This window comes from Galleria mellonella, unplaced genomic scaffold, assembly GCF_026898425.1.
Source record: "Galleria mellonella isolate WM207_F2 unplaced genomic scaffold, CSIRO_AGI_GalMel_v1 utg266, whole genome shotgun sequence".
In the NCBI taxonomy this organism is placed as follows: domain Eukaryota; kingdom Metazoa; phylum Arthropoda; class Insecta; order Lepidoptera; family Pyralidae; genus Galleria; species Galleria mellonella.
In genome coordinates, this window is record NW_026442061.1 from 2607920 (window position 1) to 2752098 (window position 144179).

General features: G+C 35.4%; 6 protein-coding genes across 13 annotated transcripts; 4 read left to right on the top strand and 2 right to left on the bottom strand.

Moving 5' to 3' along the window:
- The first annotated feature begins 1303 nt into the window (after window positions 1-1303).
- LOC113516045 (S-adenosylmethionine decarboxylase proenzyme) lies at window positions 1304-46443 on the top strand. Of its 2 annotated transcripts, XM_052895111.1 has the most exons (9): window positions 1304-1653; window positions 3295-3381; window positions 38254-38455; window positions 41165-41261; window positions 42285-42445; window positions 42856-42948; window positions 43654-43674; window positions 44640-44795; window positions 45569-46443. In XM_052895111.1, exons 1-9 carry the CDS (start codon window positions 1532-1534, stop codon window positions 45704-45706), a joined length of 1077 nt encoding a protein of 358 aa, XP_052751071.1. In that variant the 5' UTR covers window positions 1304-1531; the 3' UTR covers window positions 45707-46443. The 2 variants fall into 2 exon arrangements, with proteins under 2 accessions (XP_052751071.1, XP_026756189.1); XM_026900388.3 differs by lacking the exon at window positions 43654-43674 and having other exon boundaries at window positions 1305-1653.
- Window positions 46444-47634: 1191 nt separating this feature from the next.
- On the top strand, window positions 47635-48708 carry LOC128200746 (uncharacterized). The gene has a single exon (XM_052895098.1). The coding sequence runs from the start codon at window positions 47635-47637 to the stop codon at window positions 48706-48708; it is 1074 nt and encodes a 357-aa protein (XP_052751058.1).
- A 1589-nt stretch (window positions 48709-50297) lies between these two features.
- Window positions 50298-68168, bottom strand: LOC113513776 (fatty-acid amide hydrolase 2-like). Of its 3 annotated transcripts, XM_052895107.1 has the most exons (13): window positions 67957-68168; window positions 67726-67781; window positions 63271-63540; window positions 60877-61003; window positions 60416-60587; window positions 58785-58909; window positions 58091-58180; window positions 57430-57575; window positions 56464-56546; window positions 55675-55861; window positions 54274-54396; window positions 53481-53618; window positions 50298-52631 (listed from the first exon to the last, which is right to left on the bottom strand). In XM_052895107.1, exons 2-13 carry the CDS (start codon window positions 67759-67761, stop codon window positions 52485-52487), a joined length of 1644 nt encoding a protein of 547 aa, XP_052751067.1. In that variant the 5' UTR covers window positions 67762-67781; window positions 67957-68168; the 3' UTR covers window positions 50298-52484. The 3 variants fall into 3 exon arrangements, with proteins under 3 accessions (XP_052751067.1, XP_052751069.1, XP_052751070.1); XM_052895109.1 differs by lacking the exon at window positions 67726-67781; XM_052895110.1 differs by lacking the exons at window positions 67726-67781; window positions 67957-68168 and adding an exon at window positions 64411-64530.
- A 1990-nt stretch (window positions 68169-70158) lies between these two features.
- On the top strand, window positions 70159-83134 carry LOC113516259 (fatty-acid amide hydrolase 2-like). The gene is made up of 12 exons (XM_052895118.1): window positions 70159-70353; window positions 73218-73471; window positions 74311-74437; window positions 74621-74792; window positions 75264-75388; window positions 76465-76554; window positions 77180-77328; window positions 77950-78032; window positions 78872-79058; window positions 81189-81311; window positions 82344-82481; window positions 82821-83134. Exons 2-12 carry the CDS (start codon window positions 73244-73246, stop codon window positions 82965-82967), a joined length of 1569 nt encoding a protein of 522 aa, XP_052751078.1. The 5' UTR covers window positions 70159-70353; window positions 73218-73243; the 3' UTR covers window positions 82968-83134.
- A 1922-nt stretch (window positions 83135-85056) lies between these two features.
- LOC113516064 (phosphoglucomutase) lies at window positions 85057-98919 on the top strand. Its single transcript, XM_026900410.3, has 10 exons — window positions 85057-85437; window positions 86386-86467; window positions 87438-87637; window positions 90395-90551; window positions 91083-91271; window positions 91640-91840; window positions 92837-93044; window positions 93914-94097; window positions 95189-95268; window positions 96947-98919. Exons 1-10 carry the CDS (start codon window positions 85198-85200, stop codon window positions 97083-97085), a joined length of 1680 nt encoding a protein of 559 aa, XP_026756211.1. The 5' UTR covers window positions 85057-85197; the 3' UTR covers window positions 97086-98919.
- A 121-nt stretch (window positions 98920-99040) lies between these two features.
- On the bottom strand, window positions 99041-125463 carry LOC113520875 (sodium-coupled neutral amino acid transporter 9 homolog). Of its 5 annotated transcripts, XM_052895114.1 has the most exons (13): window positions 125295-125424; window positions 115599-115730; window positions 114485-114562; window positions 113762-113882; window positions 110737-110837; window positions 109194-109351; window positions 108228-108389; window positions 106822-107031; window positions 105564-105760; window positions 104263-104367; window positions 103403-103471; window positions 101797-101960; window positions 99043-100216 (listed from the first exon to the last, which is right to left on the bottom strand). In XM_052895114.1, the coding sequence occupies exons 4-13, from the start codon at window positions 113831-113833 to the stop codon at window positions 100045-100047; spliced, it is 1410 nt and encodes a 469-aa protein (XP_052751074.1). In that variant the 5' UTR covers window positions 113834-113882; window positions 114485-114562; window positions 115599-115730; window positions 125295-125424; the 3' UTR covers window positions 99043-100044. The 5 variants fall into 5 exon arrangements, with proteins under 5 accessions (XP_052751077.1, XP_052751075.1, XP_052751072.1 ...); XM_052895117.1 differs by lacking the exon at window positions 115599-115730 and having other exon boundaries at window positions 99041-100216; window positions 113762-113853; window positions 125295-125357; XM_052895115.1 differs by lacking the exons at window positions 115599-115730; window positions 125295-125424 and adding an exon at window positions 121910-122100 and having other exon boundaries at window positions 99041-100216; window positions 113762-113853.
- Between the last annotated feature and the right edge of the window lie 18716 nt (window positions 125464-144179).

The following is a 144179-nucleotide window of genomic DNA, read 5'->3' on the forward strand; positions in this document are numbered from 1 at the left end:
TATGTTAATTGCCTTTTAAATGTTTATTATATACGTGCGAAAGTTGACAAACAGGTCGACTGCAAATTCCTTAGCGATAATCTCGTTCATTAGGAATGACGCGACTCCCAGCGGTACAGCGGTTTTCGTGATGTGACCACTGCGCCACAAATATGGGACAGTCGCGTAGATGCGATTCGAGCGATCTACTGTATGAAGAGTCGTGACTCATTAAGAGAGAAATTCAAAGAGGCAAATATTCTCACCGTTGCTTCTCAATTTATATATTCAAATATTCTATATGTTCATAAAAATCTTGACTTATTTCCAAAAAACAGCAATATTCATAATATTAATACTAGATTTAAAGACAAACTTGCTGTCCCCAAGTATCGTTTAGAAAAAGTTAATAGGTCTTTTATGGGAATAGGTATAAAAATTTACAATAAGATACCAAAGGATATGTTGGAATTACCCTTAAATAAATTCAAAACATCTGTTAAATCATATTTACTGAGCAAAGCCTATTACTCACTAAACGATTACTTGAATGACGAGTGTGCATGGCAATAGTGTTCATGCACTGAATTTTCATTTAATGTTAGACATAGACACCTATATAAATATACATTGTAAATAAACTGGCTTTAAAAAAAAGTAATTCAATTGAGTTTCTTGCCAGTTCTTCTCAATTGGATCTATATACCGAACTGGACGGTAGGGAAAATATAAAATTATAATGTAAAAATTTGACGTTCATAAGCGGCTAAAATGTCCTACATGAATAAATGATTTTTGAATTTTGAATTTTGATGTCCAAATGAATGGATCGAGATATCATCGCAGAGGCATATAATATTGTCCATGATTACTTGATGAAAAATTACCACGAACAACAATATAACATTTTACAGGCTTTTTCCCACGACTTCGCTTGCGTAATAGGGGCATCTTTACAGACTGGGATATAAAATATCACTTCTTAAAGTCCAATCTATTTTTATACCAAAATTCATCAAAACTGGTTCAATGATGTAGGTAACAGATCATAATAATATTAATAACAGAGAGGTTATACCTAACTTTAGTTCTATCTATGATTTTGTAATTTTGTCACAATTTTATTCAATTTTATTCCTATTATTTTTCCATCACGTTTTATAACTAAAAAAAAATGTCAATATAATTAAGTACTTATCAATATATACACTTTATTATTTTAACAAAGGCAACATTATAATTGTCATAAAGTAGATAAGTGAACGGTAGTAAATACAAACGCTCATTATAATAATGGTAATAAACATCTTTAACATTTATTTATTTCATTCCGACTCGGCTGGATTGCCATTTCGGAACGTACCGCGCGCCGACTCGCTCGCTCTGATAGAAAGAGATGTTATAGTTCCTTCTCTTCTTTCACCTGCATTTTGCCAATATTTTTGTTTCATTCAGTCAATTCTCGACGTTTGCCCGTAGTGGTTGTGTCAAGTTTTGTGGAAAATTATTGAAATAAATTCCTGAATAATAATAAAAGAAAAAATATAACGCCATGGCTGAAACGGAAATAATATCTAGTAGTGAAAGTAATGATCAATTTTTTGAAGGTGTTGAAAAGCTGATAGAAATATGGTTCACGCCGGCTAAAAATGCAGATTTAAGAAAAATCACTCGGTAAGTACCTCCTTTATTTTATAATTTTCGCTGAATAAAATCCTATTTATTATTTTTATATTTTTTTTTCAATCTAAACATGTATTAGTTATTCTGTCTCAATCTAGGGCGTAGTATTATTGCGAACTGTGTATGTATAACAAAGAATACAAAATATTTGGGTCGTACCATGATTGAATAAACTGTTTTTGTATCGGGAATCTTTATGTTATTGTTATGGAACATTCTGGATCAGCTGTTTAACTATTTCTATCACGATAGGTGCCGGTAAAAAGCGCTGTCCGGGTTGGTCTAGGACTCCCAGCCGGGCCGACCCACGTTTATCGCGCGTGATTTGAATTCTACGTTGTTATCGAAGTATAAGATGTATATATGTATCCTGAATTCCTGTACTAATTTTATATTTAGCATACTTTCTTACTTTAAAACATTTTGTCATATTTGATCCAAGCTGAAAAAGGAATCAGTTATTTGAATATCTATTTGTTTTTCCAGTGATTTCACAAAAGGTCCTTGCAGTATTTTTTAACACTGCATTAACTCAAAACCTAGGTACTTATTTATATTTTGTATTCAGTTCAAATTTATTATAGTTTATTTTATCCTGTTTTAGTAGAAATTTATTTATTTTTTCAGATAACTAAGCCCATTTATGTATACAATTGTGTATGTAAATATATACATATTTATATAGTAAATATGTACCTTATTATGTAACTAAATAACAATATTAAAAATGTACATAATTTCAACAATTAGGTATTTATTTTATATTGCCAACCTGTGTTTATTTGGTTAAACAGTCATAAATTGGTATAAATCACTTATTCATACATAAATTATAACATAATAAATAAACTAAAATCTGTAAAGTAGTTTAAGTATGTTGTAACTTGTAAAGATGTGTTATATTTATATGTTTATACAAGATTTTTTCTTATAATACACACACACACACATGTATGTGTATGTGTGTGTATTATAAGAAGTAAAGAGATGTACACAAACCTGATACAGGTAGTATTAGGTGTCTACAATAACTATTCTGTTTACAAGTTTGCTCTGAAATACTTTAACCACACATAATATTTCAACACTAGCTTTGATATCCAGCTTTGTATGTGAGGATTTTGGAAATAGAAATTATTTTTAAGTTAAACTTTCAGAAACACACTGTAAAGATTGTTTCAGATTTAGTGTTGGTAATGATACCAGAAGCAAGTATACAGACAGGCAAATATTCAAAAAAAAATATCTTGTTTGGCTTCAATTGCTCTTCTCTCAATTCTAATCATTGCATCAATTTCTTAAAATATATTTTTTTATTGTTAGGAAGGCAAAGGAGCTGTTGCAGTGTGGTTATTGTTATATGTTGGTTACAAATATATAAAAGTTTTTTTTTTATACCACTGAGATGGTATTGTATACCATCTCAGTGGTATAAAAAAAAAACTTTTTATATATTTGTATATACGGTTGTATATACTTGTAGTATACGGCCCTTCTGAGGGTATGCAGTTAACCATAGTCTATTATATACCATAGCTATTGTTGACTTTAAAGAAACCTCTTTACCCCTTTTTTGAAGAACCCAATTCTGTAGTCTCGAATATGGATTTTATAGTTTTATTTAATTTTCAGCCAACAGTGGGAGAATGTGCTGAAGATAGTGCGGTGTGAGATCATCTCTTTCACACAGAGCGAGCAAGTCGACGCCTATGTACTTAGGTGAGTCATAGATAATTTTTTTTTTTTAAATACAGAGTAATTTTTTTGCTTCATAGATTTCTCTGTTTGTTAATGATCTGTTACTGTATCTATTCAATGTGTTTTTGTTATAAGTTTGAAGTCTATGTGTGCATCTAACTGTAACATTATAATGAGAGTTGCAGATTAATTGATTTCAATGCGGTTTTCTTTATTTGAAAGCTGGTTGGAATATTTTTTTAAAGTTTTTTTTTTACACATTGGAAGTTTGACTTTCATATTCCGTATTATTTCTAGGATATACACATTAAATTATATATTTCTATGGTTTTGTACATTCACTTATAATATAGATATTAGGGTATACCAAAATTTAGGTTAATTTAAAGATTATTTATATTTATGTACTGTGGAATGTCAAATAATAATTTATTAATATTATAAGAAAAACAAAACTTCCACAAAATAAGGCGATTATTAACATAATAAATTATTACATTCTAAATTACTGTTTAAAAGTTTTTTTTTTAATTTTACACTAAGAAATGCCTAGGCCTTAGAAGCTTTGATAGTTGCATACAAGATCTTGAATAACAGTACTTTTTAAACTAGGTTAAAGAACGAAAAAAAATTCTAACTTCCCATTCATCTTTTACAGTTTTTTATGCAACTTAGAATGGCAAACAAGTTGACGGCCCACCTGATGGAAAGTGGTAACCGTCGTCTATAGACATGAGCAGTACCATGGACATAACAGTATACTGTTGCACCCATGATACACCCCATGCGTTGCCATTCCTGAGAATTCAGATGTTATTCCTTAGTACCCTGTAAATTCACGCCATATCCCACCCTTCAAACCGAAACACAGCCATGCAAACACAACTGCTTTACGGTTGAAACACGAATGGGACAGAGGTGCCTAAGCAAACGACTTTTGTACAAAGTCTCCCTCTGGTATTACGGTGCTACTATAATACTAGTTTTTAAACATTTCATTACAAATAGTATCTTAAGGTATTTTAAAAATAATTTATTCTAAAAATAAGTACTTTTAAAATAACTATTTATCTGTACAGATAAGGACCTTTTTTTATATTATAGATAAAAATAAATGAAAAATGTGACATAATAGATTAAAAGAACATTCTTATCATCCTAGATAACAATTACAACTTACGAAATATGAATTGCAAATAAGTGAGTAGTTTTGTGACGAAGCAGCATCCACACGCATTTTAGTTGAAGACTTGGGAGAAAGGGTTTTTTTTTAATGGATGATAATGGAATGGTAACCCCACCCGCGCTATTGGTATACACCGGCGGGGCACCAGTGAAGGATGATAGGTGAGAATGCAGCAGGTCAGTTAGCCCATCGTGGCGAATTCAATAAGAATTGTTCACGATGGTTTCCAGGGGGAACCACGTGGAGGTCGACCTAATAAGGCATATTGCTAGCAACGGGGCTGTCAAACTCCACTGCTAACAATCCCTTTCCCCCCTGGGAGGAAGGGTTGTAAGTAATGGGTTTAAAAACCACTACCAATATACTCTGTCAGGTCGATCTTCACGCAGTTCTCCCTGGAAATCATCATGGTTATTTATCATTAAAAATATTTGAAAATTTAATAAATTACAAATTATGTAGAAGATTTGACAGTTGATATCGAAACAATTTTGTCGCAATTGACAAACGTAGCGAGTTCATTGAATTTTCGTTTTCCAATTATTATATTATACTGCGTGCGACGTGGATTTACAGGGTACAGAGGAATAACACCTGAGTCCTCAGGAATAGCAACGCATGGGGGGTATCATGGGCGAAACAGTATATTTTGTTATGTCCATGGTACCATCAGGTGGGCCGTCAGCTTGTTTGCCGTTCTAAGTTGTATAAAAAACAATACTAGCGGCCCGTCCCGGCTTCGCACGGGTGGACATTTTTACAAAATTTTAATAAGTGATTATTGTGACATTACGATAATAGTTGGACATATAATATCGCGAAATTTTTTGTAGGTAATGATATTTTCTTCAATATTGTAGAACATACTTTTGTTCTATCACCAATAGTTTTCGCAGCGTACGCGACGAAAGATATTTTATAGCATTTTTTACACTTTGAATTACGTTACTAAAGCTTTAGTAAGGATCCTTAATCTTTTCTAGCAATTAATATAGCCTATGTTACTCAGGGTGAATGTAGCTTTCTAATGGTGAAATGATTTTTTAAATTGGCACAGTAGTTTATAAGTTTATTCATTACAAACATACACACAAAAATACAAATCTTTCCTCTTTATAATATTAGTGTAGATAATTGCAAATTATTATAAAGATCTTGTTAAAATATGGAATAATGCTCTAATAATTATACAGCATTTTATACCGTGTGGTCCCGCCATAGAATGGACCATCCCTTACTGTCCCATGGGTGTCGTAAGAGGCGACTAAGGGAATTTAATGGTCGATGAACAACAGTGTCTCTTAAAACAGCACCAAAGCCTAACTACGGGTGCCAACCCGCCTGCCAAGCGTGGGAACTATTTGCAAAACCCCACTTCTGGGGTGGCCTATGTCCAGCAGTGGGCAGTTACCGTTTGATAAAAAAATATCGATGCTGGCACAATTTAAAATTTTTACTCTAAAATGATTTATATATTTTAATCATATTTCTACTCTTGTTTTTAATCGACTAAAAATATTTCGTAGTCTAAAAACTACCCTGGAGACAGAAAGGATTTTTTGAGTTATCAATATTGATACGATCCTGTACCAGTTATCGTACCTATCTGTATATAGCGATAACGAGCTAAATTTTAACCGATTACGAACCGCTGATTGTCTAATGAATGACACAGACTGACGTGGCTCCGAAGTATTTTTTTTTGATGGGTAAAAATGGTATGGTAACCCCGCCTGCGCTAACGGGATACGCTGGCGGAGCACCAGTGAAGGGTGATAGATGAGAATGATAACAGGCCAGTTAGCCCATCATGATGAATTCATCAGGAATTAATCATGATAGTTTCCAGGGGGAACCGCGAGGAGTTCGACCTGGTTGGGTATATTGCTAGCAATGGGTTTCTCAATCTCCATTACTAACAATCCCTTTGCCCCTATCTCCGAAGTATTATAACGTTTTCTAGAAAGAAAGAGAGTTGTTTTTTTTTTCGAGTAAACTTAGATATTGTAGTAAAGAAGTCGTTTATTTGTTAGTATTCTACTAATATTATAAATGTGAAAGGCTTTTGAGATATAAAATAAAAAGATAAAATGTTTGGTACAAAAGGCGAACTTGATGCTATATAGAATTCGCTCCCAGTCAACTTTTGGGAACATATATATCTAATATATAAAATTCTCGTGTCGCGGTGTTTGTTACCAAACTCCTCCGAAACGGCTTTACCGATTTTTATGAAATTTTGTGTGCATATTGGGTAGTTGTGAGAATCGGCAAACATCTATTTTTCATACCCTCAATGATAAAGACCCCTAATTTATTTTTTTATTTTTATTTTATTATGACTAAGCATTGAAAATTACATACAGCTTAAAATTTTTACCCTTTTACGATCAACCCCTGTTTTTTAATAGCGATTTTAATAATCCGAAAAATGGTTGCAAGATGGCAATCGAAAATAATAATTGTAAAACGAGAAATTTTCATAATATACACATATATATATATATATATATATATATATATATATATATTCACATATTATGTAATTTCGTTATATATAATTATTATACTATTATATTACCGATTTCATTGATTCAGCAAGTGACGTCACCCATTAGTCGACTGTTGCAAATTTCAAGCGTAAATAGGTATATAATAAGGCACGATAAGTTCGCCATATTAAAATTTCCACACACACACACAAGTTATACAACGCGATACAAACAGACTGAAACAAGGAAAATTTACGGTATTGATCGATTCTGTGATATCGATTCCTTATTATTTCATCAGGCTAATAGTATGCATATGTTTACGCATACATTATTATTATTATTGTTTTATAATACAAGGAGCAAATGACATGCATTATATAATATGCACTTTAAATTATTATGGAACTAGCGGCCCGTCCCGGCGTCGAACGGGTGGACATTTTTACATTTAAAAAAGTGGCCATTAAGGCTACACACGCGACGGAAGCTTAAAAATGGAGTAACTTCTCCGGTTTTCCCAACATTTCCCTTCACTGCTCTGCTCCTATTGATCGTAGCGTGATGAAAAGTATACTATAAGCTGCCCAGGAGTGTGAAGAATAATTGTACCAAGTTTCGTTAAAATTCGTCGAGTAGTTTTTGTTTCTATAACGAACATACAGACAGACAGACAAAAATTTTACTGATTGCATTTTTGTAATCGATAAGTATCGATCGATCAGTATCGATCACTAATCACCCCCTGATAGTTATTTTGGAAATATATTTCATGTACAGAATTGACCTCTCTACAGCTTTATTATAAGTATACATATATATCGGAGTAGAATAATCATAGGCGCATTTATATCATCCCTCACTGGTGCCCCAGAGTATACTTTGTTTTTAATGGGTGAAAATGGAATGGTTACCTCGCCCGCTCTATCGGTATACACCGACGAGGCACCAGTGGAAGATGATAAGTGAGAATGAATGTAGGTCAGTTGGCCCACCATGATGAATTCGACAAGAATTAACCATGGTGGTTTCCAGGAGGAACCGCGTGGAGGTCGACCTGACAGGGTATATTGCTAGCAATGGGACTGGTAGTTTATATTACTACTCGCAACAACCCCCCCGATTCCACCCATTTGTCTAACTTCGCAGAGCGTGACCCACGTTCGCTCAGGTTATCCCGCGCTAATACAATCTACGAGAGGTCACTATGATAAGCAGTTGTTGCTACGCAATTTCTATAGATAGGGTGTTGAATAATGAACAGTCAAATGTCAATGGTGATAAGAGATATCTTGTCTCTAATTAAAACGTCTAAAATATCAACGTGTGCGTCATATTGAACGAATTCTTAGAATAAAGATAATATTATGAATATCCAGAGGTTTAATAGTATTGTTTATGGCCCCTTGAATTCCAAGGAAAGAGAATGTTTATACTCATTCTAGTGATACGACCCGGCTTGGATAGGATTTTCGAAAATAATGTACCCGCTGATAATATAGCGTTCTTCTTTTCATTTAACAGTTTCCTCTTGTCGGTGCAACTAATTCATGCATCTTCCTCCAGCCAGCTCTATCCCAGGCCATATCCTTGATCTCCCTATACGACATGACACCTAGTGTTTCTTTTATCTGTCCCGTGTAGTTATTCTTCAGTCTGCAACTTACAATGGCAAACAGGCGGACGGTCCACCTGATGGGAAGTGGTAGCCATCGCCTATAGATATGAGCAGTAACGTGGTCATAACGGAGTATACTGTTTCGCCCGTGATACCTCCATGCTATTCCTGAGGACTTAAGTATCATTACTCTGTACTCTGTAAATTCATTACTATATCCCACTCTTTAAACTTTTTTTTTTTCAATTAAGAGTTTCCTCTTGTCGGTGCAACTAATTCATGCATCTTCCTCCAGCCAGCTCTATCCCAGGCCATATCCTTGATCTCCCTATACGACATGACACCTAGTGTTTCTTTTATCTGTCCCGTGTAGTTATTCTTCAGTCTTCATCTTCCTCTTTTGCCCTCTATTTTTCCTTCTACTATGCTCTTAAAAATTGTCATGTCGTATAAGGTGGCCCAGCATTTTGCCTCTTCTATTGTCTATTATTTTAATTAATTAATGTTCTTTTCTCGTTCACTCTTTAGCGTTATATAAGTGAAAATTTAAAATAGCTGGAGTAGTTTCTGAGTTTATTCATCACAAATAAACCATCAAATCTATCCTCTTTTTGATATCAGTCAGTATAGATATGTTTATTATGGCCATGTCTATCTGTTCAAAACACAAATATAGTCGCTTCATCCCAGAGCTGATTTTTTTTTTTATATATTTGAGAGCGTTTAACTAAAATCTCACCTAATTTTAAATGCCCTATAGATTTTCTAAATTATAGGCCACTCATGTCCTGGTATCTTTCTAGGAATTAAGGGGAGAGACATTCATATATATTTATCCAGTTTATGCCGGTATTGGTAGGTAAAGCGATTCCAAAGTCGTTGAATGTATCATGAAGTGTAAAATGATACACGAATTTCAGTTTGCAGGGTATTTTATGTTTACAAAATCTGCCGCCATAGGCTGCGACCTGTGCAGTCTATTGGAAAATCAAATACTTCATACACATGCGTAACTTGTTTTCCAATATGTTCCATACCTACCGCCAATGTAGTTATTTACCGTCCTAGAGCGTAAATAAATCTTGGGCAGTTTAAATTTAACCAATAATGATAAGTATAAGCAAGGGAATATAGGAAATATTGCATGTAAATTAAAAAATGACAAATTATGGTTCAACTAATATGAAGGTAAACTATTTGATACAGGTATGTACTCGGTAGAAATGTAATAAAAACTCGAACTAAAGAAGTTCTTTTTTAAAGTCGATCAAAAATAGAATTTTGTTTGTGCAGTTGTGCACATTTCCATGCGGATACGGTCGGCCGGATTTAGACACGGCCAGTGTTGAATACGCGGAATAAATTTGCCTTACACAATAGGATATATTGTACCGAGCTTATAATTCGCTATCTTTATTATGGAACCCGACCACTGTTATCGCCAAGCCAACTGAGATGTCCTCGGCTTCCATGTAATTACTGGCATTTTTTATGACTGATAACGGAACGGGATGTTTGGTGGGTGAGGATGTAGTCAGCTCATTGGTCTATGTTGATGAATTCACGGGGAAATTACCACGATGGTTTTTAGTGATCTTGGAGATCGACCCGACAAGGGCGTATTGCTAGCGAAGGGATTTCTAGTTCCTCGTTCTCAAGCCTATTTTTCCTTAATCGCATCAAATATTTCAATATATGCGACATTGTCACGCCATGAGATTTTTAAAACACGACCATGTATCAACATCTCAACGCCTCCAGTTTCTTCGTTGTATTATTGAGAGTTCACATGTAATTAGACAGGGCGGAGCCTGTAAATGGGCTTACTTGTTTATTTCTTCCCTATAAAGGATATTTGAAAACATTTTATTGATATTGAAGAACAAATCAAAAATTGATAAATTGATTTGGATGCCATTAGTCATCATCAAAATTAGGACTAAAATCGGACATTTGTGTCCGTGATCTTGAATCGTGTCGTTTGCGACAAAGTGTATGGTTGCATCACTCCCTGGCAGGACCGTAAATTACGTACATTTGACGTATTGTTACGCGCATGCGCCCGTAGTGGCGGCCCAGCCCGGCAGTGTGACGCGACGTCGCGCAATTTACGCGCTGGGCTTACTGCCAACTGGCCTGCAGTGAAAGTCGTCTTATATCATACTGATAACAAATAAATGAAAATTACCTTTAAAGTGTAGTCTTAAGTCTTCTTAGCCGCTGTTCATAGATTCGATCCAGAGCCCATATTCGCCTATCTTGCGTTCCACAGGAATTTTGGGGAATCCCTTATTGGCGCTCTATATTGTTAGATGATTTCGTGCTCCTAACTTTGGCAGTAACCAGTTATGACTGGATGGATAAACAACGGATGTTTATCAGTTGGGATGGCGTATCAGAAACCATAGAACCGTAGTGGAATATATAATGATAAGTTAGTATGTAAAAGAATAATAACTCACAGTATCCCTATGATCCGAAGTATGTTTCAATACAGTTCAATTAAAAACTGAGGTCATGGGTAAAGATCCCCGTACCGGGGTCTTCCTGAATGAATTATTTAAGAAGGGTATTAAAAGATGAAGACATATTTCGTGTGTCATTCATAGACCTAATATAATCCGTAAACCCACTAGGTTAGATGAGAGGGACTAATTAGATGAAACTATTTTAACTATTAACATAAGAAACTGCACGGAGACAATGATATTGTAATAAAATTAAAGTCATTGAACTAACATCGTATGATTAATAAACGTTTCGACAGTTATATGGAACCGTCTCCGAAGTGCAATTATATTACAAAATGGGAAGTTCCAGGAAACTGAGAACGTCTCGTCAAACTTGTTTTCAGAATCAGGGTTTACACACTTGCCATGCCACTTGTCGGGCCCCCAAATTGTCTACGAACGTTTGGAAAATGCCAAACGAGTTAAAACTTTGAGTATTCAGGACTGAGAATAAGTATGGACGTGCTTTCAGGCAAAAGATTGCTTCCCTTATATTCTACTGATTGTATATTGGGTTCTTCGAAATGGTTTGACATGATATTTTTACGCCATTTTCTATCATTGCGCAGTTCATCAACGACAAGGAATTCGTCTTGTCATTCTAGAACCGAAAAGGTCATGTACAGTATGGTTCCAGAGGACACAGGTTGTGAAGATTTTTCCTAGAGATTATATATTTTTATAAAGTATTGGGTCTTTGCAAAAAGATTATAATAAGGTTTATTAACGATTGTTAACTGGTTTACGACGACACCCTTGGTGTTTGTTCGCTACAATATAAGAGTAATATACAAGTAAAATAAAAAAAAAGAGTTTATTCTAGTTTTTTAGATTTGTGCACAATAATTAATATTAAACCGATAGGGTTTAAAACTAATTTACATTGACCATACGGTACTTGCGGGTGTTCGTCGTGGTTCGAAATCGTGTGGTGCTTGTGGTCGCTTACCGTTATTTGGCGAGCGAGTAAATTCAACAACAAATTATAAACGTCGATACACCTTGCAACCTGTTGGCTTAATTTGGCCAATGGAAAGCTTGGAACAGTCAATTTTAAGAAATTTTCTTATGCAAAGCCAAATATGAGTTTTGTAAGCTTGTAAAAATTTGTTTCATTCTTAACGATGTAAAGTTACGTTACCATGGAACTGGTCTGATGGTGGAGTCGGATGATGGCGAAAGGTTTGGAATGAAAAAAAAACTGAAAAACGTTTTGGAATGGTATCCCTGCCAATTTGAAGGATAATATATGAGAATGTAGTTAGTTGTCCTGTCATAACGAATCCCCCAAGAATTGGTTAACCCTAGAAGAAGAAGACGAATACCACCTTAGTCCTCAGGAATGGCAACGCATAGGGAGGGGGAGGGGGTAACATGGGCGAAACAGTATACCTATTACGTATATCTGTTATGTCCATGGTACTGTTAATGTCTATAGGCGACGGTTACCATTTTCCATCAGGTGAGCCGTCAGCTTTTTTGCCATTCTAAGTTGCATAAAAAAATCGTCAAGTTGCAATTTTATTATTGTAGTTAGAACGTAAATCAGTCTCATACAAACTAGATATTTTTTTGATAGCTAGACGCAAAATTGGCTGTAACTCAAAGACGTACTGCCAAATTTATTATAATAACGAAAGCTTATTTTCGTCGAAACTTGGTCTATTTGAGTGTGTCGTTTGACGCACTATCATAACATACTATTATGCTAAATTATTAGTACATGATGTAGTCTAAATGGTCGCGTACAACGCGGTTTCAGAGATGTTTTCTTCCACGAACACTCAGGTTATGGAATGAGCTTCCTGCCGAGGTTTTCCCAAGTGACTACAGCATGTAGTTCTTCAAAAGGGAGGTAAAGAGGTTTCTTCAGGGTCGACAACGCGCGCCTAATACCTCTGGTATTGTAAGCGTTCATAGGCTACGGTAACCGCTTACTATTAGGTGGGCCGTATACTTGTTTAACACCTCAATGATATAAAACAAAGATGAAAACTCTTGTCTGTCGTTAGTTCCCGCATTTCTATTATTTTTTGGGCATTTACTAAACATAGACCTACTCCATAAAGAAGATTATCAGTAACGGGGCTAGAAACCAGCTAGTAGTAATCTCCTCCAATGTATTATATCAGGTAGATTTCCATACAGTCTTCTATGAAAACCATCATGATTGACTCCCGATGAATTTATCACAATAGGTCAGTTAACACCTCGGCTAATGACCCCATCTTCTTCTTATCCCTAATTTTTACGTCAACGTAAACCAAACTCAAAGCATACACCTACAATCATTAATAATAGTAAATAATGGTATATTTTCTTGTAATTGTTTGTATTTATAATAAGTTTACTATTGTAATCTTACGATGGAAACAATAAAGAATATCTATTTATCTAATAGTATCGTAAATCACCTCAAGGAATGGTGTGATTTATTTTCGTTCTTCGTATTATATCTATCTAGGTTTTGTCTAATCTTTTGAACGAGTCATATTTTCCTTAATGTCTTGAAGAAAATTACAAAAGAACTTAAAAAAAAACGGCATTATACGCTTTAGTAATCATTTGCTTACTGAGTTTTATAAATCCAAACTAGTTTCCCATATTCATTACAGAGTCTGTTTGAGTTACAGCATCAAAGGCTCAAAACAGCGTAGGTACTTACATGTATAAAGATCGAAGGAAACAGAAAATTAAATGCTGTTTAAATATTGAAAAAATGCAGAATGTTGGTAAACACACATTTGTGACTGATGATTTGTTTTCATTGACGAATTATTTACGGGTAAATATAAAAGATATATTTAATAATACATTTTTTTTTTTATATACAACTTAGAATGGCAAACAAACTGATGGAAAGTAGTAACCATCGCCTATAGACATGAGCCGTACCATGGACATAAAAGTATACTGTTTCGCCTATGATACCCCCCATGCGTTGCAATTCCTGAGGACTCAGATGTTATTCCTTTGTACCCAGTAAATTCACGCTACATCCCACCCTTCAAACCGAAACACAGCCATGCAAACACAACTGCTTCACGGTAGAAACACGAATGGGACAGAGGTACCCAAGCAGTCGACTTTTGTACAAAGTCTCTCTCTGGTAAAAAAATTAACTGTCTACTGCTGAATATATACCTCCCCCATAAGGGTGCCAGTGGTTAACTATTTATTAAAAAATAACAAAAAAGTAAACTATAAAAATATACGGTATTTCAACTTGTAATTAGTGTTTTGGAGCGTGAATGGTAATTATAATTGTTCACGCTTGTCAGAATCGAGCGTCAAAGCGAGACACCATGACAAAAGCACAGTCAGCGGATAGAAGAACCTGTTAATTTAAAAGAACTTACCAATATTGTAACTAGATAATGTCTTACATGAAATATATTTAGAAAAAAAAAACACTGACATGACGATTCTTAATATGAGCAATAGAAGCAAAAACAATAACTTTTAGAATATGCGTTCGTTCCGGTATCACGCAAAAACTATTGCATGAAATTGGATGTAATTTTCACTTTTGTATTCTTGGAAGTATAACTTAAAAATTGATGTGTTTTATCAAGGTACGCTACCGTCTAAAATATTCTAAATAAACTATTATATAATATTATAGAAATGAATGAAATCATTGATTTCCTGCTTCTAAAATCCACGCGTATAAAGTTGCAGGCAAAGAGCTAGTCCACAATCAAACTCGAATTGCGAATTTGCAAGTCGTGATGATTCGTCCTGACATTGTTTTTAACGTACTCCTAATTTTTTACAACATATAAGTATGTAAAACCGTCTGTAGAGCTAATCACGGACTAAATAATGTTTTCAAACAAACCTCACATTAAACGATCATCACTAAAATTGTCTCTGGATCGTGGAATCTTACCACAAGATTACTTATCTGCGTTCCACGTGTTTACAATCGATGATTACCATGTTTACATAATATTAGCTCAACGTAGTTACAAATTTGTTATCTATATTAATTAAATACTTCATCCGTGCATCAGTATTATAAAGGAATCAATGAATCATGATCGCACGAGTAGATAGAATGATTACCTAATAATAACAGCTGACAATGACATTGTAGGGTGCATTCACTCCCGCATCGATCACGTTCTGCACTGCAGTTAATCTGTGTAAACTCTTGTGAAGTACAGCGTAGGAAACTTTGATTTATTTATATGTGACGACACAATACCGTCTTCTAATTAAGTAATTAGCAATTAGTTTACAAATTACATAATCATGAAAATATTAAATAGTAAAAAATTACTGTCAAACTTTATTTTTGACATCCTTACTAATATCATAATTGTAGAAGAGTATCTATTTGTTTTTTAACTGTTACGGCTGTATCAATCACTATTAAATTTGACAGACATATTATTTAGAATGGATAAGGCCATAAGGTACTTTTACCTAGTATTCTATATTACCTACAAATAAAGGCGATTAACAAGCAAGCAGCCATAAATGTTGGAATTGCTTTTGAAGGCGTTTTAAAAACCTATTTATTTGTAATATATTTTATAAATTGATTTCTGTCGTACAAAATAGAGATTTCTATCGTTACTTGATTACTGGCTAGTAATAATAACTGGATCGTTATTTGTATGAGAAAAGTGTATATAGCCCATGTAGTGATTAGGAAACAATAGTTTTACGGATAACTATAATTTTTGACAATTACCCATCGATTTGAAAGTGTTAATTGCTAATTTGCTGGGAATCAGCCTGGCAGTCAGCATTGCTCGTATATTGTTGACTGGCCATCAAGCATACAAAAGTCGATTGCTTCGGTACCTCTGCCCCATTCATGTTTCAACCGTAAAGCAGTTGAGTTTGCATGGCTGTTTCGGTTTGAAGGGTGGGATATGGCGTGAATGTACAGGGTACAGAGGAATAACACCTGATTCCTCAGAAATGGTAACGCATAGGGGGGGGGGGGGTATCATGGAAATAGTGTACTCTGTTATGTCCATGGTACTGCTCATCTCTATAGGCGGCGGTTACCGCTTTCCATCAGGTGGGCCGTCAACTTGTTTGCCATTCTAAGTCGTATAAAAAAAGTACAGTGTTCTGTTGGCCTCAGTATGAATTAACAACAGGAAACGCTTGTGAGATAATTCGGTTTATAATATGTCTATCAACAACTCGAGATGAGTTGTTGATAGACATATTTTTATTGATACTACTACTTTCGTAATTTGGCTGTTGAACAGTTAATATTAGGCTCCGAGTAGCGATCTAATAATTTGTCTGAAGGTGTCTCGTTTAAAGGTGAAATACGTGTGCCAAAACGTGCGTGAACGAAATGGTAGTCGGAGATTGACGGCTACTATGGAAGGTTTTTTTTTAATGGATGATAATGGAATGGTAACCCCACCCGCGCTATCGGTATACACCGGCGGGGCACCAGTGAAGGATGATACGTGAGGTTGAAGTAGGTCAGTTAGCCCATCGTGACAAATTCAACAAGAATTGTTCACGATGGTTTCCAGGGGGAACCACGTGGAGGTCGACCTAATAAGGCATATTGCTAGCAATGGGGCTGTCAAACTCCATTGCTAACAATCCCTTTCCCCCCAATATGGAAGGTTGTGGAACTTCTGTTAGTAATAGTGTTGACTGTCAACACTCGAAGATTGCTTCGAGTGTTGACAGTCACATACATACTAATGGTAGCGGAATTAAACAAAATAATTCTAATCAGATAACCAGTGGTATAGACTTCCGCATGGAAACCTATTCTAGAAAAATATTTACGACTGATAATAATCATTTGACGTATATTACAAATAAGAATAAACTCTCTTATATTATTATGTTATTCCTTATATTATAATGAAAAACAGCTGAATCTACACAAGAGTGACGTGTGGCGAATTGCTAAATTTCTCCAGTACACATGTGCAATTCTGTAAATTAACAATTATACAACTTATTCAGTGGTACTATTTCCTTGCTGCAAATCACGTATTGATCTAAAATTGTCCATTGATTGCTTGATGCCAGTGTGTATTATGTTAAAATATTATATAAAATATCGTAGATATTTAAGAGTATCGTAGTCCATGTTGTTTAAATGGGGGAAAGGGATTATTAGTAAAGACGATCGGCTTGAAGTTTACTAGCAGGCTGCATAGGCAGGGCCAACGGTCCTGGCTTCGTCCTCACCCATCATTCGTAGCTGATAACCTATCAAAGTTTACAGATAGTATAAACATAGTTATGGGCGTATTTAAGATTATTTTGCAGGGCGAGCTTGGCCCTGGCGTGTATGTATACACGAAGCTACTTTGGATCCTGAGGGCCTAACATGAATTATTTTCCGAAATTTTGGACACGAACGAAACAGAAATTTAATGTTAAAATTACATAATACATGCCGTTTAAAATTATTAAAAATGTTAAAATATCATTCCTCTGGACTATTAGGATAGGGTTTATGATGAAGGAAATGTTCAGCTCCATTTACTGGGTCGATTTTGGTACGAACAAAAACACGGTATTGAGCCCGAAAATTCAGATTTTCGTTTCATGGTAGACCACCTGGTTGAGCATTATACAGTTCTGGGTAGGGCACGGGTCAATCACCGTTCCGTTTTCATCTCTTTAAAAAATATTACTATATTTATGCTCTGGTAAATGAAAATTTGTCACAGCAGGGTATTTGTCACATGGTATTCTGTGGTAATAAATACAAGTCACACATATTGTACATTCATGTATGTATACTCTACATACAAAACGCTCAAATTCATACAAACAGAAATGTCTTTTAAAAGTTGATTTAACTCTGCATATCTCTGGCATTATCTTCGAAACATTATCGTAATAAAAGAGTTTATTTTATGAGAAAACAAAAAGTATTTGGCAGAGAGATCGTTAAATAGGCCCATTTTAGTGTATGTATTGCGAACATTCATTCCCGAGCCGCGTGAATATGTCTCACAAATTCTTCAGCTCAATTGCTAGTGAAAAATTTGACCTCGTTCTATTTAAAGCACCTAAGTCTTTTTAAACAATCTTGTAACTATTTTGTTTGCATTTTTTTTTGTATTCCTTGGAACATATATGACTTCCTATAAGGTTAGATTTGGTATTTACTTTTTTTTTTATTATTACACGTGTCACTTAAAATGTAAATATTTTATTAAGATGAGGTAATCTTTATCATCATCATTATCTCACAAATATTACGTGTAACTGTGAAAGATTGTAAATCAATAAAGTTTAAATGGCTGTACGGATTTTAATGAAATTGTTTAACTAATTGATTTGTGATGATAAGATCTAGATGGAGCGCGCTCACTTAAAAGATACTTATTCACCGTCGACTTGAAGAGTCCCCGAATGCATGTCTCCAGCAACACATAACCAGGAAGTGTATTCCTTTTACACAAGCAAATTGTGGGTTTTAACTACTACTTTTAATGAATACAAATGTGCTTATGTTTGTTGTAAACTGCAAATGTATGTATATTTAAGATTACTTTCCAGAGAAGGTTGCCACCTTAAAAAGGCGATATCTATGTACTCTAAGATATGTTCGCATACTTAGGTGGGCACTAGACGTAACTGGGGTAAGCACGGCCCACCCAGCCCCCTCTAATTATGCCTATGATTGCGATATTAAGTCCACAATTTGTTCCTAACAGTTCTCGATTTCAATTTTTTTTTGTGATTATATTACGAGATTACGTCAACAATTTTACTAGAACACCGATTTTGATAATTCATTTTCCAATCCATGTCACCTATTCTGTCATAATTGATGTAGTTGTTCTTTTTTGCAGAATATAATTTGAAATTATTTACAGTTTATGACGTTATATGAAATTTTACTTTGTTGTCATGTACCCTTTGCAGACTCGTAAGTAAATAGACGATATTGTTATTCGACAAGCCATATGCCTACATATCGCGTTTAAGACCGAGACATAGGCATTTACATACGCCCGGAAAAATACCCTCCCTTCCTCGACAGTCGGTTAAAAAGCAACGCGTTATCAATACACTGTACACGGTATTTAGATAAAGTTACCAAGGGAGTTGTTTGTGAAGTGAACCTCGCGAACGACCGGCGCCCGATCGATGTTGTGTGTTTACAAATTTGTAAAAGCAGCATCTCGGAACGAGTAGGCGGATTATCCTATTTTTAGAGGAGACGAGACGAGACGAGTTTCCTACACGAGTAGACCGACTACGTAGATCGATGACTCTCAAACTTTTTGGCGACGAACCATTTTTGAAACATTAAATATTTTATAGTGTCCAAACACAACAAACCTGAGGGAGACTGTACAAAAGTTTGCTTGAGCACCTCTGTCCCATTCGTGTTTCTACCATGAAGCAGTTGTGTTTACATGGCTGTGTTTCGATTTAAAAGGTGGGATATGGCAGTGAATTTACACAAGGCAACGCATGGGGGGGAGGAGTATCATGGGCGAAACAGTATAGTCTATTATGCCTATGGTACTGTTCATGTCTATAGGTGACGGTTACCGCTTTCCATCAGGTAGGCCGTCAGCTTATTTGCCATTTTAAGTTGCATACAAAGAAAAAAAAGTTTATACAAATATACTTTGATAATAAATACATTTTTACTTAAAAAAAAATTTGCTCCACAAAAAAGCGACTCTCATTGTGAAAACGCAGGCATCTATGAATGATGAAATATTTCATAGAATGTGAATGTGAAAAAGACTCTGTTTTCCGCGCTTAGCCTCTCATTTGGGCCGTTGTGCGTAAATATTTCATAGACACATTAGATTGAAAATTGATAGACTTCAATATGGATGCTTAATTCATATAATAAAATTAAATGAATTGAGGATCTCTTCTTTTAGAAATCTCTTCAAAATTTACTTTAATTTAAGTTGCAAAAAAATTAGGCAAAAAGAAAGCAAGTAAGACATAAAACCTGATTTTATGATTATTCTTCAACGATGTAACTAATGTATCTATTACATAACATAAATAATTTTGTTACATATGCACTTGACATAACACTGCAATTGATTCTGCTGTGAAATTATGAAATGTATTTGTTGATCTTGTCACTGTAATATTGAAATCTCTCAAATTGATTCCAATATAATAAAAGGCCGGCAGCACACCTGCCATGCCTTTGTTGTTGTGGGTGATTATGGGCGGCAGTAGTCACTTACTATCGGGTAAGCCGCATGATCGTTTGCCCCCTGTGTTGTAAAAAATATCATTTTTTTTTTTACATCGGATTCTTTGTTTTTAACCTAATTTCAGTGTCTCGTACAGCGCACTTTGAATATCACAGACGTGGATGAAACATTTTTCTGTTGCACGATGTAAGATGTTCACAGCTGTTATGTATATTTTATCTACTGTCTTCTATTTGAATCTAGACTGTATACTGGTTATTTTCAACCGACTTAAAAAAGAAGGAGACTCTTAATTCGGTTGTTTCTTTTAGTTTCTTGCCTCATAATTCCGTAAGTTAAAAACCGATTTGAAAAGTTATTTTTTTTTTTATCTGAAGACATGAGTGTACTTAGAGATTTGTCAATAGAAATTTTATCAAAATCTTGTTCATGTAGTTTAGTTTTTAAATTAAAATAACTGGTTGTATCACAATGGTGGTTAGTTTTAAAATTTCGCATTGCCAATGCATATTTTAAATACACCACCGGGACTAATGCGACGCGATTGCAGGTAAATACGAGTAGTGCCTACATACCTGGTTTTTATTGCCAACGTTTAAAATATTTGAAGTCAGTTTGTTTTTTGTGGGAATCTTTCATTATTTTGTTATAAACCGTTATGTCTAGTATACGCTGAACTTAAGAGCATTGACAAAACTATTTTTGATACTTTTTTTTTATACAGTTACATTGCACTTTATAATTTAATATCTTACAAGCATTACAAAATACTGTGTGGTGCCGGCATAGATTTGACCACTCCTTTTTCTGTCAGACTGTTTGTGACTAAGGAAACATAATGATCGATAGATGGATCGATAGATAGATAAAGATGTAATAATAAAATCCTAAGAAACATCCTATTAATGTAATAAAGGAAAAATTTTGCAAAAGGATTTATAACTGTTTGTTACTCTTTCACACAAAAACTACTGAACGGATTTGAATGAAATTTAGTACATGGATAGATTGTTTTCTTATTTAGCACATATGATACTTTATTTACTGATTCACACGAATGACGCCGCGGGATACAGGTAGTATGTGAATGTCATTTATATAGACCGTTTATTTAGAGTGTCTTATCGTGTCTAAAGTCTTCTACAGTCGTTGTTTATTTTTTTTATGCGACATGAAAGGCAAATATACTGACATGCCTATCTAATGAAAAGGGTTAATAGACATTTATAGACATGTGTAGCACCATGGACTAAATATCACTGAATACACTGTAATATCCATGGTATCATACATTTATTGCCTGTCATAGGGACTGAGATTTTATGCCTCCTTATTAGAAGTGAGTAATATATAGCAATATCTATATACAGTATCTATATACTCAGTCTTTTAAGAGATTTGATGTAACAGTGACCGCTCTATATAAGCAGCTCTCATTTGAACATATTTCAATAAGAAAATCTTTCTGAAAAAAGTTGCTTATAGGAAAAAAAGGAGTATAAAAATACTTCTGGAATCGAGGAGAATAAAAATACAATCAAAATCCGTCTGGAAAATAATTTTACTTATTTATTTTACTAACTAAGCTGAGTAGAATAAATAAAATATAAAGAATGTTGCTTATACAGAGCGTTAACTGTATATATCCGACCGATATGGGCAATATTGAAATAGGCGAGGACCTTTTTTCCGCCATCAATGTCAGAGGAACCCAATATATAGATGTCGGATCGGTATCCATATTACCCATGTCTACTCCTTATCTTATTTATTCCATAAGTTCTGTTTTATTTCAAGATTACAATAAGGATATGATATACATGCCCGATAAATATAATTTTCTTACAATCGGCTAAAAGTCCACGACGCAAAAGCGAAAGAATGTTTTCGTGCGGTGCTGTTCTACATAATAAATTCCTTCCCGCTCTCAGGAGGTGGGGGTGTGTCGAAAGTTGGGGGTAAGGTCAAGGTAATCTTTGGGGCGCATGCTCAGTGCACTCATCAGATCGAGCAGCTCGGATACTTGGCCGCTATGCAGTATCTTGTTGTAAATGCATGTGTTGGCACTTTTCTAGAAGCTCTTGGAACATTTAACTGGGTGGTTTCTTGTTTATCGATTTCTTCATGAGCGTCGGTTTAGTGGTTATTTAATGGGGGTTTTTCAATGGAGGAGAATTGAATGGTAGCCCCGCGTGCTCTAACAGTATATGCTCGCCGAGTACCAATAAGGGCTGATAGGTGAGGATTAACAGGCAGGTTAGTTAGCCCATCGTGATAAATGCGCCTGTTGTTTAGTGGGGAGGGGTCAACTTGATAGAGTCGGCTTAATGGTACGGCTGATTTATGATCAGAAGCCCCGAGTTCGAATTTGTTTGATACAAAAAGTGTGTCAATTTTCGACTAAATCTCAGGTGGAAAATAAATAAGAATAATCGGAGGGATGGTCGTAGGCTCGCCCCTTACCACGTTTGATTCATAAGCTCGATGTAATGTGGGCGTGTCAATAGAAGTTAAACCTTAATCGCAACAGGCGACATATGCTTTTGACCATCCCATTAGGAATTATAGTAGGTTAGCCAAAGTCGATTAACACATTTAGATTTCCAAAATCATCATACACCGTCGATTTGTGTTGTTAATTTATATACTAGTATTTAACTAGTTTTGGCATCTTGCAATGTTTGAATTGCAATACTGAAGAGTTGGAGATTTATATCGGCACACATTTTTTTTTGGTTTCAGACAGATTCGAACTATTAGATGCAACTATCAAATAATATCCAATTTATTCCAAGTAATTGTTTTATTTCGTATGACCATTACATTTGGCCTTCATTGTTGTGGCCTAAAAAAGTGGAAGTGTCCTCTAGATTGGCTTAGATGATATCACCATTATGGTTCATTGGCCAAATGGTCAACATCTTTCGGTTTATAAAAAATTTGCTTGATTGTACACTGCGAAATTACGTCTTGGAGGCACCGGTTGCAGGCAGTTGAAACCTGATTTCGAAGGTCGCTTGTATTTTTAGACTGTGATGTTTGTACAGTATTGAAATTATTGTTTTGGCTTTGTAGCTTCACTATAGAAAATTATATAGAGTGAAATTGAAATCATTAGCATTCATCTAAAGGAGGCGCTGAAAGAGAATGTAGGAATTCATTGGTAGAATGAATCCTTTCAAATGAGCGAACGAAAACGAAGTATGACTGAGGAGAACCTCTGTTATATTTCGTTTTTCTTCGTGATACGTAGTTTTTCTTCGTTATTCACTGTTTTTCTTCGTCATACACTGTTTTTCTTCGTCATACACTGTTTTTCTTCGTCATACTTCGTTTTTCTTCGTCAGACTCCGTATTTCTCCGTCAGACTCCGTTTTACTTCGTCATACTCTGTTTTTCTTTGTCATATTTTGTAGAATGATGAAAATACATTTCTCTTCATTTTTATTAGTTTTTTTTTTCATTGATGCCTATTGATTTTGACGAAAAATCTAATAGTCTTTGAAAAGTAGTGGCGAAAAATATGTCACTACTTGGAGCTCAATTATATGAGTAGTTACTTCATATGTCTATAGGACATGTTGGTATTATTAGGTCGTGTGTGCTGTGATTTTTTATTCGTACATCGAAATTATGTGCGAGAACAATCACTGCCAATTCACTCGAGATCCCCGGTATACGATTATCTATAAACTTTTTGATTGACTTTAATAAATAAATTGCTGGAGATTGTATGTTGTTCTATCCAGATATGTTTTTATCGGGATAAATGTACAGGACGGGGACACTTGCAGCCATTGAAGTTAATGATATTTTTGCGTCATTTATATTCCGTAATGTATAAAAATCTAATTCTTAGGTTCAAATTGCTTCTTATATTTGATGTTGTAAAATATCCGGTTTCATCCGTCATGTTTTACTAATAAAACTAACACTGGGATCGATTGTGTAATTATGGAATTGATAGAATAACTGCCTAATGTACGGCTGAAATAAATGCGTTTTGAAGTATAGAATGTTGAATAAAAATTCCTTATAAAAACATAGGTTTTTTGATGATCAGCTAATGTGGCTAAATAGCAAGCAAAATTTTGAAGCTGCTATTAATAAAGCTCATTATTTCGACTGGTTTTCTAAACTATTTAATAATATTTTTTGTTTCTCTGCAATAATACGAGTCCAGTTGAATGCACACATATGTCGATAGCCCGATTGCCTTGATAATGTGACGTTAAGGTTATGTACGTGAATTCTCTAAGGTCAATTTAGTTGTTACTATGTAATTTAAATACGAGAATAAATTAGCCAATTATGCTAACAAAAATAGATCTCTTTCGTGTAAAATACCTTTTAATAAATACGATCGTTTTATTAATCTTCCTAAGAAAAGAGAACTAAATGCTAAACGCTTATTATTAAATCTCTCGCTTCATTTACCATCATATTTCTTCTAATGTTCGCATACGGGTTTCGGAGACTTGACTCCTCTCTCAGATAGAACATGATCTATTTGATTATTGTAGGTACTTCTAAATTTACCCCCAAATTTGAGATCATCAACGTTCGCTTTATGTATTTGTTTCATCAAATTTCTATCTGACAATCTTTCTACATGTTCAATTAAGGTAGTATACCTTTTATTCTTTTAAGTTTATAATTTTGTAAGTTTTGGTTGTGTCCAATATAACATATCAATAAAAGCTGACACAAAAGGCACAGTGCCATATTTATTCTCAGGAGAACTGGTTATTTGATTAGAATTATTTTGTTTAATTCCTCTAATATTAGTGTATGTGTGAAAACAAACAAAAATAATTTTAATAAAATAACCAGTGATATAGACTTCCGCAACATAACACCTAGTTCAGTAAAATATTCTCAGGAGAAGTAATCAGTGAGAATTCAGATCTGCTTTTTACTGTCCATGGTAAGGTTTATGTTTACAGAGGACGGATAACACTTTCCATTATGTATACTGTCAGATAGTTTACCATTTCTAAGCCAAACAAACGCAGGGAATATTAATCAATTGAATTTTCTAAAATTCCAATTCAAATAATGTAGCTTCATTTACACTTATATTTGCAAAGTAGAAGCACGAAAGATTGAATTATTTGTTTATTATGTAGTGAAAATATATAATTTTATATCACAGACCAAACATTAAATAATAGGTTTTATGCTACGATTGTGTTTAATTGCGTACTTATCTTAAATGTTTATTTAGTGGAATATGTAACTAACCTAGATAAATGTGGGTAGGTCATTACCTATCCGCGTTTTCTTAATAGAGATCTCAGTTTGTCTTTATTTTTTTTTATAAAGTAATATATTTGTCAGTTCTGAATCGATTTTTATATTTCATTCTTCTTTTACAATCTATAGTATATATTCTTGTCCCGATCTTGATTTACGTGCGTAATGGGTGTAACCACAGCTTCGCAAAGACATATAAAAACTGATGCTACTATCTGTTCAGTTTATATTGTTATTTATCTCTTTTATCTTTATTTATCAACGCACACATGTGTGGCTTTGGTTATAAAGTACCAACTATGGAGCTCTAAAAACTCATTGCTTGTAACTTGTACAGTCTGTTGATTCAAGTTGCAAACAGTCGAAATTATCATATTCGTTGATTTCAAAAGTACTGAATTCTTACAGTGGAAAGTAAAGCCATAAATCCCAGGTTAGCGGGTATCGATCGGCACCTGCGCGCTCCTTGCCATCAACAGGCTGTGACGCAGTTCCACGCTTCGGCCACGATCACAACATACCGTGATATACTATGGAGATTGTGCTAGCGTGCCGCTAAAGGATCGTTTCCCTAGTTTCTGTAGGTCGCATTCAGGAAATCCATAAGCACGCAAACTTTACTACGTTGCGGTAGGATTGGATGTGTTCAGCTACTTAATATTAAGTAGCTCAACTTTATTTGTGGCCAGTGTACTTTATTTTTGATATTTTCAGATTATTATTAGGAACTAATGACCCGCTCTGGCTTTGTACGGATGCAAGAGTTTACATTTGATTACAGCCCAATATATATAATTGATGCCACAGTGGTTTCAGTTCGCAACGCAGTAATATGCCTTTTAATAGTAGTCATACAAAATTATGCAAATTTTTCGTAAAAATTAATATAACGATAGTTTTCTATTTTTATAATTGTTAATTTACATTCACATGATCAGCTTCAAATACATTTCGTATAAAAGTTCTATGTCGTCATCGAATTCTTAGAAAAAAGAACCTTATGTTTTTTTTATTATAGTTTTTTTATTTTATTATAATTAAGGTAATATAATAATATCTTTAATCTGTCTTTAAATAGTTCCATTTCAATTAATTACTTAACGAATTCGTTGAAGGACCATCTTGGATCTGTTGGAGCCTCTTATTTTGTATATTTATTGTCACAATGTCAATCTACAACATTAATATTATGTTTGGGTTATTAAGACATTGTTGTTTTAAAAGTAATTAATTGGATTGATCACAGTTATTGCTGAATTATGTCTGGTAATCAAATTTGGTACATAACTTATTTGCATGACAGTTCGTCCTGCGGAATTACATTCGACGCAATCGAATTAGGATCAATAGTAGACATTGAATAGACGTGAAATGGGTATATTTTACCTTATATTTAATCTTATATAAGTTTACCTTATAATTTAGTACCATTTCTTTAAAAAATATCATTAAACCATACTATGATGGTATAAAAGTAATACAATTATTTAGATACAGGTTTGAATTTAATATTGGTAAAGATAGGGGGCATCCATTAATTACGTGAGCTCAGAATAGGGGGGGAGGGGTCTAATGAATTCTCACCAAATCTCATTTAAACCGAGGGGGGGGGGGATAATCAAAAATCTCACGTCAACTTCAAAAAATATAAAATATTAAAGATATTACTAAAATATTAAAGATAAACGTAGACGTTTCCAGTGATTGTCTTCCTGCACTACTAGAAATCCCAGATGATATGTGTCCGATTATTTCGATTGAAAAAATACACGAGTCTCCATGGATTGAGTAAAAATTTAAAAGAAAGTGTTGTTTTTATGTTTTTACTTTGAATTTTATTTAATTTAAATAAATTAATTATAGTATACCTGAACGATTTATTATTTTCCCGAATAATAAATATAAATTAAGGTTAAAATATTTTTTGCGTCAATCTCACGAAAGGCCCCCCCCCCCTTCAAGGGGTCAAGGCAAATCTCACTAAATCTCACCTAAGGGGGGGGGGGGGGGAGTCTAAACTGATCGAAAAAGAGCTCACGTAATTAATGGATGCCCCCATACGACGTACGACTCCAAATAACTAAATAATGAGTTATCTCATTATTTGGCTATTTTAAGTCGTATATCGTCCTTATAGGCAATGATGATAGTAATATTGTGGTTTATATAAGTACGCATGCGTATAGAATGAGTCCAAATTGACTGCACGTTATCAAAATACTGTTCGATTAACCTCAAATATTATTACTTTAAAATTAAACTCGTGTCTTATTTTCATAACACGTGCGTAATAAATCGTTAATGCAATCGGACTAAATTGGTTTTTAATATTGTCTTCATTTATAGGCGCCATCTCCTAATTTACTTTCCTCTAATCGTCTACATTTTTTGTATGTGTGTTACTAGTTCTAAATGTTATTAGATTTTGGTTTTTTTTTAATCTGCATGTTGTGAAGCAAGATTTTCTTTTTAAGATCACGTTTTGTTATTTTTCTTTTGTTTCTATAGTTCTTAATGAAAATGTAAACGAACTAAATAACTCGAATCTAAAACTATTAGTGTCCAATAATAGTATAAATAAAAACTTGATTTAATGTTTTAACGTTTTGATTTTTTGCTAATTTAATTTAGAGAGTGTTTTTATAATAATTCCATCAAAACTTGGTTACTTTACATTAAGTACTCGTACTATTGAAACAGGCTATAATCTAATGTGTCCACAACGTCTCATCAGTCATTGGTACATTTTATTTGTTTAAAAATAAATATCGACCTACCAAGTCTATTTTATCTTAATGTCAAAACCCTATACGACTTGTGATACGGATTCTTCGGAAACCCAGTTCAAGCACCAGTTCTTTAAAACTTTGTAGTACCTATAGTATTTTTAGTGTTTACACTTAAAAATAGTGAGGAAAAATAAATAAACTTTAAACTTTTAATTATATATCAATAACAAAACAGGCATAGAATTTGGAGTCTGGAAGCAAGTCTGTGGTGTTTGTTCGTTGTTTTTACATTGTGAAGTGCTACAAACTTAATTGACCCGTTGGCCTAAATGGTAATTGATATCGCGACTATAAAACGTACGCGTGGTTAGTAACTATTATTAATATCTTCTTTGGCATGGCAGTATTGTTTATTGTCTCGGATATGGCATCGTCGTTTGTTTGCGACATGCCAAAGATCTATAAATCAAACAAATAATTGGATTGTCAGATGCTTGAGTTGGAAAACTGTTGACTGAGGTTAACATTTTTTAAGCTTTCGTCTGCAGATCACGTATTCGAAAGCTCCATACGATAAAAATAGGAAAGACCGTACGTTATGCCACCTCATACGACAACTTTATAAAGAACATATTGGAAGAAAGATAAAAGAGAGAAGACCAAGATAATAAGTCAGGAATGGCTTATATTTATTTGCCTCGACAAGAGGAAGCTCTTTAATTTGCAAACAAGAAGATACTTTTGTAAATTTCTTTGATGATGATAATAGAAAGCCTTTAGCTTTAGCAAGTGATTTTAAAATAAAAATATGTTAACATAGTATGTTGCAAACAGAAGAAGATGCTTTAATGTTGTTTGTATGCCTTACAATTTACAATAAAATCTCGATTATCTGAATCAAATACAACCAGGGGTATTCCGTATAATCGGAAATCCGGATATTCTATTTCAAAATAAAATCAAACAATACCTAATCAAATTTTAATATTTTTTTATTATGCAAAGGGTTTTATATGTCATTTGGACAATAAAATAAAAATATTTACACAATTAATACAATAATACCATTGTTAAATCGGCAATTAGAACCGCCAAGAATAAGTCCTGATAATCGAAATTTCGGATAATCGATGTCAAGATAATCAAGATTCTACTGTATCATCCAAATATTCTTAGATCTTAGACACATTACATAGATGATATAATAGTTACTACGTACACGCTAATAATATTTTATTCGAAAAAAAAATACGAACAGTGTTTCTTGAGAAAGTTCCAAGTTGTTGAACAAGCTGTAGAGAAAGCATACATGATAGGAGTAACGCCGGTTGATAATGGGAAATGATACGAGAATGGCCATAAAACACGAGTAAGTCAATATAACGTGAAATAGTAATCAGTACGTCACTCGGGCTAGCTATAAAACTAGGAAAATCGATAACCGATAAGGAAAAAAGGATCTTACACGATCAAGCCCAGTATAATACCTAGGGTGACCTCTCACTAACTTAGGCTAGAGAATACCTAATTGGACTACGCTATAACTAAGGCTGTAGGAGACTGATTAATGCAGATTATGACTTTTTATATATTACAAGTCCAATTGCAATAAAACTGTTTTGTTTGTCACAGATTTTATATCATTTTCGGAAATTATCGAGTTTGTTTTCGGTGATCAAAGTAGGAATAACACCCCAACTTACACTACATCGAAGTACGATATAATTAAAGATCGTACCCCAGAATAGAACCGATTTCAATTAGAACATACCAAATATTTCGATCTAAAAATTTAAATACTGAGGACCAATCTCTAAGTATATCCTTTCAGATAAACAAGCATTTTTTCAAATCGTTTGAGAACTGACGGAGTTATGAGGTAACAAACATAAAAAAATACAACCAAAATGAAAACCTCATTTTGGAGTCCGAAGAAAATATATCCTTGTTATACATGATATTTAGATCTTATGCCAATTTTACTACTAGCGTACAATAGTAATGGACTTTATATAGATAAAGTGTCTCCACAAATGCTTCGACAAAAGCGGGTCAACTTTTTCACACAATTTTGCGTGATAATTTTCAAATTCCATTATGCGCGTAATGTTAGTTCATAGATTTTGGTAGACATTTTCCATCAAAACCTATGCCTATGCCTATGAGTATTTTATTTATATTTTACTTTATTAATTTGTATATACATAATATTTCAGTGTTAGGAAACGTACAAAACTAACACAGAATTTCTAGAGCGTGTCGCATTATCTGCCAAATATGTGCAACATAGTCGCATCGTGTGGAATATGACACGTTCAGCTCGTGTACTGGATGTGACACACTACATAAAAATAAATATCGCTAACGACACATAGTGTCGCAATATATGACACAATTTGTGGTTTTTTAATAGAGAAAAAAAGTGCTTTTAGTTGAAAATATTTTAAATTGACAGTATTTTTAATGCCTCATTTGGCATAGGTTCCACGTTGTTTTTCAAGTGTTGAGATCTGTTGAGACATTTTTTGTAACTTTTCTAATACGTATTCGTGCATGCTTTCTTATTTTTCTCCCTCCCTCTTTCTCTCGTTTTCTCTGTTTCCCTTTCTCCCTGTATTTTTTCTATTTCCCATGCTATTTTATTCTTTCACTGACTCCTCTAATCTTTTTTCTCTCCCTGTAGGTTGTAGTTTCATACCATTCTCCTATCTTGTCTATCGCTTCAACATTTCAATTGCAATTATGTTAGAGTATATATGGGGTAAATCAAATGCATTTACATTTATCATTTTACAATGCTTGTAAACTTGACGTTTTTGATTTTTTTATTGATTAATTGAATGTATACTTGTCTTTGATTGGTTGAAAAATAATATGTTTACCTATGCTGTATTCTGCTGTTTGAATTTTACAATATTATGTCTCTTGTATCAATATTATGTCCACCATCTATAGATACAAATAAGAAGAGATGTAATAATACTTTTCCTATGCCTACAACATCAAGTTTTATGCTAATGTTCGTCGAGTTGTATCGATTCGCGTTTCTACGTAGGTATGTACCAACCAGAAATAAACATTTATTTCATTCTGATCACGTTCCTTGCGGCTGGCTGTGGGTGCTGTAGAGTTTGTATAAGAATCGTTCACGCGCAAACTGGGCCAAGTTTCGGCAAGGTCACTAGAAATGTTGCCGTCCACTTGCAATAACTCACCTTTTATGGCTAGATTTACTGCTATGAAGAATTATTCAATTACTTACAGGAGAGTAGTGAAATAGAAAGATATGGGTCAGTATTATTTAAAAAAATTGTTATTTATTTTATCTATGGTATCAGTTAAAAGTAAGGACAAAAGATTGCAACTTTAGCAACCTTGTATTTTATAAGGTATAGAATATTTTATGGATCAAAATTCAATTTCATTTTTCTTTTAGAATTATTTCATACATTTAGTTTTAGAGTTACAGAAGTAATATCAAGTAAAGTCAAGTAATGTTTGAATGCTTCTCGACTTAACCAAGTCTTCTAACCAAGAAAATCTAGAAAATCTGAGTTTATACAAACATTAGTACATATATTTTTTAAGTACTGTATCCTTCTGTAAACTATTTTTTACACGATTAAAATACGTCGAGTAAACCTCAAATGGACGTTTTGTGAAATTAAGTCCACTTTGAAATATATTTTGATTTGATCTAGATTCCATTGCATTATAATCATTCTTCTATAATTAGAAAGAGTGCACTACTACCTACAGTAGTATGAATGGCCTACTCCCGGCCTCTCAAGTCGACCGTCCTTCATCCCTATGTGACTCATATTTACACGTCTACAGACTTTATTTGTTTATGTTATGCAGTCTAGTAAATATTAATATTAGTATAAGAAGAATAAACTTAGAAGAACATTGTTGCACAATTTTAACACATATTATATTTATTTATTTATTTATTCATTTATTTACATATTTATTCACAATAGTGTTTGATGTATTTACATTATTTTCACTGGTACCTTTCCTGCACTGGATTACCCAAATTAAATCATTTTCTCTCTAACTACACTGGGTTGGCTGGAAGAGATCTCTTTCAGAGATAAGTCCTCCCTTGTATATATATATATATATATATATATATATATATATATATATATATATATATATATATATATATATATATATATATATATATATATATATATATATATTGTAGTCTTTCCTCTTCTCTCTTTTGATTGTTTATTTGTATATATTATATAAACTCAAAAACTCATCTAAATTGAAAGTGAGTAACAGGCTATATATTATTGTTCATGTCTATAGGTGACGATTATTCAGTTTCTATTAAGTGGTTCGTCAGTTTATTTGCCATTCAAAGATGCAGAAAAATTTTTTTCGAATATCTAACCCAGCTAGATAGACTACGAAGCTGGGCCGGTTGGTTCGTAATAAATTAATATGCAGTAGCATTAACACAGTATACAATGTATGAATTGTTTACATTCGTGTCATATTACATAATTATGCTAACCACAAACGTAGATGGAGATACAGTGCCCCAAGTGCGTAGTTCGATACATATGAAGACTATGTAAGTGTAACTGTTATATGTATTTTTTACTTATTGTAATGTTGGCAGAAACTAACTACAGTCACAGGTGTACTAGTATTACAGTGAATGTGTGAATCATTTCAAAAGAATACTAGAAATTAGTACATTGGTAGGCGACGTAATCACGTAACATAGTCGCAAAATAATCAAACGAATTTAGAACTTAGTTCTATTGGAATTCGCTTAAAAATTGGAATGTATATATACTCATATATAAATACTTTACGTGCCAATTTGCTATATGATGCTACTGCCATCAATTTGTCGTGCCGTTCCGCATCATAAATTATTATAAGTGATGACAGATCAGTCGGAGAACATTGGAATGCGATTCGGGGATCTCAAGTTCGAATTGACCCGAACTTCTGAAATTTCAAATTCATGTTTGTACCTTTTGTCGCAAATGTTTGTCATTGCTCTGTGGTTTGACGCCGATGTTCTGTAAGTCATTTTAGAGATTTTTGTGTACACCTATCTATGTTTTCTTAGCCCTTTTAGGAGGTTCTTTGTGGACCTCGGGGCAAGCCCCCTTTACCCCTGATTCATCACTATGGGTGATTATCCCCGGGCCACTGGCTTCATTGCCTCAATGACTGGCTTCTTTCTTGGTTTGGTTTTTTGTTGGGAAGCAGGTTCTTCTTTCTTGATTACTTGAATATATAAATAAATTCGTGTCCAACGGAGATGCCATAGAAATTCTTAATCATACGAATAGTTTTTTCCATGCTATTTAAAAGACGAACAAGCTGGTATTCCTGGCTGTATGCGGTAACTGTCAACTGTAAGGGGGAGAGATTGTTAGTTATGGATTTAATAACTCCAATAGCATAAACAGCAAATAAATAAATAAATAAATACCCTATCAGGTCAATTTCTACGTGAACCTGGAAACCATTGTGGTTAATTCTTGTGGAACACGTCATGATGGGGTTAACTGACCTACTTTATCCTCACCCATCCTTTCTCACTGGTGCCCCGTAATACCTACCGTTTAACATGACATTTTAGAATAGTATAAGTGATGTTATGTATATACATATGTTTGTGAGTAATTACTATTATTAACATATATACCTATTATTATTAAAAAATGTTGAAACAGTAATTAACTAATTAATTTATAATTTATAAATAACATTTATAACTAATGTATTGTGGAATATTTTAAGTATTAATAATGATTTTGACAATGTTATGAAATAAATAAATGATTAGATGAATGAATTATTTTCTATTTTTAGTGATTAATATTTCTAGCAAATTGTGACGAAATTTTATTTATTCGTGGTCGGGAGAGATGGGGGTTTAAATAAATTTAATTATTTCAAATTTCACGGTTAACGTCCCATCAAATTTTATTTAGAAGTTAATTGGGGGGTAAGGGGCGCTTCAGATAAACATATTTAATTCATTAATGTACGTTCCCTTAATGAAACTATAGTCTATGATATATAGATAACAGTATTACAATTGTCCCATAGATTCTCTAATACAAATAGTAATTTAAAGATTACAGTAAAATCCCCTTATTCACAGTTCCTTTATTCGTGAATCGAAAATATGCGACCCAATTCCTATATTCACGGCTACAGATTTCTTTATTCACGGATCGAATCGGTGCATATTAATAAAAAGGATTCGGTGTCCTTTGTAAATGCGTCGGCAAAAGGACTAATAAAAAAGTAAAACAGACCTTATTACAACTATGACTAAAGTATGTTGTCGAATGCTATTGCCGCTGTATAAATAGTTCGGCCTCCTATATTCACGGTTTCTGTATTCACGGCATATTCACGGAACGTATACACCGCGAATAAAGGACTTTTATTGTATTTGTTTCAGAGCAGTGTTATTTGTGAACATTTATTGAACTCATAATACTAATTATGAGAAGATTAGAATTATTATCATTTCAGTTATAGTGTTTTATGGATTATATATTGCAATTAAACATAGTAATTGATAATTTTGTTGTTTTAACCTCAATATTAGTTTGAATACTTTAAAAAGTTCAAAGTACGTGTTCTTGACCGCGATTTTTATTTACCTATGTAATAAAATTTCTATGGGAACAAACTGTAATACTTACAATTTAGGTCCCATACAAATTTTCTTTTTTTATTGGATCAAACTTTTGATTCATTCAAATAAAAAAAAAAAATTTCTGAAACGGTATAGAACTGATGGAGTTTTTTTTTATTGGGTGATAATGAAATGGTAATCCTGCCTGCGCTATCGGTATACCTTGGCGGGGCACTATTGAGGGATGATTGGTGACGACGAGAACAGGTCCGTTAGCCCATCGTGACGAATTACACTAGAATTAACCATGATAGTTTCCAGGGGGAACCGCCTGGAGGTCGACTTGATAGAATGTATTGCTAGTAATGGGGAAACTAGACCCCATTACTAATAATCCCTTTCCCCCCGAATTGATGGAATTATGAATATAAACAAATATATATATATATATATATATATATATATATATATAACCGAATTAACGACCTCTTTCATTTTGAAGTCTGTTTAAAAGTCTGTCGGGTCAACCACTATCTTAAAAGTTAAATAGACGGATGAAAATAAAAATAATGAGAATTATAAATTTGCAAATAATTTCATTGTAACTTTACATAAGCCGCTGATAGCTTATCACCAAGGCGTTAACTTTATTCCCGACACGAATACGCCAGACATATGTAATCTAAATGTAAATAATATTTGAACTGTTGCTCGTGTGGTTGTTGTTATCTGTGGTAGTTAGTTAGTATTTAAATAGCAAATGTTTGTATCTACCATAAATAATTATTACCGCTTATGACCAGGGCGTTGGATAACGAGGCGGATTCTTCTGTACTCATTGTTATCTCTAATTTACTAAAATTTTAACACTTCTTTTATATATAATTAAACTTTTTGATAAAAAACACAAGAGCTGAGTTTATTGACTGTTTTTCTTGCCTGAAATTGTGTCCCGAATGTCGGTAATGAAAAAAAGACTTAAAATTGCTTAAATTTAAGTTTATTTGAATAAAAATATTTCGTTCTTTCTTTCTCAGTTTTACAACTCTTTGTCCTTTAACCCTCTTATTTATTAAAACTAAAACCTACGAATTTATCTATTACACTGTTTTGTTACTTTTAAATGGGGAATTCAGTGTAAAAGAAAGAGACAAAACAATTAAATGCCTAAAATAGGTTTATGAACAAGGGGGTAAGAATTATGTTCAAAGTTTATTTGCCTAAATAGTTTTTTTTATGCACCACGGACGTCATAAAATACACAAAGTACCACTCATGAGTTGTTATTTTGTACCCTCTAATTATTTCATTGCTATATCCCTTTAAATGAAAACAGCCATGCAAGCATAGCTGCTTCACGGCGACGAATAAAACGGGTAGCACAGAGGTATTGAAAAAGACTTTTGTACAAGTACTGTACATGGTGCCATTCCAGTTTACAAGCGACGGTTACTATTTACCTTCAGATGGGCCGTCAGTTTGTTTAACGTTCCGAGTTGCACAAAAAGCCCTATACGTTGCAACAAATAGTTTGCTATTATCAATAATAATTTGAGGATAATGCTATGCATGAATGCTATGATGATGCATATATGCTCAGCATGAATGTACATTTTGAAGATAGGTAAAGGAGGATGTGTTCATTTCGACTGTATTTAATTGATAGGGTTTTCTTAAAGGTGTATGTTGATCCCATAATATTTTTTCTTTGTTTATTATAATTAAGCGCCTGAGAGGTCGAATATTTATCATTATTGTAGTAATTATCACTGCCCGGTGGAGTCAGTAGGGGATTATCTCTGTACCGAATAATATCGTTCTGTGAAAAGTGCATCACAATATCACTGGTCAGTAGCATGCCATCCATTTTGGGTTACTGCAGTGAGCAAATAATATAAAAAAAAAAATAGTAATAAAGTATGTTTAAATAGAGTACCAGACTTACCAGAGGGAGACTTTGTACAAAAGTCGATTGCTTGGGTACCTCTGTCCCATTCGTGTTTCTACCGTGAAGCAGTTGTGTTTGCATGGCTGTGTTTCGGTTTGAAGGGTGGGATATGGCGTGAATTTACTGGGTACAGAGGAATAACATCTGAGTCCTCAGGAATGGCAACGCATAGGGGGTATCATGGGCGAATCAGTATACTCTGTTATGTCCATGGTATTGCTCATGTCTATAGGCGACGGTTACCACTTTCCATCAGGTGGGCCGTCAGCTTGTTTGCCATTCTAAGTTGTATAAAAAAAAAATAGAAGTTCTTAATAATGTAAACAAAGACAATCGTCCGGACCATAAGACAGTTTGCTGACGTCCAAAGTAGTACAAATTAAAAAAAAAGATTATGTTTCGATTTGTTATTAATTCATTTAAAAATGTTTCTGTAATAATTTCAACATATCTTGATTACCGTTTTCATTGAGATTCATTAAAATAGATTGTAGTGAGCATATTTTTTTAATTGTTTACAATGAGTAATCACGTTAACGTTAAGCGTGATAACTTAAAAAGGTGCGACCATCTGGTTGGCTCGGCCTCGCATTATTTTTTCCTTCTTCTTTACCAATGACTTATTTTTTGTATTGCAAGTATTTTTTAAAAAAAAAAAAAAACGAAGTGCAATGTCTCTTCTCCGTACTACTTGTTTACAATTATTTTTTGTAATAAGTAGTTCGAGTAATAAAAACGCGATAGTAATTGGGAAACGTAGTAATTTTGACCAAGGTTAAAACTTAAATTTGATAAAGTTTGATGGAAGGAAGAATATACTCGTAGATTGTTAGGTAGCTAATAATCGTCGTATTTTTTGATAGGTGAAAATAGAACGGTAATCTCGCTTGCTCTAACGGTATACGCTGGCGGGGCACCAGTAAAGGTGGTCGATAAAAATGAAAATAGGCCAGTTAGTCCATCATGATGAATTCACCATGAATTAACCATGATAGTTCCAGGGGGAACCGCGTGGAAGTCGACCTGGTTAGGTATATTGCTAGCAATGGGATTCTCAATCTCCATTAATAACAATTTTTTTCCCCCTAAATCGTCGTAATTATCATATCAGCCTTTAACTGTCCACTGCTGAACATAAGAGTCCTGAAAAGTACTATGAGTATCAAAGTGTATTTTGTTAGGTTAGGTATGCCCATTGTGCTGTTCATGTCTATAGTCGACGGTTACCACTTTTCATCAGGTGCGCCTTCTGCTTGCTATTTTAAGTTGCATAAAAAAAGCCATTGGACTGGCGAAGTTTGTTTGCCATTTGAAATCAATTTGTAGCGAAAAATATTTCTAACCAAGTTTTTTGCTTGTTTACAGCGAGAGCAGCATGTTTGTGTCGCGCCGCCGTTGGATCCTGAAGACGTGCGGCACGACGACGCCGCTGCGGTGCGTGCGCGCGGTGCTGTCGCTGGCTCGCGACGTCGCCGGACACGCGTGCGTGCACAACGTGTTCTACTCGCGGCGGGAGTTCGCCAGGCCCGCCTCGCAGCTGTCGCCGCACGACAACTTCGACACCGAGGTGAGCGATCATGGTACAAGGGTACTACTATACAAGCCACGCTGACGTACGTGTGTTATACTCGCAGCGAGAATTCGTGAGACTCGTCCCGCAACTGTTGAGGTGAGACTTGTGCCAGCCACATGGCAACTTCGATACTTAGGCAAACAGTATCTCAAAATGAGCACCAGCCACGTTTGCGTACACAACACGTTCCAATTTCAGCTCGTCTCTTAATTGTCTCCACACGAGAATTTTACCATTAGAGTAAGCAGTTGCACAATACGTAAACAGTTTTAAAGACTCGACTCCTTCTAATAATCTTACAAAATGTCTTTGTTGAATGGATGCTTATTTGCGGTGGGGGGTTTGTTGCGATCAGCAGGTGAGCAGGATTTATAGAAGACGTGGCCCACGATGCCGCTATGGTGGTTTCACATGGTGACGTGGCTAGCGCAAGATAGCTCGGGCCACGAATGCGTTTACTACTTGCATTATATGGAATATCCTCTTATAATGATTATGTGGTGAGACTCCGTATGATGACGGAATAAGGATAATGTGTCATCACTTCTTTTCATTCTTAGAATGTGGTTAGAGGTGTCTAAGAGAGACAAAGCACAATACACCAGAACGAGCGAAGGAAAATTATAAAGCCTTATACCTAACTGACTATCTAGCATGTTATTTATTATACTTATGACTGTAATTCTTATTGGGGTAGTCAGAGACATCTATCGATTGTAGCCGTTGTGGAAAAAGAACGTTGGTTAGTGAGGCTTCGAATCAATGACCCGGGGGTAGTAGCCTTCGTTGTGAAGCTAGAGCAAAGGGGTCCGCCACGGAGTCCCCATCTTTTTTTTTATTTACATGTGGCAAATGCATCATGCAGACCCACGCTCCCTGGGGGAGGCGTGTGGGTACTCCTACCGGCTAAAATCCACATGGCATCCCTGGCCGCGCCATAAAGTTGGGGTTCCAGGTTCCTTTTCGAAATCTTCCCGAAACCCAACGGCATAAAGGCAATATAACCCTTCCCATTTGAGTTAAGAAGACCGGATTGATTGAACGTAGCTATCTTATGTACACTAGTGAGGCGTCAATGGATTGTGATGAAGTCAGTACTGTATCGTAATGGTAATATTGACTCGGCTCGTGTAATCTATTCGCATATGACCTGCGACTGAACCTTTGCATTCGAATACATGTTATCAGAATTGTAGTACACACGCGGCCGTATAGTGGGACCAGGCTGCGGCTAAAGTTCACGCTGTAGCGATAGGCCAATGTATCCGTTAAAGTAATATGCTTAATTAATTTATTATATTCCCGCCATAGACTAAAATTTCATCCCAACCATTTGGACGAGTGGCGGTCCTCCACCGTGCGTTTTTCAAGGCATTTTCTGCCACGAACAACCACTCTTTGGAATCAACTTCCAGCAGCAGTATTTCCGAACCGATACGACAACATAACCTTTAAGAAAAGAGCATATTCCTTTTTAAAAGGCCGGCAGCACACCTGCAATGCCGTAGGTGTTGTGGATGACCATGGGCGGCGGTAGTCACTTACCATCAGGTGAGCCGCACGCTCGTTTGCCCCCTGTGTTGTAAAAAAAAATATCAGCTGTACTGTCCACTGCTCAACATAAGCCTTCTCCATAAGAGGATCTTTGCTCGTAGATCACTGCCACGCTTGGCGGACGAATTGCCAACTGCAATTAGGTTTTGGTGATATTTTTTAAGAGGGACGCTGCTGCCCATCCCTTGACCATTAAATTGAGCCCATTGAAAGCCAGGACCTTGTGCTTAATGCTTATATGCTTAATAATGGACTATTTAACTATAGGACTTGCGTTTTTTTAATGCGTGATAATGGAATGGTAACCCTGCCTGCCCTATCGGTATACGCTGGTGGGGCACCAGTGAGGGATGATAGGTGACGATGAAAGTAAGTCAGTTAGCTCACCGTGACGAATTCCACTAGAATTAACCACGATGGTTTCCAGGGGGAACCACGTGGAGGTCGACCTGGCAAGGTATATTGCTAGCAAAGGGATTGGTATTCCGCGTTATTAACAATCCCTTCCCTCCCATAGGACTTGCGTTGCATTACTTAAGGCTTAAGCAGACATGAAACGTTTTGCTTATTTTCCTTTTTCTGCATATTTTTCAACGACTTCGTGTTGGGTCAATTTTTTATTTTGTTGAGCTAGAAACTGCTCGGTGCAAAGCAAAATATCTAAAATCCCTACTAATATTATGTGAAAGTGAGTTTGTTTGTTATCTTTTAGCTCCTAAATAACTTAACCAATTACTATGAAATTTAGTATACACTTATTATAAGGGATGGTATAAGACATAGGGTACTTTTGATCTTGGTCAGTCAACAAATCCCGGTTACGCGAGCGAAGATGCGGGTAAAAGCTAGTATTGAATATCTGTGAAATATTTCGTTATCAGTTTATTGACACTTAAAATTTATTTATTATTATTTATGCATATTGGGCTGAGGAGAAAAGAAAAAAGACGGTAGATTTTTTTTTTCTTTGCCGATAACTCTATATTTGTGGACCATATAAATATAATATACATATGTTATGCAAACAAAATCGAATAGTAGTATGGTTTATCCAATTTAGACCAATGAGGCCAAGTATGGTTCAATTTAACCAAGTTAGGACCAGCTTAGCTACGATAACAGTGTAACAAAGAATAATTTGTTTAACAGGTGGAGTTACTTGATTCATTTTTCGGTGACGGTCGCGCATACATTATGGGCCCAGAGAAGGATTGCTGGTACTTGTACACACTGCTGCCACTTGAAGGTACGATTATATTTTTATCCTGCAACTAGTTTGAGATATATGATGAGATGTATCTATGTATGATGTTTTATCCAAATGGGTTCAGCTATTTATCCGTAATTGATAACAATTATCCTAATGGAAAAGGGTCTCAATTCGACTGTTTTTTTTATATAACTTAGAATGGCAAACAAGCTGACGGCCCACCTGATGGAAAGTGGAAACCGTCGCTTATAGACATGAGCAGTACCATGGACATAACAGGCGACGGTTACCACTTTCCATCAGGTAGGCCGTCAGCTTGTTTGCTATTCTAAGTTGTATAAAAAAAAAAAACTAATACAACATAGACAATATTTTTTTATTTAATTTTGCGGGGTCAGCAGATACACTGTAGTCTAATAAAGCATAGATAATATTTTTTAATTTAGCGGAGACAATAGATGCGCTGTACTCTAATAAAGCATAGACAATATTTTTTTATTTAATTTTGCAGGGTCAGCAGATACACTGTAGTCTAATAAAGCATAGATAATATTTTATTTTATTTAGCGGAGACAATAGATGCGCTGTACTCTAATAAAGCGCATAGACAATATTTTTTTATTTAATTTTGCAGGAACAGCAGATACACTGTAGTCTAATAAAGCGTAGATAATATTTTATTTAATTTAGCAGAGACAATAGATGCGCTGTACTCTAATAAAGCATAGACAATATTTTTTTATATAATTTTGCAGGAACAGTAGATACACTGTAGTCTAATAAAGCATAGATAATATTTTATTTTATTTAGCGGAGACAATAGATGCGCTGTACTCTAATAAAGCATAGACAATATTTTTTTATTTAATTTTGCAGGAACAGTAGATACACTGTAGTCTAATAAAGCGTAGATAATATTTTATTTTATTTAGCGGAGACAATAGATGCGCTGTACTCTAATAAAGCATAGACAATATTTTTTTATTTAATTTTGCAGGAACAGTAGATACTTTGTTCTCTAAAAAAATATACATAGTATATATTTTTTACATTCTACAGGCACAGTAGACGCACTGGAGAAGGAGCAGCGCGAGGTGGGCAACGGGTGTGACGTGTCCGAACCCGACCAGACCATTGAGATCTTGATGTCGGACCTTGACCCTGAAGTCATGGACATCTTCACGCGCGCCGCCTCACAGGACGCCGCGCACGCCACCAGGGTGAGTGACAATTAAATTCTTTTTTAATGTAAAAGTACATTTATTATACCACGTAAAAGGCTAACAAGTGTGTAAAATATGGATTACTACTAAAGATTCCATTTTCGAAATTTAAAAGAATATTTTTTTTTTTAATAATCCATTTTATAATATTTATGATTACATGACAAAGTCAAAATTGTTTAATGTTAAGTTGACAGTATTTACTGTATATCTTTTTTTGTCTTAATAGGCTAAATTCTGAAACAAAGCCATGCAAACACAATTGCTTCATGGCAGAAACACGATTGGGGTAGAGGTACGCAAACAAAAGACTTTTGTATAGTCTAGTCTCTCTCTGTTATAACTGTATTAAATAAGTGCAATTTAAATATGTTTATTCTGACTGTAGTCTGTCTTTTTTTTTTCAGAAATCGGGCATAGATCAAATCATTCCAGGCATGGTCATAGACGACTTCCTCTTTGATCCTTGCGGCTACTCCATGAACGGGGTCGCCAAAGATGTAAGTAACATTTACTGATTTATTTATAAATAAATAAATATCATGGAAGAGAAAAAAATATTACGTCGACCCCAAATAATAAATGGGATAAGGGTGGGAAGATGATGATGAAATATATCTAGTTCTAAAGTAAGCAGATTTGAGAGAGAGTTGAGGGTACTAGACAATTCATAGACACACTTAATGTAATTAATGGGTATACTTAATGATACTGTAGTATGTTAGTAGTACACAGTAATAAAAAAAGATCTTACAATTTACAAATTGGATAGGAACTATAGTTAAAGTACAAAAAAAGTTAAGAAAATGAGGTAAAAAAGTTTACCTACAAACAGTAATAAGGGTACAATTTATTGAATAAAAAAAAATATGTAGGTGGAAAATTGGAATTTATTTAAAAAAGACTGGGTAGTTTTTTTTTAATGTTCATTGCCGTCGGTACTAGAACTGACATCTCTAACACGGTTTCTTGCTTATCCCAGTTCCATGTAACGAGCAATAAAAAGGAAGATTTCAAGACGTTTATTTTGTTAAAACGCAATGACAGAAAAGTAATGTAAAAAACAAATGTTATTCTATTTTCAAATTGATAAATAGAAAAACCTGTTAGATTCTCATTTTAAAATTTATTATAAAGATTTTTGGTAAAATTATTTTAGTAGTATTATTTTTTATTAATATTTGTTATTTTTCTCGCTGCCAAAGGGAGATAAGGACCTACCATCAGTAAGTCGATTTATTAGTATAAGACTCACAGAGAGCTCGCCTTTTGCAAGCAGGTCGGACTTTGGGATGTTTTTAGTCTAATGTTTAAATTATAATAAAAAAGTTTTTTTTTTTTTTTTTATAATATTCTCTTATTTAGGAATAGTGTTAATTCTTATTTTCCTTTAATTAGGTAATGTCTGGTAGTTTAGGATTTTTAGTTTCTAATTACTTAGATAGATAGATAGAGATATAGATTCTTTATTTGCATCAAGAAATACACAAAAATTGTGAAAATAGTAATAAAAAAAAAAACTAGTCTTTGACATAAGGGCGATATACACAATTTTTTTTTACATACATATCTGTCACACCTGTCTCCCATTAGGGTAGGCAGAAACAATGGCACGCCAAATGCAAGATTCAAACCTCTTTCGCTTCTTCCACATTCATTAATCTTTTCATACACGCTCGCCGGTTACGGGTGCTTTTGCATCATTCCCTTTTCGAATTTTGTACACTACATTAACTTTTTTATGTAACTGAATATGTGAAAATGTGTACCACAATGGAAAAAGGCAATATCTCAACGAGCTGTTTGCTTAATAAACAAACCTCAGATTTTTAATTATTGCCTAAAAAAAGGCCTTGTTTGCCATTCTAAGTTGAAAAAAAATTGCTTTCTTTAATTTTCTTCCTTGTAATATGATGCTCCACTGTTAGGCACAAGTATTGTCCTTAAAAATGAAGGATCCTACTCTAATTACACGGTTCGTTGGTGTATTAACGTATAGTGTTGAAACTCAGTCACCATATGAAGTACAATTGTCTCAAACAACACGGAGCTCTTCGAAAACGCGCAAATAAATTGGCGGATTGTTTTTTTCATTAAAAAAACAATCCGCCAACAAGTGTCATTACACTTTCAATAGACAGAGAGTTAAAAACTCAAACAGACATATAATTGAGCGTGGTTTCCATTGCAGGGCTGCTACATGACGATCCACATAACGCCGGAGCGGTCGTGCTCATATGTGTCGTTCGAGTCGAACGTGCCGCTGTCCAGCTATGACGAGGTGATCTCGCGCGTGCTGCACGCCTTCCGCCCCGCCAAGTTCGTGCTTACCGTGTTCGCTACGCCGGTGAGTAGTAACTAGTTAACACACTCGTAGTGGCTATTTTAAGACGACATTGTATTCGGGATAGAGGGAGGTGTTAGTAATATGGTCTAAAAGCTCTATCGCTAGCAGCATACATTATCAGGTCGCCCTCCACGCATTTCCCCCTGGAAACCATCGTGGTTAATTCTCATGGAATTCGTCACGATGCTTTCATCCACATCTTTTATCTTTCGCTGGTGACTATTCCATTTTTACCCACTAAAAAAATACCGAATTCGGCTAAGTTCAGCCGCATTGATATCTTCCAAAGTATGGGTTGCCTAATTTTGGAGGAGTGTGGGAGGTGAATGTAAAGTCAGCAAAATTTCAATTAGAATGCGTAGCTGGCAATAATAATGCCTTACATTTGAGAAATTGTTTAATCTCTGCTCCTCAAATTGAAGCAATTTTGAAATCGCGTCCATTAACGCCTATATCCGTGGATTTGACTGATTTTACTTCTTTGATTCCTAGCTGCTTTTGGATTGGTTAGCCATTATAGTGCCATGTACAATATTGATCTTCCGTGAATAAAAGACACATCAAATGTGGCGCTAGCTTCAATCAACATAAATTAAGAGAATGTTCTACTACGAATAGATTAGCATGGGACGCTGTGATCGTGTTGATTGTGTAAAACGACAAGTCAAATGTATGAACAAATTTTCCATTAAAAGACTGTAGACGTTCTAATTTTCTTGTTTCTAATGGTTCCATAAGTATTCTCGTAATTAATTAACCGCACCGTCGCACAGGACTCCCCGGCGGCGGACACGCCCCGCCAGTTGACCAAGTTCTCGTCGCTGGGCTCGTTCGAGCAGAAGGAGGCGCAGTACTGCCGCTTCTCGGGCTACGAGCTGCACTACGCCCTGTACTGCAAGTTCCCGAGCTGAGTGGCGGCGCCGCCGCACGCGCGGCCGGGCCGGCCCCGCGCGCGCCGGCCGCGCCGCCCGCGCCGGCCGCGCCGCGCGCTGGCCGACGTGCTGGCGCCGCCGCCGCCGCCGCCGCTGTCGCCGCCGCCGCCGCCGCCGCTGATGCCGCTGCTGCGGCGCGCGGCGCGGGCGCTGCGGGCCGCGTGCCCGTGCGAGGCGCGGCTGGCCGCAGCGTGACGCGCCTGCGCACCCGCCGCCGGGCCTCTACCCGCTACGTCCTCCCGAGCCTAGTTCGGTAGACGAGCATAGACAATATTTTTTCTACATCCGTAGCCGTCTCCTTAGCGCGGACGATGTATGTACAAACTACTCCTAATGAATTGTAAATAATACGAATTAGAGCAGGGTGCCGTAACGTGTGATGTAACCGTTCCATTCCATTGAGCGTGATCCTTAAGTGATATTATAGTTAACCTTAGTAGATAGCCGCGCCCGCGGACAGGTCCGCGGGCCGATATCATATTTGAAATTATATAAGCGATGATTATATTTGTAACGTAAATCGTTGCGGGTAGATGTTAGACACGTAGCTGTTGTACGGTACTCTCAGATGTCTCGTAGTACGTAACACCCAGGGAGTGAGGTGAGGCGAGGCAGCCGCGAGCAGGCAGCGGCGACGGCGCCGCGCCTGGCCCGCCACGGGGCCGCGCCCCTGTTGGCAGAGATTTCAAATCAAATAAAGATTTCATCTCAGTAAATTTTGTTTTATTTCAAACCTACGTTTCATCCCCAGAGCCAGACAGAGACAGAAATCGAAGCGACTAGGATCAATTCGATTCAAAGGATCAATCAATTGAGGGCTAAGGCATTCTCGGACTTAACTTCTTCAATAATTTTCAAACAATCTTGATATATTTATTATTATCAATATCAAATTTGTAAAATTAAAAGTTTTTTTTTTTTAACTATATAAATGAAAGAAAAAAACACGTCCACCACACTTGTTCTCTATAACAGCAGATGCTGCGTGAATAACGAAATTGTTAAGTGTAAGCAAACTATAGTACGAATGCTTTTTAATCGCTAGATGTTTAAAAGTATTTTTTGCGATAAACGGCGCCATACATAATCTTGTAACAAAAGTGCAATTTTACAATTAGTTTCTAAATTGCTCTGTAGAGGCAGCACTAACAAAACTTATAAAAAGTGAAAAAATAAATAATAAGTTCGACAACAAATCAAAGATTTCGTTGTTCTTAGTTTGGAATAGCGTCTTTATGGTTACAATTATTATTTCATTCTGCAGTTTATTGCAATCAAAATGAAAACAAGTCCATACAGTACGGAAGGACTAGTGTTGACAACAATAAGATATTACAAGCAAATTTCTTACAAGGTAAACCACGTACCTATTTGTATACGCGTATGTGTAGCCTATCTTTGCTTTGAAATTAAAATTAAAATATACATAGAGGTTTATCCTGGTGGCGGATTTACACATTTGCTGTCAGTAGGTTATTTAAATTTGGCTTCCTAAACCGACATCCATAATTTGATACTCTTTTGGGGTTGGTATGCCGGCGAAAACTGCGCGGCAAGGATGAGGTGCAATGAAACGGCGAAGTGTTAGTATACAAGCACTATTGATATTATACTAATGATAAATAACGCCACACTATACACGCATGAGATATAATGGTACAAACATCAATCCAACCAATTACAATAATATTCCCTCACTGTACATATTGTATAATAGCAACAACCATGTATTTTTTCTCTCTGTCAATATCATTTTTATTGGTCTTTGAGTGAAAAAAGACGGGAAAACTTGTAACGCGAGGGCGGAAATTTTAAATTCATTTTATTTGTTTAATATTTATTTGTTGCTTCTCCTAGTTTCTTTTACTTATTTCTCCAATTTAAGCCCTCGTGTGTTGTTAGAGGATATGTGCGAGTCAAGCGGAGGCAAGTTAAAAAGAAGAAAAAAAAATACTTCCATATCTGATGAAGAGCCAGATGCTAAGATGAGTATTAAATTTACTCACTCAAAAAGAGGACTGTTTAAAGATCACAATTACCTATATTCTGACACTACTAAAAATGAATATTTTATCCTGTTGTCTCCTATTGAGGGCAACAATGTAAACTTATTGCAAGTCAATTCAATTCTGAGGACTGTACCTGGTGTATTCTATATTCGTACTATGGGTTCTACTGCATTCAAAATATGTTTTCGATCAATGAAACAGGCTAACGAATTTTTATTAAATAAAGATTTATTAGAGAAACATAAACTTCAACCCAATAATCAGCTGAAATCTCAGGGAGTTATAAGAGCTCCTACTGAAATATCTGAGGAAGATCTCTTAATTAACTTAAAATCTACTGTAGATATCATCGGTGTTAAACGTTTCAAAAAAAAGAAAGAAGATGGAAGTTTTCATCCTCTTCCTACAGTTTTAGTAACTTTCCTCTCTACGCAGCGACCTGATCACGTAACGTATGATCATATTTGGCTGGATGTGCGTGAATTCATTAGACCTCTACTCCAATGCTTCACTTGTTACAAATTTGGTCATGGAAGCAGTTCCTGCAGAAGTAAGCAAGTTTGTTCCATATGTGCCGGTGCCCATGATTATAGATCCTGTATCAACAAAGAGAATCCTAAATGTGTTAATTGTAATGGACAACATGTAGCAGTATCTAATAGCTGTCCCACTAAATCGATGAAATTGTCTCAAATCAAAGATAAAATTCTAGGCAAAACATCTTATGCATCAGTGACTTCAAAATCTGTTAACTCTGTAATTAATTCAAATACCCCTGTGTCTATTAACAGCTCAACGCAAAATAAATCTCCTCAAAAAAGGGCATTAGTTACTGACATCATTAACTCAGACACTGTACTCAACACAATTACTAAGACTGTTATTGAGCTAGTTAAGAAAGCTCAAACTAATTCTGATACAATTTCATCCAAATTAATTAAGGAAATACTCATATCTAATTTTTCAACATGACCATTACATCTTTAAAGGAAATTAATATTGTTCATTGGAACTCAAGAAGCTTTCTGTCTAAAATATTTCAATTTAAAAACTTTATTTACAACTTTACATCACATTTTGATATCATTTTACTAAATGAAACTTTGTTTGATTCTAACAAAATCTGTAAATTGTCTGGTTACAATATTGCTTTGAAAAATCTAATGTTTTTCTTGGTAGACAATATTATACTACATTAAGTAGATTGCGGATAGGTCATTGTAAATTTCCTGCACATTTGCAACGTATTAATTTATTGGATAATTCTATCTGTAAATACTGCCAAAACATTTTTTCTGATTTGGATCATATTTTTTTTGTTTGTTCTAAATTCTCACTTCAACGGTTACTTTTTATTTGTCAATGTCAAGATTTATTAAAATGTCAAAATATTCCTACTTCAGTGCAGGATCTACTAAAACATACCATTTAGTACCAAGAAATTTTTAATTATATTACTTCAACAATTGGTGAAATTTAAATATGTAATTGTAACTTATACTTTTCTATTTAACTTACTTTCTTAGTATATTATAATTAATTTATAACTATAATAATTTTTGCAATTTGTCTTGTAATTTTATATTGTTACCTTGTAATTGTTACTTTTTGGCTGATGGCTTTCGCCAAAGTCACAATAAATGAAAAAAAAAAATCTCTCTGTCAAAAAGCATGGTTGCCACACTCTAAAATAAAATTGATTACATTTTTTTTTGTCAATGAAATTGTATCTTTATGATAAAAAAAAAGTGCCTTAAATTTGCTTTCTTGGCCACCAGCCTGCTAGTAAATTTCCTACTAGGCATGGGCCATATCGATATCATCTCGACATCTATATATCGAGCTCCTTTCGGCATCGATGGCGAAAAAATGATCATAATCCATTTCGAAATTTTACATACAGGTCGGATATCTATATTTATTTCAATCGGGTTCTTCATTTCGATATTGTACATTGGATAACTGTAATATTCATATTAGGTAATTAATAAGAATGAAAATATAATTCGTCAGAATTTTAGGCTTTAATAAACTGGAAATCTTACGTAGTTGTTTGACATATAAAATCTATGACAATTAATAACTAAAATTCTAATATTTAATGGCATCACGACAATAACAGATATTTAGCATACGTTTTTGGGTCAATATATAGATATTGCAATCAAACTATATATATATTCTCAATATTACCATTCCTATTGAACGCTAGCGTAGGGCCTTATTTATTTATTTGAAAATTACTCACCACACTTACAGTCTCCCAAAACGTGTAGTGAGCCATAGGTTTATTTTACAAACTTACAAATTTTGTACAACATTTTAAAAATATATCTATTTCGTCATTAAATATATCAATATCTGGCTGCTTAGCAATCAGAGAATTGGGCAGAGAAATAGCCTGATAAGTGGGAGCAAACTGAGCAGTACAGGTGCGAACCGGCGGTGCCGATAGTAGACGACAAGCACGCAATCGCATGCAGCGTTGGAATGCGTACAAAGAACAACAGCTAAGAGTTGCTGTTATATTAGCATAAAAGCAGAAAAATGAAATAAAAGTGTTATTTCTATAAAAATAACTTTATTTGAGTTACTAAACAAATTATCTGATATATTTATCCTCCACCGTAACAAATAACATAATAATAACATTAGGGTCGATTCTGAGGCGCCATTTCTGTAAATCTATCTTTAAATTTGATATCACAGCAATATCTTTATTATAAGTACTAACTAGGTGTAAGTTAAAATTATTAACTTTAGTTTATAAAGGTTCATAAAACAGTAATTTTGCGAAATTTGCAAATTAAAATATTATGTTAAGACACAAATTTAGAAAAATGGCAACTCTGAATCGACGCCATTAACATATAAACAACACAAGATAAAACAGTCTTATTTAGTTAACCCGCAAATTTTACAACATATTGGAATGGAAATAACATGTTCGATATGAGAATTAGAAGTCTATAATTAAGTAGCAAAATGTCCAAATTTTGCATCATAACAATTTATTTTTCATATAATAATATACTTTAAAAAAATATTTTTCACAATATAACAATTTAAAAAATATATTGACTATGTCAATAGTTGGTTTTATACAAATACTTCCTCACAAAAAAAAAACAGTCACTGAAGCTGATTTTTTGTATATATATATATACATACACGATTTGTATTGTGCCATACGAATGAAACTAAAAAATGTTTCTAAAACACGTCGGTAGAAAACATAAAATATATTAGTGTTTTCTCTTCATGGTATAAAACAGTCGCTTTCCGCCTGGTTGAAAGTAGTAACCGTCGCCTATAGACATGAGCAGTACCATGGACAACAGACTATACTGTTTCGCCCATGATACCCCCCATGCAAAATAATGGCATGATAGAATTGTTCCTCTTTGTTAGGACTACAAAAAAAAAAAAACAGCGATGGCATTCTATATTATACAGTACCTTATGTTTAAAAAAAATATACAAATTATATGAAGTTTGGAATGTTATTTAAATGGATACAATAGTACTATTGTTAATCAGTCCACACTGACATCATATTATTTCTACATCTGTGCGAAGCCGGGGCGGGTCACTAGTCCATAATAACTTGAAAGCTAGCCCCACTATATCATTGTCGGAGGTTCTCATCATCATATATATCATTCACCAGAGGGAGACTATGTACAAGTCGTTTGCTTGGGTACCTCTGTCCCATTCGTATTTCAACCGTAAAGCAGTTATGTTTACATGGCTGTGTTTCGGTTTGAAGGGTGGGATATGGCGTGAATTTACAGGGTACAGAGGAATAACACCTGAGTCCTCAGGAATGGCAACGCATGGGGGGTATCATGGGCGAAACAGTATACTCTGTTATGTTCATGGTACTGCTGATGTCTATAGGCGATGGTTACCACTTTCCATCAGGTGGGCAGGTCAAAAATTCTCTCTGGTCCATTTAGGAAAAATATTGTTTCACTGGTAGAATAGATTCTTAAAAAGATTCTAAGGGCTTTAATTGCATCATACAGATTTATAAACGAGTATTAAAACCATTTTTCTATTATAGCTCCTTATCTTACTCAATATTTTACTTTAAACCTCCCATAACACTAGTTTTAACTGTATAGCCAGAATACGTTTACTAATATAATTGTTACCAACCTGTTTATGTTTTTTTTTCCAGTCACGAGCAAAAACTAGTGCCCTATATTAGATGCGACCCGAAACATAGATTTAATTCTTTTACATTTTACAAAAATTCTTATCTCCCCTCTTGAGGAGATGGCAACTAACCCCCGGCAGAAGCACAGTCGGCCGGGGTTCAGGGTCCCAGGGAGAGAAACCGGCGTACAATGCGGGCAGAATCTAAGAGCACCGCTTTCTGCATCTTTCCCGGGAGTGAGCCGCCTCGGAATGCCAACCGTCTGAGATGTTGTTCCAGACTGGTTGGATAATTCCTTTACATTATTATTGTAAACAAAAAACTATTAGAATATTACAATAAAAAAAATAATTTAAAAATGGCTCCGTAAGGAAGGAACAGGTATTAATATACGTGGCTTTATTTTAAAAAATTTCCCTAAGTAATATTATCCACCTAATAACAAATTAACTTTCTTCTCGGACTATTCAAACTTGAAAACAAACATATTGAAAAGGCACACGTGTTCGTAGTAATATTGTAATAGGAAATTATGAAGTTCGTGTGCGTAGGCCCTAATATAATATAACAATGCTGATATATTCGACTATTCCAAGATCTTGCACGGCGGCACGTATCCGCCGAACTCCCGCTCTAACAACTTGGCGACAGCGAGACATAACGCGTCCTGCCTGGGTCCAGCCACCACTTGTATGCCGATTGGTAAACCTTTGCTGTTTAAGCCGAGGGGTACCTGTAAATTGTTGGTTTAGTTTAAAAAAAAATATATATTTATGTCTGTTATAGGCGACACAGCTGCTTTAGATGCGCCGTCAGTTTGATTGGCCATTTTAAGTATTATTAAAAAAAATAAAAAATAACATGTTTAAATTTCGAATTGGCCGAAACAGTTGAGCTATCGCTTTACCAAAGGCTCGTAACGATAGTAATTGTTCGTCGGTGCTTCTATGGGGAGGGAGACTCTCTAGAGGGAGACTTTGTACAAAAGTCGATTGCTTGGGTACCTCTGTCCCATTCGTGTTTCTACCATGAAGCAGTTGTGTTTGCATGGCTGTGTTTCGGTTTGAAGAGTGGGATATGGCGTGAATTTACAAGGTACAAAGGAGACGATGGTTACCACTTTCCATCAGGTGGGCAGTTAGCTTGTTTGCCATTCTAAGTTGTATAAAAAAAAAGTACATGAGTAAATACGTGTGTGACGTTATGTATGTAATATGTACTAATGACTTTTTTCTAGTATGTTTTATGCAAAAATTCTAAATACAATTTATCAACGAGTCAATTAGTCTCTTGCAAAATATTGAGGACGTAATATTGACGTTTTTCTATGAGTGCAAGTGCGCGTGTGTGTGCGTGCGTGTACGTGCGTGCGTGCGTGTGGCTGCGTGCGTCTTTGTGCGTGCGTGTGTGTGCGAGCGTCTGTATGCGTGCGTGTGTGCGTGTGGTACGTGCGTGATTGTGCGTGCTTGCGTGTGTGTGCGTGCGTGTACGTGCATGCGTGTGATGCGTGCGTGCGTGTGCGTGATCGCATGTGTGTGCGCGTGTGTGTGTGTGCGTGCGTGTATGTTGTGCGCGTGCATACCTGTGCGGCGGGCAGGCGCAGCACATTGAAGACGCCCCAGTAGGAGAAGTTGAAAGGCCGCAGCAGCAGCGTCGCGTGGTGTGGCGCCGCCGCCGGCGCCGACGGGAACAGCAGCACGCCGCGCTCGCCCAGCCGCGACTGCGGACACAGAGCACTGACACCTACTGCGCACGGAGACGTAGCTTCATAGATGCATATTCGTCATATAGAATCGTCTATAAAGCTATTCTCCGTGGATACTTGACTTAATATTGCTTCATATACAAAATTATAATCCATTATAAATATGAGGGATGGATAGTAGCGTCCCTCTTAAAACACCTCTAAAGCCTAACTGCGGTTGACAATCCGCCTGCCAAACGTGGCAATTATTGGGGAAACCCCCCTTATGGGGGAGGCCTATGTTCAGCAGTGGACAGTTAATGGCAGTAACAGTTAGTATAGTATCTAACAAGTCAAATAGCTTCATTACTAGCAATATACCCCGTCAGGATGACCACCACGCGATTCTCTTCTGGAAACCATCTTGGTTAATTCTAGTTGAATTTGTAAGGATGGGCTAACTGACCTGCTTCCATCCTCATCTATCATCTCCCACTGGTGGTCCGCCAGTGTATACCGATAGCGCAGCCGGGGTTACCATACCATTATTACCCATTAAAAAAAAAACTAACAAGCAAAAATAGAGTTTGGATGCTGCCTCGTGTTTGAGACAGGGTGATGTATGGGACAGATAGTAGGGAGTGTCTATAGTTTACTATAGTACTATTACTTATGTCGTGGTACTACTCACTATTATGTCATCACTGAACTCCTTGGTGAGCTGCTCGGCCCACTCGGCGTTCACTTGGGGCATCACTTGCTCGTCCAACAACTTCAAAATGGCCGCCATCGTGAACTGAGACATGCCCAGCAACTAGCGGAAAGCGGGTACATAACATTTAGATATCGTAAATTTAAATACTTGTATATATGTTGTTTGTGTTAAGAGACGTCTACGTACGACGTTTGTTTAAATTGTGTATTGTTATAATTTTTGTTTATAATATTATACAACTTAGAATGACAAACAAGCTGACGGCCCACCTGATGGAAAGTGGTAACCGTCGCCTATAGACATGAGCAGTACCATGGACATAACAGAGTATACTTTTTCGCCAATGATACCCCCCATGCGTTGTCATTCCTGAGGATTCGGTTGTTATTCCTCTGTACCCAGTAAATTCACGCCATATTCCACCCTTCAAACCGAAACACAGCCATGCAAACACAACTGCTTCACGGTTGAAACACGAATGTGACAGAGGTATCCAAGCAAACGACTTTTGTACAAAGTCTCCCTCCATTTTTGTTTTTGTACTTAATTTCATTTATTTTTCTTGTACTGCATTCATTTTATATAGTATTTGTCATAGTAGGTACATTTACTATGACATTCAAATACAACTTTTTGTTTATGAACAAATAAAATAAAATAAATGAACATAGAGAAAGTGAGAATGTACAAATTTCCACATTTTCATTTGACTTCAAAAAGCAGGAAGTTCTCAATTTGATTGTATCTTTTTTCTTTTTAATTTATTACCTCATAACTCCGTCAGTTGTAAATCGATTTGGATTTTTATTTTATGTGAAAGGATATATTTACAGGTTGATTCCATAGAAATGTTATCAAAATCGTTTCAGTATTTTAAGTTTTTAAATTAAAATAAATTGTTTTGCCACAACTGAAGTCTGTTTATTCTTGTTGTTGTGTCCATCCAATTCTTTCCTGCCATTTCCATGATTTCGTCAACCCACCTTTTTCTTTGTCTTCCAATACACCTTTTACCATTCTATTATCATGTATTAAAAAAAAACTTTGTTTAGGATCATATGGTATTGCGTAACATACTGCACCGGTCATAGATCGGGGGAAAACGGATTGTTAGCAATGGAGTTCGACATTGCTAGCAATATGCCCTATCAGGTCGACCTCCACGTGGTTCCCCATGGAAACCATTGTGAACAATTCTTGTCGAATTCGTTACGATGGGATAATCCATCATACATCCTCACTTATCATCCTTCACTGGTGCCCCGCCGGTGTATACCGATAGCGCAGGTGGGGTTACCATTCCATTATCACCCATTAAAAATAACCGGTCATAGTCCAGTAGTATCATTTTCTTTAAGCTGAAGCAAAAACAATTACCTTTTTGGGCAACTCGACCAATCCCTTGACCTCCCCGCGGTTGTTTGCCAGCATTTTGGGGAACTTGTCCGTTTCCTTTGTCATCCAATAGCGCCATAGCGCGAACATGTAGTTAAACCCCTTGTGGTAGTATGGCTTCGGCGCTTTGTCGGTAGATGGCGCTAGCTCCGTCAGCTTAGCCACCACTCTGTAGTGATATTGTATATATTTTTTAAGCAACAAGAATCGGCAAAGAAAAAAAGCTACCCTAATGTAGCAATCAGGTCTATCTCCACGAGGTTCTCTCTGGAAATCACTCTGGTTAATTTATTATGAATTTGTCCTAATTTTTTTTTATAGAGTGATAATGCAATGGTAACCCTGTCTGTGCTATCGGTATACACTAGCGGAGCACCAGTGAGAGATATGTGAGGATGAAGTAGGTCAGTTAGCCTATCGTGAAGAAGACACCAGGAATTCAGCACGATGGTTTCCAGGGGGAACCACGTGGAGGTCGACCTGACCATGAGGTGTTAGCTTACGCAATGATGTGCAGAATATAACTTATAGTAAGTCATAGCTATGGGGTTCAGACATAGAATAGGCTACCCCTTCCTTTTCTGTGTGTGTCGATGAAGCGACTAAAGAATGGCGAGGGATGGGCAGCAGCGTCCCTCTTAATACATCTCTAAAGCCTGACTGCGGTTGCCAACCCGCCTACCAAGTATGGTAACTACTGGCAAAACCCCCCAAGGGGGAGGCTTATGTTCAGAAGTGGACAGCTAAAGGCTGATATGAAGTTATACTAACTTGTTCATGGCCTGTCGCAGTTCAGAGCTTATGGGACTCACTCGTAGATCTCCAGCCGTTTCCACATAATAGTAATTTATTGTCTGAAAGGTAAAAAAAAAAAATTAGAAAAATGTGGCTCGAGCCCCTATCTATAACTTTATGTTACTACTATCACGCAATCCTGGTGGCCAGAGGGCCTACCATGAAATGTTTCCAAAACTTCAGGGTAAAAAGAAACAAAAATTTAATACTTAAATTACATACTTTTATAGTAGGATTTATGACGAACAAAATATTAAGCTAATTCGATTACGGTATGAACAAAAACACGAAATTTATTTCGAAAATTAAGAATTTAATTTTTTTTTTATACTACTTAGAACGGCAAACAAGCTGACGGCCCACCCGATGGAAAGCGGCAACCGCCGCCCATAGACATGAGCAGTTTATTTCTCTTGAAATGTTGAATTAGGTTCTTAGTTCATTTTTACGATATCTTAGAAATAAGGAGTAGGTACGTATGTCCGTAATGTCCAATCAACGCAACATAATTTCTTATTTTCTTAATTTTTTATTTATACTTTATTGTACACAATATTATATAAATAATTTATAATATAAATTATTTGGAATATATATATATATATATATATATATAACATATAATAGGTGAAGTTTACTGTGTAAAAATTTTCTTTCAACAAACTCAGAGCGGAAAGAGCATTAATTACTAGTACATATTATTAATTAATTATAATTTAATTTTATTCTCCTTTATTTTCTTAAAAATTCTCAGTTTCCCAATTTTTTGGTATATTTTTTAAAATTTTTTTTTTTTTTAAATCCTCTCCAAATGTTAACAATCAAAATCAGAAAGGAAAAAACAAAATCACAAGAAATCCTGCTTCTGTAAGCAGGTAAAGGTGAACAGCAGAGACTTCACACATGGTTCAAATAAATCTATATACAGGCTGTAATGCTCACGTTAAGGTCGACGTGCGCGTGAAGATTCAAAAGTGGCGCTTGATCACCAGCCACGACGGCGGTCAGCGGCGCCAGGTCGCTGCAGTGGCGGCTCACGAACCCCACCGCCGCCATCGACGGCTCCAGCCCGGACCGCAGCGCCAGGCCTGGTCACACAGACATGTATTAATGCCGAAAGGAAGGGATTGTAGTGGGGACTAGTGGCCCCATTGCTAGCAATATACTATATATGTTGGGTCGATCTCGATACGGTCTTTTCTGGAAACCAGAGTGATTAATTCCTGGTGAATTAGTCATGATGAGCTTATCTGATTAATTAATTACCTGTTTCCATTCTCACCTACGGCGCATATATATAAATAGCGTAGATGTGGCAATTAGATGCAATTTTTTTATTTAGTAGCAAGTAGTCAAAAAATAGCAATTCATAAAAGCAAATAATAAAGTACAGTTTAAATAAGCAACTTTTGAGCAATATCGCGTCAGTGACGTCACAAGGAAGTAAACAATCACGAAGTAAACAACACTTTTTTATTTTTTGTTAATTTTTAGTCTTTCTCAATTAAAAAAAAAAAAGTACTAATGATGTATTGTGACAGTGATATCGAAGTTCTAAAATAATGTGTATAAAAGCAGATATACATTATGCCAATCGATTTACCTTTCAGACTGGTATGCCCAGCAGTGGGATTGAGTGCGAACAGTCCACAAAAGAAAGCGGGCATGCGTGTTGAACCGCCGATGTCGGAACCTTTAAAAAAGAAGTTTTATAAATTAAAGATTTCGGAAACAAAATCAAATTTGATAAAATTGATTCTTAATTAACTGTGATTGAAGTAAAGAGTAAACCCTGAAGAAAATCTTGGCTAAAGATAGGCCACTTTTACAAATTGTGTTTTTTTTTAAACAACTTAGAATGGCAAACAAGCTGACGGCCCACCTGATGTAAAGTGGCAACCGTCGCCTATAGACATGAGCAGTACCATGGACATAACAGAGTATACTGTTTCGCTCATGATACCCCCCATGCGTTGCCATTCCTGAGGACTCAGGTGTTATTCCTCTGTATCCAGTAAATTCACGCCATATTCCACCCTTCAAACCGAAACACAGCCATGCAAACACAGCTGCTTCACGGTTGAAACACGAATGAGATAGAGGTACCAGAGCAATCGATTTTTGTACAAAGTCTCCCTCTGGTGAAGCCAAACGGCTAGAATAAAAAAGTTCGTGACTAACATTGCTAGCATCCATAGGCTACAGTGACCGTTTACCATTAGACGAACTGTATGCTTATTTGTCACCTTCTTAGTGTAAATCAACAAAGATGACAGGCGACTTGAGCAGCGACTTACAGAGCGAGATAGGCGTGGCGAAGGCTGCACAGAGGGCGCCCTCGCCGCCGCTGGAGCCGCCCGTGGTGCGGCCGGAGTGGTACGGGTTGCATGTCGTGCCGAACAGCATGTTCCGGCACTCCTGCCTGCAACCCACCAGGCACCACTCACGTACGCACACAGATATGGGTAACACTGACGTATTTGTTTAAACTTTAATATATCTAGTCTCAATAGTTATTATATCTCATAATGCTTATCGTTGTTTTAATTTATGTATGTATATATATATATATATATATATATATATATATATATATATATATATATATATATTTCATATGTATTAGTTTATCCATATATGTTAAAAGTAATGTTTATGTATTATATGTGCATTTTTATGTGTATATTATATTTATATTGTGTATTGTCTTAATGTGTTACTATGTATAATTAATTATCACATATTTTTCACCACATCTTACCCAATGGTTAGCTGGTAGAGAATGCCATATGGCAATAAGCTCGCCATTTGTACAAAATTATATATATATATATATATATATATATATATATATATATATATAGATACTGTAAATGGCGGTCTTAACACCATATGGCGTTATCTACCAGTCGACCGTGGACAGGAATAACAGGAAATATAACGGACGGTTCAACGTGATGAACAATATATATATATACATATAATACTCACATTATACACATACATATCTGTCACGCCTGTCTCCCATTAGGGTAGGCAGAAACAATGGAAAGCCAAATGCTTCGATCGAAACAAACCTTTTTCACTTCTCTATATTATATAATAATAGTAACAGACGAAAAACTACTCAGATGCAAGGAAATATCAGCGTCAGACGACATATTACAGTTCTATGGATTCTAAATAAAAAGATCGTTGTCTATGATTGAATGCTACTTTGGTTGGAACAGATCCAATATCAAAGTCAGTGTAGTGGACAGGCACATAAAACAGATTTCTAGAAGATAAGACAATGGGTACTGAGGCTCTGTAAAATTTAAATTTAGACTTTTTTGAGAAATCAGTTCAGGGTACAATAGGACTGATATACCTGAAGAAGGTAAAAGCCCTTAAAATATTATTAAAAAAAAAAAATGACTTAAGGTATTCAGAAATGTTTGGATCATATTCAATTTTCCAAATCGGTGTAGGATCGATGGTGGGGGATTTAATGGATGATAATGGAATGGTAACCTCGCCTACGCTAACGGTATACGTTGGCGGGGCACCAGTGAGAGACGATAGGTGGATAATGAAAAAGAAGCAGGTCAGTCAGCCCATCGTGATAAATACACTTGGAATTCAGCACGATGGTACCAGGGAGAACCGCGTGGAGGTCGACCTGACAGGGTATATTACTACCAATAGGACTGGTAGCCTGCATTACTAGCAATCCCTTCCTCCCAATCGATGGGGTTATGAGGTATACCGTTAGCATTGACGGGGTCACCATTCCATTTTCACTAATAAAAAAAAATCCAGAACACTGAGGTAATTCGAAAAAAACATTCCTATATTAACCCGAATGGGAATCGAACCTTTTATATTACGCAAACCTGACGTACCCATCACTGCGCTAAGGAGGTCATCAAATTAAAGGCGTACTCACCACTTGTTGATCTCGGGCACGTTGGTGACGGCGACCGGTATGGCCCCGGCGGCACGCATCAGCCGCACGGACTCTGCGTCGTTTTCAGCCCGCGTGTGCCGCCGCGACAGGATCCCCAGCGTGTTCAGCATTCCGGATATCGCGTTGCTCTCCTTTGTTGTGAACGGCACACCTGCAGATAGGGGAGAAAGGGATTGTTAGTAATGGAGTCTAATTGACTCATTCTTAGCAATACACCCTATCTGGTCGACCTCCACGCGTTTTCCCCTGGAAACCGTCGTGATTAATTCTAGTGGAATTGTAACTGTAAACTCACTGCCATATCCCACCCTCCAAATCGAAACACAGCCATGCAAACACAACTTCTACACGGCAGAAACATGAATGGGACAGAGTTACTCAAGCAGACGACTCTTTTACAGTCTCTCACTGGTAACATGCACGCTGGCGGAACTACATACCAAGGAAGGGCCTCTTGTCGAAGTACTCTTTGGGCAACCCCTCAGCGATCTTCTTGTCTATATCCCGGGCTTCTTTCAACGCGTCTTCAAACCGTTCGTCCGTGACTGCATTTAAAATGGGATTCACCTGAAATAAATATATATGTTAAAGTTAAAAACTCGTTTTTAATTATAACGCTATTTCTCTAGTTTGAATTAGTTTTCAACCAACTTCCAAATAGAGGTGTTCAATTAGATTGTATTTTTCTACGTTTGTTACCTCATAACTCCGTCAGTTATAAACCGAGGGAGATTTTGTACAAAAGTCGATTGCTTGGGTACCTCTGTACCATTCGTGTTTCAACCGTGAAACAGTTGTGTTTGCATAGCTGTGTTTCGGTTTGAAGGGTGGGATATGGCGTGAATTTACTGGGTACGGAGGAATAACACCTGAGTTCTCGGGAATTGCAACGCATGGAGGGTATCATGGGCGAAACAGTATACTCTGTTATGTCCATGCTACTGCTCATGTCTATACGCGACGGTTACCACTTTCCATCAGGTGGGCCGTCAGCTTGTTTGCCATTCTAAGTTGTATAAAAAAAAATAGATAAAAAATAAAAATAGGGCTCAATTTACACTATTTTTTTTTACTAATAATAGTTTTAATTAATCTTCCAAATTTAGCATCATCATATCAGCTGTTAAATGACCACTGTTGAACACAAGCCTCTCTCATAAAAGAGGGTTTACCAAAAGTTGTCACTTTTGGCAGGGGTGTTGGTAAATGCAGTTAGGCTTTGGTGATATGTTAAGAGGGACGCTGCTGCCTATCCCTCGACCTTTAAGTTCCATTAGTCGCTTTTTTGACACCCATGGGGAAGGATGGGGTGGCCTATTCTATGCCGGAACCTACACGACAAATCATCAAAATTCTATAGTTTTAACTAAGAAATTCTAGTTACGCCATAGTGATTTAGTAAAAACTAAAGGTGTTATTACTAAAAACTGGTTTTAACTGCAACATATATATACATTTATTTACGAGTAAATATTTGGCAATTTATGAATTGCAAATTTCGTTAAATATTATTAAAATATGATAATCATATTTGAATTCAATTATTCAGTGGTTGAAAAAAAATTTTTGTTTTTGCAGTGTGTACACACTTAAATGGTTGCGCGGGGGTGGAGTAGATGCTTTGCGTAAACGTGGTTCCAGGTTCGAACCCGGTTGGGTCAATTTCCTAAGAAACGAACTTACCTGAATCCCTGAATTGTCTTGGATCTGGGTGTTGTGATTGGTGCCCATAAATGTTCGTGGTCCGGTTCCTCATAATACAGGATATCTTAGCTTGAGGAGCAGGCGATTGGTATGATAGGCATGGGTAATATGGATATCGATTTGATATCTATATATCGGGTTCTTCTGAACATAATATATAGATATCGGATCGGTATGGGGGAAAAAGGTCATCAGGTACCTCTGTCCTATTCGTGTTTCAACCGTAAAGCAGTTGTGTTTGCATGGCTGTGTTTCGGTTTGAAGGGTGGGATATGGCGTGAATTTACTGGGTACAGTGGAATAACACCAGAGTCCTCAGGAATGGCAACGCATGGGAGGTATCATGGGCGAAACTGTATACTCTGTTATGTCCATGGTACTGCTCATGTCTATAGGCGACGGTTACCACTTTCCATCAGGTGGGCCGTCAGCTTGTTTGCCATTCTAAGTTGTATAAAAAAAAAAAGCCCATTTCGATATCGCCCATATCGGCCGTATGTCTATTGTCAAATTCAGAATTGAGTTGTGATGGGAATCTTCGTTTCCGCCAACGGGAACCATGTCAATTATGTGCGTGTAGGTATGCGCGTGTATGTGTGAGTTGTGAACTCTTCGCACGCACACACATTGCGTGTGTGAACCTCCGTAGGTTCTACGGCAGGGGGAGGAGCGTTAGCCAAATTTATTGGATCATCCGGGTCTAACAAACATACATCCATGTTTGTTACTCAATCATGCTTAAATGGATGAAGAGATTTGAATGAAGTTCGCTACACGGATAGGTTCTATGCTAACTTAATACATAGGATACTTGATAGCATATTAATTTAGCCGACGAATCCACAAGAAACAGGGGGAAAGGGATTGTTTGCAAAGGAGTTTGACAGCCCCATTGTTAGCAATTTGCCCTGTTAGGTCGACCTCCACAAGGTTCCCCCTGGAAACCATCGTGAACAATTCTTGTTGAATTCGTCACGATGGGCTAACTGACCTGCTTCATCTTCACCTATCATCTTTCACTGGTGCCCCGCCGGTGTATACCGTTAGCGCGGGTGGGGTTACCATTGCATTATCCCCCATTAAAAAAAAAGCCACGGGAAGCAGCTATTAATACAGTAACTGAAACATACCAATTTAATTCTTTCGATGCAAGCTTGAACCAGTTCTTCCGAAGTTAGCTCCTTATTACGTATCCTCGTTGCCAAGGTCACAGCGCTCTCGGTGAGCATCCTGTGCCGCGGCAGGAGATCAGGGATGGGCTGCCGTTTGCTCTCCCAATACAGTCCGAATATGAAGTCAACGAACATGTCGAGGCATCTTCGGAAGGCGAAGAACGCCTGGATAAGTACTGCGGACGCCATGCCTTGGAATATTTTGTTGGCCTTACGGTTGCGGTGTACCTGTGATAAGTTTAAAAGAAGGTAAAGCAGTGGTATGTAACTAGTAGCATAAATAACTGGCATTGGACAGGGGAATTATTTGTTAAGGGGACAAGAGGCCCCATTGCTAGTAATATACCTTGTTTAATTGTAAGCTTAATATTATACGTTTTGAATGCCAATTACAATGTGAGCACTTGAATGTATAATTTTTTTATTTACTTATTTTTAAGATTGATTTGCTACGATGTTTTATTGCTAAACATGAATTAAAAAACGAAGTGGAGTGTTTACAAGTTTTTTTTTTTTCTGTAAAGAAAAACCGCAGATTCATTTGTTATAAAATTAATATGACACTAATACAAAGTGGCAAATACGAGCGCGTGCAAAAAGAACCATTAAAATCGCTTCAGAATTGGCGACTCTTTTAAAAAATATATTTTTAAATGTTACTAAAAATTTAACACTATTTATTCAAATTCAAGTTATAATAAAAAATGTAAATAAAACCCACTGCCATTTACAAGCACTAAAGTTGTCTAAAAACCGAAATAAGAATGACGCCAGTATTGTTAATTTAAATATACCACAGATGTATGTAATTAAAAACAGTTCAATTGTAGCTAAACCAGTTATTTTAACTTTAGAACTAAACTGCTAAACCGGTTTTGATAAAATTAGTACGAGACCAATTTGTAAATATATCTATTCAAATAAAAAAAAAAAAAACTCAAAACGGGAGTTATGAGATGAAAAACATAAAAAAAAAATGGAATCGACTTTAGAACCTCCTTTTTGAAGTCTGTTATAAATATAAGGTAATAAATGTAAAAAAAAAAATATGCAACCGAATTTATAACCAACTCTTTGAAGTTGCTTGAAAATACTCACCAGAAATGTACATAATAAATGTAATTAATGTAGTAAAAATGGTCAATTATATAATTGTAATGAAAAATATTACGAAATTCACTTATCGATACCGCGGGCGCTTCGTTATGTGATTTAGACAGACTGGCTATTGTAAAACATATAATACCTACGTCACTTCATACTATATATATAAACATCTGAATACATATAATAAAAACGTATCCAGACGATGTCTGTACGTATTGATGGAGATATTTAAAAAATACATATATATATATATATATATATATATATATATATCTTATATATAAAATTCTCGTGTCACGGTGTTTGTTACCAAACTCCTTCGAAACCGATTTACCGATTTTTATGAAATTTTGTGTGCATATCGGGTAGGTCTGAGAATTTGCTAACATCTATTTTTCATACCCCTCAATGATAAGGGTGATCCACCCCTAATTTTTTTATTTTTTAACGTTTTTTTTATTTTTATTTATTAGGATTTATCATTGAAAAATACATACAAATTCAAATTTTCACGCTTTTACGGTCAACCCCTGTTTTTTAATTGCGATTTTTATATGCCGCAATAGGCTTGCAATTTTCATGTATAGTTCTCGAAATAATGTATATGTTAAAACAACGTTTGCCGAGTCAGCTAGTATATAAAGTATATAGTATTATATTTATAGTAAAACATATCGAAATAAATATATATTTATTTTGATATGTTTTACTTGATATGCACCAAAGGGTATAGACAATTTTTATTTTAACGTCATCTAGTGTCTAATAGGGAAACAATCAACTCGGCAAAAGATGGCTCTGACATACTTAACTCTTTTGGAGGATAAATATTTTTTAAACTCTGCAGCCTACTAGCTTTTTACCTGCTTTCCTAGATTTCCAAAGTAGGAAAACAAATCAATGAATTCGAGCAGTTCTAAATAGCATAAATAAATCAAGATAAAACACACTAGTTTTTAAGTTAGACTCTCAGGATCACAACTGTGAAAACCGCATCCAATTTGGAGCAGCAGTTTTTGTGTGATTACGACTATATATATAGTCAGAAAGACATCTTTTTTTTTTAAATATTGGTTTGCTCTCTAGTGGACTACTAAGGCCCCACATATTTTTTTTTTTAAATATATCTTATGTTTGTCAAGTAACAGATCTAGTAATAATTTGTATTTATGTAATATGGACTCTCAAGATAAATTTGTAAAAATATTCTTTTATTGAAAGTTTTCACTTATAACCACCTTTCACAGAAGAAATATCATTTGTATGTGTTCATTACCTACCATTTGTCATTTACCTAAAAGATAGGAAATCAGAATATGATATGGGCAATAATGTTATCAATATAAATAATTACGGAATTTTTATATCAATCATTTGTTGGCATTTAGGCATTTGCATAAATAGCGTTAAATAAATATGCAAGTCATGAAAGAAGATAGAATCTTTAAAGGCAATGTGGCTTGAGCTAATTGCCCAGTAGGGAAAAAGAGAAACAGAATTTGAAATATTATGTTGTGAATATTAATTCAGAGAAAATATATGTATAATTATATTTGTACAGAGTATAAGACAAAGTCGTTTTCCGCCGTCTGTACGATCAAACCTTTCAAATTACACAACAGATTTCAATGCAGTTTTCATCAATATATAGAGTGATTCAAGAGGAGGAATTATATATATAGTTTAATATTGTTTTGTGTGCATTTGTTGAAATATAACGACAATTGTTCAAGATGGCGGAAGAAATAAAGTTGACTGAGAGCTATCATTGAAAATGCTAAAATATAACAAAATAACTTACGATAGAATTTTTCTTCTTTATTAGAATTACAAAAAAGTCAGTGATGGCATTACAATGCCCTCATTAATTTAATAATTTTAATGTTTAAAAATCAATATACAAATTATGTTTAGTTTTGTAAAGCTACTATTTTCAATGAATGATAATAGAATGGTAACTCCACCTGCTATATCAGTATACACTGGCGGGGCATCAGTGAGGGATGATAGGTGACAATGCAAATTAGTTACCTGCAAATTAGTTAGTGACCTATAGTGACAAATTCATAAAGAATTAATTAATATGGTTTCTAGGACCCAGTGGAGGTCGACTTGATAGGGTATATTCATAGCAATGAGAACTAACCTTTCCATTACTACAATCCATTCCATCCTTGAAAAGCTATTTAGATAGATACAATAGTACTAATTAATCACTTCAGAGTGACACCAGCGGGTCTACCATGAAATGAAATTCCGAAATTTTAGACTCAATTTCATGTTTTTGTTTATACCAAAATCGGATCAATAAATGGAATTTAACATTTCATTTATCATAAATCCTATCATAAAATTCTAAAGGAACAATATTTTAACATTTTTAATATTTCCAAACGGCATGTATTATGTAATTTTAACATCAAATTTGTGTTTCATTTGGCTTAAAATTTTGGAAAACACTTCATGGTAGGCCCTCAGATTATCTCTACATTGCATCCATACAAAGCTGGGGATAGTCACTGGAAATTATAATACTAATTATGTATTGTATTAAATAATGTATTAAGTAATATAAGTATCTACTATTTATGCTATCTGTAATCTAGAATAGAAATTTTTGCAGGACCGAATTAAAATCTCATCAAACACCCAACAATTTCCAGGTACTGTATTGTGCACCAACTCATTTTGATGAAGTAAGTTGTACATAATCAGCACAGTGAAGTAAGTTGGTGCAATTGTGCAATATACTACTGTTACCCATATCTACTATACAATACTATTATTCCATTTTCATGCTTTAAAAAAGAGACCTGGCTTTTTCAGCAGAGAATGATGATGGTTAAGGTTGCATTTAAGATTTTGTTGTTCTTCCCTTCTTTTCCTGTGGGTGTCGTAAGGAAGGGCAATGGACGGGTAGCAGCGTCCCACTTAAAACATCTCCAAAGCCTAACTGCAGTTGCTAATTTGCCTGCAAAGTATGGCAACTACTGGCAAAACCCCCCAAGGGGAAGGCTTAAGTTCAGCAAAGGACAGTTAAAGGCTGATATGATACAGATTGTAATTAAGTGGTTACTTGTTAAAAGAATGAAAGTTATGTTTTAAAGAAAGTGTTAAGTATGAAAGCAGATGGATGTAAAGGAAGGGACCGATCGAAGGAAAGGTGGATGAACTGTGTGAAAGATGACATGCATAAAGGAGGAGTGAGCCCAGAAATTTCAGTTGATATGTGGAAGAAAACATTCTGCGCCGAACCCAAATAAATGGGAAAAGACAAGGTGTTGTTTAAAAACATAATAGACTTGCCTGAGATGTTTCCCGTTTGACAGTATTTGTACACATGTGTATTTCCTTTACGTAAACTGGAAATAAAAATGGTCGATATGAAAGCAGATATACCGGCAAGTAGGAATGCTGATGATGATTTGCAATCCAAAACGAGAATTTGTATGAAGTTATGACAATATAAAGCACAGGCAACAGTTTATTTATGTTTCTCCATAATAAATTGATTTGAATGCACAGAAATTTACTTACGCAAGTACTGTAGTTTAACTTAGTACTGTAGTTTAACTTAAGTTACTTCACACTTTAAGTTTGCTACACTCACTGATATTTAAACATATAGATAAATTCTAGCAACCAAAACCGCTAAACAAATAATAAAAAACGATGTAAAACTCATAAAATTATATAAAAATTACAAAGTTCGATGAACTTTGAGACAAAGTTTAGAAGCTGCAGTTTTTTTAGATATGTAGTGTAGAAGGCAACGATCAATATTCATACAGCCATGTTTGACGTTCTCTGGACAGTACCATCACAGATTAAAGAGACTATGTGTACCATTAGGTGTTCTGTGAATATACGATTTCTACTACTTTTATTAGGCTTTTACCTAATATAAATAGATACTATACATTTCAAAGTCGATAAGATCTTCATATTATTATTAATAATAATGAGTCCAAAATCTGAAGATTTTTTAGGTACTTTGGTTTAACTCTAACGTATCCAGCTATTAGAAAGCCATCATACTACATATCATTTTATCCATTTAAAATAATATCCTCTTAAATGTTTATTATTTTTCTTAGTCTTTAATAATATTATAATTAAAAAATGAGTTTTTTTGTCGACATGGGCTTATTCCGGTTAATGAACATGCGTCGATCATGCAAAAGTTGCGGGCAGTGAGTTCCTCTTAAAAGTCTAACTGCAGTTGCCAATACCCTTAAAGGGGAGGCTTATATTCAGTAGTGGACGGTTAAAAGCTGATATGTTAATGAATAATTTATAATAATAAAAATAATGTCACATTCATAGAGCCAATTAATAAACGATATTGTATGTCTTATATTTATCATTATAATAGTCATGTAATGTATCATAACATTTGACTTTCAAATATTCTTTCGCTTTTTTTCATAAAGACATTTAAATTTTCTATTTCCTTAAATGTTAGGTTAAGAGGCAAGTGTAGAGAAATGGTAGCTCAGAATTGGACCCTCATTGATTGAAGATGAAATGTAGCGTATATTCTTTTACATCTCATATAGCATTATGTATACTAAATTTCACAGTGATTGGTGCAGTGGTTAAGACGCTAAGAGGTAACAAACAAACAAACTCACTTCCACATTTATAATATTAGTAAGGATTAAACATTAAGCTCTTTATTTATATAAACGTTAAATTCTCATAAACTTATTTTAACTGTTGAACTGTTTTGTCCCTTTCTTTTGTGCTAAATTCTCAATTTGAAAGAAAGAGAGAAAACAGTGTAATATTTAAAATTGGTTGTCGATGTTTTAGTTTTTAGGAATAAAGGGTAAATTATGAAAATTATTTTATAATTCTGAATTTTTATTTGGTAGCGTAACTGTTAACACACTTGTTTCAATTTCTGATGGACGTGTGTTTGATTTCCGCAAAATATATATACATTTGTAATTCATGAGTACGTCCGTTTGTTTCTTTGTTTTATTATTAGTAAGTATTTAAAGAAACCCTGCTGAAAGAAGTCTCGGCACAGAATAGGCCACCCTTTCCTTACCTATGGGCGCCGTAAGAGGCAACTTAAGGAGGGCGAGGAATGGGCAACAGCGTTCCTTTTAAAACAACATAAGCTTTCCCGGCTTATGTCCAGCAGTGGACAGTTAAAGGCTGATATGATATGATGATAATGATTTAAAAAAATAGTTTTGTAGTATGTCTATTAGTCGTCAAGTATCCATAATAAAGGCTTTACTTAGTTTGAGATTAGAAGTCATATTATGTACATTATGTCTAGTAATATTTATTTATTTACTAGCTGATCCGGTACATTTCGTATACACACACATACAACGCCATTTATTAAAAATATATATACAAAATTACCTATTTAAATTTTTCAAATGTTTAGCTGAACTTTAAGGTTTTTATGACCGTTCTTTCTTTTAAACTACGCACGTATTACAAAAAAAAAAAAAATCAGTAAAGTTGTTTTTGAATTTTAGCGGGATTAACGATTTAATTTTATATTTAAATCTAAGCTTTATATATATATATATATATATAGATATAGATAACTCGTGAAGGTAAAATAAAATAGATTGCTTCACTCTGTGACTAGCACGGTTGATGAACCTAAAACCGCAATTTATACACAACATATGCACATACCTACTTAGCTTATGCAATTACAAGAAGGCAATGCAGGAAATATGTAACTATGAATAGTTAAAACTTGAATCGCTTGCAGAGTATTATAGTACGAACTTTCGCTCGCGCACGCGTTTCTCGCGTCTGTAGATTTATTTACTCCAGCTTGTAACATTATTCGTTCGTCATATTTATTCGAATTCTGCGTGATATTGTTTGAATTAATTTATAATTAACTTTACAAGTGATGTGGATGATATTAATAAATAACTAATTGAATACTGTTCGGTAAGTGAGTTAATAAAGAATAAATTATTAAAAAATAAATTATTTTAATTGTAATTATCAATAATAGAAATTAAATAATATTGCAATGCATAACCACTTATTTAGGGTATAATGGACAGAAGTATAGAAAAAAGTATTATTCTGAAATATATGCCTATTGTTGAAGTTTCCTCACCGTTTTGTTAGCCATTTTAAATCCCGTATTTTTTTTTTAGAAAAAGCTGACAGTTACTAAAAAAAAATTGTAGACATAGATGTTTTGATTTAAAAACAAAACTTTTGTTTGTGCTAAATTCTTAATTTGACTGAGAGTGACAAAACCGTGAAATAGTTAAAATAGGTTTGTAGTTAGGTTTGTAGAAGGTTTTTGTTTCTATAAATAAGAAGGTATATATCCCATTCTAATATTATCTGTGGTTTAGTCTAGTTATCAATTTAATATAGGAGGTTCAATTTTATTTTGTTTTTCTTTGACCTGTGATTTTATCCAAAGATTTCACAATTCTATTTTTGAAATTATTACAAAAATAAATCTTAAGAAATTAAATCTTTATTATCATAAATATTCATTCCATAATATGTTAAGTTGTTAAATTAAAATTGTAATTTTACAGACAAATTTCGGCAATGGTATCACAGAATCGTTTGTATTGATTCTTTAAAGTTACAATTGTTTATATAAAAACAATGATATGAACTAAATTGAGACACAAACAAGTGTACACATAACACGGTTGAAGCAGTTGGCAAACTGTGTTAAATTATTAGTTTCTATTTCACTATGTAGACGATAGATAATCGCTTTCCATCAAATTATTTATCGAAAAAAAAAACTTGTACTTATATTAAACAAGTGAGTGTAGGTATTATCAAGCATACGACTTTATTACTGGAGTATTTAAAATGCAAAATTGAATATACCCACTACGTAATAACCACAAGTCATATGCAAGGACAACATGTTGTGATGGTGTGGCTTGACCTTTGACGATGTCTCGAATAGCAAATAGGTGTCTATGTACACATACTTAAATAATTAACAAATTAAATGATTTATTTTATTTCAAAACATATTTGACTAGTAAATATTATTTTACTAGTAAATATTATAGTATTTTCGATTCAATGTTAATTAGTATGTATGTATTATCAAAATCATAACCCTTCTTTTTGGTTTACCGTGTCGGGTAAAAACAGTCGATGTTTCGCAGCATACTCGTATGAGTTACTAATTGTTGTACTATGATTTCGCCATAAAGTGATATGCAACGTTTAATTGCATACAGTAAATATTTTTTTATATCTAGTAATAGTTCATGCCTCCGACTTCGTATGTGTGGATTTCAAAAGTAGGAAATTTAATTAGTAGTAAAAGTAGAAAAGTACGTGTGGAGATCAATTGATAGAAGAAAATTCTAATAACTTAATAAAGACAAGTTGATTTATTTGATGAAAAATTGTTTTTCTTACCAATAGAAACATTTGTGGATTATTTACTTTAGCCCGATGTTAAAGAAGCATACATTTTAGGCATCAAAAAAAGAGAGCGACAAAGCGACCCAGGTCTAAGTTTGGGGGGAAAGGGATTGTTAGTAATGGAGTTTGATAGCCTCATTGCTGGCAATATGCCCTGTTAGGTCGACCTCCACGCGGTTCCCCCTGGAAACCATCGTGAACAATTCTTGTTGAATTCGTCACGATGGGCTAACTAACCCGCTTCATCCTCACCTACCATCCTTCACTGGTGCCCCGCCGGTGTATACCAATAGCGCGGGTGGTGTTACCATTTCATTATTACCCATTAAAAAAAAATCCAGGTCTAAGTGAGACTTTAGCCCAAAGTTTGTCAAAAAAATAAATAAATAATAATAACATATTTAAATAATTAAGCTTTTTTTGTATGTACAGCTTCCTTATATCCCTAGTGAATTCAATTAAATAAACATATTAGTAAAAATGTTTTAAAATTTGAAACTAATTTTTTTTTATACCACTGAGGTGGCAAACAAGCATACGGCCCACCTGATGGTAAGCGGTTACCGTAGCCTATGAACGCCTGCAATACCAAACGCGCGCGTTGCCGACCCTGAAGAAACCTCTTTACCCCCCTTTTGAAGAACTTAAGAAAAATGTAACTGAAATTGGGCCAAAGTCATACGACTTTACGGTATATAAATTATTATAATAACAATTTATAATTATGTGAAATGAATTTGTATATATAATTTTGAACTGTCTGTATATTTGCATATTTTTGTATGCCGTATAGGCTAAACATGCCAATCAAAATGGTATTCTTAACATCTGCGTATATTTATACGCACTTTTCATAAATAAAAAGTCTTGTATTTTGCTTCATATAACAAGATATACCTATAGTTTAAGATTCCGCTGCTGATTTCTGCAGGTATAAGAATTTTCGATGAAATGAGTGATAAGGAAAGATCGAATCAGATGAGTTAGCCCATCGCCAAAAACTCCCCAGGAATTAATCACGATGGTTTTCAGTGAGACCGCGTGGAGGTCGATCTGACATGGTATATTTTTAGCAATAGGGTCATTAGACACCATAATAGACAGTCTTTTCATCCTATTTGTTGTTAGTTTGTTTGTTATTCCAAAAAATATTAAAAAAGTAACTTTTTTTATACAACTTAGAATGGTAAACAAGCTGACGGCCCACCTGATGGAAAGTGGTAACCGTCGCCTATAGACATGAGCAGAGTATTCTGTTTCGCCCACGATACCATCCATGCGTTGCCATTCCTGAGGACTCAGGTGTTATTCCTCTGTAAAGATATGTAAGCTGCTATGTTTCTAAATTAGGTACCAAAAATAATACAAAAAAATATTTTCTATTTCAGGCTAACATCAAAAGTAGCAGTTAAAAATGTGTAAAGTTTTAAGAGCAATTTTTTCGTACGTCCGTTTGTTTATAGACTATGTCATTGACTTTTTCTTCTCCCTCTATTGGGAGGGAAAGAAGAAACCTATACCGGATTTGCAGAAGAAATATGCGTATTTGGCGGATAGTGCTTGTACGTTGGCAAGAAAGATAAAAAATAAAGAGTTGAAATCGGAGGAATTGGTTCGAGCAGTTATTGAAAGGATTAAAGAGGTAAGAGATATTGGCCAGATGTACCAAAGTATTCGTTAAGAAGAAAAGGAACGATATCACAGTAATTTTTTTTAATGGGTAAAAATGGGATGGTAACCCCGTCTGCGTTATCGGTATACGCTGTCGGGGCACCAGTGAGGGATGATAGGTGACGATGAAAGCAGGCCAATTAGCCCACCATGATGAAATTTGACAAGAATTAACCATGATGGTTTCCAGGGGGAACCACGTGGAGGTCGACCCGAGAGGGTATTGCTAGCAATGGTGCTTTTGGACCTCATTACTAACAATCCCTTTCCCCCCTACCACAGTCGTTATCATCATTATATCAGTTTTTAATCGTTCACTGCTGAACACTGGCGGTTTTTTTTTTTTTTGATGGGTGAAAATGGTATGGTGACTCCGCCTGCGCTAACAGGATACGCTGTCGGGGCACCAGTAAAGGGTGATAGATGAGAATGAAAACAGGCCAGTTAGCCCATCATGATGAATTCATCAGGAATTAACCATGATAGTTTCCAGGGGGAACCGCGAGAAGGTCGACCTGGTTGGGTATATTGCTAGCAATGGGATTCTCAGTCTCCATTAGTAACAATCCCTTTCCCCCCTGGCAGGCGGGTTAGCAACCGTAGTTAGCATTTGGTGATGTTTTAACAGGGATGCCGATGTCTATCCTTTGACCATTCAATTCCATTAGTAGCCTTTTACGAAACCCAGAGGAAAGGAAGGGGTGGCCTATTCTATACTGGGATCACGCAGTCGATTATCAATAATCATTAATCATACTGAATACATTCCATTTTCAAACAATTATTGATTTTTAAAGTGTATTAACGCAGGTGAATCCAGTCCTAAATGCAGTAGTCTGCAATAGATATGAGGAGGCATTAGCTGAAGCACGGGAAGTGGACAGACTCATTGCTGGTGGACTATCTCCAAAAGTTGAGGAGGAGAAACCTTTCTTAGGTATGTTATATAATACATGCTTTATTTTATTTGAACTCATTGATGGCAAATACTAAAGAGGCCCTCACTGGCTTATTTAAGATTATTTTCCAGCGAGACCTTAGTCACTTATAAAGAACATTGTTAAATATGTTTTGTTTTAAATAACACTGTTTTAATAGATATATTGGGTATATTTAACAGGCGTTCCGTTCACCACAAAAGAGAGTCAAGCCGTCAAAGGCATGAATTTAACTATGGGTCTGTGGGCGCGGCGTAACGAGAGAGCTGATGAAGACAGCGAGGCTGTGGTGTTATTGAAGAAGGCCGGGGCCATACCACTAGCTTGCACCAACTTACCTGAATTGCTAATATGGTATCTTCAAAAATTTTTTTTATGTAACGAGTATTATTATAAGGTGAACACCTAATGATAAATGACTACCACCGCCCATGAGCACCTGCGACATTAAAGGAATTGCAGATATGTTTATTTTTTAATTATGAAAATGGACCGTATTTTCGCCTGCGCTTTTGCTATACGCTGACTGGTCACCAGTTAGGTGAGGATGAAAGCAGTCTTCAACACAAAATCAGCCTTTAACTGTCCATTGCTGAACATAGGCCTCCCCCTTGGCGGGGTTTTGCCAGTAGTTGCCATGTTTGGCAGGCGGATTAGCAACCGCAGTCAGGTTTTAGAGATATTTAAGGAAATGCTTTCCATCCTTCGTCCTCCCTTAGTCGACTCTTACGACAACCGAGGATAGGAAACGGTGACCTATTCTATGCTGGGAACACACGGTCATTATGATTATATAAAAAAAAATTAAACTCCTATATGTTACAGGCCGGAGACTAGGAACCCAGTATATGGTACCACCAATAATCCTCACCACACAGGCCGCTCGCCAGGAGGCTCCAGCGGCGCTGAGGCAGCATTGATGGCTACTTATGCAACTCCCATCAGTTTATGTGAGTTGACGGAATATTCGACATACTACACAGTGCTATTTAGTTCAAAATAGGTAGAAGGTTTATTATTAATAGGGACGAATCGCTCCGTTGTAAACAATATCATAATATCTTTTTAATGGGTGGTAATGGAATGGTAACCCCGCCTGCGTTATCGGTATACACAGGCGGGGCATCAGTGAAAGATGAGGTGAAGATGAAAGCTGGTATATCAAATTTAACAAGAAAAAATGGAGAGGGCTATGTTCGAAGTCTCCTTGCGTGATAGAATCCGAAACGAGGATATCCACAAAATAATCCAAATAACCGACAAAGCCCGAAGGATAACCAAGTTGAAGTTGCAATGTCCTGGTCACTCGAAGAACCGACAATCGATGGGGAAGAAAGGTTCTTGAGTGACGACCTGAACTGCATTGCAGGGAGTCAGCGGATGCAAGTGGCTCAGCACCGTTCTTTATGGCGGTTTATGGGAGAAGCTTATGTCCAGCAGTGGACGGATAATGGCTGACATGATAACGATGATGAAATGATTTCACAAGAAAGATATTGTATATAGCTAGTAACCTCATTACTAGCTATACTATTACTAGTTAAACCCCATTACTTCCAATCCCTTTCCCTCCTACGTATACTGATAGCGCAAGCGGGGCTACCATTCCATTCACAGCCATTAAAAAAAGAACCACCTAGAAACTAAAATGGGCAATTCTTATATTTGAAAAAAAAAAGGTAACAGCTGAGTTTCTTGCCCGTTCTTCTCAGTTCATATTGTGTTCCGAACTGGTTGGTAGATTCATAAAAAAATACTATTCCAAAATGCTTATAATTAAGTTTACTTGGATATTCCTAGTGAATTCATCAAGATGGCCTATCCTGATGAAATCACTGTAGACTCTGATCTGACTTCGATCTCACCCATTATCGCTCACTTCATTAGCACCCTGCCAGCGTATACTGATACGGCGAAGTCACCATTCCATTTTTATCCCATTAAAAAGGATACTATCGTGAATTGATAAATTTTAGATAATCCGGAAGAATAGGGTAGTCACTGATGATCGTGTATCGGTTTGCAGGTTCGGACATTGGTGGTTCAATTCGGATCCCGGCATTTTTCTGTGGTATGTTTGGTCACCATCCAACAGCTGATACCACTAATCTGAGAGGTAAATATTTATGATTATTATCTCTTAATTCGTATTATAGCAGGAACGAACGACACTAGGAGACCAATCCCGAGGACTCGCGGACAACTTTACCAGAGGGAGACTTTGTATAAAAGTCGTTTGCTTAGGCCAATTCTATAGAAAATTAGATCCGCCGAACCACCGTTCCTCGACGAGGGCCGAAGTGTGGCGGCCCGAGCCGAGGTTCGAGCCACTTAAACACCCTCGGGCGCACACCGCAGTCCATTAGAAAGAGCTGACGCCTCTGTCGCTCCCCTCTCGCGGGCTTGGGGTGCCTTCTGCACTGGCCCCTGCTTTCACGCGTTCGGTGAAGTTGTAAAGGCCATCGACGGCCAACAGCATTAAACAGTTAGAAAAAAAAAGCACTTCTGTCCCATTCGTGTTTCTACCGTGAAGCAGTTGTGTTTGCATAGCTGTGTTTCGGTTTGAAGGGTGGGATATGGCGTGAATTTACAGGGTACAGAGAATAACACCTGAGTCCTCAGGAATGGCAACGCATGGGGGGTATCATGAGTGAAACAGTATACCCTGTTATGTCCATGGTACTGCCCATGTATATATATTTTGGAATTTTAGTAAGTATTCTGTATATATTGTATTTCAGGTGTATTTTATCGTAAGGGTGATGAAGGGCCGTCTATGTTTGCGCTCGGCTTTATAACGAAGCACGTAGAGGACCTTGCCCCCCTTACTAAAGTGGTAGCTGGAGATAAAGCTGGCCTTCTTAATTTGGACAGGAAAGTTGATATTAAGGTAGGGATCCGGTAGGTGGCGGTGGAGAGCATAACGACGTTTACCGAGTATTGTTAGTAATGCGGACTACAAATCCCATTACTGGCAATATATTTTGTTAGGTAGGTCGACCACCACATTGTCCCCTTTAGAAACCATTGTGCTGAATTCCAGGTGTATTCATCACGATGGGCTAACTGACCTGCCTTTTCATCCTCATCTATCACCGTTTACTGGTACTCCGCCAGTGTATACCGAAAGCGCAGGCTGAGTTACCATGCTATTTTCACCCATACAAAAAAAGATATATGTATCTTTTCAAACTGTAACACAGCCTTACAAGTACTTACATTTAATTTGGTAGATAATGAAATGTCTAAATTTAATATTTTACAGTATTATTGTTTTATGGATCACCATGAATAAATTAAATTTATAGTAATTACGACATAAATCTATTAGAAATTTAGTTCATATTTGCCTTTAGAATAAAGATTTTGTTGTGATATCGAATTGAAATTTAAATTTTAGAGATGGGCTTGGAAAAATAATGCCTCAGAGTCGACCACATTACCTGTTTTGGGTTTAAGTTGTAATTAGTTTTAACTGCAAAAAGTAATGTTTATTGGGTGTTTCTTTCAGAACCTCAAATACTACTATATGGAGACGAGTTATGATTGTCAGGTCAGCCCAATCAGGTCAGAGCTGAAAGCTGTTATGCAAAGGTATGTAGCTTAGACACTGACTTACTGTGTAAGACATTTCAATTAAAAATGTTTTTTTTTTATTAAAAAATTTAACCGGTTTAAAATTAATAAGTAGGTTTAAAATTGGTATAAAATATAATATATTGGTATAAAATGTAATGTATAAAAATATGACAATAATTAGTTGTTTAAACTTGACAAACTTAAGTTAGTTCTTTTTGTTTGCAAATTGTCACAATATTGTACACCACTCTACCCGATGACATTGATGCTCCTTTCCATTTTGGGTATGCTGGACGAGAACTCTTTTAGAGTTAAACTTGTCTTTGTACATTTGCTTACCTTTGTCATATATTTTATGTTTTTTTTTATACAACTTAGAATGGCAAACAAGCTGACGGCCCACCTGGTGGAAAGTGGTAACCGTCGCCTATAGACATGAGCAGTACCATGGACATAACAGAGTATACTGTTTCGCCCACGATACCCCCCATGCGTTGCCATTCTTGAGGACTCAGGTGTTATTCCTCTGTACCCTGTAAATTCATGCCGTATCCCACCCTTCAAACCGAGACACAGCCATGCAAACACAGCTGCTTCACGGTTGAAACACGAATGGGACAGAGGTACCCAAGCAATCGACTTTTGTACAAAGTCTCCCTCTGGTAAATTGTATGTATATTATTACTATGTATGTACAATAAAGTATAAAAATTAAATTACTTTATACTTTTTAACAATAAAAAAAAATATCGATCGTGCAGTATGGGCCAGTTTTGCCATTTGGCCAGCTTACGAGGATCGTAGTATATATACCATACTTTTATTAGATATTGTGAAGTTTTATTGACTTTCAGGGTCGTATCAAAAATTAGGCGGGATGTTACCACGGCCGCCAACCCTCCCCAACCTTATCATCACGAAGGATTCAACTATATGTACCGGCTCTGGTTATACTGGATGAATAAGGAACCCCATAATTATTCCAGTATGTACAACAATGGTAAATCGGAACCTAACGCCATAGTGGAACTCATTAAAAAGGTAATTTTTTTATACAACAAATTAGCCAAAAAGCTACGTCCCACCTAATGGAAAGTGGCAACTGTCGACTATAGTCATGAACAGTACCAGGGATATAACAGAGTATACTGGCGCTCATGCGTTGCAGGACTCAGGTTTTATACCTCTGAATCCTATAATTTCACTGTCATATCTCACCCTTCAAATCGAAACACAGCCATGAAAATACAACTGCTTTACGGTAGAAACACGAATGGGACAGAGGTACGCAAGCAAATGACTTATGTACAAAGCCTCTCTGGTATAATATAGCTCTAATACGGAAGTAAACCCTATTCATTGCAAATAGAGTCCTAATTACTTTAATTCAATTTATGAATATTCTAAACTTTGTTAGTGCTATTAAGCTATAATGCTATACATTTTGGTCCTATAATTAAATTCCTGTAGACAGTCCATATTGCAATATGAGTAGTGGTATTTTTTTCTTTGAGCCACAATCTGTTATGATTTTTGTTTTTTAAGAATGATAATGGAATGGTAACCCCGCCTGCGCTATCGGTATACACTGGCGGGGCACCAGTGAGGGATGAGAAGTGAAGATGAAGTAGGTCAGTTAGCCCATCGTGACGAATTCACCAATGAATTAGCCACGATGATATCCAGGGAGAACCATGAGGAGGTCGACCTGATAGGGTATATTGCTAGTAATAGGGTTGCTAATTCCCATGACTAACAATCCCTTTCCCCCCAATCTGTTATGGTTATGACATATCGAATTTTATTATCATTGTCTTCCGAAGATTATGGAAGCGACGATTAGAGAAGCAAAAAGTAATACATAAGCGTAAGAAAAGAAAAATTCGAAATAGAACTTAAGCTAATGTGTTAACGAGCAAATAATATGTTAATCTTCTTCTAAAGGGGAAAGATTCTTCTTCTATCTTTCCAATTTAATTTAAATATACAAATGATTAGAAGACTGTCATCATTGTGTTCTCTTGTATCTGATATTTATATGATGTATTTAACGTGTGTATGTATGTATGTGTGTGTATATATATATATGTATATGTGTATGTATGTATGTATGTGTGTATATATATATATATATATATATATATATATATATATATATATATATATATATATAATTATTTATAATTTATGTAAATATTTATTTAAATTTCCGTCTTGCACTACTACTGCCCACTCACTACTTCCTATGCCACTGTGTCAGGTTGACTGGAAGAAATCTCTTTTAGAGATAAGTTCGCCTTTGCTAACATTGTTATTAACTTATTGTTGTTACTGTATGTTTTAGTGCAATAAAGAATATATAATAATAATAATAATAAAGATTCGCCTCGGGATAATCTTCAGGCCAAGAGACCTTATCTGAAGCTTCTGGAAGGAACTCCAGTGACCTTCAGATCCGCGCCCGTTGGTCGATTACTCTTTAGTATCCCATTAGCTGGCTGTGTGGTCCCGGCGTAGAATAGACCACGTCTTTTTTTTCCCATGGGTGACGTAAGAGCCGACTAAGGGGGGCGAAAGATATGCAGTAGCATCCCTCTCAAAACAGGTGTTTTAAGAGGGACACGCGGGACAAATTCAGTTAGGCTTTGAAGATTCAAAGGCGTTCGCCAATCTACTAGCTAAGCGTGGCAACTACAGGCAAAACCTCCCAAGGGGGAGGCTTATGTTCAGCAGTGGACAGTTAAAGGCTGGTATGATGATGATGACGATTCCATTAGCACATGAATAGGTGGGTGTTCAGTCACCATATTTTTAATATGGGCTATCAGTTATATTCAGAATTTAAGAGATATTTATTAGTGAAATTTTACCCATCAGAATATCTAGCAGTTTTTGTTCGGTTTTACTTTTCATAAATATATAGTAAGTACTTTATATTATTCTCAATTTCGTATATAATATAGTATATGTTATATATGTGTAAGTATATTTGTTATTTATATATATTTTTATAATTTTAGTATGTATGTATACCAATAATTACTAGTACCGCATTCGAATATTCTGACGCTTCCCTATGGTTGACTGGGAGAGAATGCTTTTAGCATTAAGTCCGCCATGTACACATATTTGTACTAATGAATAAATAAATAAAAATAAATATATTTTCAGATGCTCTTTATGAGTAGGCATTGTTTTTTTACTATAATGCAATTATTGGAGAGTCAAGTGTTGCCAAGTATCAAAGCTGACTGGGCAGAAAAACTAACAAAGGATCTAAAAGACGATTTATTTGTAAGTATACACGTACGCTTGAGTGATTTTTATAGATACGTTAATTACCAACGTTAATTACTTAGTGATGCATGCGAATTGGCGTTCATGCATGAAACGTGTTATAAAAGTGGATGATACAAGATAGATGTAGAGGGATAGAGGGGAGATATTAGTATTGTGATTGAATTGGGCTAGCCATACTTTCAAGAGAAAAGTCTATAAAACAAATGAGAATAAATATTAAATTAATCAATTTAAAGCTGCCACTGTCCTTGGTAGATCATTTTGCCCGCTAATGTTAGCAAAATATGTTTTTTTTTTTCAATGGATGATAATGGAATGGTAACCCCATCCGCGCTATCGGTATACACCGGCGGGGCACCAGTGAAGGATGATAGGTGAGGATGAAGTAGGTCAGTTAGCCCATCGTGACGAATTCAACAAGAATTGTTCACGATGGTTTCAGGGGGAACCACGTGGAGTTCGACCTAATAAGGCATATTGCTAGTAATGGGGCTGTCAAACTCCATTGCTAACAATCTCTTTCCCCCCAGCAAAATATGTTAGATCTATACAAATCCTACAAAGAATAACCAGTATGTCTTTGTACCTACTATATACACATGTTTGCAAATAAATTTTTCATTATTTTTATAGAAGTTTTTTTTTTATGCAACTTAGAATGGCAAACAAGCTGACGGTCTACCTGATGGAATGTGGCAACCGTCGTCTATAGACATGAGCAGTGCCATGGACATAACAGAGTATACTGTTTCGCTCATGATACCCCCCATGCGTTGCCATTCCTGAGGACTCAGGTATTATTCCTCTGTACCCAGTAAATTCACGCTATATCCCACCCTTCAAACCGAAACACAGCCATGCAAACACAACTGCTTCACGGTTGAAACACGAATGGGACAGAGGTACTCAAGCAATCGACTTTTGTACAAAGTCTCCCTCTAGTAAAATTGATATTCATATTAGATTCAAGAGTATATCTGCTGTTCATGGACCGGACAATTGGTGGTATATCTTTATTTGTTGCAGTCCAAGCTTGGCAATGACAGCGTGCTACTGTTACCGTGTTCTCCGTACGCGACGCCCTACCACTACACGTTCTACTTGCGGCCATACAATAGCGCGTATTTCTCTATCGTCAATGTACTCAAGAGTCCTGCTACACAGGTACTTATTTATCTACTGTATATACTTTTTTTTAAGTGTACGTCCCGGCATGGAAACCTTTTACAAACCCGCCTACCAAACGTGGAAATTACTGATGATATATATATATATATATATATATATAGGTCAGTTGGCCCATAGTGACCAATTGAACAAGAATTAATCACTATGGTTTCCCGCACCGCACAGGGAGCACCGCGTGGAGGTCGACCTGATAGGGTGTATTGCTAGCAATTGGGCTTGTTTTCATTACTAACAATCACTTTCCCCCCAACTTATATAATATCCTGGTCTTATTTAATTTAGTTACTCTCTACAAATTATCTTTTTATTCATCAGGTACCAATTGGCGTAAACAAGAAGGGTCTGCCACTCGGTATCCAGGTAGTGGCAGCTCCGCACAACGACGCGCTGTGTTTGGCCGTCGCGAAGTATTTAGAAAGAGAGTTCGGCGGTGCAGTCATGGCCTGCAGAATACGGCAATAGGAATAAAACTGCCATTGTGGCGTTTTATACAATAATTAGGGAACTTGTCAGTTTTGATTATATAATTTAATATATATAGTTATAAAGCGACTATATGTTTACTATAAAAGTACTTGTAGGAATATAAAAATACCCTTTATATATAAATAAACAAATTTTATCTCTTCTATATTTTTATTGCTGTGTAGTGTAGACGTAGAATGGACCACCCCTTCCTTTCCCAGGGTGTGGTAATGGGCGACTAAGGTAACTTAATGGCTGAGGGATGAGCAGAATATACATTCCTCTTAAAACATCACCAAAGTCTAACTGTGGTTGTCAACCCACTTGCCTAGTGTGACAACTACTGGCATACCCCCTCTTATGGGAGAGTTCACGGCTGATGGAGAATATTTTTATTAATTGTAGTTTTCTATATTGGGTAGATGACATTAGGGCTGAAGCAGGTGGAATTTGGACAAGAATTGCTAGCAATAGAGACGATTGGGGGCAGTTGGAGGAGGCCTTTGCTAATAAGCAAAGAGGTTATACACGGTCATAGACCTACAGCTCAATTAATTAGAAAAAGAAATATTTTTGTCTGGTCACTAAAATAATCTCTGTAACATTGTACGTAATAAAATATTTACTTATAAAATAAAATTATTGGTCTCCAGTAACATTCCACATCCATCGGGTTATGGGCCCAGCACGCTTCCACTGCTACATATTGTAACTAAATTATGTAGATATTGCTATATATTACCATCCCTAGTAAATATACCTAAAATTCCTATTTTACGTTTACGGATATTATTAATTGAATTATGATTTGTGATAAGTATTTGATAAAAATTGTAATTTTGATTGTTTATTGTCTTTTAGATGGATTTTATTTTGAAAACTATACATATTTATAATAAATAGATCTTATTTCTAGGAACATGCCTAATGGTGTAATGTAAGAAAGTGCTATAGTAAAAATAAAGTGTTTTTTTTTATTTTAAATAAATAACGACTTCAGTTATGGACTATTCAGTGTACATCATGCATATCCTATTAATTTTAGATAGTATTATTAAAATTGGTTCATAGTGAATTTATTTATTGGTACACAGAATTAAGGAAGATCGAAGAATTCGTCTAACATGCACACAAAACGAAAATCCTGTAAGTTTGTTGTATTAATCTGTGGTGTTAGTTCATTGATTTCTTAATCTAAAAAAAAAATTGTCACTAAATATTGGACTGATTTTTTTTCAGATTTTTTAAAATCCATAATAAACTAAAATAACAAAGTACTAAAAATATGATATGATACGATAAGATAAAGTCTATTGACAAATTATGTAGTAAGAAAACCGGCTTATTAACTAGAAGGCGACTACAATTTTTGCTAAGTTTGTAATACATAGATTTTTGTTTTTGTTCAGTTTTTAAAAGAACATTATAATAGATAGTTTATTACTGTAGCAATAATATATTAACATTTGAATGAACGCATCAACATACGACCTTGAATGTCATTGCGATTTGACGTCTGGCTGACACTTATACTTTATTTTAGGGATGTCGATCATTTCAAGAACTATTTAATGACAGATAATCAATTAATATTTTTGTTGAATCGATTAAAATAAATCTTTACTTACTATATATCTCTCGAAGAAGAGCAAACAATATATATTAATAAAATTTCATTAAAATTAGCCGAGTGATTACGGATATTAGTCTAAAGTTCAGGTATTTTACGTTATTTACGTTTGCGCCGTAAACGAACATTGTTATTTTTATATACTAAAACAAATTAGATTATCTAGACAAATAGAACAAGCAGTATTATTCGAATTGGTATTTGATTTATTGTTTTCAAAAGTTGCAAGAAAGATAATGATAATCTTTCAGAAGATTAAAATCCCGCAGCTCAATTTAATGAATATCAAAAAAAGGCTAAATTAAAATATTGTTATTTACAAATTTAAATAAAATATTACTAAATTGATATTGTTTTAATTAATTAAAAAAGTTTTAAATCTTCTAATCGAATATATAATAAATCGAATACAGGTCACTAATCGCATCCCTAGTTCATTTTTCATTTGTCAAAATCATATCCGACCGAGTGGAGTATACGATTTGTTCGTCTCTATTGACCTTAAGAACTGTGATAATTTCTAATTATATTATTTAATATAAGGATTTAATAAGATAAGACTTGTTAGTGCTATTAGAATTGTTACATTAATTAAAGATGCCTGCTGTAGTTACAGTGAATACTAACGTTTATGAAGGACAAAAGCCGGGTACTAGTGGCTTACGAAAGAAAGTTAAAGTTTTTCTACAGGAAAATTATACAGAAAACTTTATACAGAGTATTCTAGATGCAAATAAAGAGGCTATAGTGGGGTCAACGTTAGTCGTCGGCGGAGATGGCCGATACCTTGTAAAAGAAGTGGTTGACAAGATTATTAAGATTTCTGCTGCTAATGGGGTAAGTTGTTTTAAAAAAAAAGTTTAGAATATTGTTTTGGCGGTGAATACGCTATAATAGTTATATTGTATTATATCTAGTTTGATTACTCTAATGACGAACTTTTAATATTATACAAGTTAGATATTTTATTTAAATTTTTTCTGTCTTTTTTTTTTATAATGTTTTGTTCTGTTAATTTTTTATTTATTATTACACTAAGAAATACTACTAAATACATAAAAAATAAAACCTACAAAGTTATTTGAAGTATTAGTTTCATTTATCACTTTCTTCTATATTTATTAATTTAGTAGATGCAAAAGAAAAATCGGTCAGTGTGTACCAATAGTTGCAGTTTTTGTTAAGTCGAGTTAAGTTTGAGTTGGGGTGTATGAATAGAGACATAATTAAAGAGCCTTACAAAAAATAGAAATAGTATTTTTTTTTACAAAGGTCAAACGTTTTGATGATTTTTTTTAAATCACAATATACCCAATTTTATGGGTTCATTTATTGTATATCACCCTATTTCTGAGATATAGAAGCTTGAATAAAATTTATCCCAGTTCTAAAAATGTTTATGGTGCTCCCGTCGAGGAACACTATGAGTTAAACCCATAAAATTGGTATTGAAAAAATATAATCTTCAAAATTTTTTTAAGTTCCTTGCCCATAGTGCACATGGGGTATATTAGACATATACAGGGCATATTTAGTAGATATTTATAATTGTAGTCAGAAGCAATAAAGAATTATAATGTATTTATTATAATTATTGAGATATGACACCATATTCCTTAGGATTGGCAACACAGGCCTTTCCTGTCCATGTTTATAGATTGACAGTTACTACTTTTCATCAGATGGGCAATTAGCTTATTTGTAATTCCAAGACGCAAAAACATTACCTGTACACTTAGGGCTCAGTAGAAATAATCCTCATCCTATTGAAAATATTATTGCCAGGTGTCAAAATTGCTGGTGGGGCAAAATGGCATACTGTCAACACCTGCAGTTTCTTGCATTATTAGAAAATATAAGACCCTTGGTAAGTAAATTACCTTTAAATATTTCAATGTACAGAAAAAAAATATGTTAAACATAGGTATATCCAACAGTACCGAACTTATATGATATATCAATTACTTGTTAAACAAGAGTGATTCAATCTATAGAAAAATATAAGATGCCTAAAATAAAAAAAAGAAAGATATTGCATCATGAAAAAAAAAAAAAAACCAATAAATTTGACATTGACTTAATAATGCTTAAACATTACTTATATTTATTGTATTTTATAAATGATTTTTATCATGTATATAACTAGAAATTTTAAGTACCCCTCCCCCCACAGAAAAAATCCTCTATATCTATTATATAGAGAATCAATAAGGAACAACACAAATTAATCTTAGTACCCTATACATAATATTAGATTTTCCCATAAAAACTTATAAAAGTGAGGGTAGTTCTAGAAAAATACTGGCACATAGAATTTCAAAAAGTAAAATAAAATTTTTAAATACATTTACAATTATGAGTACATGTGTGAGTGGGATCCTTGTGATATTATCATATCTATTCACTAGTCATGGGCTAGTATTGTATTATTATTATCTGTGGCATGAGCAATACTGATATGATATCATCACAACAAAAAAGAGCATATTTCTTTTTAAAAGGCTGGCAGCACACTTGCAATGTTTTGGTGTTGTGGGTGATCATAGGTGGCTGTGGTCATATACCATCGGGCGAGTTGCATGATTGTTTGCCCCCTGTGTTATAAAAAAAAAAAGATAAGTATATATTAAGTTCCTCTGGAAGTTGGTAGTGAAAAAAATTTTGGAAAAAACCTGGAATCCATCATGGTTAATTCATAAGGAATTTGTTATGATGGATTTCCTTTCATCCTCATTTATCGCCAATGCCAGTGTATACCGATAGCGCAGGTGAGGATATCATTCCATTTTTACCCATTAAAAATATTCCTAGTATAAATAAATAATTTGTATTAAAAGGTGGCATCGTCCTGACCGCATCTCACAATCCTGGCGGTATTAACAATGATTTCGGTATCAAGTTCAACTGCAGCAATGGCGGTCCGGCGCCCGATCACACCACCAACGAGATTTATGCACTCACCACAGCCATAAAACAGTACAAGATCGTTCCAGATCTCGTTGTCCCAATCGATAAGATTGGTACACAAACTTTTAATGTAAGTATGAATTTATTTTCTGAGGGACATTCAAGTATTATGTAACGTAATTTTTGAAAATTTTCGACCCTTTCTCCCCCTCATGTAACGTGCCGTAATATTTTTCTGCAACCCCAAATGCAAATGTTATACAAGATCCCCTTTCCCCCTGCCCTTAAGTTCGCCAAATGTACATAGAATATTACTTGGCGTTTATGTTTAAATAATAAATAAATATAAGTTACTTTTACAAGGAAGCGGATACTAATTCGATTGTATTTTTTTGTGAAATGTTACGTGATTACTTTATCAATTATGTGCCGATTTTGATAATTATTTTTTGTTGTCGATGGGGTTTACTCTCTTGTCAGAGCAATTGCTTTTTATGATGTAAAACCTACTTGTAGACGCACGATTCCCCATTCTAAATTCAAATTAGATAATTCTTATTTTAAATGAGAATTATGTAATTTGAATTTAGAATACTGAAGTAAAATTTTTACACTATTCTTTTAGTGAATTATAATGTAAAAGATTATAGGGATCCATTGAAAATTAGAGCTGTTTATGATTCTCTATCTACTTACAACATAAATCCGAGAGAATCCCATCGCTGCACTGGGGTGGATTTTAAGTCACAATTTCTCTTTTATCTCTTAATCTAATATTTTATTTTGATAATTTCTCGAAATTACTGTTTTATTTATCATCATAAATTAAATTTATAATAATTTTGTCATAAATCTACGAGTATTAGAAAATTAGTTTATATTGGTCCTTAAAACAAAGATTTCGCTGTAATATCAAATTTTAATTTTAGAGATATAACTTTAGAGATGCATCAGAACCGAGCCCACTGTCTGTCTGTCTTTTTGTTATAATTATAAATTTTTCTTAGATTATATAGATAGTGTCTCCATACAAATGCTTCGACAAAAGCGGGTCAACTTTTTCATACAATTTTGCGTGATAAATAGTTATGAGTGATTCCTTTAGAATTTCTGTATTTATTTTGTCTTATAATTTCTGCATCTTTTTAATGCGTAAATACTAATTTTATTTATTAAGTAATGAAATATAGATACGTCAAAGAAAATTGTGTGCCTAAGTTTATAGAGCACTAAAAAAAAAACAAGACAGCTGATTTGATAATTAGCTAACTAAAAGTTGACCCGTTTTTCAGACTCTATGCTGTACCTATATAATCTATGATTGGCTTATTTATGATTATATCTAATATATAAAATTCTCGTGTCACGGTGTTTGTTGCCAAACTCCTCCGAAACGGCTTTACAGATTTTTATGAAATTTTGTATGCATATTGGGTAGGTCTGAGAATCGGCCAACATCTATTTTTCATACCCCTCAATGATAATGACCCACCCCTAAATTTTTTTTTAATGTTTTAACAAAATTTTCTACTTTCATTTTATTATGGTTTAGTATAGAAAAATACATACAACTCCAAATTTTCACCCTTTTACGATCAACCCCTATTTTTTAATCGCGATTTTTATAGTATGCAATAGGTTTGCAAAATGGCACTCGAATATAATAATTGTTGTACGATAAATGTTCATGTATAGTTCTCGAAATAATGTATATGGTAAAACAACGTTTACCGAGTCAACTAGTATAGATATATAATCTAGGATATTTTCTTGTTTCCTCTGTTTTTTTTTTATACAACTATGGTGGCCAACAAACATATGGCCCGTCTGAGAATTACCGTAACCTATGGACGCCTGACCAGGGATGTCACAGGCGCTTTGTTGACCCTAATATATGTAGTTGGAGGGAAAGGGATTGTTAGTAATGGACACTGAGAATCCCATTGCTAGCAATATACCCAAACAGGTCGACCTCCACGCGGTTCCCCCTGGAAACTATTATGGTTAATTTCTGATGAATTCATCATGATGGGCTGACTGACCTGTTTTCATTCTCATCTATCACCGTTCACTGGTGCCCCGCCAGCGTATCCCGTTAGCGCAGGCGGGGTTACCATACCATTTTCACCCATTAACATAAAAAAATATATGTAGTCTTTATTAACCTGTTTATATAATCTTGGTAGCACTAACCATTATTTATTTATTGTTTAATGGTGTTCTCTGTCACGGTTCAAGGTGCTTTTTTTTTAAGTGTTATGTACATTTTTTGCGTTATTAACAACCAATGACCATGACTTTTTCATTACATTACAGTGCACAAATGATTCGAATCTTATCATTGAAAGTCAAATTTGGTACATATGTACATATCTAAATTACATATCTTGATTATATACGTAAATAACATATGAGTGATGTTTTTTAAACTTACTGTAACCTACGGTTTTGCTCGTCTATATTAGGAGAAATATTTTCTTTATTTTTTGTTTTGTATGTTTGTTACCTATGGGGTACTCGATTATAAATCGATTAAAAAAAATTTTTTTTTTTGAGAGTATATACTTACAGATTGGTCCAAAAGAAATTATATCAAAATCGGTTCAGTAATTTAGTTTTTAGATCAAAATAATTGGTGTTGTCACAATTGAACTAAATATTTCTACGACTATTTCTTGAAGTCGGTTAAGAGGTATTGGTGGAGAAACGTCGACGTAGAGTAAGAATAGTATTGTTAAGTGTTTCTGACATACTGGCAGCTTTTACAGCCATATAGTTTTTATATACATATTTTTTTAAATTCTATTTTGAAATCTTCTAATAAAAGTTTAAGAGATAGCAATAATAAATCTAAATCTTTGTAATAAGTTATCAAATCTGTTGACAGATCGATGGCCGTCAGTTCACAGTGGAGGTCATTGACTCGGTGCAGGACTATGTGGCGTACATGAAGGAGATATTCGACTTTTCCAAGATCAAGGCCCTGATTCAAGGCTCAGAAAAACGAAGGCCTTTCAATGTGCTCATTGATTCTATGAACGGGGGTAAGATATTTTTTAGCAGAGAAAGAAGAGTGTTTGTTTGTTTGCAACAGTATATTTATCTTTTCATTTGGGGGAGTTTTGCCAATAGTTGCCACATTTGGCAGGCGGGTTGGCAATTGCAGTTGGATTTTATAGATGTTTTAAGAGGGATGCTGCGGCCCATCCTTCGACCAGTTCCCTTAGTCGCCTCTTACGCCTTCAAACTGAAATACAGCTGTGCAAACAACTGCTTCACGGTTGAAACACGAATTGTACAGAGGTTCCCAAGTAAACGACTTTTGTACAAAGTCTCCCTCTGGTACACATACAATTTGCTAATCTCGGCCACACTGCGCTGAAGACCGGCCATTTTGGTAATGTAACGTCGCAGAACATGCTCGCCTGTCATCCATTCGTATTAATTTTAAATTTATTGACATGGCTATGTGGTGTTAAATTTGGTACTTGTTTAATTGTCTTTACATTGCTTAAATGTTGGCAAACTGATGTTTTTGGAATTGCAGCAGTAATTATATTTTTATTTTGCTCCAGTCACGGGTCCATACGTAAAAAGGATCTTCGTGGACGAGCTCGGTGCCCTGGAGAGGAACATACGCCGCGCGACCCCGCTGGAGGACTTCGGCGGGGCCCACCCGGACCCCAACCTGACGTACGCCGCTGATCTGGTTGCTGCGGTCAAGAACGGTGACTACGACTTCGGCGCCGCCTTCGATGGTGACGGTAATGCCACAATCTAGAAAATTATCTATTACTGAATACTCAAAAACAAAGGTTTACAATTACTAATAAAAGCAAGTAAATTATTTTCATGATTAATCTTTCAAAACAACGTTTGTACTAATTGCAGGCGTTCTTAGCCTACGGTAACCGCTTCCCATTAGGTGGGCCGTATGCTTGTTTGCCACCTCAGTGGTATAAAAAAAACAAGAAGTTATTTATTGTATTATTATTCTTCTATTTTACCATAATGCAGGTAATTTTATCTATTTTTTAATGCACTGGACAATTATTTGGCCCAAAGTAAAGTATTCGCTTTACAAGCAAATTTAATATACAGTGGCGACATCTATCGAACTCCTTATTCCCAGGTGATCGAAACATGATAATCGGTCGCGGTGCGTTCTTCGTGACGCCGTCAGATTCACTGGCCGTGCTGGCGAACAATCTGCAGCACATTCCATACTTCCAAAAAAGTGGAGTGCAGGGCTTCGCGCGGAGTATGCCCACCGCCGCTGCAGTCGACCGCGTGGCTGCCGCTACTGGAAGGGAAATCTTTGAAGTGCCCACTGGTGAGTGATAGTACAAAGAGTATGGGCGGAAAGGATTGTTAGTAATGGGTAAGTTTGTCCCTGTCGCTGTCAATACAATTTATCAGGTCGACCTCCACGCGGTTCCCCCTGGAAACCATCGTGAATAAGTTATTGTTGATTTCCTAACGATGGGTTAACTGACCTGCCTTTTTATCCTTACCTATCATTTTTCACTGGTGCCCCACAAGTGTTTAGCGGTAACGCAGGTGAGGTTACCATACCATTATCACCCTTTAAAAAAGTACAAAGAGTGTTTGATTAAAAGGAATAGAGTCTAAATTCGTATGTCTTTATTGGCGACGAAAAAATAACGTTCATTTGCCGCAATTCTATTATGCAATTACGTTTCCAATACAAAATCGATTTACATAATTATTTTTACAGTCTTAGTTCTGTTCCCGTCACAATTTAGTAACGATTGAATCTGCGGTTTTTCTTTGTGGAGCAAAAAATTGTCTGTTGCAATGTTCTATGTTATACAGTGCCGTGTGGTCCCGGCATAGAATGGACCACCATTTTTTTTCACGTAGATATCGTAAGAGGCGATTAAGGGAATTTAGTGTCTCTTTTTAAACATCACCAAACCCTAACTCAATTTTTTTTGATGGATGAAAATGGTATGGTAACCCCGCCTGCGCTAACGGGATACGCTGGCGGGGCACCAGTGAAGGGTGATAGATGAGAATGAAAACAGGCCAGTTAGTCCATCATGATGAATTCATCAGGAATTAACCATGATAGTTTCCAGGGGGAACCGCGAGGAGGTCGACCTGGTTGGGTATATTGCTAGCAATGGGATTCTCAGTCTCCATTACTAACAATCCCTTTCCCCTCAGCCTAACTCCAGTTGTCAATCCGCCTACCAAGCGTGGCAATTACTGGCTCGGGACCATTCCTTATTCTTATATCTTTATATCCAGTCTATGGGGAAAGTCTATATTCAGCCGTGGTAAATAGCATCAATATCTTTTCCAGGTTGGAAATACTTCGGCAACCTGATGGACGCTGGTCGCCTCTCCTTATGCGGGGAAGAAAGCTTCGGTACTGGATCAGACCATATCCGCGAGAAGGACGGGCTGTGGGCGGCGCTCGCTTGGCTGCAGGTCATCGCAGCCCTCGGCCAGTCCGTAGAGGAGATCCTCACGGCTCATTGGCGACAGTTTGGACGCAACTATTTCACCAGGTGAGCATTTTTGTACAAAGAAGGTGATAGTTGTAATGACCCTTACTGCTGGGGGAAAGGGATTGTTAGTATTTGGGATCTAACAGCCTGTTGCTATATCAATAGCATTATCACCTATAAAAAAAATAGGGTATATCAATACCCTATTTCTTTTATAGGTGATAATGAAATTATATCCTCGCCAGCGCTGACGGTATATGCTGGCGGGGCACCAGTGAAGGTTGATAAGTGAGCATGAAAGCAAATCAGTTAGCCCACCGTGACGAATTTCACTAGAATTAACCATGATAGTTTCCAGGGGGAACCGCGTGGAGGTCGACCTGATATTGGGAACTAACCTCTCTCTTACTAACAATCCCTTCCCCCCCTCTACATACCCTATTAGATCGAACTCCACGCGGTTCTCCCTGGAAACCATTTTGATTAATTCTATATGAATTCGTCACTATGGGCCAATTGACCTGCTTTTATCTGTCATCTCTCACTGGTGCCCCTCCAAACTGGTAACCCTGATGATAAGTAAGAATGAAAGGGCAGATCAGTTAGCCCATCGTGATGGCTACATCTGGAATTCCAATCCTTCTTGTATAGTATAGTGTATACCAAATTTTATAGTGATTCATGCCCTCAGGTGTAATTAAGGGTTAACTCTAGGGTCAACAACTCTAGAGTATTGCAGGTGTTCATAGGCTACGGTAACCACTTACCATCAGGTGGGCCGTATGGTTGTTTGACATTTCAGTGGTATAAAAAAACTAACAAACAATCTTACTTTCACATTGATAACATTAGTAAGGTTATCAGGTATGATTATGTTGTTTATCAGGTATGAAACATTTTCTACCAGGTATAATTATGTTTTCTACCAGGTACGATTATGAAGAGTGCGCCAGTGACCCGTGCAACGAAATGATGCAAATCCTAGAGAAGAAGATCACGGAGCCAGGATTCATAGGGTCGTCGCACTCGAGCGGTGGGAAGACGTATGTAGTGAAGTTAGCTGACAACTTCTCCTATATGGATCCCATCGACCGGAGTGTTGCCATGAAGCAGGTGTGCCATCTTATTGTATTGTATTGTAAAATCTTTATTGTACATAATTCATACGGAATACATCTAAAGATTTAATTAACAATGGCGGACTTATCCCATAAAGGGATCTCTTACAGTCAACCTTTGAGAAGGTGAAAGAAAACTTGTACAATGTACAAGGGTAACAAGGGTACAGCTAAAGATAAACTAAATAATACCCAGTAAAAAATTTAATATATAATACAATAAAAACAGCTGTATACACTTTCATATGTAAATAATAAAAGTACATAAATAATAATATAACATTAGTACATAAGTAAATAACAAACTTACACACATAAATACAAATAAAAAAAGAAATATATATATATATATACATAAGATATACATAGATTCACAATTGGCTCAATGAAAAGGGATTCTCAGAATAAAGTTTACCGAATATATAAAAATTATAATCTTACTATATAATGCAATAACATCGAAACGTAAATATTACTGTCCCAAATTGGATGCGATTTTGATTTTCAGCTTCTATAGTGATTCACAGTTGCGTTGCACAAGCATACAGCCAGTCTGATGGTAAATGGTCATTGTAGTACTATGGACGCTGTCACGTGCGCGTTGTCGAACATGATGAAACTTTATAAAACTCCTTGCTGTAGTCTCTAGGGAAAACCTTGGCTGGGAGTACATTGCATAGCTTGAGTGTTCGCAGGAGGAAATAGCTCTGAAACCTCACTGTATGCAACTCTACTGTTAATAATTTTTATTCATTCTTTCTATCATTCAAAAAAATAATACACAAATATTAATGAGAAGTGATACAAATGGTTTCCTTATCGCTATTCGCCCCATTGCTAGCAATATGCTCTATCAGGTCGACCTCCACGTAGTTCCCCCTGGAAAGGGTTATAGGCTAACTGGCCTGCTTCATCCTCACCTATCATCATTCACTGATGCCCCGTCAGTGTATACTGATAGCGTGGGTGGGGTTACCATTACATTATCACTCATAAAAAAAATTGTGCTTTGATTAATTTGGCACTAGAGGGCGCTGTGCAAAATGTTGCTGTGGTGTTAATATTTTTTATTAATTCTATCCGCAGGGACTACGCATTATATTCGAGGACGGTTCTCGGATTGTGTTGCGTTTAAGTGGTACCGGCAGCTCAGGAGCGACAGTACGGTATGTTGTCTTACATAAGTTAATATTGTAACATAATGGGCAACGCTGGGTGCAGTGTTGTGTATGTTTTCCCTAGTCAGACTTTTTTAAATGGATGATATTGGAATGGTACCCTGCCTGCGCTATCAGTATACGCTGGCGGGGTATCAGTGATAGATGATAGGTGAGGATGAAAGCAGGTCAGTTAGCCCATCGTGGCGAATTCCATAAGAATTAACCAAGATGGTTTCCAAGGGAAGGGATTAGAATATTACATATATATATATATATATATATATATATATATATATATATATATATATATATATATATATATATATATATATATATATACATATATACATATACATACATATACTATAAATAAATATAATACTTACCTACTTACATAACAAATGTTAAAATAAATGAATATACTATTTTTTTATACAACTTAGAATGGCAAACAAGCTGACGGCCCACCTGATGAAAAGTGGTAACCGTCGCCTATAGACATGAGCAGTACCATGGACATAACAGAGTATACTGTTTCGCCCATGATATCCCCCATGCGTTGCCATTCCTGAGGACTCATGTTATCCCTCTGTACCCTGTAAATTTACTCCATAACCCACCGAAACACAGCCATGGAAACACAACAGCTTTAAGGTAGAAACACGAATGGGACAGGGGTACCCAAGCAATCGACTATATATAGATTTATTTCTTATTTAATAATAACTAATAACTTAATTATATATATATATATATATATATATATATATATATATATATATATATATATATTCCGTATAGATAAGATGCTAATTATACAAATGTTATTAATAAATAAGAAACTAACATGTTCATTATCATATAAATGGAGGTAATTAGAGTCGCTAGATTCCATAACTATACATGTTGTTTCTACCTCTGGTTATCGATTATTCAGTTTTTATATACATATCTGTGACACTTGTCTATCATTGGTGTAGGCAGAAACAAAGTAACACCAACACAAGAGGGAGACTTTGTTCAAAAGTCGTTTGCTTGGGTACCATTGTCCTATTCGTGTTTCAATCATAAAGCAGTTGTGTTTGCATGGCTGTGTTTCGGTTTGAAGGGTGGGATATGGCGTGAATTTACAGGGTACAGAGGAATAACATCTGAGTCCTCGGGAATAGCAACGCATGGGGGGTATCATGGGCGAAACAGTATACTCTGTTATGTCCATGGTACTGCTCATGTCTATAGGCGACGGTTACCACTTTCCATCAGGTGGGCCGTCAGCTTGTTTGCCATTCTAAGTTGTATAAAAAAAAAAGCTTTGATTATAATTATAGTTTAATCTATCGAACCGATAGAAAACAACAAGTTTCGCTATCAGTGCTCTTTTTAAATAACCGACTGGTTATTTAAAACTTTCTGACTAGAAAATTTTTTTTTGGTTCCGTTTTCCCTATACTTAGGGAAGGCAAAAGGACTAAGCCTATACAGCTGTTGTCTTCAGTTAATATCTGATAATAATAATCGGAAGCATTGAAAAATATTGAATTGTTTTTGAAAATTGACAGATATAAATGCGATGTTGCCACACTTCGGTAAGAAAAAGTTATGAATGCTCTTAAGTATTTCTACAAGTGGCAACACTGTGTAATGTGCTCTATGGTATTGAAAAGTGAGTTTTTCTTCCCCACAGATTATACATAGATTCCTACGAGGCGAAGGAGGTGCTGGGCGATGCGCAGGTGATGCTGCGGCCGCTGGTGGCCGTGGCCCTGCAGGTGTCGCGGCTGCAGGAGTACACGGGCCGGGACGCGCCCACCGTCATCACGTAAACGCATCTGTTGTTACTTTTTTAAACTTGGCATATTTGGTAAACAGTCTAAGAGTCGTAGTATGTTATTTTTAAAACTTTTTTTTTTAACGAAATTATAAACATAGTATATAAAATTCCCGTTACGTAGATGTCCCGACCGTAGATGGACCGTTAGCTTGATTGCCATTCTAAGTTATATAAAAAAGAATTTGTAGCACTGATATTCTGCTGATACCATTCCGTACCGTCGATAATGATGCGTCCTCAGCCTGAAAGGTCCATTGAACTCTGCGAGATATACAAAGCAAATCCAGACCTCTTAAACAAGGCATAGACAAATTTTTGGATGGAATCGCTTCAGCTAACGTTCACATGAGAAGGATCAACACAGTTGTCTCATATGCTCACTAGAGATAACAATCCTATCAATAGATTCGTTTGTACTTTGTCTAAAGGGCCTGTTATGATTTGTCTATGGCTTAATCCCTTAGGAGTAAAAATAAAACATGTCATGCTGAGTTTTATTAGGCTGTTTACACGATTATATATAAAACTGATTAAATAATTAAACAATTTATCAATAATTTATCTGCGATTAAGCGTACATTGCAATAATTAATTGCTTTGATAAGATCATAATTAACCATTAAAAGATTTTAATGTAATCATTAATGGGCTTCGTAGACGATCAATCGGTTACAATCACTCACGTATTTATTATTATTTATCAGATAACGAAGGCGGAATAGCTCCGTCTCTGTTTCACAAGCGATAATGGATGTGTGATTAAATCAAGCTACTTGACCGTCTACAGGGTTATTTTTAACTTTTTTTTTTTTATATAAAATGTTCAATCTAGATGTAAAGTTTTTATACTATAGTGTAAATAAGAGATGAGATATTTTTCTTAAATATTGTTAATACATTTTGGTTTTTTAAATTACGTTTTAAGTTGGGAACCAAACAAGAATAGTGACTAGTTAATTTTTTTTTGTTAATAATTATTTGGGAAAATTTACATATAGATATTATTTGAGGAAACAATTTCCTAACTGTTGTTTATTTGTGATGGAAATTTGTTTGGTTGCCTTCACATATAGTATAGGTATAGGTTTTAAGGGCAGAATTTTTAATAAATGGATATTACGGCAGCTTTGTTTATTTAGGATTTTTATGTTTTGTCAAGATATAGTTTGAAAAACGGGGTGTCCTGTAAAATATGAGACATCTAGTAGGCTTGATGTTAATACTACTGAAGTTGGGGTTGATTCTTTGGGGTCATTTCTTTAAACCTGTCTCTAAAATTTAAATCTTAGCTTAATCTTTATTCACGAACCAACATGAACTAAATTTCTAAAGGATTCCAGTCAATATTATTATAAATTTATTTATTAATTTAAATAATTTTGTACATTCACCTATAATATATATATATATATATATATATATATATATATATATATATATATATATATATATATATATATATATATATAGGTTATAACAGAAATGTACACAGGCGGATTTATCCCTTAAAGGGAGTTCTTCCAGTTAACCAATAAAAAAATAGAATGAATTTAGTTTATGACGATTCATAAAATAATAATTTCATGAAACTTTCAAATTAAAATATGAGATTAATAGATAAGTTTAGAGACATTGCAACACAGAATCGACTTCCATTAATAATAATAATAATAAAAAAAAAACTATATCAGCACTTACATGTTTAATTTTCTTAAAGATTTAAAAATGAAATTGGCCAAAGATGTTTAAAATTGTTGTTTATTATATAATTATATTATTACATTACATTAATTGTTACATAATATCTGAATACATTTTAACTTGTTTATCATTTGTTTATTTTTAAAAATACAGTCTAATATAAAAAATAAATTTGGTTTTAATTTTCCAAATAATTACAATAATTGACTAGAGATTAGGAATTTGTTAATTGAAAAGCGATTTTGATTTAGATATATAGTCGAAAAGGTATAATTGAAATCGGTTTTTTTTCTAATGAAAGGAATGGAATTTAAAATTCCCACTATAATTATTGTTATTAAATATTTGTTTCTTAAATATATAATTTAACAGCCAGGCTAAAAATCAATATTATTCGAGATTCCTTGGTAGGTATATACACAATTCTTAAATGATTGGAAAAAAGACTGTCGAGTTTTTTTTTACCAGTTCTCACAGAGAACAACAATTTGAAAATTTCTCACAGACGGACAAGACTACGGTCTATCATAAGGAGTGTTCCTGAGCTACCTGCATCCACTGACTCTCTGCAATGCATTTGAGGTCGTCTCCACCTCTAACAGGTGAGGAGGAAGGGGGGGGGGGTTTGTCCTACACTGCGTTTGCCCGTACGAGGTCGCCACTCAAGAACCTTTCCTCCCAATCGGTTGTCAGTTCTTCGAGCTATGTGACCAGCCCATTGCCACTTCAGCTTGCTTATCCTTCGGGCTATGTTTGAATCAATATTATTCAAAATTATTATAATAAAATATTGACGTTTTATGACTCTCAAAAATTCTATAATACTCGTACCTTTTGAGGGGAAAGGGATTGTTAGTAATGGAGACTGAGAATCCCATTGCTAGCAATATACCCAACCAGGTCGACCTCCTCACGGTTCTCCCTGGAAACTATCATGGTTAATTCCTGACGAATTCATCATGATGGGCTAACTGACCTGTTTTCATTCTCATCTATCACCCTTCACTGGTGCTCCGCCAGCGTATCCCGTTAGCGCAGGCGGGGTTACCATACCATTTTCACCCTCAAAAAAAAATACTCGTACCTTCTTTTATCTGTATACTTTTGTGCTTATAACAATTTCACGGCTTTGGGTTCTGGCTTTTCAAAGTCTGCCTTAAAATCCACAACTGGTGTTGCTATTATGCATAAAAAAAACCCACACAGTAGTTCAGTTTTGAGACAGAATCCAATATTTTACATGTAACTGTCTATTCGTCAATAAAGAATTGCATCAATAAGTTTACAGCGCCAAATACGACGATGAGGCAGTAGAAGAGAGTTTTCCACCAGGTAAGTTTCCCGCGGATGTAGAGGGAGCGCATTTGCAGTAATGATGGCAGAGTAAAGATGTGGATTAGACCGCTTACGGCTCCTGTGTACCTGCGTAAGACATATTTAATTAAAAAAAAATTATGACAATAATAAAACTACCCCATATTTTTTTTTTATAATCTTGCTAATACGAGGTCTGTCCGGAAAGTTCGTATAAAAGTGTTCTGGAATGCGAGAAAGAGGAGTGGGGAGGCCAGGTAAGCGCAGGACCCCTTCCTTATGTCCCTAACAATGCTTCAGTTCTGGTCTGACCGCCGTGCGGTGCGAACTGGCTTGTCACGCCATCTGTGAAGTTACCTCTTAACGAAACCCCGTCGGCATGGAGCCCGCTTCCGTTGAAGAGCAGCGCGTCGTAATCAAGTTTCTCTCGAAACTCGGCAAGAATGGCCGTGAAATTTTTGCCGATCTCAGAACAGTTTATGGGGATGATGCTGTGAAGGAACCAACCGTCCACAAGTGGCTAAAAAGATTCAGAGAGGGCCGAGAAAGCGTTCAAGATGACCCACGTTCAGGACGTCCTTCCACTTCACATTCCGACGAAAACGTGGAAAGAATTCGAACTTGTGTTAATGGGGACCGTCGTTTAACGGTCAGACAGGTGGCTGAAGAGCTTAATTTGGGCAAAACCGTGGTCCACGAAATTCTAAGAAACGAACTTCAAATGAAAAAAATTTGCGCCAAGATCGTTCCGTGAGTTTTTGAGTAAAAATTCCATTACGGTGACCGAACACCCCCTATTCGCCGGATTTGGCCCCGTGTGACTTCTTCTTGTTCCCAAAAACCAAATTGGTACTTCGGGGGCGGCATTTGGGGGACATAAATGAGATAAAAAAAGCTACGACGGGGCAGCTGAGAAACCTACAACCAGAGGACTTTCAAGGAGCCTTCTCACAGTGGAAACGGCGTTGGCACAAGTGCATTATGTCACAGGGGGAGTACTTTGAAGGGGATAAAATTGATTTACCTGAATAATTGTAAAATAAAATTTTTAAAAAACTTTTATACGTACTTTCCGGACAAACCTCGTATAATAAAATTATAACTAGATGTCTGTACATGGGAAATTTTTAAGGACAATGAATATGGGGTCTCTTAATAAGACCGATACAAGGCTAAATAATAATTTGTACAATATATATTGTTAGTATGTAACTGTCAGATCGACCTCCACATGGTCCCCCCTGGAAACCACCGTGCTGAATCCCAGGTGTAATTATCACGATGGGCTAACTGATCTGCCTTTTCATTCTTATCTGTCATCCCTCACTGGTGCCCCGCCAGTGCGGGGATGCCATTCCATTGTTATTCATAAAGCAGTAGTACCATGGACATAACAGAGTATACTGTTTCGCCCATGATACTCCCATGCGTTGCCATTCCTGAGGACTCAGGCGTTATTCCTTTGTCCCCAGTAAATTCATACCATATCCCACCCTTCAAACCGAAACACAGCTATGCAAACACAACTGTTTCATGGTTGAAACACGAATGGGACAGAGGTACCCAAGCAATCGACTTTTATACAAAGTCTCCTTCTGGTAAATTTAATAACTTATTATTTTAATACTTTGGAATTTAATCATTTATTTATACAAATTTCTTTTATCGTAGATTTCCTGTCGCCTTACCTTATAATAGTTCCGATACTTGGACAAAAACAAGCGACCAGTATGCACATCGTGACTATAATAGTATTAATGGTGACGGTGAGACATCGCGTTGGCTCGAACAGCAACAGTAGGATCGCCTCAGATCGCAGCATGAACGCCACTAGCGGGTAGACGGTCACCACCTGCGTGGGTCATTATTTAATCGACAGTCAGTATTGTTTACAATTCTTTGAGCATCAGACGTAGATGTGATGTTATTTATTATAAACCACTGGGATAGTCGGCCTTTATATGTCAACCAATTTTCTATTTGGTGGTCAAATGTATTTAGATAGATAGATAGATAATTTATTTGCATTACTCACAGCACACAAATTATAACAGATACAGATATACATAAAAAGCGAGATAAGAGAAATGATTAAAAAAAAATACATAAAGCCAACTAAAATTTTTCTTTTTCTGCGTGTGCCATAACAGTTTAGTTAGTTAGTTTAATTTAGTTTTCGCCCTCAAAAGTGCAAAGCACTGATATTCTGTTGTGGCCAAAGGGAAAAATTCCAAATTGCGTTGTCGACATTTTTTTTGTGTAGTTGTTTTTTTTTTAATATTATCTTCGTCGCAACTGTTATATATGCGAGACACGAATTAAGTCAACGACAGTTGTAAGCACACTGGTTTATTCCAAAGATAGATGCAGCGGCATAGCCGCTATGCACAACGTATCTATGAGGGGGGAAAGGGATTGTTAGTAACGGAGACTGAGAATCCCATTGCTAGCAATATACCCAACCAGGTCGACTTCCCCGCGGTTCTCCCTGGAAACTATCATGGTTAATTCCTGATGAATTCATCATGATGGGCTAACTGGCCTGTTTTCATTCTCATCTATCACCCTTCACTGGTGCTCCGCCAGCGTATCCCGTTAGCGCAGGCGGGGTTACCATACCATTTTCACCCATAAAAAAACGTATGTATGACGCATACATAACGTCAGCTGACTTCAAAAAAGGCGGTTGTTAATTGGTTTGTAATTTTTTTTCATAATTGATACCTCAGAACGATCATGTATAAACCGATTTAGATTATTTTTTCTATCTGAAAGGATATAATTTCAGATAGATAGAAATTTCATTAAAATCGGCTTAACACTGTAGGTTTTAAATCAAATCAAAAGAACCAATTAATTCTAACTTTGAAGCAGAATTCAGAGAAGAGAGAGAATTGATTTTACCTATTAATATTTTACCCGCATTATCAGCGGTTAACATAGGTTGTATTTTATCAAAAAATACCATACGAAGACGAAGGGGGGGGGGGGTCGTTCATTAAATAAACTATAGGTTAGTGGGGGGAAAGGGGTTGTTAGTAATGGAGACCGAGAATCCCATTGCTAGCAATATACCCAACCAGGTCTACCTCCTCGCGGTTCCCCCTGGAAACTATTATGGTTAATGAATAATGATGAATACATCATGACGGGCTAACTGGCCTGTTTTCATTCTCATCTATCACCCTTCACTGGTGCTCCGCCAGCGTATCCCGTTAGCGCAGGCGGGGTTACCATACCATTTACACCCATAAAAAAAATCTATAGGTTAGTAGAGAGGAGGTGTAGACTTACTTGGAATAGTAACAATATCCTCGCAACAGCAGTCATCACGTCGTGCATCTCGAAATTGTTCAAGATGTTCTGTGAAACCGTAAATTATTAAGAATTATAAAAAAAAAAAACTCTATTCCTTGTAACAATTATGGAAAAGCTTTCCTTAAAGTTATACTGTAGATACATTTGTAAATTATGTAATTGTATTTCTTTTTTTATGCAACTTAGAATGGCCAACAAGCTGACGGCCCACCTGATGGAAAGTAGTAACCGTCACCTATAGACATGAGCGGTACCATGGACATAACAGAGTATTCTGTTTCGCCTCTTGTGTTGCTATTCCTGAGGACTTAGGTGTTATTCCTCTATACCTGTAAATTCACTGCCAGATCCCACCCTTCAAACCGAAACACAGCCATGAAAACAACAACTTTACGGTAGATACACGAATGGGACAGAGGTGCCTAAGCAAACGACTTTTATACAAAGTCTCCCTCTGGTACTACTCTATTTAAACTTTAATGCACAATTATATAAGTGTACATATGGCGAATTTAATAACACCTAACGGTGTGCTGTACCAGTTAATTAATTAGGCGGTGCATTTATTACTAAAATAAGTACAAATATATTATATGTATTACTACTAAAAAGAGTAATATATATTTATCTATACAAATACATAAATATAATATACAACTATATTTTTAAATATGGTTAGAAAGATACGTTATAGAAGTATATACAAAGATACGTTAAGTAGATATAAAAGACTGGTAGGTGAAGAAAGAGATTAAACAAAAAAAAATGTATATATATATATATATATATATATATATATATATATATATATATATATTTGACAAAAATATACTTACATCTTCAATACAAGACTTGGCTAGTGGAAAGCAGATATAGAACACAGCTCCAACCAGCGTATAAGTCAATGTTACCAGCACAAATGCTATAGTCAGGTCCCTTCCCTATAAAAAACAAGAATATTAGGATACATATTAGCTAATATTTTAATTTCTTCCATAGATCTGTAGTTCAAATGTTTCTAGAAATTTACTATATGAGTATTTAGTAGTTAATTCTTCTCAACATGTAACAACTTTCCGACTCTTGCAGTAGATTTAAAAAAAAAATACAATTTAAAAATGCTTGTAAACAAGTCTATTCGAATAACAATGATTTGAATATACCACAAAGGTAGCTTGCATACAGCCTATTTGAGGATAAACGGTTACTATAGCCTATGAACGCCTGCAACACTAGAGGTGTCATCTACGCGTTGTCAACTCTGAAGAAACATTAATACCCTATTCTTGGAAAACCCCACTCTGTAATCTATAGGGATAACTCGAGGAATAATTAAAGATTGTCCTAAAAAAAAAATGTTTTCAGCTGCGAGAAAATTAGTTATTTTGATTGAAAAACTTATCTCCTGAATCGATTCTGATAAAGTTTTTATGGGATCAATCTGTAAGCAGATAAGAAAATATTTTTCTGTATCTGTAACTCACAGAGTTATGAGGTAAAAAATATTAAAAGAAAATAGAATTGAAAACTTTTTTTTTTAATTCGGTTGAAACTGATGAATTTTCTCATTTTATATTTATTTATTTATAGCAAGGCAACTGATTACAAATTAATACATTAATAAAATAAATATTACATAAAACAGCATTAAATTTGCACTCCAAGCTAAATATTGGTCAACATTTTTTTTTATACAACTTAGAATGGCAAACAAGTTGACGGCCCACCTGATGGAAAGTGGTAACCGTCGCCTATAGACATGAGCAGTACCATGGACATAACAGAGTATACTGTTTCGCCCATGATACCCCCATGCGTTGCCATTCCTGAGGACTCAGGTGTTATTCCTCTGTATCCAGTAAATTCACGCCATATCCCACTCTTCAAACCGAAACACAGCCATGCAAACACAACTGCTTCACGGTTGCAACACGAATGAGACAAAGGTACCTAAGCAATCGACTTTTGTACAAAGTCTCACTCTGGTAACTGGTTTAATAAAAACTATATGTAAAATTTCCATAATTATTATAAAATTTCCATTATTCTACTGAATGTTCAGTTTTATAAATATTATTATGACAGTACAGTTTCATACATATAGTATTACGTCAAATCCTGTAAAAAACAAACTTACATTTTTGTCCTGTCTCGCGTTATTGCTCATAATAGTGATTATAATATTGTGTATGTAGAAGGACAATGCCAGCATTCCGCTGAGCACAGCCGCGTTCTTGTCCACTTGGGTTGAAATCACCATGTTGTTCAAATGGATGCCCCACGTGTAGCCTTTCGTTAGTACAAACACGACCAAGTACGCCACAGACAATGTACCTGGAGAAATGTGTTTTTTTACATACATACATACATATCTGTCACGCCTGTCTCCCATTAGGGTAGGCAGAAACAATGGAACGCCAAATGCTTCGATTCAAACAAACCTCTTTCGCTTCTTCCACATTCATCAATCTTGTCATACACGCTCGTCGGTTACGGGTACTTTTAATTTGGCCCTTCTTCAGCACGTCGCCTATTTGGTCGACATACGTCCGTCTAGGGCGGCCCCTACCGACATCTCCATTCATTCTTGCTCGATAAATCTCTTTCGTAATTCTTCTTTCATCCATCCTCTCCAAATGACCAAACCAACGCAACATTCCTTTTTCGATTTTGGTCACTACATCGACTTTCAGTCCACGTGTGTTTTTTTTTAGTGGTTAAATATGAAATAGTGACCTCGCTTGCCCTATCGATGTAAACTGGCTGAGCACCAGTGAAGTATAATAAAAGAGGAAGAAGCAGTTTAGTTCGAGGAATTCAACAAGAGTTCGTCGTGATGAATTAAACAAGAATTAATTACGATGGTTTGTCGTTTTGCATATTGCAGACGCAAACAAGCAGACGGCTCACCTGATAGTAAGCAGTATCGTAGCCTATGAATGCTTGCATTACCAGGAGAATTACGCGCGCATTGCCGTCCTTGAAGAAACCTCTATCAAATTTTTGGTATAGTCTCTTGGAAAAATCGCGACAGGGGGCAATAACTTAAGCTTTGCTGCTGCAGTTTGCCATGTAGTCCTGGCATAGAATGGGCCGCCCCTTCCTTTCCCGTGAGTATCGTAACAGGCGATTAATAGAACTTAGTGGCCTAGGGATGGGCAGCAGCGTCCCTCTTAAAACACTACCAAAGCGTAACTGCAATAGCTAACCCGCGTGTAAAGCGTGACAATTATTAGCAAATCCCCCGAATTGGATGAGGCCCATGTTCATCAGTGGACTGATGTGATGATGGGTTGAAAATTGAATGGTAATCCCGGTATACTGCTGGCGGGATATACCGTTCTCGTGGATGCAGTCGCAGGTATATTTAATTAATAAATAAATTAAATACTCACCTAATGAATTGAATTTTGTGAAGAATGTGACATTTTTAAAGTTGAGCAGTGGGAACACTATAACAGCCACGTATACGGGGACCGTACTGTGCAAATTCCAGTACGGTGAGGTAGCCACCGGTTCGGGTATTATGAGAGAGCCGTTCAACCCGTCTTCTGATGGACACAGGAGTGTCGTGTTATGAACAGTTGTGTTCGAATTGGGCAGATCTGTGAATAAAATTACATTTATTTATTAGTTTAGTCAATTAACATTTGTATAATTAAAGTTCATATACAATTTCTTATATACTATTACTAATTATCAATAAATTATAAATTCCCAACGCACTACACCGAGGCAGCGTGCCCAAGATACTGCCAGAATTACCTCTTTGGATTTATTATAAATACACAATCCGGACTTAATGCAATGTAAAGCAGGTATGTAGGTACTATTTACCTGTAAAAGCTTTTATATCGTGTTAAATCTTTGTGTATTTTAAATATGTGTAAACAACGCGAAAGTTTAAAGTTAACTAAAATTATGTTGTTTAACCTGTGACATTGGAACGTCACGCAGTGTAGGACGATCCTCACTTGATAGAGTGACGACCTCAAATGCATTGTAGGGAGTCAGTGAATGCAGGCGGCTCAGGACCGATAGCAGTGTATGGGGGAAGTCTATAGGAGAGGTCTATGGGGGAGGATAATGATAATGATAGGTAAGTTATAAGTTTGAAGTCTGTTTGTCATTATATTTATTTGTAACATCGTAGATTCCAAATGTATGGGTGATTTAAATATCTTTATTCTAAGATTGAAACCATGTAATAAATTAAGCCACAGGTATTATAAAAGTTACCCATATTATAAAAATGAATTGGATTTTTTTATGTGAAAAGGGGACAAATGAGCATGCAGGTAACCTGATGGTAAGTGATTACCGCAGCTCATGGACACTAACGGCGTCGGGAGAGTTGTCAATGCTCTATCGGCCTTGAGGGTGATTTACGAGCATGATAGATTGGGGGGAAGGGATTGTTAGTAAAGAGAACTACCAGTCCCATTGCTAGCAATATACCCTGTCCTTTTGATCTCCACGTGGTCCTTCCTGGAGACCATCGTGCTGAATTCCAGGTGAATTTATCACGTTTGGCTACCTGACCTGTCTTTTCATTCTCACCTACCATCCCTCACTGGCGCGTCGCCAGCGTATATCGTTAGCGCAGGCGGGGTTTCATTATCATCCATGGAAAAAACATGCTACATTATTTGAGAACATTCGGGCCTTAATTATAAGGGACACGAATCTAAAGCGTGTTTACTTGTATATTAAAGCAAAGGAGTGTATGAAGAAGACATAAAGAATTCGCGGTAAGATAGTTGTGGTATTAGGTAAAAAAAGAAAGAAACATGTAAATTACCAGCAAAATAGTTGACTGTGAAGTACAAGAAGTTGGTGATGAGTATCCAATACACTATATTGGCCCCCAGCAGTACTATAAGGCTGAATGCATGCGCCACGACCTCTGCTGAGCGGCCGAGCAGCACCCGGCAGAGTGCTGGCACCTCGCATGTCGCCGTACCTGTGTTATATAAGGAGTCATCATTATTGTCTTCTATCAACCGTTCACTGTCCACTGCTGAACTTGGGTCTCATCTATAGAAAGGGAGTTTTGCCAGTAGTTGCCACGCTTGGTTGTTTTTTTTTTTCAATAGATGATAATGGAATGGTAACCCAGCCTGCGCTAACGGTATACGCTGGCGGGGCACCAGTAAAGGATAATAAGTGAGAATGAAAAGGTAGGTCAGTTAGCCCATTGTGATGAATACACCTGGAATACAACAGGATGGTTTCCAGGGGGGACCACGTGGAGGTCGAGCTAACAGGGTATATTGCTAGCAATGGGACTGGTACTCCACATTACTAACAATCCCTTCCCCCCACGCTTGGTAGTCTGGTTGGCAATTGCAATTAAGTTTTGTATAATGTTTTAAGAGAAACGCCGCTGTCCATTTCTCGATACACGACAGCCATGGGAAAGGAAGGGGAACGATGGGATAAGTATATTTGTTATTTATATATATTTATTGGTATACATAGATAGAATCGACTTTTCCTACCTTTTCTGGGGGTGTCGTAAGTAGCGACTAAGGAAATTTAATGGTCCTTCTTAAAACCAAAGCCTAACTGCGGTTGCCAACCCGCTTGCCAAGCGTGGCAACTACTGATCCTTATTAAAACCAAAGCTTGACCACGGTTGCCAACCCGCTTCCCAAGCGTGGCAACTACTGACAAAACTCCCCAAGGAGGAGGCCTATGTCCAGCAGTGGATAGTCAACGAATGAATCATGATAATGATAGAAATACCTTTCGTGTCATTATTTACCATGGTGACAGTTGACACGTAGCAACACGTAAGCCGTGTATAAACACAGGGCTGCCATGAAAGCCACCAGCACCAGTGCCACGGGCAGACCAGCCCGCTCCACTCCCCACGCCATCGTCAACAACGAGGAACCCATTATTGTGTTCCATACGGAGAATCTGCAATGCATGGTTTAATCATTGCTTGCGTGCATTCATATATGACAAATCTTAATAAGTTAGTATATAATCTACCCGTGTATTAAATGACATGCAAATCTGTTTAGTAGTTTTTGTGTAAAAGATACATATATCTATGATTTTTGATTTATTTGAGATTATGACGTTTAAAGGATGGTAACTTTTTTTTTATACAACTTAGAATGGCAAATAAGCTGAAGGCCCACCTGATGGAAAATGGTAACCGTCGCCTATAGACATGAGTAGTACCATGGACACAACAGAGTATACTGTTTCGCCCATGATACCCCCCATGCGTTGCCATTTCTGAGGACTCAGGTGTTATTCCTCTGTACCCAGTAAATTCACGCCATATCCCACCCTTCAAACCGAAACTCAGCCATGCAAACACAACTGCTTCACGGTTGAAACATGAATGGGACAGACGTACCCAAGTAATCGACTTTTGTACAAAGTCTCCCTCTGGTAAACGTATCATTGGTGTCGATTATAAGGGTGTCGTTGTAAACCAATGTTATTTCCAGAGTAAAACTTTGTATAAAAGTCGTTTGCTTGAGTGAAGCACTTCTGTTTTCATGGCGGTTTCGGTGGGATATAGCAGTGAATTTACAGAGTACAGAGCAAAAATACCTTAGTCCTACTGCTGCTCATGTCTATAGGCGACGGTTACAACTTTGTATCAGGATGGCTGTCAGCTTGTTTACCATTCTAAGTTGCATAAAAAAACTCGTATCGTTCTCGTAGTGGGACAAAGGTATTATTATCTAATACAAAAAAGTCCCTGTTATAATTATCGGTGCTGGAGGGAGAAGGGATTTTTAGTATTAGGGATTAGCAACCCCATTGCTAGCGATACATCCTATTAGGTCGACCTCCTCGTGGTTACCCCTGGAAACGATTGTGATTGTTTTATTGCTGAATTCGTCACGATGGGCTAGCTGACCTACTTCACCCTCACTGGTACTCCACCAGTGTATACCGATAGCCTAGTGGAATTACCATTCCATTATCGTTAATTAAAAAAAAACATTGGTACTTCTAGTTATAGCTTGTGATTTCAGTGAGAAATGGATTGTTAGTAATTCGGGCTATCAGCCCATTTGCTAGCAATATACCCTATAAGGTCGACCTCCACGTGGTCCCCCCTGGAAACCATCGTGCTGAATTACATGTGTATTCATCACGATGGACTAACTGATCTGTCCTTTCATCTCACCTATCATCCGTCACTGGTGCTCCGCCAGCGTATACCGTTAGCGCAGGCGGAGTTACCATTCCATTACCATCCATCAAAAAAATATGTGTTTTCTACTTAAAGTCGTGCTAATAAATGAAAAAATAGAGACTATTTAATTTATACTTACATTGTTACTAAGGAACTTTGCTGTTTCCTTTCTGGTTTTGCTGCCTTCTCAAATCTTTTGTATGACGACATGATTACACTCGATGTTGGTCCTGTGCGTTCCTGAAATTAATTTTTTTTATCGTTAACATTCTGTTATTCGACAAATATCTCCGACTATCACCATAGCGTAGTCGTCACTTGTTTTTTCTTTAGTCGTATATGATTAATAAATGTTAAACGTACATCAGATTTTAAGTTGCACCTTTTGGAATAATAAAAATGACTGTGAAAATCGCATCCAATTTGATTCGGTAGTTTTTGCGTGGTGCTAGAACTGACACATAGACAGATTAAAAATTATTTATTTATTTATTCATTAGTACAAATATGTGTACATGGCGGACTTAATGCTAAAAGCATTCTCTCCCACTCAACCATAGGGAATTCTAAATATTATTGTTTTTACTACTATTCCTCAGATATATTTATGTATATAAATTAAAAATAAGTATCTCCATAGTGATTTTATACATATTTTTTTATCAGTTATCAATATTTATAAATGTTTACTTTTACGAAGAACTTGGCGTAAGAAAGTTGATCTCTCGTTGGATACAACATTTGCTTAGCGACGACCAAAAAACAGCCTGTGTTAGTTGGTGTCGCAAAACTCTGCAGCGATTTAATCGAGGAGAGTCAAAGCATGTTTATGATATGCTTAGTGGTGACGAGTCTTGGATGTATGCTTACGATCCAGATTTTAAGCAGCAGCCAACTGTTTGGGTCTTCCAGGACGAGCCAAAACCGACCAAAGTTGCAACAACACGACAAAAAGTTCACGGAGCGCTTAAAAAAAAATGATTGCCTCGTTTGTGGCAAAGGGCGGTCACGTCGCCACTATTGTTCTAGAAGATCGCAAGAAGGTTACCGCTAACTGGTATACCTGCTTGTTAGCCACAAGTCATCACCGAATGTCGAAAAAATAATCCAAGACATCGTATGATACTGCACCATGCAAGATGTTTTTGAGCACCCAAAATGTCGAAATTTTAGATCATCTGCCTTACAGCCCTTACTTATGCCCTAACGATTTTTTTACGTTTCCCAAAACTATAATTAGCAAAGTCTTGGTGGTCAACGTTTCAGTTCACCCGGAGAAGCTGTTGACGCTTACAAATCGGCCATTTTGACTAGGTACCCCTACTTTGGAGTGGAATAAATGTTTTAAAAACTGGTTTGAACGCATGCAAAAGTGTATTAAATATCACGGAGAATTCTTTGAAAAACAATAAATGGTAATAATCTATTAGATTGTCTGTACTTAATTCAAACGACACAACTTAAAAGGCCGCGCTCGTAAATACGAATGTCGTGCGGATAATTTTAACTGGTCAGTGACAGATTCAAATTTAATTGTATCAACTTATTAAATTGGTTAGTGACAGTTCCAAATTTAATCATATCAGTTTATTACTATAATATTTTCGTGGGAGTAGTGCCACTATATAAATAACGATAAAGTTGTATCATTACAGCTTTTATCGTTAAATAGAACTTAGCTACGTTATCTGTGACTTTGCTACGTCATTTTAAATCTAATTGTCGTATTTTAGCTATTATTTTTTTTATAATCATGCATAATCATAAGAAGGAGATTCTCAAATTGTTTGTATTTTTAAATTACGTGATTACATCAACAGTTCGAAACTGATTTTGATAATTCTTTATGTTTTTTTTTTAATTAATGAAAATGAAATGATCACTCCGCCTGCGCTATTAGGATACGGGGCACCAGTGTGGGATGGTATGTAAGAATGAAGCAGGTCAATTGGTCCATCGTGATGAATTGAGAAAATGACGACGATGGTTTCCAGGGGGAATTGCGTGGAGGTGGATCTGTTAGGGTATATTGCTAGTAATGGGTCTGTTGGATCTCACTACAAACAACCCCTGTTCCCCATAAGACTAGTTTTTAAAGTGAATGAAGCATGCGATATATATAATGGTATACCAACTCGTATGTGAGGATAGAAGCATTTGGCATTCAGATTTCTCTGTCTACCTTGTAAGAGATTTGACATGAAGTTAGATAGACTGTTGTAGGACATAAATCACAATACATTAGTCCAAAAGTAAGGAAAATTTCATATAAAACATTTAACCTACCTCGTTTTTAGTACCAGTATTTATTAGGGGGTTACATAGTTAGTACAATTTTATGTGAAATCATCTATTAAACTCAAAGTTTAAAGTAAAGCACGATTAGTTTTCTTATCAGTTGACGTGAGGCGGCGCTAAATACTTAGATAAAAGTGTACTTCTATAAATAAATGCCCAGATTTTGTCAGGTCATTGTCTTCTAGTATCAGCTAAACTTAATATTTTGGATTGATAAGTGGGATATATAAATGAAAGGGTGAAACAGAATCGCTCAACACAAATGGCATTGCATTTTTTTTAATGGGTGATAATGGTATGGTAACCCCGTCTGCTCTATTGGTATACACTGGCGGGGCACCAGCGAGGGATGATAGGTGACAATGAAAAGGCAGGTCAGTTAGCCTATCGTGATGGATTCATTTGGAATAGAACACGACAGTTTCCAGGGGGAACCGCGAGGAGGTCGACCTGATAGGGTGTATTGCTAACAATAGGGGTACTAATTCCCATTTTTAACAATCTATTACCCCCCCCCCCCATTGTATTAGTAGTACGTAGTATGTTATACTGGCGGGGAAAGGGATTGTTAGTAATGTAGTCTAACCCATTGCTAGCAATATACTTAGCCTTTTTTTTATACAACTTAGAATGGCAAACAAGCTGACGGCCCACCTGATGAAAAGTGGTAACTGTCGCCTATAGACATGAGCAGTACCATGGGCATAACAGAGTATACTGTTTCGCCCATGATACCCTATCAGGTTGACCTCCACGCGATTCCTCCTGGAAACCATCGTGGTTAATTACTGATGAATTCGTCACGATGGGCCAACTTACCTACTTTACCTCTCATTGGTATACCGGCAGTATAATGTTTGTCTTACGTTTGTTGGCAGATTGCCGTATGCCGTGCTGTGTAGTGTGGAGAGAAGCGGCGTCGTCTCCAATCTATCCATGTCGCTCCGGACACCGTGGTCTGCGTTTGGCGATGACAGATATGTAGCGCTAAAAAAATTCGCCACTAAGGTGTACAAATATAAATTTTGTACGAAAATTTTGTATAATTAGACATTAAAGTTCTTTTTCGATAAAAATTTGACATTTTTGAACATGAGTTTCTTAAAACTTAAAGTTTATTTCAACTAGAAATTTCTAATCTAGTTGAGCCGGTTGCAATCGCATAAGGTAACATACCATCATAGAATCATAAATAATCAGTTAGGATTATTAAAAAAAATCGAATTCAATTATGACAAAACAATTTATTTTGATTTCAAAATTTAACAACACTAAATTAAACACACAAAACAAATTGGGCGGTAGATTAAAAAAAAATAATGACTATTCAAAAATGCTTATTATTCAGTTTACTAGAATAATAATTATTTATTTATGGAGATGATTGATGGATTTATTTTTTTATGGAGAAAGTAATTGATTAGTTGTGGAATAGATGCTTGTTATAACAATTATTATATTTAAGGTTTAATTATTTTAATTTTATAACAATAATTTGCAATTAATAAAAATGTTTATATAATAATATATATGTGTAATATAATATTACATATATGTAATATATATGTAATATTAAATGGGGCACTCACTTTATATGTTTATTACTTTTACGTCGCTTGTCGTCGCAGTCGACGTCGTAGAAGTCAGAGCAGTCACTTTCAAATATTCTGGAAAATTAAAAAAAAAATATATACAATATACCTATTTATTTATTTGACTTTATAAATTATGCTGACGTGTGTGTGGTCCCGGCATAGAATAGGCCATCCCTTCCTTTTCTGTGGGTGTCGTAAGAGGCGACTAAAGAAATTTTATAGCAGAGGGTGGTGATAGAAGAGAATAAAAACAGGCCAGTTAGCCCATCATGATGAATTCATCAGGAATTAACCATGATAGTTTGCAGGGGGAACCACGAGGAGGTCGACCTGGTTGGGTATATTGCTAGTAATGGGATTTTTAGTCTCCATTACTAACAATCCCTTTCCCCCCTGTTTATAAGGTTAGGTGCTCATTGGTAGCGGTAATCATTAAACAGATAAGCAACTTGCTTATTTCTTTAAATAAAAAAAAAATTAAGAGATAGAAGTAAGACATATATAATATATCGGAACAGTTAAATACAACAGGGTTAAAAAATTAAATAATTCAGAACTGTGACAATTGTTTCCGTTTCATAACTGACCGCTTCGACCTTTAGTGCCCATTCCAGGATGCGAGCGAAGCTTCACAAAGACGTGTCTAAGATGACATATCGTCACTGAAGTAAGATCGTAAGTCAGAGGGCCTAACTTTATTTATTTTCCGGATTTCTAGGCCGAATGAAATACAAATTTGATGTTAAAATTACATAATACTGTTTAAAAATATTAAGAATGTTAAAATATTGTTCCTTTTTACTGTTGTGGTAGGATTTATTCATTTACTAGGCCGATTTCCGTATGAACAAAATCACGAAATTGAGTTCGAAAATTCGGAATTTCATTAACATGGTATACCCCTAGTTGCTTGCAGCGGAATCATTCTTTAAATACATCCTTTCAGATAAAAAAACTAACGGAGTTAAGAGATAACAATACATAGAAAAAAAAAAAATACAAGCGAATTGAGAACTTTATTTTTTTTGAAGTCGGCAGAAAATTGGGAATCCGCTCTGGATAGCTGTGTATTTATGTTTATGCTTGTATTTGATTTCTTTTGACTTACATTAATACTGATGGACACTGCTCAGTTTCTTTTATGCGTCTACTATCAACCAATTGATTCACTGAACTGCCTCGCAAACTCGCTTCATATCCGGGAGGGCATCACTTTCAATTTCTTCGGTTCGTTGCTTTCCTTAAGATAGTTCAGTTTCTTTAGGTAATTCTATTTGCTTTACTTTCTAATTCGAAATATGAGTAAAATCCTATACCAAGCAGCTAAGTGTTTTTTATGACACTTAGAATGCCAAACAAGCTGACGGTCCACCTAAAGATAGGAGCTTTCAGAAGAGTTTCCTCCCGCGAACACTTAGGTTGTAGAATAATCCTCCTGCCGAGGCTTTGCTTACAGATTACAGCATGGAATTCTTCAAAAAAGGCGTATCAGGTTTTCTTTTTTTTTTTTATACAACTTAGAATGGCAAACTAGCTGACGGCCCACTTGATGGAAAGTGGTAACCGTCGCCTATAGACATGACTATAAACATAACAAAGTATACTGTTTCGCTCATGATACCCCCCATGCGTTGCCATTCCTGAGGACTCAGGTGTTATTCCTCTGTACCCAGTAAATTTACGCTATATCCCACCCTTCAAACCGAAACGCAGTCATGCAAGCACAACTGCTTCACGGTTGAAACACGAATGGGACAGAGGTACTCAAGCATACGACTTTTGTACAAAGTCTCCCTCTGGTAAACTCTCCCGCTGGGTGTGTTGCTAGAAATGTGACTGGTAGTCTACATTGTCATCAATCATTTCTGTCCCATGTTACAGTTTAGGCTTTAGGAGTGGCAACGCATGAGAGATGCAATGTGCGTTGCAATGACGACTGTGGCACTATTCATGCCTATAAGAGACGGTTACCACTTTTGATCAGGTAAGCTGCCCTACAAGTTCAAGTTGTTAAAAAATATCATTATTCAATGATATAGTTCAATTATGAAATATAGGGGGGAAAGGGATTGTTAGTTTCATATCATAAAAATATTCAAACAGCTAAATTTAAAAAATACGGAAGACCTTTGGGGCATGTCTGTAAAAGTAGTTAGTTCTTTCATAGATATTGTTGCTCCATATCTAGCCACTATTTTTAATAAATGTATTGATAATGGCGTTTTTCCACATTTAATGAAATTTAGCAAATTAATCCCACTATTTAAATCAGGAGATAAATTTGAGCCAGGGAACTATAGACCTATATCTATTTTGCCAGTTCTAAGTAAGGTGTTTGAAAAGATAATGTTAAATCAAATGTTACATCACTTCAGGGTTAACGGACTGCTTCACAGTCAGCAATATGGTTTCACCGCCGGCAAGTCTACCACTGACGCAGGTGTTGCGCTAATGACACATATTTTCGAATCTTGGGAGAGGTCACAGGATGCACTCGGAGTTTTTTGTGACCTATCAAAGGCATTTGATTGTGTGGATCATAAAACGCTTTTGTACAAGCTCGAACATTATGGTATAAGAGATAATGATCTAAAATTAATGAGAACTTATTTAGAGGATAGGGTTCAAACTGTAGATATTGACGGTGTAAAATCTAAGGGAGCTAATATTAAGATGGGCGTTCCACAAGGGTCAATCTTAGGCCCCTTTCTCTTTTTAATCTACATAAATGACCTTTCCTTTATGGTAGAGAAAATTGCAGATATAGTGCTGTTTGCGGATGATACTTCGTTAGTGTTTAAAATTGGACGTCAAAGTAATCAATTAGACGATGTAAATTGTGCTATGTCTGCAATATTAAATTGGTTTACATGTAATAACCTATTATTAAATTCCAGCAAAACAAAGTGTATAAAATTTACACTTCCTAATGTAAGACTAATAAATACACAGTTATTGCTTAATGACGAAATAGTAAATTTTGTTAATGATACAGTTTTTTTAGGTATAACAGTGGACTCGAAATTACAATGGGGGCCCCATATTTCAAAATTGGCCAGTAGACTCAGTTCTGCTGCATATGCAATTAGAAGAATTAGGCAATTAACAGACGTGGCGACGGCTAAACTTGTATATTTTAGTTATTTCCATAGCATAATGTCTTATGGCATACTGCTGTGGGGTAAAGCAGCCGATATAAATACTATATTTGTTTTACAAAAGAGAGCCATACGTTCTATTTATGGTATGGGTTCAAGAGAGTCATTACGTCAGTGCTTTAAAGACTCAAATATCCTCACAGTTACTTCACAATACATTTATGAAAATATTATGTATACACGGAAGAACTTAGCGAGTTTTAAAAAACTCAAAGACTGTACAAGTAGAAACTTACGCAATATAAATAAGCTTATTTTACCTAAATGCCGTCTGCACAAAATCAGTAATTCATTCTATGGTAATTGCATAAGATTTTATAATAAACTGCCGGAATCTGCATTAAATCTGACAGAGAGGCAATTCAAATCTTATATTAAACAATTTTTATGTAAGAAAGCCTATTACAGGATAGACGAATTCATAGATGACAACATATCAAGTAAATAATTAGTTTATTAGCATACAACGTTATAATTTTATTTTCTCATTGCTTTCTTGATTTAATTGATTAATTTTAGAAATATGAAAGCGTAGCGGTTTTTTGTATTAATTGCCGCATGCATTCTTATGTAAAATGTGAATACTATAACTATCAGATGGCAATTGTGAGTAGCTTTGACGTGGTCTAGTGTTTTGAGTAGTCATGCTCACTAAAATGTCCAGACTTGTGGCGGCGTGGTGGGCCGGGTCATTGGGCTCCCTAAAATATGGTCGAGCGCAGTGATGGCTGGCTCATTTGTCATACTCGTGAACGGGTGCTGCTTGTAGGGACTGGTCTGCTCTAATCACTATGACTGATTTCCTCTTATTAATTGTTTAACCAGTTGGTTATGTATTCAATTTTTTTTTTTCTTTTTGAGTATTTAATTGAATTAGTGCTAATTGGTGGTTTGTATTCACACAATTAAACTTAAAAATGTAAAATAATAATAAAATTATTTAAAAGAGCATCACGCAAGTTTCTTGCTCGTTCTTCTTGTGATGAGACAGCTTTCCGAACGAGCGGTAAATTAAAAAAAATGTAATGACTTTTCAAAAGTGCTTCAATGTAAGTTTATTTGAATAAATTATTTCTATTCTATTCTATTCTAGTAATGGAGATTAAAAATCCCATTGCTAGCAATATACCTAACCAGGTCGACCTCCTCGCGGTTCTCCCTGGAAACTATCATGGTTAATTCTTGATGGATTCATCATGATGGGCTAACTGGCCTGTTGTCATTCTCATCAATCACCCTTCACTGGTGCCCCGCCAGCGTACCCCATTAGCGCAGGCGGGGTTACCATTCCATTATCACCCATAAAAAAAATTATGAAATATATTTTAACAAAGGACACTTTAACATTAATCATCAATTTAATCTATCTATAAACAACTGTGAGAACCTTGTCAGTTTAACTTTAAGATAAGTAATGATCTTGGAAATGTAATAAATATCAAAGCCAATAAACTTAAAACCTTGATCAGTTTTTAACCCTTATGAATGAGTTAACCCTGTGCTGTCTGAAATAATAAGAAATAATAAATAGAAAGGATTCTATAGTTTAAATTAGTTATGTTACTAATGTAGTATTATATTATCTGTGGTCATGTAGTCTATATTGAGGCGTGGGGGAAAGGGATTGTTACTAATAGACTCATTGCTAGCATCAGGTCGACCTCCACGCGGTTCCCCCTGGAAACCATCGTGGTTAATTCTAGTGGAGTTCGTCACGATGGGCTAACTGACTTGGTTTTATCGTTGCCTATCATCACTCACTGGCACCCCGCCAGGGTATACCGATAGCGCAAGCGGGGGATTTTTTTTAATGGGTGATAATGGAATGGTAACCCCGCCCGCACTATCGGTATATACTGGCGGGGCACCAGTGAAGGATAATAGATGAGGATGAAGCAGGTCAGTTAGCCCATTGTGACGAATTCAACAAGAATTGTTCACGATGGTTTCCAGGGGGAACCGCGTGGAGGTCGACCTGATAGTGTATTGCTAGCAATGGGTTCATTAGACCCCATTACTAACAATTCCTTCCCCCCAGCGCCAGCGGGTTTACAATTCCATTATCACCCATTAAAAAAAATATAAAGGCGTAATTGACTTATTTCTAAAATTAAAACAATTTGATATCACAATGAAATCGCAAGGACCCATATGAGTTAACACCATCATTCACTGTGGTTTTTTTTAATAGGTGACAATGAAATGGTAACGCCGCCCGCGCTATCGGTATACACCGACGGGGCACCAGTGTAAGATGATAGGTGAGAATGTATGCAAGTCAGTTGGCCCACCATGATGAATTCGACAAGAATTAACCATAATGGTTTCCAAGGGGAACCGCGTGGTGGTCGACCTAAGAGGGTATATTGCTAGCAATGGGGCTATTTGATCTCATTACTAACAATCCCTTTCCCCCCATTCACTGCGGTTAGGCTTTGGTGACTTTTTTTATGGGTGAAAATGGTATGGTAACCCCGCCTGCGCTAATAGGATACGCTGGCGGAGCACCAGTGAAGGGTGATAGATGAGGATGAAAACAGGCCAGTTACCCCATCATGATGAATTCATCAGGAATTAATCATGATACTTTCCAGGGAGAACCGCGAGGAGGTCGATCTGGTTGGGTATATTGCTAGCAATGGGATTCTCAGTCTCCATTACTAACAAACCCTTTCCCCCCTTGGTGACGTTTTAAGAGGGATGCTGCCCATTTCTGAACTGTTAAATTCCTTTAGTTGCCTCTTACGACACACACGGGTAAGGAAAGTCTGGCTTAATTTTATGCTGGGACCATGGGTGAATAGTGCATAATAAATCTTAGTAATAAATATAAAAGCAAGTTTCTCACCACTTACCGTCTTAACGACTCAAAGAATCGTCATTAATAGATAGATAGATACTCTTTATTGTTTCCTCCAAAAGATTACAATAGTAAACTTATTATAGATATAAACAATTACAAGAAATATTCACAGTAAGAAAACAATGGGCGACCTTATCGCTAAAAGCGATCTCTTCCAGGCAACCTTTGGATGGAGAGGAGTAATTATAAACATTTATGTTGGTATAAAGAAGGATATAATGCTACTGTTTATCCTGCCAACATATGAAATAACTGGTAAAAGCTAATTTTAAACTTTCGCGTTGTTGACACATATTTTGCTTACACTATCGGGACTTAAGGTAATGAAAAAATTTTGTAGGTAAATAGTAGCTACATATGTACCTGCTTTTAAAAATAAAGAGTATTTAAAATATGGTGGTCTATATCTATCTATCACAATATATATATATATGCGATTTCTATTGTGCTATACGAATGAAACTAAAAAATGTTTTTTAAAACGCGTTGATAGATAACATAAAAAATGTTACTGTCTAAAAAAATAGTATAAAACAAAGTCGCTTCCCGCTTGGACCTTTTAAACTACGCAACGGATTTTAATGCGGTTTCCATCAATAGATGGTTTATAAGAAAAAAACGTATACATATATATGTTTATTTTTTTGTATTTAATAAACTCAAAAATTACTAAATCCATTTTAAAAATTCTTTCTTTTCGAAAGATATTATTTATCTTTACGAAAATTATAACAATATAATGTATGTTTGTATATATTAGTATCTATATAACAATGTACCACCTAACCTTTGTCTTTTTCTCAATGTCCTCTACCCAAAGGTTGTCTGGAAGAGATTGCTTAGCGATAAGGACGCCTTTTGTATCACTTCTCATTAAGATTTACTGTATTTATATTGTTTTTTTATTTGGTGCAATAAAGTGTAAAATAAATAAATAACCCAGGTTATAAAAAGTTTGCCTAATAAATCTAATATAGAATACTGATTTATCTCTATCTACTCGTACAAAACCGGGGCGGATCGCTAGTATACAATATAGGGGGCTGAATGTAGCAGGACTGGTTATTTACGGCAAGTTTTTTTAAATATTCAATTATTTTATAATTATATAATATAATTATATTAAATTTTATTAAATATTAACCTTCTTGATTTTCAAACGACTTTTAAAAGACGAACGCACTAAGTTCGGTTGTTTTTTTTATATATTTATTACCCCATAACTCCTTCAGTTATAAAGCGATTTGGAAAAAATCTTTTTATTTGAATGGATATACTTACAAAATGTTTCCATGGAAATTTTATGAAAATCTGATGTTAAAAGTTGACTGATTTTGCTACGATTAGATCGTTTTTTTTTTGTAAAAAACAAATTTTATTTAAGCAAAATATACTCACGAATAGTAGAGATATCGCTTGCTGTGACACAGAACTTTGCTTCTTGTAAGTACGAATATGTTACAATTTATGTTTGTCAAAATTTATTTAAACATTTAAATAGAGAATTACAGTTAGAATAAACTTAGTTATACACACAAATTGTCCGTGTTCCAAGTCTGCAGTAGTCCGAACTTAGGTGTATTCTCATTTCCTGTTGGAATATAGATCAGTTGAGAAGTCAGCCACTGATGAAACCCTTATCAATATTTCATCATCCGAATATAATAACCCTTTTAAGTCAACTTGTTTGTATTTGAACATATTATTGTCAATTATTTACGCATTGATTCATTGACTTCACTAAATAAATTATTCAGTACAGAAAAACTAAAATGTCGACGCCTAAAATCCCAAAAGAGGCAGTCAGAGGTATTGGTAGTGTATTTTTTTTTAACAAAATAATTATTTAAGATTCCAATGTTGTCTATAATTTTGCACAAACTGGATCTCCGGCGATGGGTAACATAGTTAATGAACGGAAGTAATATAATGGATCGGTCCCCTACAACTTGAGTTCAATTGTACTGTAATACGTAAGACGTATTTTAGGAGGGAAGAGATTGTTAGTAATGCAGATTATCAGTCCTAATGCTAGCAATACACCGTGTTACATCATTCTCCACGTGGCCTCCCCTGGAAACATTCGTGCTGAATTCCTGGTGTATTCATCACGATGGGCTAATTGATCTGATGAAGATGAAATGCATCTTACCTTTTATCCATGACTGGTGCCCCGCCAGCGTATACTGTTTGCACAGGCGGGGTTACCATTGCATTGTCATCCATTAAAAAAAATTAAAAGACGGCTATAGGAATACATCTATAGTAGAGTCCTATAGCAGAATATTCAAGCTAGTCATCCAAGGCAAGACTGCTGGCATAAGAAATACCGGGAGGAGGAAGCACTCCTGGCTGAAAAACTCGAGGGAATAGTTTGACTGTAGTATCCCCTCGCTCTTCAGAGTGGCATCTTCAAAAATTAAGATTGTCCTTATGCTCTCCAATCTCTGGTAGGGGGGAAAGGGATTGTTGGTAGTGGGGTCTAACTGACCTATTGCTAGCAATACAGATGTTAGATCGACCTACACGCGGTTGCCCCTGAAAACTATCGTGGTTAATTCTAGTGGAATTCATCACGATGGGCTAACGGAACAGCTTTATAATACTAGTAATAGTTAGATAAATGCTATTGGACGTGTAACACAGAGCCATCTAGTGTTAAACTAAGCAGAGCTTATACTATGGGTACCAGAAAATTGATACATATACCCTATTGCTAGCAATGGGACTGGTGGTAGTCCGCATTATTAATAATCCCTTCTAACCTTTGAATCATAATTAGGCCAATTTAGAAGTCATCTTTTTTTTAATTAGTTCGGATCTTGGCGTTTTGCCCTAGACATTTGTTGCTTAATTCCTCATATCCTTATATCACAGAATATATCTGTTTAAAGCCCAAGCGATTGACTTGATCGTATGACACTTATCAATGGTTTGTGGTGGTTATGTACCAAGTGGGCTGTACGTTGATTGGCAACATTTTATGTGAAAGAGACACACATCATTTTGTTTATTAATTTGTTGGTACACTGGATTACTGTTCTGTTTTTTTTCTTTTATTCATGATTTTTTTTTAAAAATTTTAATTTAATTGCATAACCATGATTGTAACAAACTCAGCACTGGAAATTACAGTAAAAGTAGGTACGAATTCATTTGTACATTTGGATCAGTTTAAACATCTGTGTCTGAACTAGGTTATAAAACCTGTATCTCAGACAACAGCGCTCAACTCTCATTACATAGTATAATGTTAGTTCAGCAAAATTTTTTAGTGCTACATATAGAATGTTGATTTTATATAAAGTTAATTCATCTAATTATAACAATTGGCAATAATGAAAATTGTGAAATAATGTTATATAAACTATTTATTTGAGTTTTTGTTTGTCTTCAATTTTTGAGTAACATCTATATCAATATATATATAAATATTTTATCATGAAACGGTGTCCCGTGTAGGTGCAAACTGAAAATCAGCACTGAACGCACATCAGTCCAGCAAAAGCTGAGTTTGTACCTATTGCATGGCATACGAATACTGCACAATGTATTTATTAATAAACATATGTACATGTATAATTTCTGTATGTTTGTAAAAAATGGCAATAAATTTATTATTTATTTATCACTATAAGACTACACCACCATCAGAGGAGAGGCCTGTGCGTTTTTTTAATGACTGTAAATGAAATAGTGACCTCGCCTGCGCTATCAGTATACACTGGTCGGGCATCGGTGAGGATAAAGCAGCTGTTGGCCCATCGTGATGAAACCAACAAGAATAAATCACGGTGGTCTTTAGGGCGAACCGCGTGGAAACCAATCTGATAGGGTAGCTAGCAATAGGGCTGTTAGAGCCCATTTATCATTATCATTACAGTCGTTATCTGTCCACTGCTGAACATCAAACTTCCCCATAGACTTTTTTTTTATACAACTTAGAATGGCAAACAAGCTGACGGCCCACCTGATAGAAAGTGGTAACCGTCGCCTATAGACATGAGCAGTACCATGGACATAACAGAGTATACTGTTTCGCTCATGATACCCCCCATGCGTTGCCATTCCTAAGGACTCAGGTGTTATTCTTCTGTACCCAGTAAATTCACGCCATATCCCACCCTTCAAACCGAAACACAGCCATGCAAACACAACTGCTTCACGGTTGAAACACGAATGGGACAGAGGTACCCAAGCAATCGATTTTTGTACAGTCTCCCTCTTGTATAAGACTGCCATAAGGAACGCTCCTGAGTCACTTGCATTTATTGACTCCCTGTAATATATTTAAGGTCGTTGTAAGTGGTCATCACAACCATTCTTTGGTATCAACTTCCAGCAGCAGTATTTCCGAACCGATACGACAACATAACCTTCAAGAAAAAGAGTATATTCCTTTTTAAAAGGCCGGCAGCACACCTGCAATGCCGCTGGTGTTGTGGGTGATCATGGGCGGCGGTAGTCACTTACCATCAGGTGAGCCGCATGTTCGTATGCCCCCTGCGTTATATAAAAAAAAAATCGGGGTGCGTTATATGAAATGCGTTATATAAAAACACTGTATTCGGGGTCGCCATTATTAATACCCCATTTATCAGCCTTTAGCTGCCCACTGAACATAAGCCTCTCTCTAAAGAGGTTTTGCCAGTACTTGCTTTGCTTGGCAGGCGGATTGGCAATCACAGTTAGGCTTTAGAGATGTGTTAAGAGAGACGCTGTTGGTCCATTTTTAATTACCATTTGCTCTACTTTTTAGTATTCAAAGAACTTTGGAACTCACTCGTAACTATCATCCAACGACCGCACAGAGCTGGCGGCGGAGAGGTCTTCACAGCTGACTGGTTTCTTCACAGAACACATTATACGTAATAAACAGTATTTATTGTTGAATTATAGTACGACAACAAAACACGGCCGCGCCGCCCGGCTTTCACGAAACAACTGATATTGTATTTCGTTAATTTCGAGATAAATTTGAAGTTTATAGATAACAGCGGCAGTAGCTTCGTAAGAACTTGTTTACTCCGGCAGATTATATTTTGATTGGTATTATCTAGCGAGGTCTTCAGGGTGACTGCGTGATCTTTTTTTTTAATGGATGATAATGGAATGGTAAGCCCGCCTGTGTTAACAGTATACGCTGACGGGGCACCAGTGAAGGAGGATAGGTGATAATGAAAAAGCAGGTCAGTTAGCCCATCGTGTTGAATACATTTGGAATTCAGCACGATGGTTTCCAGGGGGAACCACGTAGAGGTTGATCCGATAGGGTATATTGCTAGCAATGGGACTGGTAGCCCGCATTATTAATATTACCTTCCCCCACCGCATGGTCTGTTTACACAGAAATCTTCGAAGTTCCAATTAAATTAATACCTCGATGCTCTCTGTATGTATATAGGAGATATTTGAGAAAAATCTATTCTATTATGTATAGTAGGTTAATTTGGTACATAGGATACTTTATATCCTGATTTATACGGACGAAGCCGCAGAATATAACTAACATTCAATATTATTCACAAATTATATTTTGACAGTAAGTGTACCGCTTTAAAGTGGAGAGTTAATTTTTACTACCATATGAATGGTAGTAAAAATTAGATGTCGCATGTCTTAACGTCGTCTAAACTGTGAGACCATCTAATACATATCTCTATTTGAACATTGAGGAAATAGATTTGGTAATCTAAAATATATAAAACATCTTAATTATATATGGGCAACATTTATTTACACTTTAAAAATAAATACAAATACAGTATTATAACATTCTATGTGTTACATAGTATTTTTAAAATTAAAATGTACTTCAGTACAAGAAATGCATAAATCAAAATTAAGATTTTAGTAAGTTTTATGTTTATTTATCATCAATTTAAATCATTCAAAATTCATAATTTTGAATTAATAGTTATTAATATTTTCAATTTTAAAATGAACTGTATTACAATATAAGTAAATATTCATTGAAAAAGTAACATTTAATATCCAATTATATTAAGTCATTTGAGTAAGCTTGATTTATTAGTTGTTTAATATACTTCTCCACAGTTTAGGGTAAATTAACATGTAATAATTACAATAAAAATTTATAGTAAACACTGGTTACAACAACATGTTGTGATCTTCGGATTTACATTAGAAATATTGACAATATTCTAATCAATGTAATGATCTTACAATAAATTAGTTTGACTAGGTCTATTTTGTATGCCATTACATTCTTAAATATTAAATCCCATCTTCCTCATGCAGGCTTTGTGTTCTTCTATTAATGGTCCACAGTTCTCTTCACCTCTTTCAATGATGCTGAAACAGAAGAGTACTTTTAATTAATAATTTATGATTATAAAAAAAAAACACAGTGTGGTCTCGTCATAGAATAGATCATCACTTCCTTTCCTGTGGGCGTCGTAAGAGGCAAATAAAAATTTCTCTAAAGCCTAACTGCAGTTGCCAATCTGCCTGCCAAGCATGGTAACTACTGGCAAAACCCCCCAAGGAAGAGATTTATGTACAGTAAAGGACAGTTAAAGGCCGATATGATGATAATGAGTGTATGATAATATAACAAAGCTAATTTGTTTGAATATGCTAATCTCTTGAATTACAAGTTAGATTTGAAAATAGAAGAAAATAGATATGTAGATAGATAATTTATTTACATTACTTACAGCACACAAATTACAATACAAATAAATAGGGGGGAAATGGATTGTTAGTAATGGAGATTGAGAATCCCATTGCTAGCAATATACCCAACCAGGTCGACCTCCTCGCGGTTCTCCCTGGAAACTATCATGGTTAATTCCTGATGAATTCATCATGATGGGCTAACTGGCCTGTTTTCATTCTCATCTATCACCCTTCACTGGTGCTCCGCCAGCGTATCCCGTTAGCGCAGGCGGGGTTACCATACCATTTTCACCCATCAAAAAAAAAAATACAAACATATACATAATACACAGTAAAAGAGACAAAAGAATGAAAATAAAAAAAAGCAACAAAACAAACAACAAAAATAAATATATATACCAACAATTTTCTTTCTTTCCATTCCTTCACGCCATAGTAACACAAAATGGTCACAACTCAGTTTATTGCTTTGCCCTCAAAAAAGCAAAACACTGATATTCTGTATTATATATTAAATACTTTTTGCATTTGGTAGCTCATTTCTTAAGTTATATGCTATTCCATATCATCATACAATACAACCATAGATAAAGGTGCATGATACAAATAGTAATAAATAAGTACTACCGGATTAATAGGTACTACTGAAAAATTGTTGTTTAAAATTACAGGTTACTAACATTTGTAATAAATATGAGGTGCAAATGTGTGAAAACGAGATGTAAATTTAGTACATTCTCAGTCAATTTACTGGTATATTTATTTAATAAATTACTTAAAGAATATTCATTAACAATGTGGATATATTTCAAGGTCATTCAAGTAAAATACTAGAATACCTATGATCACCGGCGTTTTAAAAATTATCTGGATTAAATGAAGAATTTAGATTTTTTCTTAGCACTGTTATGACTGATTTGTATTTAGGGATGCATTTCAAAGTAAAACTCGATGGAAATGCAATGATTACGTAATCTAATGTAGTAAAATATCCTGCTTACCAGGCATCGCGCGCTTTTTTCGTTTCAGGACAAGCACAGCATGGTTTCAATTTGGGTTTTTCCTCTGTTGGTGGTGCCACAACTTTAACATCGGCGGCTTTTGCGCTTGCATTACCCATTTCAAATGTTATCGATATATATACTTAATCAAAGATTAATATGCAACAAAAATAATGACGCAATGTTAGAAAAACATATGAAATCGACAGGGAAAAATGGTAAGATACATATGACAGTGACTGACGTCTGACTGACAGTTGAGTGAGAATAATATTCAGTTCGTATTTGACATTAACAGTGTAAGAATAACTATAGATAACTCACCTAGGGTCGCCAACTTCTGAAATAACTTTTCCACAAAGTAATAATAACATGGATTAGAATAGATTAGAATAGTATGCGAGGTCTTAATTTTTTATGGGTTTATATTACTATAAATACCTTTTATTTTAAATTTGTAATTGCGGTATTACCTAAATGCCTTAAAAATATTTCCTTTAAAATATTTGTAAATTGTAGAAATAAATGTTTTTAATAATATCTTTTTCTGTCCATTACATAGTCTTAGTATATAGTATCTACTTATAATTTAAGCTTAGAATCTAGGTTCATTACATGTTAATTATTTATTGAAAATTATAGAAAGTGGTCTATACGTTTTTTAACGCTGAAAAAATAATTCTTACGATTTCTTTAACTGATTCCATGATAATGTTTGTACTATTCTTGTTATCTATATAATTTTGGACAGTGTAAAAATTCCCGAAATTTTTACAAAAACGGGAGATGAGATTTAAATTGCTCTATATGGTTAAAAATATGGAAATTATTAAATATCTGTACGATATTTTTTACAAGTTCTGACTGAAATATTTTAAGAATAATACCTGCGGAATTTAACACTAAAATTACAGTTTATTGAAGCATAGCACCAAAGTCCTTAGGAATAGCAATGCATGAAGAATAACATGTTCACGTTGAACTTTGTCACATTGATTTATTTTACTTTGTATTTAAATAACTTTATTGACTAAATAAAAATATGGTATAAAACGAAAGAACGGTAAAGAATGTTACTAGCATTAAGCTATTAGCTTTCTCTACCAATCAACTTCATTATTAGGATAGGATTAAGGATAAAATATTCATAGTGTTATTTGTTAGCTGTTCCATCATTTTCCATTAGGTAGGCTGTCATTTGTTTTCTATTTAATTTGCATAATATAACATACTATTCAAACCATAGATTATAAAGGACGTGGTACGTTATATTGAGTCTATGATTCGAAACACAAAGGCTGTTAAGGTAAGTGTGTAATCACAAGGCTTTTAATTTGTAAACTTTTCAAAATAATCTCCACTGTCAACTTGTTTGAAAGTTAATCAAAACTACTGTATTGTTTGCTGTTTTGTTGAGATAAACAATAAACAGGCCTGAATAGGATTAAGGGGAAGTATGTTAGGTTTAAAGTTTTAACCCTCTCGCTACCTATATTTGCGTAGGACCAAATATTTTTGACCCGGTATATAGTATCTAATATTATTAAAAAGTTGTTTCTTATTTGTGTTTCAAATCATATTGGCGAAGTTTTAACTATTTTAAGATACTTGTTGTCATTTAAAGTTGTTAATATTTGAAACGAAGAGGTATTATTGTTTTTTTTTAATAGATGATAATGGAATGTTAACACCACCTGCGCTATCGGTATACACTGACGGAGCATCAGCATGGGATGAAAGGTAAAGATGAAGTTAGGTCAGTTGGCCCATCGCAACGAATTTGATAATAATGAATCACGATGGATTTTAGAGGAAACCGCGTGAAGGTCGACCTGTTTTGTTAATCCCCATTGCTAACATTATACTCTATATTATTAACAATGTTCAGTAACATTCCCATTACTAACATTTTTTTTGTTGTCGGTATTGCTGTTTAGGGGATAAAATAAATCTGTCTTCCAAATTTTAGCTTTCTAGAATTAATAGTTTTTTGGCTGTACGTTGGATAGTCAGTTAGAATAAACCATTTTTAATCGATTTCAAAAAGAAGCCCCTCATTTCGTTTGTATTTTTTGGAAATTTTTTTTTTCGTCTGAAAAGATATACTTAGTAGTTTAATTTCTTTATCAAAATAACTGGTTTTGTAATAGTCTGGTTTTTTAATTGAGGTCGGTTTTTCTTGTGAGAAACAATCTTTATTTATAAAGTTGTTTGTAGTTTTACTTATTTCCCTTATATCTGCCATATTTTTTTTGTCTATTCAGTGTTAGATATGTTCTATTTACTTGCGGAAACTTTGCTGATTTGTATATTATTTATATGTATATATATACTAAGTGTAATGAGAAATTGTTTGATTTCCAAATAAAATAAAAGTATAAATATACATGATTCCAGTCAGGTGAGTTCATTTACTCTAGTATAGGTTTTGCAATTTCTTTCCCTAAGGGGGGTATCGTGGGGCTAGTAGAGTTGTGAATGAAGCAATAGTTGGCCAATTTATTTCTATTGTTGTCCCCAGACGGGAGTTTGAGTTTGTACAGAGATGACAAGTGTTGCGGAAAAGTCGAATTTTGGATTTAGTAGGTGTTTTTTTATACAACTTAGAATGGCAAACAAATTGACGATCCACCTGATGGATAGTGGTAACCGCCGGATTCTGATTAATTGAATTATAATAAAATTAATTGTTTTAAGGTGGAAATAAACTATAAGAAGAATATATACAAATAAAATTAATAATATAGTTATTAAATTTTCTCAAACGTGCTTGGAAATGTGAGCATTATTTTGACAGTCTTCTTCGAGATAAATCAAAATTGCCGTACTGGCCAGATACATGCGGGCAGCGGCCGGCAAAAGTTGTATGAAAATCCATATCTGTCATGTTTTGCGGCCAGATAAATTACTATGTAAACTCATATCTGTCCTGTGATTTAAAAATAGAATGACCTTTTACTTCGAAACATGGCTACCAAGGAGGTAACTAATAAAAGGTTTTATTTATATTTCGAACTGGCTTACAAATAGAAAGTTGTTTATTTAAAAAAAAAAGGAACATTATGGCGCGTGAAAAATTATTATTGTTCGTTATTCGTCATTGAACTTAAAAAGTAAAATTGTGCTTTTGATTTCCGCGCATTGTTTGAGAAAAGAATATATACAAGCTTTGGCCACAACTAGGTAATGGACTCACGTATGTGTGCCTCGGCTACGCCTCAGCCCACATTTGCACGTTCGTCCATCAATGTCTCAGTTGCTGGCCGCTGCAGTAATGTACTATTAAGGTCTTGTTTCATAAATAAAAGAATCTTATAATTAGAAATGGATCAACATTTGAGTAAATGTTGTCGATTGCCAAAATAACTATCGAAATTGGTTCAAAATTTAGCAAAAATATCAATATGTCCTACTCACTATTATAAATGTGAAAGTTTGTTAAATGTTAGATGGATATATGATACTTTTTCGTGCAAAAACTACTAAACTGATTTGAATGAAATTTGTTAGAGGGATATATTTTTTTTTAATATCACAATACTGGCAAACAAGCATACAGCCCGTCTGATAGTAAACGGTCACTGTAACCTATGGACGCCTGAAGGACTTTTTTTTTAATGGGTGATATTGGTATGGTAACATTGGCGAGGCACCAGTGACTGATGAGACATGAGGATGAAAGCAGGTCAGTTGGCTCATCCTGACTAATTCAACTAGAATTAACCATGATGGTTTCCAGGAGGAACCACGTGGAGGTCGACCTGACAGGGTATATTGCTAACAATTCCTCCCCCCCCCCTGCCTGCAGGACTGAAGAAACCTTAATATACTCTTTTTCAAGAACTCCATACCATAGTCTCTAAGGAAAACCTCGGTCGGGAGCTCATTCCACAGTTTGAGCCTTCGTTTGTTCGTAACTGAACACATAGGATATTTTATGTAATGATAGATGCAGACAAAGCTGTGGAATACAGCTAGTAATATATTAAAGAAAGAATTGAAAACAATAGTTACAGTCCAATAAAGATTTTATAAAAAAGTCTAAAAGTTTTATTAAGAAAAACCCACTGAAATCGGTTATTATTGCCCAATCACATACAGACGAAAATACAATCGAATTGAGAAATTACCTTTTTGAAGCTCCAATAAATAATTAATTAATGATTAATTGATGAAAAATTGAAAATAATTGAAGTCCTAAAAAAAAAAAACTATTGAAAAGTATTTATAACAAAGTCGGAGTGAGAGGCAGGGTTATGTCGTCTCTTTCGTCATCTCATCGGAAACTGTAATAAAACGTGCCGAGCCGTATTTACAGCGTCGGTGTCGTTTCCACTTGATTTATCCCTTTGATTTTGCCACTACGTGATTTATTGCAATGTGTATGGATTTTATGTGATCCTGGTACAGTTTTATAGAAAAATCTATATAATATATATATCTAAATAATGTTTGTATAATATATATATATATATATATATATATATATATATATATATATATATATATATATATATATATATATATATATATATATATTATCATGACAATGAGGTTCAGCTAAAGTAGTTTCATAGGGGAGAAAATAATAATAAATAAAAGCTGTCAACCCTAATTGCTAACAATCCTATCAGGTCAATCTCCAGGTCCTCCCTGGAAGTCACCGTAGTTAATTATTATTCGAATTAATGATAAGGGTGACCCACCACTAAAAATTTTTTTTTATTTTTTTTGATAAAATTTTTTATTTTTATTTTATTAGGATTTAGCATTGAAAAATACATACAACTTAAAATTTTCACCGTTTTACGATTAACCTCTGTTTTTAATCGCTGTTTTTATATTCCGTAATAGGGTTGCAAGATGGCAATCGAATAAAAATTGTAGCATAAGAAATTTTCATGTATATATATATATATATATATATATATATACGTACGTTTTTATCATCATCATCATATCAGCCATAAATTATTCAGTGCTGAACATAAGCATGGACTGCCATAAATGCCCTGGTATTGGGTGGTTTTGCCTGTAGCTGTTACCGCAGTTAGGCTTTTTTTTTGATGGGTGAAAATGGTATGGAAACCCCGCCTGCGCTAACGGGATACGCTGGCGGAGCACCAGTGAAGGGTGATAGATGAGAATGAAAACAAGCCAGTTAGCTCATCATGATGAATTCATTAGGAATTAACCATGATAGTTTCTAGGGGGAACCGCGAGGAGGTCGACCTGGTTGGGTATATTGCTAGCAGTGGGATTCTCAGTCTCCATTACTAACAATCCCTTTCCCCCCACCGCAGTTAGGCTTTGGTGATGTCTTAGAGCTGCCCATCCTTCGACCATTAAATTTCCTTAACCGCCTTTTACGATAGCCACGGAAAAGGAAGGGATTGCTAAAATAGTATTATTATATTATTGGTTACTTGATTTGAATTATTTCCACTATCATTAGTATACGTGTGTCTGCCAATATGTGTGCTGCCGGCCTTTTAAAAAGGAATATGCTCTTTTTTTGAAGGTTACGAGAAAAACATGTAGCGGTTTTTAAGTTAAACCTTCGGGAATGCAACTGCGAAAACGACATAAAATTTTGGTAATTGTTGTCTATTTTTATAGAACATAAATTATATTTGTTATTTATATATATTTAGTCGTTTATATATGTAATTTTAGTATGTATGTATATCAATAATTAGTAGTACCGCATTCGAGTATTCTGACACTTCCCTATGGTTGACTGGGAGAGAATGCTTTTAGCATTAAGTCCGCCATGTACACATATTTGTACTAATGAATAAATAAATAAATAAATAAATAAATAAAAAGATTGGACATCAATTTCACTACCAAAATTCCATAACCTTCCATATCAGTCAACAATCTCTGACTGCCGTTCTAATCAAATAACCAGTGTATGGACTTCCGCAAGATAACATCTAATTTAGTTATATACAACAGTATTATATCTAAAAAATGATATAAAATTGAGAACTTATTTAGGCAAAATTTATATCTTTTTTTTAGTTATTTTATCTATTTATTTATTATACCACAAAGGTGGCAAACAAGCACACAGCCCGCCTGATGGTAAACGATCACTGTATGTCTATCTAAGTCTATGAGCGTCTGCAACACCAGGGGTGTCACGTGCGCGTTGCCGACCTTGAAGAAACCTAAATATGTCATTTTTCAAGAACTCCATACTGTAGTCTCTATGGAAAACCTCAGCAGGGAGCTCATTCCACAGCCTGAGCGTTCGCGGGAGAAAATTTCTCTGATATGGCAGTGAATTTACAGGGTACAAAAGAATAACACCCGAGTCCTCAGGAATGGCAGTATCATGGGCGAAACAGTATACTCTGTTATATTCATGGTACTGCTCATGTCTATAGGCGATGGTTACCACTTTCCATCAGGTGGGCCGTCAGCTTGTTTGCCATTCTAAGTTGCATAAAAAATCGCACTGTATATATCAAGTTGAGAACTTTATTTTTTTAAATAACATTAAACTAGCCTTAAATTGTAGCAAAATTGGTATTTAAAATTTCAATACCAACATAGGAGAGTAATTAAAAAGAAAAAAGCGGTTTATAATTCAAGAAGATATAGCTGTGTAACGCTTAACACGCTCACAAAAATACAGTTAAATTGAGAGGCTCCATAAAGATGAATTGAAAATTACCCCCTTTTAGAAGACGGCTGATAAAAGATACTCCAGCGATAAGCTTTTCATGAATATTTCTCATTGAAACAGGCTGTATGTACGGCATAGAATTTCTTCAAATGAAAATTAATTTTATTTAACTTTTTCCAAATTATAGAAATGTTTTGGTTTATCTATGTATATTAGGTACCTAATTAGGTATAAAAAATTTCTGGTATAGAAACTTACAGCAAAAACATTTTAGGTACAAATAACAGACTGCCATAAGGAACGGTCCTGATCCACCTGCATCCACTGACTCAATGTAATGCATTTGAGGCCGTCACTCCATCTAGTGAGGGATCGTCTTACATTGTGTTTACCCGTATGTGATCGCCACTCAAGACCCTTTTTTCACCATCGATTGTCGGTTCTTTGATCAATGTAACCAGCCCATTGCTAGTTCAGCTTTCTTATCCTTCGGATTGTGTCGGTCACTTTGGTTCTTTTGCGGATATCCGTATTTACTATTTCACTTTTAATTTAGAATAAAAAAAAAACATATAAAAAACAAAATGAATGTAGCAGTGCTTGTGCAAAGGACCCAATTCAGCATATGTCGCAGTTTCAAATCTGAAGCTACGACACTGATTTTCAGTAGGCCCTAAATACGTAACTCAAGGATACATGTGTGCAAGAGATGTAATGTATAAATATATAAGAATAATATATAAAACAGTGATAAATATATAAGATAAACACGGGAATAAAGATAAGAGATATACATTAGAAATAGATCCAACGGTGAGTTACATGAGAAAGATACAAGTAGTTGCTTATAGTGCACAGCACCTATCCCTGCAAGCTGTAAGTCATATGGCTTTAAGAAGAAAAGGAAAGTGTAGCCCGCAAGAGGTATTGGTTATGATGACATTTGTTTCTTCAATAATATAATTTTATTTTTAATTCGCATTTTATTTCGGATTCTATCACGCAAAGAAACTCTGTGCCTAGCCTTTTCCATAGCTTGCTGAGTAATTAAAAAATTTTGCATATGGACAATCGCGTTAAACCATGTTTCGGTTTCATAGGTCATCACTGGTGGCACACACAGGTTAAAGATCTTCGTCTTATAGGTATTAATAATAATAATATTTTTATTGAACGATATACAATAAAATTTAATATAGTCTTGACTTACAAACTTGCGTTAACTGTATGTCAGAAGCCAGTGCCTTACCAAGTTACAATTTAGTTATAATTTTAGTTATAGTATAGGATATATGTAGTTATTTAAAAAAAAATATTTTTCATATTTTTCTATTATCTTCTAGTATCGTAACTTAGAATGACAAACAAGCTGACGGCTCGCCTGGTAGAAAGAGGTAATCGTCGCTTACCGACATAATCATTATCATGGACATAACAAAGTATAATGTGTCACCCATGATATCTTACATACGTTGACATGCCGGAGGACTAAGGTGTTAATGCCGCTGCACCTTGTAGTTTGCAATATCTTTTTATTCTTTTCATTGCCATATCCCACTCTTTATACCGAAATATAATCAGCTATGCTTAGACATAACTTATTTAGGAAAAGTTCTTGAGTTTTTATACAAATAATTATGTATTTATTATGAAAGTATTAGAAACAGAGTTTTGAACAAATTGTTCAGTTTTCAACCGACTTCAAAAAAATGGATGTTTTTTTTAAACTCGATGGCATTTTTTATGTTTGTTACTTCATAACTCCGTCAGTTATAAACAAATAAAAAAAAAATAGTTATCTAAAATACTTTCAAAATATATACATATATAAATTTTATTAAAAACAATCCAGCTAGTATAGTTTTTAATGCAAAATAACTCGATTTTTTATATCAAAATTATTGATATTTCCACGTTTCAAGTTGATTTTTTTTATCGTGCAACCCATTCTTAAACTATATAGACTGTCTATGGTTTTTGGGTTGGTACTTACATTAGTTACGACTACCCTCATATAAAATTTACGTATGTTAATAGGTTATTTACAGGAACATAATACTTGGAATGTTTGTTAGCTCATTAAAGGTACCAGCAGGCATGTAATAACTGTTAAAATTTGAAACGACCCCATAACAAAGCCTTAGAGCCGTGATATGACGGTTGTGAATTTTAACAGCCCCTTACCGGACTGCTGATTTACATAAACAGTTAAAATGTAATGTACGCATGCTATTTATGGTGTTATCTGTTACACATGGTTAGAGTTAAGGGCGTAGATTGACCTATTTTTTTTATATGACTTGGAATGGCAAATTAGCTGACGGTTTATGGAAAGAAAACATAGGAAGCAAGAAAAAACAAAGGTTTACAATTTGAATTTTTTTTTATGAATACGTGAAGTTTTTTATGCAACTTACAATGGCAAACAGGCGGACGGTCCACCTGATGGGAAGTGGTAGCCATCGCCTATAGACATGAGCAGTAACATGGTCATAACGGAGTATACTGTTTCGCCCGTGATACCTCCATGCTATTCCTGAGGACTTAAGTATCATTACTCTGTACTCTGTAAATTCATTACTATATCCCACTCTTTAAACTTTTTTTTTTTCAATTAAGAGTTTCCTCTTGTCGGTGCAACTAATTCATGCATCTTCTTCCAGCCAGTTCTATCCCAGACCATATCCTTGACCTCCCTATACGACATGACACCTTGTGTTTCTTTTATCTGTCCCATGTAGTTATTCCTTACTTCATACAAAATTCTCTTATGGGCTATGTTTATTGTCAGATAATTTCCGCATACAAGTACGTAACTAATGAAAGGATTAACATGTTCTGAGCAGTGATAATGGGCGATTAAAGCGAGCCTTAGAGAAGCAAGTTACCGCCTCAGTATAACATTATTAGAAAACTTTACCAGTACGAGACGAGGTGAGGCTATAAAGTAGTGGTGGAATAGACATTAGACATCTCATTACCTATCTCTCTAATTTGCTTTGACGTTTACTACGTGTGATTTACCTTGATTTATTTAGTATATTTATGTATTATTATTATTATATTTGTATGTTTATGTATTGTAATCTTATTTTTATATAAATGATATTTAGAATATTTTGCATTTTGTTTGATTCCTTTTTTTGTATTTACTGTGTCTGTTTTGCGCCATCTACCTTTTCCTCTGTACTTATCCATTATTTATGCCAGGTTGTCTGTAAGAGATTTCTCTTAGCGCTATATTATTCAGAATCTTATTTAATAAATAAAACTGTATGTAGACGATTTCTGTGCTTGTAGGAGATATTTAAGAAAATAATATATGATGGCTCTTAATAAGACCAATAGATTTTTTTATGCAACTTAGAATGGTAAACAAGCTGACGGCCCACCTGGTAGAAAATAGTAACCGTCGCCTATAGACATGAGCAGTACCATGGACACAGAGTATACTGTGTCGCTCATGATATTGCGTAACATTCATTCAAAATACAGTCGAATTAAAAAACTCCTATTTTATTATTTAAAGTAATAATTGGATATACATCCTACCTGATTTCTACCAGAAACTTTGAGTACTTTGTACAAAAGAAGTTGGCTTGAGCACCTCTGTCCCATTCCGTGAAGCAGTTGTATTTGCATGGCTGTGTTTCGGATTTATTTTATGGGTGAAAATGGTATGGTAACCCCGCCTGCGCTAACGGGATACGCTAGCGGAGTACCAGTGAAGGGTGATAGATGAGAATGAAAACAGGCTAGTTAGCCCATCATGATGAATTCATCAGGAATTAACCATGCTAGTTTTCAGGGAGAACCGCGAGAAGGTCGACCTGGTTGGGTATATTATACACGTTATGACTATATATCATAACTATACACTATATATATATATATATATATATATATATATATATATATATATATATATATATACTAAAATATATTATAACGTGTATAGTCAATTGTTACTAACAAAAATGGATCTTAGTAATCCGTAAATAAAGAAAATATTATTATATTATTATTATTATATTGCTAGCAGATTCTCAGTCTCCATTACTAACAATGCCTTTCCCCCCGCTGTGTTTCACTTTGAAGAGTGGGATATAGCACTAAATTTACAGGGTACAGGGGAATAATACCTGAGTCCTCAGGACTAGCAACACATGAGGCGTATCATAGACGAAACAGTATATTCTGTGCTCATGGTACTGCTCATGTCTATAGGCGACGGCTACCACTTTCCATCAAGTGGGCCATTTTGTGGTTTGCCATTTTAAGTTGCATAAAAAAAAAAAAAACATTATTAAGTGGCTAATTCGAATCAATGTCATTTCCATTATACATAATTCCGTGTTAACAAGTTCCACTTAGACCTGTAGAGAGCGCCTTTGATCTTCGACTTTATATTTTAATATCAAGTCTTTTGAGCTTGTTCGTGTTGTACCTTTATCAATATATGAGAGACCTAATCTTGGCTTGTTGAATAATAATTAAATATTATATATTTATTTATTATTATCACCATACCAGATGTTAAATGTCCACTGCTGAACGTAAGCCTTCCCCGTAAGGGGAGTTTTGCCAGTAGTTGTCACGCTTGGCAGGCGATGAATAATAATTAAGAGATGTTTAAGAGGGACGCTGCTGCCCATCCCTCGCTCTTCCTTAGTCGGATTTTACGACACCTACGGGAAAGGAGGGGATGGCCTGTTCTATGCCGGGACCACACGGCCATATATATTTATTTATTTATTTACTTATTTATGTATGTATATATAATTATAATTTTATTTATACTCTGTTACTAACTACATACATAGCTACTAATAATATAATTTATTATTTATAGTATTCTTTTTGTACCATAAGCATAACATGCTTTATATAGAAACCCTACAGATACTTTATCTTTTCGGGTTTTCAAGGTTGACTGTTTTAAGGGATAAATCCGTGTGTACTTTATGTTATAACCTAAAATCTATATAAGTGAATGTACAATAGTATATGAATACATAAATAAAATAAGGTGAGTAAAGAGAGGGTAAAAAATGACTAAACTTTTAACGAGTCTCCCCCCGATTGTTCGTGCGACAATTAGTTATTCTTTTCATTGGTACAATTAATGTTTAATATAAAGCGACAAGCTGGGAGGTTGCTGGTGTTTCACTTTGTGAAACTGTTTGCAAAAGGGAACCCGCCCACTCGCTGTATTACTCTGTGCAGTGATCTTTACGACTTAGAACTTGACAGTGGGAGAATTTGGCGGGAAACAATAATGTTATTTGCGTTCAGTTTTACATAATTGTAAAAAAAAACATTTTCGACGGATTTTAACGAAACTTGGTACAATTATTCTTCGTACTCCTGGGCAGGTTATAGTATACTTTTCATTATGCTACGATCAATAGGAGCAGAGCAGTGAAGGGAAATGTTGGGAAAACGGGAGAATTTTTTTTTTTTCAATACAGGGGGCAAACGAGCATGCGGCTCACCTGATGGTAAGTGACTACCGCCGCCCATGGTCACCCACAACACCTACGGCATTGCAGGTGTTGCCATTCCTGAGGACTCTGGTGTTATTCTTCTGTACCCAGTAAATTCACGCCATATCCCACCCTTCAACCGAAACACAGCCATGCAAACACAACTGCTTTACGGTTGAAACACGAATGGGATAGAGTTACCCAAGCAATCGACTTTTGTACAAAGTCTCCCTCTGGCAAAAGCAAACAGCAACAGTACAAAAAGTAGGTATAGCGAGTCTAATATTCTGATATGGTGAAGAATAAAAGGAACTCGTTTTGCACTTGCGAGAATTTTATGAGAATTCCTATGTCGAGATGCATGTTATTTGTTCTAATAAATATCACATGTCATGATGTCGCCCTCATGAAAAGGGTGTCTATTTGTTTTTATCCGACCAGTATAGAAAGGAGTAATATTTTATATACCTACGCATATCCAAGCTCACATTGAATGTTACATATTTTTCTCAAACATGCTTGGAAATGTGAGCATTATTTTAACAACCTTCTTCGAGATAAATCAAAATTGCCGTACTGGTCAGATACATGCGGGCAGCGGCCGGCAAAAGTTGTATGAAAATCCATATCTGTCGTGTTTTGCGGCCAGATAAATTACTATGTAAACTCATATCTGTCCTGTAATTTAAAAATGGAATGATCTTTTTACTTCAAAACATGGCTACCAAGGAGATAACTAATAAAAGATTTTATTTAAATTTCGAACTGTAAATAGAATGCTTGTAATTGTTGTATTGTATTGTAAAAAAAAAGAGAACTCTTACAAAGTTAAGTTCGTCTGTTGTATATCTATGAAAATAATTTGTACCTATCAATGTCTTTTTTTACAACACAGGGGGCAAACGAGCATGCGGCTCACCTAATGGTAAGTGACTACCGCCGCCCATGATCACCCACAACACCAACGGCATTGCAGGTGTGCTGCCGGCCTTTTAAATAGGAATATGCTCTTTTCTTGAAGGTTATGTTGTCGTATTGGTTCGGAAATTCTGCTGCTGGAAGTTAATTCCAAAGAGTGGTTGTGCGTGGAAGAAAGTGCCTTGAAAAACGCACGGTGGAAAACCGCCACTCGTCCAGATTGTTGGGATGAAATTTTAATGTATATAATTTTTGTGTGCAATATATAAATACATTAATAAACAAACAATGAAATAAATAAATAGATACATAAATAGATAAATAAATGAATAAAAAAAATTTTAAGAGATTTCAAAAATGGAGCAATATAATTTGTCTGTAATTTATTTAATTATTGATTCATAGGAAAACCAGGGCTACACTAGAGCAAAAAAATACAGTTTAGGATCACAAAATAAGCCACTAATAGGTTTTCACAAGTAGCAACAATATAGATAGATACAAGGCGCTGTACACAAAGAAACAAAAATAGGAGTTAACAAAAAAAAAATACGAACTAACAAGAACTAAAACAAAAAAAAAAGATGAATAAAATACAAAGTAAAAATTAATTACAAGTATTTGGTCAAAATATGGCCTTTTTGTCCATACAATAGCTATTCAAACTGACTATGAGTAAAAAATTGCCTACTCAGTTGGTCTCTCACTGATATTACGTTTTTCGAAAATAGATCTATATTAAGACTTAGAAATAGTATTAAAGTAATGGGAAAAAGATGGCGCAACACACGATAAATAACAAATACGTAATGAATTTTCAAGTTAGGCATCGCTTCGAGAGAGTCGAGAGTTTGTTATGGACGGACAACGACTTTGATTGTAGATTAATTTTCAGAATAAAAATGAAAAAGAAACAAAACAAAACCTTTTTTATTGTTGACATCAGAAACAAGAAAAAAAAAATTGTAACAGCCAAATATTTTTATTGTACGCGAACAGTTTAGTTCCGTCGCCTATTGTCCTTCCAAGGGTGCTAAATGAAAAGGTGGCCGACGATTTTCTTTTTTAATTACTTTCTTAATGAATCATTCTGGAGTTTAGATAAGGGACGTTGCGTTGGGATAATTTCTCCTCACAATGGAACACCTTTCTCGAGTTTTTAATAGATGTTAAATATTAACGGGACCGCTATAAAATGTGACGAAAACATTATTGTTTTTCCCCCGTGACAGCGGGGTGACATTTTGCTGAAATATGACCTAAACTTTCCGCGTGTTTTCTTATAAATTGTGTGAAATTATCCTATTCTTAGGGTGGCTAATTTGCGAGGCATGGCGGGCGTGACTTAAGGAATACTAATTAATTATTAATAAGGCTTTACAATTTCAAACTTATAAGAGGACATTAATTAATTACGTGACGTAATTTTTTTGTTTGACTCACATTCCCCCGTCGATGAGATTTGGCGGGATTACGTGAGATGTCCTGCCCTTTTATGAGATGTGCCATAAGTTTTGAAACATTTCGATACATGTAAGGTAATGCTAAACAAATCATTTTCGTTTAAAAATTTTATTCGTGTTTTACGCAATATTTTTTTAAACTTAAGCACCAATGTTTTTATTTTAAATTTCTTTATAATTTACGTTAGCGACTTATTTATTTTCACAGATGCGAGATAATTCCGCCTTTTGTATCATATTTTTATTTGGTCAATTAAGTTTTTTAAATAAATATAATAAGATATAAGATAGAAGAAGTAAACAGAGAAATAGATTGTCGCGAAAAGTATCTTTATTTTATACTATTTAAATAAGTATAAATTTATAAAATAACAAATTAGTTTTTCTGTTGAGTTTTATCCTAATGCCATTGTAGGAGAACTTATTGACTTTATTAACGCAAAGATAACCGAAAATAGTTTTGTTTCAGTAAACTTTAACCTGTTAAATTAATTTACTTCTATTTTTCCATATTGTTATTTTTATTTTTTAGAATACTGTATAATGACTGGGCCCAAACCAAAACCTTTCCTTTTGAGTCACAATCTTTCATTCAGTTTATCAACCAGATACCCTTAACTTACGAATATACATAGACAGCATAGTGAAATGTGTTTTCTCCGTCTTGTATTTTATGTACAGATCTCTAAAACAGTGGGCTTACTCTTGAAATAAATGCCAATAAATCGATATTAAAATTGAGACGTTTCGCACTCTCGAATTGTAACACTAGCGACATAATTGTTCCATATTGTTCTGATAGATGCATATTCGTGTAACTTGCCAATACAAACTATTGTAAACTGATCTCAATTCTAACCTAATTCCTAACTGTTGTTTCATGACTGCAGTACAAAATTGACATTATCAGTAGATTGGATTGGGGGGAAGGCATTGTTAGTAATGCGGACTACCAGTTCCATTGCTAGCGATATACCCTGTCAGGTCGACCGCCACGTGGTCTCCCCTGGAAACCATCGTGCTGAATGAGCTAACTGACCTGCCTTTTCATTCTCACTTATCATCCTTCACTGGAGCTCCGCCAGCGTATACTGTAAGCGCAGGCGGGGCTACTATTCCATCATCAACATTTTTTCCATCATTACCGTTTCATCATGTATTAAAAAAAATTGGATAAATATTGATATTAGATTCAAGAGTAGAGTTGCAGATCTACAAAACGTTTTCAAATCAAACTAAACTGACAGATATATGCTCTAGGTCAGGGGTTCCTAAACTTTTAACAACGGAACCCAACAAAAACATTTTATGGAACCCATATCAAACGATTACAAACTAAAAACACTGTAATTAAAAGAAGCTTTTATTAGAAATATTTTAAAAGTATTTATTTATTTATTTATACTTTTGCACGCATTAAAATATGTCTACAGGGCGGATTTAATGCCTGATGGCATTCTCTACCAATCCAACCGTTACGCTTAACAGAGAGAGTAACAGTATGGTGGTGCATAGATTTAA

Coding starts and splice junctions, on each gene's coding strand:
- LOC113516045 (XM_052895111.1), top strand. CDS start 1,532: ATGGCTGAAACGGAAATAATATCTAGTAGTGAAAGTAATGATCAATTT. Junction 41,262..42,284: donor CACACTGCTGCCACTTGAAG/GTACGATTATAT, acceptor TACATTCTACAG/GCACAGTAGACGCACTGGAG. Junction 43,675..44,639: donor GAGATAAGGACCTACCATCA/GTAAGTCGATTT, acceptor TTTCCATTGCAG/GGCTGCTACATGACGATCCA.
- LOC128200746 (XM_052895098.1), top strand. CDS start 47,635: ATGTGCGAGTCAAGCGGAGGCAAGTTAAAAAGAAGAAAAAAAAATACT.
- LOC113513776 (XM_052895107.1), bottom strand. CDS start 67,761: ATGTGTACAAATACTGTCAAACGGGAAACATCTCAG. Junction 61,004..63,270: donor GCATCGAAAGAATTAAATTG/GTATGTTTCAGT, acceptor TATTTATTTCAG/GTGAATCCCATTTTAAATGC. Junction 57,576..58,090: donor TGGGCATACCAGTCTGAAAG/GTAAATCGATTG, acceptor CTGTGTGACCAG/GCCTGGCGCTGCGGTCCGGG.
- LOC113516259 (XM_052895118.1), top strand. CDS start 73,244: ATGTGTAAAGTTTTAAGAGCAATTTTTTCGTACGTCCGTTTGTTTATA. Junction 75,389..76,464: donor TGCAACTCCCATCAGTTTAT/GTGAGTTGACGG, acceptor ATCGGTTTGCAG/GTTCGGACATTGGTGGTTCA. Junction 78,033..78,871: donor CTGAAAGCTGTTATGCAAAG/GTATGTAGCTTA, acceptor ATTGACTTTCAG/GGTCGTATCAAAAATTAGGC.
- LOC113516064 (XM_026900410.3), top strand. CDS start 85,198: ATGCCTGCTGTAGTTACAGTGAATACTAACGTTTATGAAGGACAAAAG. Junction 90,552..91,082: donor CATTGATTCTATGAACGGGG/GTAAGATATTTT, acceptor ATTTTGCTCCAG/TCACGGGTCCATACGTAAAA. Junction 94,098..95,188: donor GGAGTGTTGCCATGAAGCAG/GTGTGCCATCTT, acceptor TTCTATCCGCAG/GGACTACGCATTATATTCGA.
- LOC113520875 (XM_052895112.1), bottom strand. CDS start 125,374: ATGTGTTCTGTGAAGAAACCAGTCAGCTGTGAAGACCTCTCCGCCGCC. Junction 114,563..125,294: donor TCGTTGGATGATAGTTACGA/GTGAGTTCCAAA, acceptor TTAATTTTCCAG/AATATTTGAAAGTGACTGCT. Junction 105,761..106,821: donor CACAAAATTCAATTCATTAG/GTGAGTATTTAA, acceptor ACATTTCTCCAG/GTACATTGTCTGTGGCGTAC.